Here is a 141,081-nt window from a genome sequence, read left to right as displayed (position 1 = left end):
GGAGCCGGGGATCCCTGAGTGAGAAGAGGCCTGAGGACAAGGTGATGGGAAGGGACTTAGCAGGGGGGCCAGCGTCTGTGCCTTGGATTCCATACTGCCCTTCACCAGCAACAGAAGCCCCTGAGGGGAGCCCGTCCTCTCTCCCTCAGGATAAGGAGCACGTGGGTACAGCACCCATGGTCCCCGCCCCATGTGGCCCAGATGCCACGTCCTCCCTCCAAGCTCTTTCCCTATGGGGACAGCAGACCTGCCCACGTCCAGCCTTCTCTGTATCTCCCTCCCCAGCCTTGATGTCCCCCAGCCCTCTATAGACTCAAATCTCTATTTCATCCCCCCAATTCCTCAACTGAGATGGTTCCAGAAGGCAAACTCTTCCACAGCATTAAAAAATAATTTACAGAAATAATGTTCCTTTAATAAAAGCCACCTAGAATGATACAATTTTTATAGCGCATGCCAGAATAAGAAAGGTCCGAGCTCTCGGAGAAAAATGAATCTCTCCCACCCCAGTATACTCCAAACGATACAACCTCCTCGGGTGAACATAATATATTGACTTGGAAAGTTTAACTTGTAAGGTAATTGGGCCAAGACGGCCACTTATTCTACTCCAGAGCCCACCAAAGACAAGCTCTTTCAGCCCAGCTCATAAATATGAGGACAGGAAGAACAAACTCGCTACTGCTACTTCTTTGTCTTTTTTTTTTTTTAATATAATTAAACAGTTAGTGGCTAAATTGCATTGTAATTGATCACAAAATTGCTTTTTTAATGAGATTTAGACACTAGGAAATAGCTTTTTTTTTCTTCAATACGCCCAAAGTGAACTTGGTCATTTTGACAACAAATTGTCTCCCTGGTTGTCTCCTCGGCTGGTGTGACCCTGAGATTTAGCGGAGAGGAAGGTACGGGGCGAAGCCAGCAGACCCTCCTGCCTCCAGCAAGGATGGTACTGTTATAATACCCTCCTCCCAGGACCCTCAGAGCAACTTCATGCCCTTCCCCGCGCCACCCAATATTCCTGGAGTGTCAGAGCTGGGGTCCCGAGATTGTCCTGTCTGCCCTCCTCATTTTCCAGTGCCCTTTTTTTTTTTTTTTTTTTTTTTTTTTTTGCATGCTGCCAGTGGAAGGAGCAGGATGTGCAAGGGCCCTGGAGGAAGGCGGGGGAGGGGGGTCACGGCAATCCCACAGAACTGAGGGAATTCAGGGATCAGAAGGATGGAGGCAGAGGAAGGCAGAGCCGGTGGCCGTCGGGAAGCAGCTTTGTCTGCATCGGGAAGGGCCTTAAGATGGTAATAACACGAACAGGTCTGCACCTAGAAGAGACCTCACTCTGGCTTTTGTCAAGAGAAGAGATCTGAGGGAGGCCATGGGATGTCGTGAAGACAGGCAGGAGGGTTTACCAAGCGTCCAGACAGGAAGTGATAGCAGCTGCGACCAGGTGGAGGTGATGGAGGCGGCAGAGAGAAATGGACAGACCTGAGAGATATTTTGGAGGTAAAATGGACAGGACACAACGTGATTAGATAAGGGCGGGTGACGAACAGGAGGGAGTGAAGCATGGATCTGCCTTGGGCCATTGGAGGCACCACCGGCTGGGCAGTGGTCCCCCCTGCTCCAGACTCCGTGTCCCACACCTAGGGCCCACCCCCAGCACTAGCACCCTAACCATGCCAAGCTCCTTAGCAGCAGAAGTCATTTATTCCTCATAACAACTCCAGAAGTTAGGTCTGTTATTACTCCCATTTAAGAGACGGGGATACAGGCTCAGAGAGATGAAGGAACTTGCCAAGGTCACCCAGCCAGTAAGTGGCAGGCGCAGGGTTCAAACCCGGGCCGTCTCAATCCGCAGCCCACGTTGTCACCCACCTCACACACTGTCCTGGGTTCAGTTCCAGGTCCCAGGAGGCCTCCCCCTTCTGCCCGTCTTGTCCCTGGGTTGCTGTATGACCCCTGTCTCTCCTGTGCACGTGGGCATCCTTTCAATGACCCTCCCCACAACAGTTGAGGCAAGTTAGTTTTGTCTCTGTCCCTTGCCACTCTGTGGCTGCGTCAGTGACCTTGGGAAATCAATTCTGCACAGATTCAAATACAAATTCATCAAGAAGTCTGGAAGCAGTCGCCCACCCAGCACACTTCTGATATGGCCTGGGGATCAATTAGAATAATGCTAGTTCCTGCTGGATAAACATCAGAAATTTAAGATCTTGACACAATGAAAGATCACCTCTCACTTACCTAAGAGTCCAGGGTGAGTGGGTGTTCCTGGCTGGCAAACAAATTTCCTCCCCTTAAGGATTCAGAGACACTGGTTCTCTCCATCTTGTGTCCACACCATCCTCCAGGGCAAGGCTCTGCAAACTTTTTCTGTAAAGGGCCAGAGGGTAAACATTTTAGGCTTTGTGGGCCAGACCACATCTGTCACAACTACTGAACTCTGCCATTGTAGGGAGAAAGTGGGCATTGATGACATTAAACGAATGGGCATGGCTGTGTTCTAATAAAACTTTATTTACAAAAACAAGTAGCAAATTTCAATAAAACTTTCTTTACAAGAACACGCAGCAGGCCAGATTTGGCCCATGGGCTATAGCTTGACTCCTACTTCCAACTGGCAAAGGGGATAAGGGGCTGATAAAGGAATACCTACTTCCTGAGCTCCTTCAGCCAGAAGTGTCACCCATCACTTTCAGGTACATTCATGTGTCCCTACCTAGATGGAAATGTAGTCCCTGGATGGGCAATCACTTCCCAGCAACAATGCTACACTGCGGGAGGGTGCATGGGTCTTCGGCAACTGGCTAGGCAGCCATCTCTGGGAATTTAGTTACATTCAACTAATACCAAGCCTCTAATACGTGGCAGGCTCTGTGCTCCATGTGGGGACACAGGGGGGTCCACAAGACATGGCTCCAGTCCTAGAAGGATCAGAGTCTAGTTTAAACTGAAAATGCAGCTGTTTTTAAGATAAGACTTCACATCTCTTTCTGAGGCTTTCTAAAAGGCACCCCAGGGCTTCTCTGGTGGGGCAGTGGTTAAGAATCCACCTGGCAATGCAGGGGACACGGGTTCGAGCCCTGATCCGGGAAGATCCCACATGCTGCGGAGCAACTAAGCCCGTGCACCACAACTACTGAGCCTGCGCTCTAGAGCCTGCGAGCCACAACTACTGAGCCCATGTGCCACAACTACTGAAGCCCGCTCACCTAGAGCCCGTGCTCCACAACAGGAGAAGCCACCGCAATGAGAAGCCCACACACCGCAACAAAGAGTAGCCCCCGCTCGCTGCAACTAGAGAAAGCCCAGGCACAGTGATGAAGGCTCTACACAGCCAAAAACAAATATAAATAAAATAAATAAATTTAAAAAAAAAAAAGCCGGAAGAAATGCCAGGTCATTAAAAAAAAAAAAGGTACCCCAAATACCAGGCTGAAAACCGTGGTCCTACCAGGGAGCTGATGGGAAAGGCAGAGAATTGATGGAAGCTTCACAAAGCAGGGACCATTGTATGTATTTACCATTGACTCCTGGAGCTCAGCACAGGGCCTGGCACATAGTACTTGTTGAATGAATGAATGAATGAACACCTAGATCATCTGTAGAGTTAGACCCTGGAGGTTTGGAGGTGGGTGGGCAACTTGAACATGCTTGATTGGTTTATCATCTACACCAGAGAATCTTAGATTAATGCAATGTCAAAATATCAAAGGGGAATAATTTTCATCCAAACAAAAAGAGTAAAAACTCAGATTCACCACGTAGACATTTGGCCTAGAAAAGAAATTCTAGTCCTAGTGAAACCAGGAGACCTAACTCTAAGAATTTGTAACAATAACAGCCATAGGGGATGTATGTATATGTATAGCTGATTCACTTTGTTATAAAGCAGAAACTAACACACCGTTGTAAAGCAATTATACTCCAATAAAGATGTTAAAAAAAAAGAAAATTAATTGTAAAAAAATAAAAAAAATAACAGCCACAATTCAATACAATTCTTTACACCTGATAAAATGCATCCATATCCATGAACTCATGGGAAGCCTCATAAATAACGTGAGGTCAACAAGGCAAGCTCCATTCTCCCCATTTTACAGAAAATGATACAGAGGGCCCAAGAGGTGAAGTGGATCCCCCAAGGTCACACAGCTAGGAGATTCCCAGAACCAGGCCTGGAGGTCAAGGCTGATTTTGAAATCAGTGAGGATCTATCCCTTCCCCTAGCCTGTGGCTCTGGGTTGAGAACATAATATCAACAAAGTACCAATTTCTAGAATTAAACTCATTTTTTAAAAAATGTTATTCCAACTTGCATCTTACCTAAGAAAAGTGATCTAAAGTATGTATGTATTTCAAATACAAAGTAGTTTTAATTTTGTAAAGTTTATGAAATAGAGTACCCTGGGGGCATGCCTCCCAAATGAGATTGGATTTACACAGAACCAAGAGACAGGAGCTGGGAGACCCTCTCTTATTACGTGACCTCTGGCAAGTCACTTCCTCACTCGGAGTTTATTCTCAGTTGTCACCACGGGGTGGGATCAGACATTCTCCGGAGTCTTTCCCTACTCAAAGAAAAATGCTATAATCAATTAACTCCAGGCATTAGGCCAACATTTTCACAATCCCCCAATAACCCATTCTGTAAGCATAAGGGGGAGACAAAGGCATTGGGGGTTCACTTGAAGGAGGCTGGGGTGATGTCCCTCCAGGCAGCCTCTGGATTTGAGCATCCAGACAAAGAGATTTGGGGGACTGGGGAAGGCGGGTTGGGTGCAGCTGAGTCCCCGCAGGCACCCATGAGCCGGGACATGTCATAAACCTCTCAGATGCAGATACAAGCAACCTGCTCTTCCCCACCCATCACTCTGCAAGGACTCTGACCTAGTACGACATCTCTCTCTTCATCTTCAGAAAGTGGTAAGTAAGGTGATTATGAGCCATTGACATAATAATAATGAGCTTGGAATGGAGTGCCACAGGCAGCGGTGAGGGAAGCCAGGTGGCAAATCTTCACCCAGACTCCTCTGGGCGGCGGGTGACGGTCCTCTGCACACATCCTCTGCAGATCCACCTGGCTGAGAGGGGCAGAAAGGAAGCAGGCCGGGAGCTGGGCTGCTGGGAATTTCCAAACCAGAGCCTGTGCACCGGGAAGGAAGCGTTTGACAGAACTTCTCAGGGGTTTGTTCTGAATAGTAATGAGTGGCATGCCGAAGTCAGGATTTGTATTTCTTATTTTTCAAAAGCCATATTGATGGGAGCGAGCTCACAATACAAACAGCGGTGATTGCAATCACTTGCCGTTCCCATGGCAACAGACCAGATTAAAAGGGCAAACAACGGAGCTGGAATTCTTCAGATTACTCTTCCGATTTTAACTGCCAGGCAGCACGCTAACCCATGGAGTCCCGGGCTCACTGTTTAACAGAATGAAAACCTCTCCTCAGTAACTGACTGGGGACCCTCCAGACCAACCACCCTGGCCCTCACTACTCCCATCCAGGGCATAAAGCCCAACGAAAGTCATCTGGTAGCTTCTTGATTACCTCCAGTGATGGGGAGCTCATTCCACCACTGGCTGGATATGGTGCCCTTTATTGGGCACCCTCTTAGCAGCCAAAGGCCTGGGCTCAGGCCATTGAAACAAGTATGAAAACAACAGTCGACAATAGCATCAATTTTAATCAAAGCCAACATTACACACTGTGCTCATCACTCCTTATTTGTGACCCCCTCTAATCCTCACAATGGTCTGCAACGAGCATTATTATCATTCCTACTTTGCGGATAAGGAGACTATGGCTTGGGGAGATGAAGGCCAAGGTCACACAACTAGAAGGAGCAAAGCCAAGACTGAAGCTCAGACCCATCTGACCCCAGAGACCATGCATTTTCCCCCACTGTGCCCTGGAAGGAAGGAATCAGCTGGATGTGGAGACAGTTGCCTGGCAGGGGTAGGCAGGGCTGAGAAAGTGAGGACTCAGGGACAGCTGGGGTAGAAGGCACCAGCCCCACTTGCACTGCCAAGCTGCTGTCTCTGAGCCCCAGGCGCCTCCTGAGAGAGGAACGCGGTCCTGGGGCTGCGGGCTCAGCCGTCTCTCTGGCTGTGGTGTCGTGACTGTTGCATTCTTTGGGGTTTGGTCTGTGGTTTCCAGGGCTCCAGCTTTGCCTATCTCCAGCTTCCTTCTCCCCCGGCCCTGTGTTCCCTCCTCACACAGCTGCCCAGCATTTGATCGGCCTGGTTCAAAGCAATCTCTGCAGGCCCAGGGAGAAGCAGATTTTTGGAAAAACAAAAACAACACTGAAATAAAAACAAGAATGAATTCACAAAGAAAATAACAATTAAATAAGCCACCCCAGGGCATCTGGTGTTGAGCCACAGATAAACAAGGTCTGTTCCCAAACTCAGGCATTCCATCATTGATTTACCTCTCAACTGTTTACTGTGTACCTACTATGTGCCGGGCACTGCTCGAGGTGCTGGAGATTCAAAAGGGTCGAGACCTGGGTCATCCAGAGAGAGATCAGGGTGGGGAGAGCTGGCAGGCATGGCCACAAACCGGGGAGAGCTGGCAGGCATGGCCACAAACCACAGAGAGCAAGGTGAAAAAGAGACAAATGCGGGCTTCCCTGGTGGCGCAGTGGTTAAGAATCCACCTGCCAACGCAGGGGACACAGGTTCGAGCCCTGGTCCGGGAAGATCCCACATGCTGTGGAGCAGCTAAGCCCGCGCGCCACAACTACTGAGCCTGCGCTCTAGAGCCCACGAGGCACAACTACTGAAGCCCACATGCCGCAACTACTGAAGCCTGCGCGCCTAGAGCCTGTGCTCCACAATAAGAGAAGCCATCGCAATGAGAAGCCCGCGCACCGCAACAAAGAGTAGCCCCCGCTCGCCACAACTAGAGAAAGCCAGTGTGCAGCAACAAAGACCCAACACAGCCAAAAATAAATAAAATAAATAAATAAATAAATAAAAAGAGACAAACGCTACAAGAGTGGCATGGGCCATTGCCACTGATGCTGAGAGAGAAGACAGGCTGCTCTCCTGGAAGACCCTGGAAGGCCTCTTGGAGGAGAGGGTCTTTTCAGTCATTCATTCACTCCATCATTGAAGCAATGTTTCCAGGGTCCCCACAGACCCTCTGCTAGGGTCTGGGGATAAGAGGATGGGCACTAGACCCATCCCTGAAGATGGAACCAGAGTCTAGCAAAAAAGAAGACAGCAAATGATTAAACTCATCAAAAAGTGCCCCGAAGGATAAAGAGAGGGCTCTAGGAATGAGTAAGACATTACACTGTTCAGGTGAAGCTTCCTAAAGGGAGTGACATTTGGGCTGAGATCAGAATGAGGAGGCGCTGGAAGGATGGGGTGCAGGAGGCTGATCGGTGGGGTCTCAGCTAGAAACACACGGTCCCCTCACTGGAACAGCGGAGCAGCCTGTGATGAGAGCACCATTTACACACGTGTGCGCAGGGTTAAGGGAAATCAAGAGGTAGAGAGTGGTACCCAGGGCTGGTAACAGTGAGGGGCCCTGACTATCTCTGGACCTGAAGGGGAGGAAACAGTCACCAGCATCTGGAGAGAGTAACTGCAGAGAGGGCTTCATGATAGGACCTGCCACCTTCAGCCACGACACAACCAACCCCCTGACCTCACTCTTCTCCTACCATTTGATCTCCTGCCAAGGCCTCCCACTGGCCAAACCCAACCAGAAGCCAGAAAGCAAGGGATCCTCTTGATTTGGCCCCTGTGGTCAACCTCCGAGGGCATGGAGAGAACCAGACAAGAGCCAGGGTGGATCCAAAGGGACAATGGGAACATCTTATCTTTTAAAAGAATCACTCCAAACGCTGTGTTGAAATAGATGGTCAGAGAACAATGGTGGAAGTAGAGAGACCAATGATGGGGCATACTGTAAAAATCTGAGTGGGAGGGGCTAATGATGGCTCGGACTAGGACGATGGCAGACAGAGGTGGTGAGAAACAGATTCTGGGTGTATTTTGCAGGTACAGGTAACAGAATTTGCTGAGATTGGATGTGGAGTATGAGAGAAAGAGCATCAGAAGGGGTCCAAAGTTCTTAGCCTGAGCTATTGGAAGGAGAGTGGCTGCTCACCTGGATAGGGAAGAATACAGGTGAATGTGGGGGGAAGGGAGGGGAGGAGGAAAGATAAGGGGGTGTGTTTCAGACACATTAAGGTTGAGAGTTTATTGGACATCCAAGTGGAGATGTTGAGAAAGTGACTGGATATAGAGGTCTGGAGTTCAAGGTGGAGGTCCGGGCTAGGGACAGGAATGTGACAGTCATCACTATATTCCGGACGGTCAAAGCCATGGAGACCAGATGAGATACAACGAAAGCAAAAAGCCAAACAAGGACGTGAAAGGAAGCATCATCGTGTCATACCTCTGGCTTGGCAGTGAAAACATTTATACAGTCATAATAATACAAATACAAAACACTGACTTAGCCAAAATTGTGATTTAACTGTGTTGGGAAGATGGAAGAAGTAAAGAAAGAGCTGGCAAGTGGGATCTACAAGTGCTTAAGCCTAGGATTCCTAATAGGACAAAGATAACGTTTGAAATCTAGAAATTCAGACTTGGTCATAAAAGATATCCCTGGTTCAGAGTAGTCTGGAAATTGCCCTAAAAGAAGTGCCATTCTCCCTCCCCACAGCAGCCCTGTTCAGAGGCTTGTTTGGCCAGAGCCTGGGGAAGGAAGGGCAGGAGAGCTCCAACTTAATAAACGGCACATTTCTGGAAATGTGACTGTGTATGCCCAGTAATCACTCAACAAAGGCAGCTTTCAGCATCCACGTCAAGATGCTGTGTTTGTTCAATAACCTGGTATCACTATTGGACACAGCTTAAGTAATTAAACTGGAATGAAGGTTTGAATAGGTGTTCTAAAGGATACTTTTATTTTTAACATGCTCTTTCTTCCATTACATGCTGATTGCCAGGAAGTTCATTCCTGAAAGCAGCACAGTTCCCCCCCCCCCCCCCGACCCCACCCCACCGCTGGTAATTTGGTGCTTTTTCAAGGCTACAATGCTTCAGCCAGCAAACAATTCTGGGGGTTGTGGGGGGGGGAACTTCAGAACTGATACAAAATGTTATTATGAATTGGACTCTCATTAAGATGAAAGGATGATGTGTGGTTTCAGGTTTTATTATTTTAAACCATTTGTTGGATGATTCTTTTTTCCCTTGGAAGACACAAAGCTGTGACTCAGTAAGCTCACAGAAATAATGAATAAGCGACAGATAACTCAATTCCTTCAGATCTGTCTTCCAGCTTCATGTGTCTCTTTAGATAGTTTGTGTTTTATTTAGTAATTTCACTTTTTCTTTACTCAAAACCAGGGTGGGTGTTTCTTTCCTGAGAAGATTTTCATGCAGCAGCTGAAGGTTGCAGGAAAAAAAAAAAAAAACAAAACCCACTGGTGAAAGATGCTCCATTAAAGTAAGATTGAAGCCAAAATTGAAACTTGAGAGCTAATCTTTGCGTATCTTTCAAATGGAAGTATTTTTAAATTGGCAATTTAAAAAAGAATAGGGCTTCCCTGGTGGCACAATGGTTGAGAATCCCCCTGCCAGTGCAGGGGACACGGCTTCGAGCCCTGGTCCAGGAAGATCCCACATGCCACGGAGTAACGAAGCCCATGTGCCACAACTACTGAGCCTGCGCTCTAGAGCCCGCGACCCACAACTACCGAGCCCTCGCACCATAACTACTGAAGCCCACGCGCCTAGAGCTCATTCTCCGCAACAAGAGAAGCCACAGCAATGAGAAGCCCGCGCACTGCAACAAAGAGTAGACCCCGCTCACTGCAACTAGAGAGAGCCTGCGCACAGCAACGAAGACCCAACACAGCCAAAAAATAATAAATAAATAAATAAAATAAAAAAGAATAAAATTGGTTGGAATACTACAGTGCAAGTTGGGCAGTATCATTATAATTCTAATTAGATGCATTCCCCTGTTTGAGATTTACTTACAGAACGATCTCAGTTTTAGCGGGAAGAAATCCTTACTGACAAATCTGATGACTATGGAATTTTACTTGCCTTGTGGTGGGCTACAAGGGCAAGCCCCATAAAATGTGGACTTGGAGATGAAGGCATAGTCATCCTTCCTTGCTTGTGACTTGAACTCTTGTGCCCAGGACGCAATGGAATTTACTGAGAGATATTAAGTATCTGTGCTTCTGTTTCTTTATTTCAAAGATCACCAGGAATTAATTTTTCACAATATTGAGGAACCATCTGGATTTGCAGCTAGAGGCAGTGTTAGCAGCTCCCCCATAACTTCATCTCCATCCTAGGAGAATGGGTCCTCCGTTTGGAATTTTACTGGCTTTGCTGATCCCATTCTTGGCAGTATGGGTAGGAATATACGGATTCCCCAGAAAGTGTCAGGACTGAACAGTTTGAAAGTCAGGAATCTCATACATAATGGGTAAAATATTTTACAGGAGGCAACTGAGAAGTGGAAGGCCAAGGATAAAGAAAGAGAAAGGAAGGATGAGAGGAGAAGACAAAGTGAACAGAAGCATCCTGGTTACATGGGCCACGAAGCAAGTGGCTTCAGTGACACTTGGGCATCATCATTCGGCAGCTAGGAAGGCGATCGTGCAAGGGATTTAGGTGCCAAGCTCAGAAGTGGTGTCCATCACCTCCACCCCCATTCCGCTGGCCAGAGCTCAGGCACATGGACCCATCTAACTGCAGGCGGAACTGGGAAGCAGGCCAGTCGTGTGCCCAGGGATAGAAGGAAAAGGCTTTGGTGACCACCCATCTGGTCACAAGACTCCTTCTATCATAGTTCTAGGCTCTCCAGCTGCCTCTAACTCTCCCCAGGAATAACCAAGTTACTCATCCTGCACGATGGGGGCTCCTCACGAAGGGAAGAAAGCATGTAAGTGGCACACTCTGATGATCCCTGGCTCTAAATCCCCAGCTAACCTGCCGATCCCACGCCAGCAGCCTTCCTGGGAAGCTGGCTTCTGCACACGACCAGAAATTGGTTCCCACTGAGGGCAGCTGTTCTTAAATTAACCAAAACAAGGCACAGAGGGGAAGGAGCATTTGGAGAGACAGCTGATGGCTTCACTGAATCAGAGGAAGCCGCTCTGCTGCTGCCACCCCACTGCCAAGCTTCCCCTCCCGGTGGGCCAGAGAATGTTTTTCATGTTCCTTCCTCAGATCTGAACTCAGGGCCATTTACAAGCCCCGGACGGAGATGAGGCCGTCTGATGCCAGCCCCAGGAGCTGACAGGGCAGCCGTGAGGGGCCAGCCAGAGATGCAAAGTCCCAGGAATAGAAAAGGCATTTCTAAGAGACACATGCAAAGTAGTCAGCAGGATGAATACAAAGTTTTGAGATTGGTGTCACTTTTCTTCCCAAGAATTCCCCAAAGGGGTCCTGAAAAGTAGCTGTGAAAGAACTGAAGATTCAGTGTTGGCCGTTTGCAATACTTATTACAAAAAAGGGCTGTCCGTGAAAGGCTGCACCATTCACATTGGCACAAGACATGCAGCAGTCTCCCCGAGGCTGGGTATCCCTCATTACCCCACTGGCAGGCGCTGTCAGCGCTACAGGATGGCTGTGAAAATTCACTCTCACCTAGAGCCAGGCAGTGGGGGTCCTGCCAAAATACAGAGGGCATCTGAACAAAGGGCCTTCTGAAGGCAAACGTAAGGCTGGGACTGCTAGGGTGCGGCCGCAGTGCGTGTAGGGGTGACCCTGAGGTGACAGCATGCAGAGTGATCGTAATAATAAAAGCAGCCGACATGGTCACTCACTGTCATGGTCAGCGAGTACATTTCTAAGTACTTCAGAATGCGCATTAACAAATTCAGTCCTCCCAACTACCCCATAAGGTAGCCACAATCATAACCTCCATTGTACAAGTGAGGAAACTACGGCTCAGAGAGGTTAAGTAACTTGCACAACATCACACAGCTGGTAAGTGGTCACACTGGGTTAGGAATCCAAGCCTGTCCAATTCCAGAGCCCTTGCTCTTAACCTTCATTCTATGCTGACCTCTGATGTGGCCCTGGAGATAGCGGGACGGGTGTCACTGAGATGATTTCTGAAGGACCCCAGGGAATCATTACGGCAAGTAGACAGTAGTCATGGTCAGCTTTAATTGGACAACCAAACTGATAGCAGCAATGTCCCAATGTTCCAATGCAAGGGGACAGCCAAGAGGACCACCGAGGAACAGTCACCTGTATCTTATGAAAATCACTACAATGTCAGCAGTCAGAGAGTGAATGCCTAATGGATGGAAAAATTCCAGTCCAGGCTATAAGAGTCAGTGACAGCAGGAGGGAGAGCTCTGCTCTGGGGTCAGAGTTAGTTCTGGTTCAAATCCCAGCTCTGCCGTGACCTACCCATGCAACCTTGGACAAGTTACATAACCTCTCCAGCCCCCAAACTCCTCAAAGATAAAATGGGCCTTTGGGGAGGAAGGGGGAGAGTGAAAAATCCACGTCAAAGATTGTTGGAAAGACTATATTAACTGGGTAGGTGTATCAGCCAAGCTTTAGCAGGAATCCGAATAGCAGGGATCCAATAGCACTGTCGCTTTGGGTAATTTGAGGCAAGTTTTGAAAGGGGACTTTATAGAAGTGAGGGCAGGATACAGTGAAACCTGTATTAGGACCTGTCCAGGTCCTAATAAATCCCAAAGCCTGGGAATGAGTTACCCTACATGGAAAAAGGGGACTTTGCAAACGTGATCTTGAGGTGGGGAGATGATCCAGAGTGATTGGGGTGGGCCCAGTGTAATCACAAAGGTCCTTATAAGAGAGAGAAGAGAATCGGAGAAGATGTGATGACAGAAGCAGGGGTGGAGGGCTGTGGAGCCACGAGCCAAGGAAGGCAGGCAGGCGGAGAAGCTGGAAGAGGGAAGGAAGGAATTCTGCCCCCAGAGCTTCCGGAAAGAACACAACCCTGCTGACACCTTGACTTTAGTTCCCTGAGACTCATTTCGGACTTCTGACCTCTAGAACTGTACGATTTGTGTTGTTTTAAGCCACCAAATGTGTGGCGATTTCCTACAGCAGCCATGGGCGACTAATACAGTGAGGGATGGGGGGGGGAGGGCTGCCCTGAAGAAGGTGTGACCTTTAATCAGCCCGGCCAAGAAATCTCCCCCCCAAGAAAGCAAGCAGAGGAAACAAAACCCTGACCTCTCTCTCCTCTGGAGAAGAAGTTGCCAAGAACCCAACTGAAGCCATAGGGAGCCACGTCCATACAGATAGCTTCCGGGGCGGAGCGCGGGGAGCAGAGGTGGGGACAGATCGGAAGAGACAGAGAGGCTCTCCAGCACCACAGCGAGGCCTGGAGGAAATCGACGTCGGCTCGCACACCGTACACGAGGCGGGGGCCGCGCGTGAGTCCTGAGAAAGAGCAAGACGCCCGCAGTGCGGCGGGAAAATGAGACTCACCCTTAACCCTCAGATCAGAACCCCAGCAAGACAGACTCGGATCTGGGGCATGGAGGGTGGAAATCCTTCCAGAGCTTCCTGGCGGTGGGGGTGGGGGGTGGGGGGGGGGAATGCCTTGAATGATCTAATAGGAGCCAGTCTGCAGAGGCGATCAACTCAGAGGCCACCACCCCTCCTCCTGTCTTAACCACCAATCCCAGCCCTGGCTACGCACCCCACACACACCACACCCTTCAAGGATGAGATTGTGCTGGATGGAGAAGAAAGCCCAGGGTCCCAGGCATCGGCTGCCCCTCCTAGCCTGGCTCTGGCCAACTGCTACTGCCCATAGTACCAGCTGGGGACATGCTCAGGCCCTGCCCTCAGAAACTAACATTCACAGGCCAACTTAGCTGAAACATGCAGCCTGGCACTAGCCAAGAAGGCAACTGTGCAGATTAAGAAAAGCTACCCTTGGGGCTTCCCTGGTGGCGCAGTGGTTGAGAGTCTGCCTGCCAATGCAGGGGACACGGGTTCGAGCCCTGGTCTGGGAGGATCCCACATGCTGCAGAGCAACTAGGCCCGTGAGCCACAGCTACTGAGCCTGCGCGTCTGGAGCCTGTGCTCCGCAACAAGAGAGGCCGCGATAGTGAGAGGCCCGCGCACCGCAATGAAGAGTGGCCCCCACTTGCCGCAACTAGAGAAAGCCCTCGCACAGAAACGAAGACCCAACACAGCCACAAATAAATAAATAAACAAAAAAAAAACAAAAAAAGAAAAGCTACCCTTTCCTTAAGACATTTTCCTGCCATCTACTGGGGATCTACAATAACTGCACATATCCAAGATGACAGTGAGGAAAACGGGGGCCCCCTGGAATTGTGCAATGCACAACCTGCACAACTGTGAGTGGCAGCCCCCCAGCCTGTCATAGAGCCCTCATCACAACTGGATGATAGTGATTGTGGCCTTTTTTGGTTTGTTGTCTGTCTCCCCAGCCCCCACGGAAACTACCGTTGGTGCCCCCGGCCAAAACCTCCCGGAACACGCCGCTAGATGAACGCACTGGGCAGTGCACTGTTGCAGTGAGAGAACACAGGGGAGAATACTGTTGAGTCATGTTTCTATGAAGCTCAAGAATGAGTAAAATGAATTTACGGTGTCCAGGGTCAAAACAGGAGGTGGTGTATATTCACTGTCAATACAGTAGCCACTATCCCCTGTGATGACTGAGCACCTGGAGTTCAGCTGGTCTGAACTGGGACGTGCTGGAAGCATCAACTATACTTCAAAGACTTAGTGTGAGAATCAGAGTGCAAAGTGTCTCATGAATGATAATATGATAACATTCTTGACAGATGGGGTTAAAATTAACGCCACCTATTTCCTTTTTTATTTTTTTTAACATGGCTACTAGAAAATCGTAAGCTACCTTCGTGACCTGTATTATCTTCCTATTGGACAGAGCTACTCTCACCCCCTCCTGCCTGCGCTCAGAGGGGAAGGGAAGCCTGTGTCTCAGACTCAAGGTCATTCTGCAGCAGACCTCAGTGAACTGGGCATTTGTCTGCCGCCTGATCCCATCCAACTCTTCCTTTCGGAGGGTCTAGTTAAGGCGTTTTGACAGCTTCTGCAGAAGGTCTGACTTATTATTAGGATACACGGGTGTTGCACACGGGGAATCAGATCTTAAAAATTCTCTCTTCTTCCTCCTTTTTTCTCCCTCTTCCTCTCCCTCTGATGTTCCTACTCTTCCTTTCTCCCCCTCTCTCTCCTCTCTACACATCTGTCTCATTCCTCTCTCCCTCACCAACTTGCTTCCCTACTTCTCAGGCCACAAGGGGGGCAACAGGCTGCCAACTGGTCCCCAGTTATGCTGCTAACCTGTAACCACCTGGAGAGAGATCCCTCTGCCTCTGTCTCTGGGCGTCTCTCTCCTAACTCATCAAGGAACTGGCAGCCTGGCTGTGGTCGCAGCCCGCCCTGGGCAACCAGCTCTGCAGAACGTAGGTCTCCGTCCTTCCTTCGTAATGCAGGCTGGGGAGGTGAGACCCACGGGCAGCCCCAGCTGGGGGCCTGGGATCGCTGAGCCTGTCAGCCAGGAGGCAGGCAAACCAGGGGCCTCGTAAGACATTCAGGAGAAGAACAGAGTGTGGGTGGAGGTTTAAAAAGAGGGGGGAATCCCATCATGCCACCAAAGAGTAGAGAAAAAAAAAACTGGTGAGGCAGAAAGAAAATGTTGCGATGCAAATAGAGCCACAAATTGTAAGTGGTGGAGAAAATGCTGGCAACGCATTTCATCCCAGCCCTGGATCCGTCATAGACTCACTGCTGTGACTTTGGACGTGTCCCTTCTCATCTCTGGCCCTTAGCTTCTCCATCTGCAAAATAAGCTGTTAGATACTTTCTGAGGGTCCTTACACATGTAGGAATCAAGATGTGTTTTTCATAAAGAAATGGACTATGTTGGCTCATGACCAGCAGGTATTTCTGAACCCGTGGTATGGGGCAGGCATTATTCTAGCTACTGGGGATGTGGCAGAGAACAAAGCAGGAGAAATTTCTCTGCCCTCCAGAGACCGTCACACTCAGTAAAAGCTGCCAGCCTCAAGACCGCTGAGGAGAGACAAATGCTCCATTACATCTTCAAATGATATTTTTATTGGAGGCAGGAGGAAAGGTGCGATTCTTCGTTCGTCGGATTCTCACACTAATGAGAATACCTGAACTAATGGAGCAATTGTAATTAGGCCAGGAGCTCTGCACACGCGAAATGGGCATACGTAAGAATGGGGCCATACCTAACCTTTCCTTGAAAGCCCTGAGAGCGGAGGGATGGGGGAAAAGGCTGTGCAGGGGGCAGCCTTCCCCCAAACAGCAGGTACTTGGAGGCCGCCAAGGTGGTCCCTCATTCGCAGGCCGATCAATCAAGGTGAAGTTCAAGACAGAGTCTCTGGTACAAGACATGGGAAACCCAGGGAGGAAGAGGGAAAGGCAGGCAGCCAGATGGTGGCTATCCGAGGACTCAAACCTGGGCTGCCAGGCTGTCATCACGCAGACGGTGGTCATGGGGAAGCCAGGGCTCCAGCACTTTCCATGAAGCATCTATTATTCAGGGGAAATCAGGAGCCAGGGAAGGCCCAGGTGGCCCCTCGCTCCCCAGCTCTCTCCACGCTCACCTGCTGCCTGGGCCCCACAGGAGCAACAGCTTTGCAGGAAATTAAAAGAAATGCCAGCTCCGCTCTTCAGTTTGGGTTATCCGCACCGCTGCCACTTACTGAGTCCAGCTGTGTGACCTGGGCAAGCGGCATCCTCCCCAGAGCTGAGGCTCGTCTGCCAAATGGCACCTACACTGCCCACCGTGAAGCAAGGGAAAAGGCACTCAAAAAGGGGCGCTGATTCATCCCCGGGCTCACGCCAAGCCTCCAGCGGAGCCCGCGCTGTTGAAGGTTGAACTCTTGGCTAAATGCATCTGACTGAGGTCGCCTGGCCATTTCTGTATGAGGAGGTGGCTTGGCCTGTGACGAGCAGCAACTGGGCACACGCTATAGCCCTTTGCCATGCCGCCAACTTCGGGACACGCACCAAACCCTCAGATGCCCCATCTAGCTGAGCCCCTCTCATGGCGAGGGTTCTGCCACTGAAGGGGTCCTCACCTCCTGAGAGGGGGCCGTGCCCAGTGGGGCAGGAAAATGCTGACTCTAGCCCCCATTCATCTGGGTCAGAGTTCAAATTCCGCCCCTGCCCCTGACTAGCTGGGTGACACTGCACATGCTTCTCTACCTCTCAGCTTTCCTTCCCTCCTTCCAGTCTGGAGGAGACTTGATGCCTGACCAGCAGCATCCTGGCAGAGAACAGGGGGCACAGTTGAAGGTGCCACTGCAGAGAGCTGAATGAAGGTGCAGGTGGGGTTGGGGGAACCAGCAAAGAACGAGGGGCACCTTGGGGGACGGGTGGGGGTGAAGGACCAGGGGAGGGGCTGCTGCTCTGGGGAGCAGGGAGAGCTGTGGCCTAGAAGGGCTCCCTGACCCCAATTGTGACCACAGGACAAAGAGCACAGACACAGCAAAACCACAGCCCAGCGAGAAGGGAGTGGGAGAAACAGAGACCCAGCCTTACTCTCCTCCCACACTGATCTCCTGCTGGTACCTCCTGTTGGCCAAACCCAACTGGAGGCTGGAGGGCCTGGGAGCTGGGACACATCAGCATGTTGAGCCTCTCAGGGGACAGAGCAGGCCAGAGAACAGATCTGGGGACAAAAAGAAACCAGCTGGCTGTGGTAGGCTCTACAACGGCACCACAAAGGTGCCCACAATCTAATCTCCAGAACTTGTGAACAGGTTACCTTCGTGGTAGCAGGGACTTTGCACGTGTGCTTAAGTTAAGGGTCTGGAGATGGGGAGACCATCTTGCATTATTCAGGTGGGCCCAATGTATCCACAAGGGTGCTTATAAGAGGGAGGCAAGGGGGTCACCACAGAGGGGATGTGATGATGGAAGGCGAGGAACACAGATGGAGTGGAAGATGCTGCTCCGCTGGCTTTGGAGACAGAGGATGGGGCCACAAGCCAAGACATGCAAGGGCTTCTAGAAGCTGGAATAAGTAAGGAAATGGATTCTCTCCTGGAGCCTCCAAAAAGGAAACAAGCCTAGTGACCCATTTGGGGACTTCTGACCTCCAGAATTGTAATGGAATAAATTTGTGCTGTTTTAAACCATTAAGTTTGTGGTAATTAGCTACAGCAGCACTAGAAACCTAATACACCTGCATAGTACCCAAGGGGGGTCCCTCTGCCTGGTCCCCAGCCCCCTGCCACCCTCCCAAATCACTCTCTGGTGTTGTGTCACGTAAACCCCACTAGACAGAGGTCAGGAGGGTGGCTCAGACATGGGAACAAATGCCTTGGTTAAGCAGTAATGATTCTCAGAGGGGGCAGGCCAGAGGGGGAGTAATAGGGAAGAACAATTGGTACTAGATGTTTCTTTCACTTTATCCTTTGTGTTCTGTTGCTTTTGCTTCCAGCTAAGAATGTTGCCTATAGCCTGAAATATACAGGATAGCCCATTCTCAAGGCTCTGACCTTTAAGGGTATAACACTTTTCCATTCATATAGAGATAAAAAGTTGCAGAACAGAGGATAACACTCATCTTATTGGAGGTTTACAGGAACATCGCAACCTGACCTAAGGAGACAGCTGCAATAACAGAGGATTTTGGCACCGAGAAGTTTGCAGCGAGCAACAACACCCCTCTGTCACCTTGCTTTGCTGAAACCCTCTGGGGAGTTCGGGGTTTTTTGGGAGCACGAGCCACCCGACTCCTTCCATGGCTCTGCAATAAATCTTTCTCTGCTCCAAACTCGCAACGTTTCGGTTTGTTTGGCCTGTGTGTCGGGCACAAGAACTTGTCCAGTAATAGGGGCTGTGAGGCCCACACAAGCCCGGCTCACGTTTACCTCTCTAACTGCTCCCAAACTAAGCCTATAGACATGCTCTGGGTTGCTCTCTAATAGAAGTTTCATATTTTTCTCCTTTTGTTTTTTAAAAAAACATCATACCCCTGTATGGACTGTCTGGTGACAGAGGCAACACAATGTAGAACAAAAAGGCCCAGCCCAGAATCCTGGAAACCTGGATGCTAATCCCCGTCTACCCCAGCTTTGGAGTGGCATCTAGAAAGTTACTGGCCTTCTCTGAGCCTCAGTTTCCCCATCTGTACAAGGGGATGAGACTGAGGCCCTAGTCTGCTGGCATGCTGATTCCATGGTTCTAAACACCTCCCCCCTGTCGCCAGTCAGCCTGACCCTGTAGGAGTCGGGGTGGTCAGGGCCCCTGGAGAGCCGTCACCTCCAGAGCCCAAAGCTTTCCCGGCCAAGTCCAGCTCCTGGACCAGGAACTACAATCTGCTTGTTCTCTGCTGCCCCCTGCTGGCCGCTCAAAACAAAGGCTTCCTGCTAGATCCCTTGGAAATAGTCAAAAGGGACCCTCAGGAGATGCCCCTGCTACTTCCTGCGTGCACCGGCCTAGACCTGGCCAGCCAAGACCTCCTTGGAGACACAAGGAAGCCAGTGCAAGGACCAGAGGCCTGGCTAGGGAGGCTGCCTGCTGTGGGGCCCGGAGTCAGCTCTCCCCATCTCTGCATTCCACCTCCCCCGGCACTAGTGAGATGAAGTATGAGATGCCGTGAATTCTGAAAAGTGGTGATGTTGTCCCATTCGCTGCCTTTGGATGACAGTAACAAGAGGATGGTGTGTCCCTGTTCCTTCTCTCTCTCTCTCTCTCACACACACACACACACACACACACACACGCACACGCACAAATTCACACAAGAGAAGCACACAAAAAGCGTGCTTGACAAGGCAAAAATTAGCAGGAGGGAGTCCACTGAGAAGACCAAGAGGGCTGGACCAGGAAAGAAAAGAGAGACCGTGCAAAAACCATGATTAAGAAGCTGAGGGTATGTCAAAGGCACATTATGATTTGTGTCCCCCATTTAAAAAGAAAAGACAGGCAATTAGAAACGCTGGGTGCAGATGAGGCTGGGGGAAAGCTGGCCTAGAAAGTCATGAACCAAAATGTGGCTTGATTTTAATCCACTGGATGCCATGTGAGAAAGAATTCCCAGGGCTTTTGTAATAGAAATGTCTCAAATGGCTGCTGCAGTTTGGGTGGGGGGGGGGGGTCTCCAGTTGTTTGAGTTCAACACCTCCTCAACTACTAATGCCAGGGTGTCTCCCACCACACTTCACGGGGGTCCGGGCCCCTACCCCTCTTTGTTCTTGGGCTTGCAAATGTCCTGGGGCCTCAGGAGGGGAGCCTTCCACCCAGGATGCACTGGACAGGACCACACAGGGTCCTGGGATACATTCAGGCATCAATCCCGCTGGGGGGACCACAAATGAAGTGAGATCTTCACTGTCCCCAGGAAAAGGGGAAGTAGTGGGGACGCTGCACACAGAATATGGACAGGACAGTGGAGGCTGGGAAGCTTGCAGACCACAGTTCCTGTCCTCAAATAATGCCATTTGCCGGGCTCGTCATCTGCTTCTGAACTGCCCCTGAGACTCTGGCTGTCCAGACAGCACCCAGGCCTGTTTTCAGGGCAGCCAGGAGCAGGTGAAGGTCCCCTCTGCTCTCATCCCACAGCCTCCACCCTGCTCCTCCTTCTCTAGCTCAGAGCCTTCTTTCTGGCCTCAGGACATTCCTCCCTTCCGTCTTCTGCAGGTCATAATGTCCCCTTCCTTGGACTTCCTTTAAAATCTCTACCTGGTCCTCTGACAGTATACCTGGCAGCCCTTCAGACACCGAGCCTGATTCAACCAAAAATCAACCCTCTTTCCTCCACGGTCGGCGGACTTAAACCTCAAATCTCCTAGTGCCACAAAAGGGAAGAACAAGGAGGGTAAAAATCCCATGTTAAAATAGACGCTGCCACTCCAATAGCCAGGAATATCCTCATTCTGGTGGTCCAGGGGTCATGAATTTGGAACCACAGGAAATTGCAATCACACTACACGGCCATATTCAGGTAAATGATGTCTATTGATTTTTCAGATTTTAGGGTCAACCGGCGGACAAAGCATAGAAGACTTCATTTTGGTGACAGACAGAACACAGACGTTAACAGCGGGGATGATGGGAGAGTAAAGGTACATCAAACCGGTTAGGGAGGAAGAAGTGGGAGATGAGAGGGGAGGTCCCAATGCTGCCACCCTCATCCTACACAGAAGAGAGTCCCTGCGGCCCAGCAGAGAGCTCTAGGTGAAGAATAAATACCAAGTTACAAAAATAACCAAGCAAAGAACCAGCAATGTAACTATCTGAAATTAGGAGAAGGGGAGGGAAGGAAGGGATCAGAAAGCATCAAAGCATTTAATTCTCACTTTTCAATGACGTGAGGTAAAAAGCACACGTGGGGAAGCTGATTTAAATATATGGAGATAGAGAAAACTACCAAAAGAGTGAAAAACAGGGTCCATTAAAACTGCTAGCTCTAGGCTAAGGGATGGGAGAGGTAGGGCAGGAAACTTCATTTTTATCCATAAGCTCTTCTGTGCCCTTTGGGGTTTTTTGGGGGGTTTTCTGTTAACCCTGGCATGTATCAATAAAAAATGTTGCTTGCCACGTTAGTAAACAAAGGATGTTGTAGCCACTCACAATGTGCACCCTGAGAGGATTCAGGATGGAGAAAAGCAGGATATTGAGCCTACATATAATAGTTAAGGTGTATCTCAAAGGAATGTTTTCAAGGAGCCCAGACTCTTGCATCTTCCCATACCTAGAAAAGTGCGAAACTCATTAACTTGAGGTGTCTGATTTTCTTTCATTAACGGTAACCTTTTGAAGTTCCGACTATCTGGTCTTTGTTACAAGAACTGCACATCCTGGCTCCTTCCTTACCTCTTCGGAGCAGTCCCTCAGGGCTATCTGAGAGGCTGTCTTCTGGGGCGGGAGTCCTCATAAAAGTCCGCTGAATAAAACATAATTCTCAACCTCTAGGTTGTGCCTTACTTTTTCAGTCGACACATGCATTATTTTGACTTTTAAAATTAAAAGTTTAAAAAGTGACACCAAACTCCTGGCCAACTGAACCAGAAACGGCCAGGCCATCTGCTAGCTGCCCAGTGCCCTGCTGTCCGGCTGGGGCGGAGGGGTCAGTGCGCGGCGAAGGGGCGGCGGGCTGGCGAGGGTGGGGGAGGGGCCGATGGCGGCGGGGGCCGGAAGCGGGAGGCCTGGCGCCTGCGCACTAGCCCAGCATGTTCCGGCAGCGCAGGCGCTCTTCCTCGCGTTTCTCCTCCAGGCGGTTCTCCAGCAGCCTCAGCTCCCTGCGCACCACCTTCCGCATGGACGGCTCCAGCTCCAGCACTTTCTCCAGGTCCGCCTTGGCCTCTGCCTCATTCCACACCTCGGCGTGAGCCCGGGCCCGCACATAGTAGGCCTTCGCGATGCCTGCGGGGAAGATCCAGCTGGACCCGCCACCCAGCCCCAGAGGCAGCCCCGACCCCGTGCCCGGCGGGGCTTGGCCAGCTGACACAACCCTTAACCTTGACCCTGATCCTTAACCTCTCTGTACCTCCAGAGCCCGTCTCCTCCACTCTAAAATACGGACGGTAATAATCGCAGTACCTACTTCCCTCCCTTCCGCGGACCCTTCCAAGGCCCTGCAACTAATTTTACATTCACAACTTTCTATTCTTTTCTTACAGAAGCGCCCCAAATGGTGCAAGCTCCAGGCCCAATCCCTGCACCTGTCCCTTACGGTCACTATAAGGATTAAATGAAATGATAAATGCAGAGAATTTAGCGTGTGACGCAGAGTAAGTGATGTTGTAACGTTCTTCAAACATCGTCTTCACAAGTATCGCCATATCCGCGCATCACGGATCCTAGAATGTACTTAATATTGTTCTCTGTATTGATTGCCCCCATTTTTAAAACCCGTTTACCGCTGCACACAGGTTTGGTGAACTGCTTATATTTTGCCCTAATGCACCTTAAAATAAAATATCTCCCACAATAAGTACAGCTCATTCATTACCTGTGGTATCGTTATAGGCTTGGGAAAACCCTGCTGCGTGGAGGCGAGTTTTGATGCCCTGACAGGGTCAGAAGAGAAGGCCCCGGAGGTCTGTGCACGTGACTCCGGGCCCCTGGGCGGGATTGGGCGCCCCTCCCCGCCCCCCCCAGCCCCGGACCCGCTTCACGCCGCCCACCTGGGTGGTGCCGGAGGATGTCACTGGTGTGCTCCAGCACCTCGTAGTACTCGCCCTTCTTCAGCAGACATTGGCAGTAGTTCAGGATCAGGGTGTTGATCATCTTCTCCAGCTTCAGCCACTGCACCTCCCAGGGTTTCTCCTGCCCGGTGAAGAAAGGTCTGCGGCTGCCCTGCCCCCACCCCTCTCCCCCCGCGCGCAGGGCCAGTGCAGGGCTGCTCCTCCCACGTGCACCCCGCTTCCCAACCCCCTGGCGGCAGCCTCCCACCTTGGTCTGCAGGTTCCTCAGGCAGACGATGGCTTCCTGGTACTTGGTAGAAGCCTCCTCGTAGCGGCCCAGCTTGAAGAGCCGGTTTCCTTCTCCATGGAGGATGGGCACCGCCTGCATCTTCTCATCTTTACTCAGGTTCCAGGTCTCCCTCTGGTACTGGCTGGGGGCCTCCACCTGCCCCAAGAGCTGCAGGTCAGTAAGGCAGGGACCCCGAGTGCTCGAAGCCCAGCAGGGCAGGCCCTTTCCCTTGCAGGGGACCAGAGAAAGTGGACCCAGCACGTCTTGCTGAAGTCATTTCTTCATTTTCCACAGTGAAGATGGCGGGCCGAATCATGCTTGCTGGCCAAACACGTACAAACGGGGGAAGAAAGCAAGAAGCCCCCCACCCAGGGCCTTACCCTAGATCAGAGCCTTTGTGCAAATTAAGAAAAGGTACTCCCTTGTCAACACACTTTAACTTCTAATATTCAGAAAATTGCCATGATACTCATTTCATTAGAACAGGACACCTTATTGCCTGTTGGAATCTGTTGGAAAAATATTATTATAAAAGCACAAATATATAATGTCTCTAATGAGCACCTTAGAAGGAATGCCCTCTTGCAGTGCACAAGCCACACAACTGTTCAAGCAGGCCCCTTGGTGACACAGTTCTTATTTATTTGCACTCACCCATGTAACCCTCAGGCTGAGCCTCAGCCTTGGCCATTAGCTGAGTCCTGCCCTGGTTTGACCCTCTCCCACCACCCCACAGACAAGGGCCATCAATCATTCTGGGGTCTGGGGGAGAGACTGTGGATGGTTCCGTGCAGCCTCTCCCACTACTGGAGAATGAGATCGGAACCCACAAACCATAGGGACTGGGGCTGAGGATGTAATTCTAGACTTTTGGAAAAAAAGGGAAGTAGATAACCAATAGAAATAAAATGCCTCCAAGAAGAAAATAACATTTTTAAAAATTAGTCCCAAAAGGGCTTTTCCCTTGGAAAAGGCAAAGTACCGTTTTTTTGGGGGGGGAGGGGTCCAATTCCAGTTCCCCTGTGGTTTATGAACCCTTTATCGTTCTCTAAAGAGGAACTGGGTGATGTCCAGTGACCCGTGGGGCTGGGCTCCCCTTGATGCCCACTGACCCCTGTTGCTCTTCGATGCTGGGACGGTACCTGCCCCGCCTCCCATGCCCCAGGGTCACACCTGCAGCAGCTCTATTACGAAGATCAGTGGCTGCGGCTCCTTCTGCAGCTCATCCAGGTCCTCGTAGCCCAGTGTGTGGTAGGCGAACATGTTGGCCAACCCACACGTGTGCACGTGCCACTCAGTGGGGTCCTTGCCCTCCGCCATCTGCCGCAGGCTCCGGGACAGGATAGGGTAGACCCCTGTGTGCTGTGGGGAAAATTGGGCGGATGGCATCAGGCTGTCTGCTCAGAGCCAGCTGGACCACAGAGAGCCCCACTCTGGGGCCCCCCCAGAGCAGGACTCCTGCTCTCTCCCTACACCTGCCCCATGGCTGTTACTACTCATCACCCCAGCGTACCCCCACTAATCACTGTGGTTACCTGTGTGCCAGGGAGAGCGCGCTACACCTATTAGCTCCTTTAATCCTTAAGGTGACCCAACGAGGGAGGCGCTACTATTCTCCCCATTTTAGAGATGTGGGAACTAGAGCCCAGAGAGGTTAAGTGATTTGCTTAAGGTCACACAGCTAGGAAATGAGAGTCAGGATTCAAACCCAGCTCCGGGGACCATGCTTTAGCCACAATGCTATGCTACCTCTTGCTGGCCCTTGCGGTCGACTCTAACGGGTTTCTCTCCCAAGGAGACCCTCAGTCCATGAAGCCTGTGACCCACAGGGATGGGAGCATGGAGAGCTGTGGAAGGAGCAGGGCTCTGGGCCCACGAGGGCCGGGTTGGTGTCCTGATGGTGCTGCTGACTGGCAGTGAGTCCAGGTCACTGCAGCTCCCTGAGCTCCCATCCCCTGGGTTGCACCCATCTGATAGTGAGGCTGGTGTAGGGGTTAAATAAATGAGATGGTGCAGATATAGGGCCAGCTCACCACAGCTTCCCCCAGCACCAGGAGCTGGGATGGCCACCCTCAGGGTGGAAGAAGGCTAGGAAAATCAGCTGCTTGGCATCAGGCAAGGCCTGTAGCATTTTAGGCCATCTTAGGCCTCAGCTGCCCCATCTGTGAGCTGGGATGCCCCACAGACGAGCTCTGAGAACCGCTCTCCAGGGGCTGGGTTCTGAGATGGCCCATCTCAGGCTCCTGCGCCGCAACTCCAGTAAAGACACACCACTGGGAAAGTGAAGGGGCAGGAATGGTTCAGCTTGGCCTCCAAGTCACCAGCAAGGGGATGAAGGTCACCCCCTCCCTGCCTCCACCAGCCAGGATTAGCCCGGAGTACCTTCGGCTTCTTTGTGAGCTGGGTGACCAGATGGCAGTTAAGCCTGTTGAGATTAAAGCTGGATGAAGAGAGGGAGGGGCCCCCCCGGGAACAGCTTGCTGGGGGGAGGGCGCACTCCTGGCCCTCACGTAGCAGCCCCAGCTTGCAGCCCCCTGCCTCCCAGAAAGTCAGTGCTGAGCTGCTGACCCCAGGAATGGGAGGCTGCTTGGACATGACCTCAGACCAATGCCTTGTCCCATTAGCCACCTGCCACCCTAGCGCGACCAGGGATGCTGGTTGGCACGGTGGACTGTAGGATGCCACCGGGAGTGGGCAGAAGTCCCAAGAAGAAGGATACAGGCCAGAAGAAGGAGCAGAACTCCAGGGCCCCGCACCCACCTCTGTAGCACCTCCGCTGAGACTGGGCAGGGGAACCCCAGCACCACTGCCCCTCTCTGGGGCTTCAAGGCCACAGCCTGTTTCTGTCTGAGGGGCTCTATCTATCTGGAAATCGCAAACTGGCATCCTGGAGGCCACATTCAGCTCCCATATTCATTTTGTTTTATCCTTCACATGGTGGGGTTTTTGTGTTAATTAGTTGCCAACACTTAAGCACTGAGAGAATTCATGGACTAATGAAAATCTCTGGTTTGTCTCTAAAACTCAGACTATCCAGCCACACCCGACCTGCCCCTTTCACACAGCAGCCATCCCGTTGGAGCTGAGGAGCAGCTGCCCCCTGTGGATGGAGCAGATGACCTTCAGTCACCCAGGGGCCCTGGCCCTTGTGGTATTTGAGTTTGCAACCCCTGGCCTCACTAGACTGGGCACCAACAGAAAATTCCTCGTAGAGACCAGTGTGCTCCCTGGGTAGAGGGGGTGGTAGTGCATTTCAGGGCAGAAGCTCCCAGAGCCCCTGACGGCCCCTGCCTCTTCACACTCCCTGGCCTGGATGCTACCTCTCTTCCCACTTCTAGGCCTGGTGAACTCCTATTCATCCTTCAACACCCAGCTCAATGTCATCTTCTTGAAAAAATCCCAGTGTGCTCCCCTCCTGTGGCTCTATACCAATCTGTCCTCACTCATTTATATTGTGGTGCTACCTGCCCTGCATTGTAATTGCTTAGTTGTCTGCTCCTCCTCCAGAATTCAAGTTCCTTCAGGGATGGGGACTTTGCCTGTTTAGCCTCTAACACCTAGCACAGGCCAAACCTGGTGCACTGAATGTTTTCAGATAGATAGACCTACAGATAGATGACGGGTGGATGCTTAGTGATGGAAGAATGGATTATGAATAATTCTGGTTGAAGGGAAGGATGGATGAATTGATGCCTAAGTGTGTGGATAGAAGGATGGATAAAACATGGATGCATAGGTGGGTAAATGACTCTGGAAAGTGTGTGTATGTGTGTGTGTGTGTGTGTGTGTGTGTGCATGCGCAATCATAGCAGCTGTGAGCTGGGGGGAGATGAGGGGGACTATTGGAAAAACCAGTAATCATCGTGGCATAAAAATTACCAGCCTGTGAGATGGGCAGTGCACTCATGTGACCACTAATGTGATCAAAAGAACACAGAGTCCACAGGAAACCAAGAACCATGCCCACATTACGGGAATAACCTCAGCTTATGGTTTTGCAAACAACAAATCAATCAACCCATCAAAGAATTTGACAGCCTTTTATGCACTCAGCACTCCTACATTAGCAAATATGCATCCTATGGAGAAGGGGCCCTTGTTGGTGACCAAGCTTTGTCTAACATATGGCCTAAATTACGGGCACATCTGGGTCTGAAAAAGTACAGTAGCCCTATAAGCAAAGTCAATAGATACCATTTTAAACTAATTGAAACCACAAAGAAGCCGATTTTCTGAAGACTCGACTTGTTAAAAATAAAACATCTTTTAAAAAATTAAAACATCAGGATAAAAAGTAACATAAGGACTGGTACAAAGAAAAGATGCTCAACTAATATTTGCTAAGTGAATGAAGAAATGAATAACACGTTGGCTAGGATCCCCTAGGGGTAGAGGATGGCGTTGCAGCCTGGCTCTATTAGACATTGTAACCGGAAACAGTGCATAAGGAGGGGACCAGGGATCCATCCCTGATCCTATCCCTTAGCTTGTTTGACCCAGAGCAAGTTACTTTCCTCCTCTGAGTCCTTTTTTTAAAATATTTATTTATTTATTTGGTTGCACTGGGTCTTAGTTGCAGCACGTAAGAACTTTAGTTGTGGCATGTGGCATCTAGTTCCCTGACCAAGGATTGAACCCAGGCACCCCCCTGCATTGGGAGCGCAGAGCCTTAGCCACTGGACCACCAGGGAAGTCCTCCTTCTCTGAGTCTTATACTTCCTCATCAGTAAATCAAGGAAGTTAGTCTCTAGAATGCTTCTAGCTCAAAATAATAAGCTCCCACTTCTCAGTTGCCCTGTACCATGATTTGCCCTAGTGTACATCAGATCATGTAATCCCCACAACAGCCCCTTAACACGGGGATTTGTTAATTTATAGATGAGGAAATGGAACGCTAGTAGGGAAAAGGGACTTCCCCAGGGTCACACAGCTAATAAATGAGCAGAGTTCAAATTCCGGTCTCTCTTTCTCTCTCAAATTGCTTTTTCAAAAAGTCAGTGGCTCCTGGTGAAATAATGAATCTGGGCATCCACGCAGAATCCAATAATCCTTCCCAAAAGTGAGGGCTGTAAGGTGGGCCCTGCACCCACATCCCACCAGCCGGCCTTGACATCGATCGTCACTTTAGCAGCACCTATTCTTTTGGGGGAATCCATCTTCATCGCTACCGTAGCTGAGAAGGAGCAGGCAGGGTTCTCTCTCCAGAGTTTTGTTTTACCCTCTCTTTCCTGAAACACAGCAGCCCTGCAAAGCGGATGGGTGGGGCCTACTTACGATGGTGTCACACCAGAACTCGGCCACCTCACTGACCCGCATGGACGTCAGCAGGATCTCCCAGACCTCCAGCTTGAACATGTTCCCGATGATGATGTGCATGGGATGGCCCACCTGCTTGCTGTCATCTATCACCGTCCGCTCCTCATCACATTTCAGGGTTCGGAAATGAAAGGTCACCTGGTCACCAAGAGAGCAGACCCTGGTCTAGACATACCTCCCGAGGCCCAGCAGAAGCCACCCCTATCACCGACTCCCTGGGCTGTCCTCTCCCAGCCCCAATCAGACCTTAGGGCATCCCCCGCCAGCCTGTACTCCCCCACTCCCTCCTAAAGGACCCCATCCCACTCTCGACAGCTCTGCACGTCGGGAAGTCCTTCCTTAAACACGCCCTAGATCTGAGGCCGCAGACCCAGACACATCCATCATCCATCTAGGAGCCCACCAGAGATTCCCGGACAAACACCCTGGGCCCTGAAGGCCCTTCCTTCTCCCTCAGCATTTGGGACTTCAGAAAATTCCCAAAGCCCCACCCGCACTCCACGCTGAAGTTTAATTGAAGTTTAATTTGCAAAGTATCAAAAACACCCCGTGAATGGGCACCACTTCAGAGCTACCCAGATGCCTGGGGCAGAGGGAAGGGGAGGGGCGGTTGATAATTCCAGCAAGGACCTCCTGGCCATTTGTTGGCAAAGCTGACGAAGGCTGTTTGCAGTGCCCTGTGGCCAAGCTGGAATGCAGAAGGCTGCCATGGGGGCTTTTAACTGGTCTGGGGGGCGGGGGGGCGGGCCCCACTCACTCGGGCTCCGGTGATGAAGTTTGGGAGCTCCCCCGTGCCCCCATGCAGAATGGTTTTCTTGATCCCTTCCACGTTGAGGAGCAGAGCGGCGTCCATGGCTCCAGGTGCGGGGTGACGTCCAGCCCAGCTGAGATAATCTGCCTAGAGGAAGGCACTTAGGTGGCTGAGCGGGGGAAGGGCGGGGGCGGGGCGGAGCGGGGGTTGGGTGTGAATGCGAGGGATAAGGTGAGGCCACTCCGGGCAGGCTGGCCGCTGCCCCGTTCTCTGCTTCTAGCAGTGATGCAGGGACCCTGCCTGACATCCACTCTTACTGCCTCAGCTTCTGTTCTAGCCCTCCCTAAGGAGGAGGGAAGACAGCTGGAGCTTTCTTAAAGTAGACAGGGGGGGACTTCCCTGGTGGTCCAGTGGTTAAGACTCCGGGATCCCAATGCAGGGGGCCTGGGTTCAATCCCTGGTCAAGGAACTAGATCACGAACACAGCAAAGAACATCCCACATGCGGCAACAAAGATCCGCGTGCTGCAGCTAAGACCCCGCGCAGCCAAATAAATAAATATTAAAAAAAAAAAAAAAAAAAAGAAGAAGAAGAAGAAGACAGGGGATGAGGAGTAGCAGCAGGAGAGAGGCCTCCGGCCACTGAAGGAGGAAAGGAGGGGGCACCGGAAGCCCCCTTTGCCCTGCCTGGTCCTGGAGCGTTGGTCCTGGTCTCAGACTCTTAGTCCCTTTGGAGCCCAGGCCGGGGTGCAGTCCTGCTTCCCTCTTTTCTGTGTCCCGCTATCTCCTCCCCAAGATCTGCCCGCAGGTTTCTGGCTTGGGAGAGCGCTAGACGGAGTAAGAGAAGAGGAGCACGTTTGGAGAAAGCTGAGGAACCCCCACCAGCCATGCTCCTGTCTCCCCTACAGGTCTGGCTGAGGACAGTGAGCTCTCCCGTCCCCTTTGCGGGGTCTCATCCCTGTGCCCTGGCACCCAGGCAGAGCTTATTCTGGGCATTTGGGGTTTAAAAGTGAAAAATGATGTGAAGACGTGGTGTTTGGCGCCACCTTGTGGCCAGTTCAAGTTCTCATGCCTCGGCTCCCCCAGGCCTTGAGGGTGATAAGGATTCTGAGCAGCACAAAACGTGCTCTTCTTGACCAGAGGCTGTGTTACAGGGAGCAGGGACACAGGACCCTGCCACAGGGAGAGACGAGAACACGGCACTAGGAGCCCAGGAGAGCTGCGTTCAAAGGGCTGAGCCCACCTCTTATTTCCTGACCTTGTGGCTTTGGGTATCTCTCACCCTATCTCCACTTTCCCAACTGAAATGGGAAAATCGACCTCTCCTGCCTCCCTCTCTGTGAAATTGAGAAGTTTCCCTGAAAAGTGAGTGGGACCCCCAAACCCAGCATCCCTAAAAGTTTTGACTCCCATGAGGAACCACTGGCATACAGCAGGGCCAAGCCTGGGCCAACTGGTCTGGGCCACAAACCCAGACTGGAGCAGCCCAATCACCCCTCCAGGACCCCTCCCTGAGTGCTCAGAACCTCCCCACTGTGGGCCCAGCTCCATCTCTCTCTGGGGACAGGGGATAAGGTGGAGGGGGGTTGCAGAGGTCCTCCTTTTCTGTTCCATTCTTTCTGCAGCCACATAGCAACCCAGAGCAGTCTGCATGCGTAGGAGGTAAGATGGATACTTAGATGGTAAAACTACAAAGAAAAATCAGAGCGATTCCCATAAAAGTCAAGGGAGAGAGGACCAGAGCAGGGGCAGTGGTTGCTTCTGGGGTCCTGGCAATATTCTGTTTCTTCACCCAGGTGATGGTTACATGGGTGTTGGCTTTATAAGTATTCATGCTACTAGCCTTTACGTTTTAGGCATTTTTCTGTCCGTGATATCATTCACAATGGAAGAAAAAGTTCTAATTGGGTCTCACCTTGCTCAAAACTCTCCCTCTGTTTCAATTGCTTCCCTTTGCAGAGAGTCGAAAGGCACACATGGGGACTTCCCTGCGGTCTAGTGGTTAGGACCCCACGCTCCCATTGTAGGGGAGGGACGTGGGTTCAATCCCTGGTCAGGGATGTAAGATCCCACATGCCACATGGTGTGGCCAAAAAAAAAGAAAAAAAGAACGAAAGGCGCACATGGATTGCAGAAATACCTAGGGGTTGAACTGACAAATTTGGCTCATGGTTGGCAAGGGTGAGGGGTACAAGCAGAAGGGGGTGTTGAAGCCGAGGCCGGAAGTTTCAGTTTCACTGCTTCGAAAAATGAGGTGCTCAGGCCACAGCCTCCAGAGGGACCCCCAGCCACTGTTGGGCCCACAAACTAACCTCCTAATGGACTTCATAAAAATGCAATTCTAATAACTTCAATCCCCTCTGAAAATTCAACAAAGGCTTCCCACCACCATCAGGATAAATTCTAAGCTCTTTCCCTGGCTGATGGGGTCCTTCAAGCCCTGCCTCTTGCCATCCGGCTCCTGGCCTCTCCATCTCGCTCAGACTTCCTCTGCTCCTGGAACTTGATGGAGCTCTGGCCTCCCAACATCGGCCTTTGCGGATCCCTCTATTGGAAATCCTCTTCGGCTTTGTCCCCCTAACTCATCAGCTAAAACATCATATGCTAAGGGAAGCCTGCCCCGACCCCCCAGCTCCAGTGGGTTCCCCATTCCTTTTACACCCTCTCATCATCCCCTAGCACCTCACATTCATGACATTTTGCACAGTTTAATGTCTGCTTCTTGCATCACACTGGCAGTTCCATGAGGTCAAGGTAACTGGTGGAAGTTTTCTGTTGGACAGGGAGCCTTCAGGGCAGGGCAGGGCTGGAGCTCCTTCTCCTCCTCCAACCTCCTCCCCAACAGAGGCAAGGATGGAGCTGGACCCAGAAAGCCTCAGCCTGGAACCACGGACTGGTTTTTCCTCCTTACAAGGAGGACCAGGAGCCCCTGTACCCACCACCCCTCCGCTGGGAGCCTGCTCACCTCCGTACATTTTCCTTCCCACCACCTTGCTCCACCCTCCACAGGAGGCCAATAGAGAGGCTCCTCGTTCAGAAGAAATTGTTTCTTCCTCCTCTTGTTGCCATGGAGACCGCTCTCCTTCACCTGCCCTTCCAGTCACAGAGCTGAGGGAGGCAGGCTGAAAGCTTCAAGCAGGGAGGGCCTCAGCGTGCATTCAACCCCTCGTTCCTGATGCTTGATGAGGCCGTGGAATCTAAGGGTAAGAATTCAGGTTTCAGAGTCAGACCTTCAGGGTTTAAGTTCCAGCTCCGACCCTCTGTTCCATCTTGGGCGAGACACCTCACCCGTCTGAATCTCAGTTTTGTCATCTGTAATGGGAATAAAAATAGTACCTGCTTCATAGCGTTGCTGTGAAGATTAAGGAAGATTAAAGAAAGGAAATGCACTTAGCAGACACATGGTAAGGGCTTCATGCATATAAGCTATTGTATAGATGCCCGTGATGTACGACCCAGGCACTGCGACAGGCAGACAGGCACGGATGGACAATGGCAACACGACAACCAATTTGGGAGGATTTGTTTCTACATGTGTCATCTTCCCTGAGTCTTTCCCACATGTTCAACTTAGTTTCCAGAAAAATAATAACTCTTGCTTTCCCCCCTCATATTTCATTGGTAGAGGACACGAATTAAATTCCCTAATTACAATAATAAATCCAACAAGCATACAAAAAGTGTGGGAACAAACGCTTGGGAAACAACTCAGCTAGGGGAAGAAGTTGAGCAGGCAAAACCGAGCAGCGTTTTTCAAACCGCAGCTCACAACTCTTAGAGAGCCATTGTAACATAAACTTAGCGAGCTGTCACCAGGATTTTTTTTTTTTTTTAATGAAATAGAAAATATGTCAAAGCACCTCACACATAGTCAAGTATCGTTTCAGGAAACTTTTGTTTTAGTTACACATATGTGTGTGTGCTGGGGGTCTCACCTGGGTCCTGGGCCCCCAGACATGATGTTCCTTGTGCAAGAAGAACCCTCCCTCCCCTGCCTCCCACCTCCCCACATACACACTCAAACACACACAAACACACACATTCTTTGCTTGGTGAACTCATTTTCTAGGCCTCAGCTTTAAGTGACATACTTTTTGTGTCATAATTTTCTTTGATGAATCGATTACTGGTTATTTAATTTATTCATGTCCGTTTCTCCCCACACACTAGAGCTGAGCTCCTGGAGGTAAGGAATGCATCCGTTTTGTTGACCTTTGTGGACCGTTGTTAGCACAGTGCTGAATCTATCAAGACACAAGTAGGTATTTGGAAAGACACATGAGGGGACATGGGGAAGGAGAAGGGGGGCCGGGAGAGACTAGGGTTGGATACACCTGCCGGGGAGAGGTTCAGGCTGAGGAGATGCAGTGTGGTACGCTGGTGAGGCTCATGGACCCTGGTGCCAGACTGAGTTTGAATCCTTTCTGCATACTAACCGGGGGAAATTGGGGCCCCACCTGACCTCCCTATGCCTCCGTTTCCTCATCTAGTCCTTGGCTGCCATGAGGGGCTCATGAGTTCCTCCTGTAAAGTGCTTGGAACACCAGTACCTGGTGTATAGTAAGTGCCTCGTATTAATCGTTCTCCTCCCATGGGGAGGGTCCCTTCGCAAGGGTGTGGGTGAGATCACCCAGAGGTGAAGAATAGGGTTAAGGACTGAGCTTCAAGGGGCCCATCAGTCGAAACTCGGGGTGGGGGGTGGAGGGTTTTAGGTGAGGACGGCAGCAAGGAAACGGAAGGGGGAGCATGGCTAATACTGCTTTGAGGTGGAGGGGGGACGAGGCTTTCTAAACGGTGGATTTTTTAGTTTGGATGCTAAAGGGAGGGAGGGAGGCACTCAGCTGGATAGAGGCGACGGGGCGGGGAGCGTACTTGAAGGAGGAGGGGAGGTGCACCCAATCTGTCCCGTCTTCCAGGATGGACTTTCCTGGGGGTCAGCGCGGGTGGCAAGTTTGGGGGACAGAGGGTCAGTCTCAGGAAGGCACAGGGTCACGAGGGAAGTTTGAAACAAAACTTCCACAGGAACCCAAGGCTCTGAGCTCCCCCAGCCCAGGCTCTTTCTTACCAAACCACTGAGACCTCCAAGCAGGATGGGAGGGGCCCCTAGGAGCTCGGGACCCCGCCTCCGCCCCGCCCGGTCAGACCAGCCAGAACCCTTTGTAGTTAAGGAGGGAGCCCAGCGACCGGGGGCCGAGCGTCAGGAGGTGGCGCCGGGGCTGAGCCGGCGCGGGGGAAGGATTCCGCAAGCTGAGCGGGCGGGACCCCAGAATACAAAGAGGCCTCAACGCGCGGCTCCCGGCCCGCCAGACATCCAGAGGCATGAATGGGGAAGGCCGGGCCAATCCGAGGCAAGATTCACAGCCGCGGGCGCAGGGGCCAATGGGATCCCCGACGAGGCAGCGAGGCGGGGACGGAGCCAATCAGCTGTGAGGACAGGGCCAGGGGGCGGATCCACGCGATGTTTCAAATCGTCTGGATGGGTGAGGAGCAGCTGTGCTCGGCGTCCGGTTAGCGTTGGGCGCTGTTGGGTGAGTGCGGGCCGGGGCGTGGTAGGGCCTCTGTTCAGAAGGGACGGGAGGTGGGGAGGGGGGACCTCCCGTTAGGACGGACACGGTATGTGGGGCTTCTGGGTATAGCCGGATGGACATTGGGGTGTCTGGTCAGCCCGCCAGAGCGCGTGGGGTCAGGGCGAACCCGTGAAAGAGCCGCTGGTCCTGCCCTGGACCAAGGGCTGAGGCTCGGTGGCGGCCGGCCAGTCCTGACTGCCTCCCTCTCCGCCTGAGGCAGATAACGGAAAGGAGGCTGGGATGAAAAGACAGCTTGTTTCAGACACTTGCAGCCCGGGACACCTTGCTGACCGGCCTTGTTCAGCCTCTACCCTCTTCTGGGCCTCGCTGACCCCTCTTCCAGGAAGCATCCTCCTTCCTGCACCCACAGTTTCCAAGTGCCCCACCCCACGGGCCCCCATCCCATCTCTTCCCCCGGTACTCAGGGTGTCTTTGAAGCCTGGGAATGGGACGGTGGGGGGACGCCTTGCTGACTTCCCTTTGATCTCCTCTCCAGGGTCTGCTGGGCAGAACAGACTCTCGGCCAGGCAGATGGCTTCTCGGTGGCCGGCCGTGGGGACCTCCATGCGTCGGAGGTCCCTACAGAGCCAGGAGCAGCTGGAGGAGAGCGAGGCCCTACAGCCTGCAGTTGGCCACGCAGACAGCTCCAGCGGGGCCCTGGACTCCCTGTGCAGACAGTTCCAAAGGAGGCTGCCCCTGAGAGCAGTCAGCCTCAACCTCAGGGCGGGCCCCTCCTGGAAACGCCTGGAAACCCCAGAGCCAGGACAGCCCGGCCTCCAGGCTGCAGCTCGCTCAGCTAAGAGCGCCCTGGGTGCCGTGTCCCAGGTAATATCGAACGTGTCCAGGTATGGAGGGCTTTCTTGATGCTGGATAATAGCTGCCCCCAAGGAGCCCCCAAGAATATAGACTCTGTGAAGACAGGGCCTTTGATTTGTTCATTGCTGTGTCCCCAGCACTCCAAATAGTTCCTGGCACGTAGCGGGTGCTCAACAGATAGCTGAATGAGTGAATGAAAGCAGTGTTGTGAGGAAACAGAGCCTCATAAGACAAGATGATAGAGCTCTATTGTGATAGGAAATTACATCCAAGGGGCTAATGGTGGGGGAACACCAAAAAGAAGCTTAGTCAGTGAAGGCTTCCCGGAGGAGGTGATTCCGTGGAATTCGCCCAGGAAAGGGGGAAGTATGAGGAGTGTACAAGGCAGGTGAAATAGTCCAGACCCAGGGCTGAGGGAGGGCAAGATGCTGAAGAGAACTGGCAGGAACTTAGTCTATGTGTGGCCGGAGGACAGCGAGCAACGTGGGACGTGAGAGGGGGTTCGGTGTGCCGAACATGTTTAGATGCTCCCAAGAGCGATTGGGAGCCCTGGGAACCAGTGGGAAGAATTTGCACCATGGTGGAGATTGGGTCCGATTAGCATCTTAGAACTTGTTCTTTAGCTACTTGATGAAAAGGGGGTTAGAAGAAGATTCGCCTCTGAGGGGGGTCTGGGGGTCTGGCCTTGCAGAGGAGTGAGCAACTCCAAGAACTGCTCAGAAGGTAGCTTTGAGAGGATCTGGTATCAGATGAGAGGTGTGGGCAGGAAGAGGCCATGTGTGCTGGGGGTGACGGGTCCCTGGGCCTCCCAAGTGGCTGTGTCTCCAAACCTAGAGCTGGAGGTGTGGGGAGGCGTCACCTAGGAAGGACAGGAGCTGTGAGAGTGGACAGGCCTCCAAGGAGAGAACTGGGGGTGCGCAGGGCATCTCCTTGCTGTCTGAGTGGGAATCTGAAGGTTTGGGAGAGGGAAGCATTTCTGGACCCTTTGAGGAGAAGTCTCTGAGCCAAATGTCAGTCCCTGAGAAGGGTCTCTGTGCAACAGTGTGGACGGTAGATTAGAGTGAGGGAGACCAGAAGCCGGGAGAGAAATTACTTCACGGTATCCTGTGGGTAGGCCTGGTCTCCTCTGGGCCTCCCCTTTGAGTCTGGGTCAGTCTGTCCCGAAAGAGGGTTTGGACTTAGACCAAACGCAGACTCCATGAGCCAGCGTGGTTCTGCTGCTGACCACGCACTCACCCCCGGGGGCCCTGAGCTGGGTCCTTGCCGTGGACCCATTCCACGTGGACTCATCTGCAACCCTCACCCTGAGACTAAAAGCTGCCTGGATTTGTAGGACCAGCTGGTGGGCCGAAGTGTTGGGGGTATGGCCTGGGGACTCGGGGGTAGCTCACTCTTGGCTTGTCCGTGCTGACCTTTCCGTGTACCTGTCGCAGAGAATCCAGGAGTCCTGCCAAAGTGGCACCAAGTGGCTGGTGGAAACCCAGGTGAAAGCCAGGAGGAGGAAGAGAGGGGCACAGAAGGGCAGCGGCCCCCCCGCTCGCAGCCTGAGCCAGAGGAGCGCCCGGCTATCAGTGGCTGCCCCTGCCCGCCCAGCCCTGGACCCCCGCGAGAGGGAGCAGCACCGCCTCTCCACCCCGATGGGCCCGCATGCCCACCCTCGGCGGCGGTCCAGGAGGGAGGCTGCCTTCCGGAGCCCCTACTCCTCAGCAGAGCCCCTCTGCTCCCCCAGGTACGTGCGGTAGTGTCTGCCCCGCAAACACTAACTGGGCCCTGGGGGCTGCTGAGCCCCTCCTGGGGCTACCTGGAGCCAGGGACACCCTGAGCGGAGTCACATCCGTGCTGTGGCCCAGCTCTGCGCCCTGCAAGTGGGGGATCTGGGGAGGTCCTTCAGGGCCTTAGTTTCCCCGTCTGCCAAAGGAAGAGACGAGCTTAACTCTGGGAGGATCACAGTCGCCCGAGCCTCCGGGGAGCCCAAAAGCAAGTTCTGAAGCCATCCGGAGGGCTGAGGCTCACCTGTCTACAAGATCACGTGCCCTTGACCTTGTGGGCCTTGATCCAGCTTTTCTCTGCCATCTGCTCCAAGCTGCTCTGATGTCACTTCCTGGAATGGGGGTCTGCGGTGACACGTTCCCAGCCCGTGTGGGTCATCTGGGCCCATACACCAGGCCAGGTGCTGGATGGGAAGGGCTCCTGTCACAGGTTTCCAACTAGTGACTGATACGTGTGGCTTTTCCTTCCGTTCAGCGAGTCTGACAGTGACCTAGAGCCCGTGGGGGCAGGAATCCAGCATCTCCAGAAGCTGTCCCAAGATCTGGATGAGGCCATCATTGCCGAGGCGAGGTGAGCTGGCATACCACGCTTCAGAGGGACGTGGCCGGGAGGGTCCGCCTTGAGCCAGCCACTTTTTTTTAGGCAGGCTCTGGCTCTGCCCTGCTGTGTGACCCTGGTCGGCCCTCTCCCTCTCTGAGCCTCTGTCTCCTCTGCAACATGCCTTGGTCTCCTCCTTGATGAAAGACCTAGACTGGGGTGGTGGTTAAGGACATACCCTGCATGTATGTGGCCCCCTGGGCCTTGGTCCCCCACATTTGTCCATCACGTGTGGCCAGGTCCCTGGTTCCTGAAAGACCCGCCCTTCCTCTGCCACTCCCCATGGCTCCTCTCAGCCCTGCCCGCCCATGGAACTGGGGAAAGCATCCTGGCTGCTGTGAAATGCCTGGTCTGTCTGCTTAGGACACCATCCCGGGGGCAGGGCCTGGGCCTGGAGCTGCCCTAACTGGGGGCCGTTTGTACGTGGCTGTGACGGCCTCTGAGGCGGGGCCTGCCGGCTCTGACTACATGCTGAGTGGGCCACGTCCCGCCACGTTGCCAGGTCTGCTCTTGTCTAGCTCAGGCGGGGAGGGTCCCTCAAAGTCTGCGGCACCCAGTGGCATCTGTCCCTCCTGCTTTCCCACCTCTAGTGGCGACATGACTGTTTCCCTCATTCATGACTGAGGACAGCATCCTGCAGGTAATGCCCTCCTCCTAAGCAGCTTTCTCTGTGTCTTCCCCCGCCCCCTCCTCCTCCTCCTCCTCCTCCTCCTCCTGCACGAGCCCGTAGACATACTTGGAGGCATGTTAAAGAACTGAGTCTTTTCTGGAAAAAGCCACAGAGCCAATGGGCCCCACAGAGCAGAAAGGTGCAAGTCTTCTGAGCTGCTCGGAGCCGGAGCTGCTGACCTCGCTGGGCCCATCACTGATGGAGCAGAGCATACCTGGGCCCCAGGCAGCCGCAGCCGCCTTCCAGCACCTCATTTCGGGGGGCAGTCTATGGTGTCCCCGCCTCCCCTGGCTTCAGCACTGTGAGGGGCATGAAGGGAGCTCTGTCTTGCAGGAAGCAAGCCATAGCTGACCACCATGCCCGCACACCCAGGACCCGCGCCTCCCGGGAGTTCCTGGAGGACCCGGGAGCTGGCAGTGCCCCTGGGCCGCTGCCAACAAGGACCAGACTAACAAGGGCCTGCTTGTTAGCTTGGAGGCTGCTCGGGGGTCTCTGCTCTCCTGCTCCAGCCACGTCCCCACCCGCCAGCGACCACTTGCCGCAGTCTGCGACTGACTCGGGGAGACCTCGGAGAGGCGGGGGGAACTGTTCATTCTACTCCCCTTTGGGGCTTAGAAACTCATCCCACACGTGAGCTTTACAGTTGCTTCACTTGTAACGTGAAGTGCAAGCACAAGGTAATATCTGAGAGCTCTGAGCTGCGTACCCAGGAGTAGGGTCTGCAAAGAGTCATCTCCTGTGTCACCAGCGCAGTGGCTCTTGGGAACCCAGATTCTAGCCCTGCTGCCCACAGCAGAGCCCCGGAAGAAGGGATGGGAGAGAGTTCCAGGCCCCAAGACCCTGAGTCCACAGGTACCTATTTACATTCTCAGCACAGGGCACCGTGGGCGTTCAGGGAGAGGTAGCCCCGTTCAATAGCAATTTCTGCCCTTTGTAAATTATTTAAGAAATCTGCTTTGTCATTTTATTCGAAACAAACCAGTGTATGACTTTCCTAGATAACACTGCTTTTTCATAATAAAGACACTCTTTCTGTATCTGACATCTCTTCGTTGTCACCCTACCCCCTGCACCGCTCTGAGCAACAGGTCTGTGGTCTAGGGCCCGGCTTTGTCCCCCTCATCCACCCCGACTCCAAGCCAGCCTGCCCCCAGCTCAGGCAGGACATGAGCAACGGGAAAGGTCTCTCGGCTTAGTTCAGAGCAAAGCACATTTTAAAGGCAAATAAGGTTTTTATTTAAGTGACAACATTTGAGAGTTAAAAACCAACTCACATCAAAATCAAGACCAGTTGTAAAAATCTTTTAACTCCGTAAGCTGTTTTTTTCTTGTTAGAAATCTGATATTTTACATTTTCTTTTCTAACGGATTTTGTACAAGGCAGCCATGAGAAATAGAATAAACCTTTTTCACCACAGAACCGTCCACCACAAATAATACTGAGAGTTACATACTTAGGAACAGTCAGACGGACAAGATCAGACCGGCTGCCACCGCCGAGTAAACAAACAGAAAAGGACAGCGGGGTCCGAGGGTGGGAGTCCCTGCGAGCGAGCCACCCTACCGTCCCACCCCTCCTTGGTGTCACCTGCCTCTCCTTGTGCCAGTGAGGGTGGCGGTCAAATTCCTGATTTTTTTTCCCATCCACCCTGTTGATTTCTCAGCAAGGAGACAAGGACCCAGGCCAGGCCTCGCTGCTTGGACTTAACCCTACTTAGGACGGGGGGTGGGAGGGGAGGTTTCTTTTGGCTGAGCCAAAGAGAATAGGTTTCCAGAGCACTGGGCACCCAAACCCCCGGGGATTCGGCAGGAAAGTTGGTTATTTAAGGCGGGGTCAAGCTGAGGCTCCGCAGGCAGGGTTCCCCTCCCGGGCAGGGCTGCACCTGGGCTGGGTGGGCGAGTGTCCCCCACAAAACCGGCGCCACCTCGGGACCCATTTCCACCTGCCTCGGGGTCCGCCTTTCATTTAACAATTGGCGCCACGTTTTGTTGGCAGGGCACTTCCGGGGCGTGGGTCTGGGCTCCAAAGCCGTCAAAGTACAGTTTAAAACCAATGAGATCCAGCCTCCCCTCTTTCAGGGAGCCCACCCCACCCCAGTAATGTCTGGAATCCTGGGGTTCAAATATGTTGGTTTTCTGTGGCCCAGCACCCAGACTGGAGGGCCCTTTTTCCAAATGCATGAGTCTTACATTAAAAAAAAAAAAAAAAAAAAGGTATCTGTTGCGGAGCCTAAGAGAGGAGTTGAGATCTTTAGAAAAATGCCGTGAGGCCGGAAGAGCAGGCCCTGGCTACAGATGCACCCTGAACCCCCAACAGGGCGAAGGCAGGGGAGGCTGCGGGCAGGCCCTCCGTCGGGACAGCCGCCCCCCACCCCAAACTAGGAAGAACAAACATGCCACGCAGGGAACAAGGAGCTTTGGTCAGGTGGGAAGATCTGTCTTCCAGCTCCTGGGGAGCAGGCACACCGGGAGCTGGACGGATTCTCTAGAAAACAGCCAGACTGGGGGTCACAGAACTGCTCCAGGAGAGGCAGTGGCACCGCCTCCAGAGAACGACACAAGGTGGTTCTTTGTTTTCCTCCAACTTAACTGGAAGGACAAAATCAAACAAACCACTAGCAGAGAAAGTGCACGTTGGTTACAGAGTTGCCGTGAAGGCAGTACTGAAACAAGTCGAGTCTGATCTCTATACAGAGCTCCAAGTACACACGTTCACACACACCGACCGACGCTCCCAGAACGCTGTGTTCACCACATCTCACTGTACACCTTCAGCATCTGAGGTGCAAGTCGTCAGAGCCCCAAACCGGAGCTCCAGGAGGGAAGGGGTGCGGGCCCTCCTGCTGGGGCCCGCGTCCCGGCTCCGATCCCCACACGCACAAACCCTGCTCCCGCGGACTCCAAATTCCTCAGGGTCACTGCCCTCTCCTGCTCCCAGCCTGGGGTTCTCAGAAAAAAGGGCAGAGGGGCTCTAGCTGGGGGAGAAGTATCTCACGCTAATTATTTCATCACTTGAGAGCAACACATCAGTGGCTTCTGCAAAAAGGAGATGGAATTTCAGAGAAGCGGACCAACTCCGCCCGAGTTTAATTCAGCGTCTGTTTTGGAAAGGAGGGGAAGGATTGGAGTTGAGGTGGCTATGCCATATGAGCTGGTGCTCGACGGAGAGCCAAGAAGGATGAAGTGTTAAAGGAGGGATGGGCCCGCTGCGAACCACCAGGAGGCAGGACCAGAGAGGAAGCTGGGGGTGGTCACCCCTCCCCAGCAGACTTGCCAGCAGCTCTGGGCGCAGATGCGGCGCTGGAAGTGGAGCGGGAGCTGGCAGGCTGGAGAAGACACAGTTCCAGTGGAGAGCAGGGGTGGGGGCTGGGAGCCCGGAGCCGTCCAGCCCCAGCGGCGCATCGAGTTTACCGGGTGATTCACAACAGCGGTGCCAGCTGCCCCCACCAGCAGCCGCCACTGGGGAGGACACTGGCCACATGGGACCTGCAAGAGGTAGACAGCAGAAGCGGCACTGAGCTGACACGGGTGCCCGCTGGGTATACAGACGTCTGGGCCTGGGCAGCCCGGCCCGTGACACAGAACCTCGGCTGCAAGAGCTGGATCAGCCTCAGTGACAGCCCGAAGGGCTCAGAGGCAGCCCGGGTAGGCCAACACAGCAGGTGTGGGTCTGGGCCAGGGAGCGGGGGAAGTGCAGGAGACCAACGCCTGGGCCAGGGGCTCAGCAGGAGGAAGGCCTGGGCAGAATTTGAGGGGCCCCAGGAGAGCCAAGCCCTGCCAACCTCAGGGGATGACCCAAGAGGAGGTTATGGGCACCAAACCAAGCTGAGTGGCAGGGGGAAGGGAAGAGAACACAACAGTTTGAGCCAAAATTACATGAACCCCCGGAGCTCTGGGACCTCAGCTGTTATGCCTTCCTGGAGCCAAAGGGAGAAATTGCTCTGAGCAGAGCTGGGGAGGGGGAGCCCGACCAGTGCCCTTTGGGGAATGTCTCTGTCCCTGGGACACCAGGTTTGGACATCAGTGCAAAGCAAACCTCTCTATGGAGTAGGGACCCCTTCCCAGCAACCCCACAGAGGGGCTTCCTTTGAAGTGGGGGTGCAACGGCGGCTCCCTCCCACCCCCCCTCTCTGCCCCAGCCCCTCTCTTAGTCTGCAAGGAAGGTATAGATCATTGGGCACTCTGAGGGGCTCTTAGGCCTGAAAAGCCTCAGAAGGCAGAAGTGCAGGACAGCCTAGGAGTCAAAATCTCCCACCAATCTCAGCTGGGGAGACACCTCCAATTACAGAAGGAAGGCAGGGCCCAGAGAGGGCAAGCAACAGGCTCAAGGGCTCACAGCCAGCTCAGCTAGGCCAGAACCCAGGGCCACAGCCTCACAGGGGAGGGCACCAGGCAGGACTCCGGGAAGAGGCATAACTGTCCTCAAGGGCCACGGGAGAAAGGTGAGGATACGGAGGACAAGAAAGAGGGGACAGCTGCAGGAGGACAGACCGTCAGCACCAGACCCCGCCCCCCAAGGGCCGTGGGCAAACGACTCAAACATGGGATGAGCCCAGGGGACATCCTCTCACTCCCAGAACGTGGCCACTTTGCCACGGGAGAGCCAGGCCCAAGATGGTGACCCGGGACGTCACACGGAGGGCGGGCACAAATGCCACGTGACCCTCCAGCAGGCAGCCAAGAAGCTGTACCTGCCAGCGGCTGTTGGTCCCTGGTCTGGGGGCTCCTCCCGTTAGGGCCTGCCTAGCATCGCTGCGGAAGCCTCAGGAACTCAGAAAGATGGTCGACTTTGTCAAACACTCCGGCTCCGGGCAGGCCTGCCCCCGGGATTACACAAACATCCACCCTCGCTGGGGCTTGCGTTGCAGGCGTGGGGGAGCCGCAGCGACTGCACTGAGACCCCTGGATCTCACCCCTTCGCAGCCCAGGGAGCCCCCCAAGGCCAGGCAGGGTCCTGCCCCCCTCGCTGGTCGGACACTGCTGGACAGACACGGGAGGGAAAAAGCAGGAAAAGGCCTGTGTCTGCCGGGGAGAAGGCAGCCCACCGGGGCCCCCCTGCTCCGCGCACAGCCTGGCCCTCAGGGCACCGACTCGAACTTGGGGGGCCCGCGCGCCCAGCTGAGCGCGGACAGGGGCCGCTCGTGGTCCTTGTCGGACTCGGGCTGGCTCTGGGCCCGCTCGGGCTTGGGGTTGGCAGGCGGGTCGGGCTGCTGCACCGACATGGTCCGGCGCAGGTGGTTGCGCTTCCGCAGGAACTCGGGCTGCGCGTGGAGGCCGAAGCTGCCCTTGCGCAGGATCATCCGCGAGCTGTTCTTCTTGGGGCGCGAGCGGTGGCCGGCCTCCAGCGCGGCCAAGTGCGCGGCGTAGCCCTCGCTCAGGAACTGCGGAGGGGACGGGCGTCAGGCCAGAGGGGCAGGCGGGCCGTGGTCCTGCCCTTCCCCACACCCCAACACCGCCCTCTCCCCGGAACACCCAGCTGCCCCGGGGACCTGGGGAGCTCACGACCGGTCAAGGCTCCCCGCCCGGCTCTGGGCAACTGAGCGCTTCTGTCTGTACCCGCGGGTCACGCCAGAGTTCCCTGGATTCCTGACGGGGTGAAGCTCCCATCCTTGTCACTTTCACTAAAATCCCCCAAAGGTAAGTCTCTCTCTCCCCTCCTCCAGCTTCTACCGCATGGAACCTCGTTATTTTCTGGCCTCCGCAGCTGCCCTTCTTGCCAATCCCTCTCCCTAGGTCCTCAGAACCTTTGCTACTCAAAGTGTGGGCCGCGGATCAACAGCATCAGCACGACCTGGACCCTTGACGGGTAGAATGTCAGGCCCCAGCCCAGGCCTAGGAATCCGAATCTGCATTGAAACGAGGCCCCCAGGTGATCTGTGTGCACCTTAGAGTTGACAAGCCCTGCTCTAACGGTCCCCACTCTGAGGTCCCACCATCTCTGCCCCTCCACCTGCTGGTCACTTTCAGGCACCTCCCACTCAATGTGGCCCAAAGAGATCATCGCCTTCCATTCAGTCGCCTGCTTTTCAATCCCAGTAATGGTACCACCTACCCGGTCACCCAGGTCAGAAACCGGGCGCCATCCTTGACTTTCCCTTTCTCTCGACCCATGCGTCTGATCCCTTCGTTACCAAATCTAATCCATCCTGCCTTAGAAGTGCCTCTCAGACCCTTGGCCTTCTCTGTCCTGCCACGGCCCTGCCACAGCTTCCCTCCTCTCTCCCCTTCCTCTAATCCGCCTTCCACCTGCAGCCTGACGGATCTCTCTGAATCACAAACTCACTGGAGAGCCGTAGAGTCCCAGCTTGGCAAGACACACAGGCCATCCAGGACCCGCTGCTCCAGCCCCCTCTCCCCTTCCCTCGCACATCACACTCAGCCAAGCTGAGTCACTTGCAGTTCCCATAATATACATGTGCTCTGCCGTCTCCTGACCTTTGCTTTTGCTGCTGCCTCTGTCACAAAGGCTCCTCCAACCTCAGGCCCTTCCTGGACAATTCCTTCAAACTCCCAAAAACCAGCCTTGTCCCTGAGTCCGGCTTAGCTGCTCCTCTCTGGGACCCCACAGTTCTCTGCGCTCCCTGTCATTCACTGGAGCTCCTGCCACACTGCACTGTCATTGTCTGCTCATTTTTCCATCTCCCCCACTAGACTGGATGACATGACATCCGATTCCACCGTGGATCTCCCCTGCACCCAGCGCAGGGCCTGGCCCAAAGCAGGCACCCAGTCGTGTGTGTTGAATGAAGGAAGGAAGGAAGGAAGGAAGGAAGGGAGGAAGAAAGGAAGGAAGGAAGGAAGGAAGGAACAAACAAATGACTGAACGAGCAAACCATGGAATAAACCTCCTCCTCCCCTCTCCCCTTTTGTTGGTTCCACCCCCTCACCCCCCAACCCCCAGCCCCACCTCTACCCACCTGGCACTGGGTTTGATACTTCTTGGTGGGCCGGCCCACAATGAAGATCTGGGAAGGTGGCAGGCCTAGCACGCTGTAGACGGAGATGTCCTTCGTGGAGCCATAGGCCGCGCTGATTTTGATGAAGCACTGAAACACAGGGCAGCTGATGGAGGGAGAGGGGCCCAGCGCATCCCCACAAAGGATTCCTAGATGCCCCCCCAGGGAGCACTGCTGGGGGACCCTTTATCTGCACACTGATAGACTCCAAGTCATGGATGGGTCCACCCTGCATCAGGAACCACCCCCTGCAGTGGCCTCCCCTCCTGCCCCACCCCCTGCACCGAAAGTCTGATACGGGCTCCACCTGTGAATCACAGCCCCGCCATTTGCTGACCCCACGTGAGGAACACGATCCGTAGGTTACGAACAGTGGGGCAAAGTGCTCCTCTGTGGACGGGAACTTGAGTGCCAAGTTGACACAATCCAGGGCCAGGACTGGAGGCTGGTTCTGTCCTGACAATTCTGCCCTCTGGTTCTCCTGCCTGTCCGTGCCTTTCTCTCCATTCCGTGACTACCACCTGGATTCTGGTCTTTCTGTCTCTTGCTTGGGCAGCAGCCTTCCAACTGGCCTTCCTGCCCCTCGTTTCTCCCGCCAATCTGTTCTCCATACAGCTGCCAAAACGATCTTTCTACCACGCAAATTAGACACTGCCACTCCCCTGCCTTAAGCTTTTCCATGGCTCACCATCACCCTCAGCAGAGAGTCCATGGTCTTGCCCAGTTTCTAAGGTTTTCACGGCCTGCCCAGCCCAGGCCCCTGATCACTTCTGGGACCTCAGCTCCCACCTGACCTGAATCTGATCCAGCACATACCCCCATCCTGAATACCTGCAGCTCTGAGAACATCCCAGGCTCTTTCCTACCTCAGTGCCTTTGCACATGCTGTTTCTTTGGCCACAGGACAAACTCATACTCATGCTTCAAGACTCAGCTCAAAAGTTACCACCTCCTAGAAGCCTTCCCTGGCCTCTCCAGACAAAGCTAGGTCCTTTCTCCTCTATTTTCCCAAAGGGTCTTTTCTAATCACCCACTAGTAAACTGTCAATTTCCATGTTTTTCTTCCTGTAGATCAGGGATTGGCAGACTCTTTTGGTGAAAGACCAGATACTAAATATTTTAGGCTTTGCACTCTGTTGCAACTACTCAACTATTCCACTGTAGCTCAAAAGCAGCCATAAACAACCCGTAAGCAAATGAGCATGGCTGTGTTCCAGTAATACTTTATTTATGGACATGGAAATTGGAGTTTCATATAATTTTCACATGTCATGAAACCTTATTCTTCTTTCGATTTTTTTCCCCCAACCATGTAAGAGAATTAAAACCATTCTTAGCTCACAAGTCATATAAAAACCATGGGCCGGATTCAGCCCCTGGGCCATGATTTGTCAACCCCGGCTCTAGATCAGCAGTTCTCAAAATTTTGTAAGCATCAGAATCCCCTGGCAGGCTTGTTAAAATACAGATTACTGGGCCCCCTTCCCAGAGTTTCAGATTCAGTAGGTCTCCAAGGGGGGCCAGAGACTCTGCATGTCTAATGAGGTCCCAGGGAACCCAGTGCCACAGGGCTCACAGTGAAAATCACGGCTCTAGGACATCCCGAGTTCTGTTTGCCTCTGTGCATCCCCAACACCCAGGACAGGGGAGGGAACACACTAGGCACTTAAGTGTCTGTTGAAGGGATAACCAGATGCAGAGACAAGAGTTTAGGCTTTCGGGTCAGAAGATAAAGGATGAAAGGGTAACTCTGAGATCTTGGGCACATCCCTAAGCCTCACCTTTCTCACTCGCCCGTGGGGATAATAAGACACACCTCTCTGGGCAGTAAAAGGACCAGTGAGGTGCACGTGAATGTGCTTTGCAAACTGGGCATCCGCTTGGACAATCGGAGGATATGGGGTCAAGGAGGAGGCCCCCCCACCCCGGGTTGAGGGAGGAGGGGAGGGGTGAGGAGGAGGGCGGTGGAGGAAGCCCTGCCCAGCCGGGACACTCACCTCCTGCATGAGGTTGCGCAGGAAGATGGCCTTCTGCCGCAGCGGGTCGTGCACCAGCCCGTCCGAGAAGAAGATCATGCCCTGTGGGAAGTTGTGCTGGGACAGCCACGACACCACCCGCTGCTTCTGCATGTCCGGCCGCCCCGTGATGTAGAGGATCATGTAGCCCAGGTCCTGCCAGTGCCTGGCGAGATGGCATTGCAGGGTCCAGCCCCGCCCCGTGCGGGCCACCCCCTGCCCAGCAGCCCGCCCCACTCCCCACTTCCCCCTGCCCCGAGAAGCCAGACAGGCTGTTCCCAGGAGCACTAGGGGAAAACAAGGGGGCACCCCCAGTTGAGCCCCGCGGGTCCTGGCCATCTCCCCCGGATGGCCCACAGGCACCAACCACATGCCCACAACACAAATGATCCCCCCACTCCTGCCCCCTCTGCTTGGGTCCCCTTCTCCGTGATGCGCCATCATCACTCAAGTTTCTGGAGCCAGAGAGAAGCCCCTTTGATTCCTCCCTTTCCTTCGGTCTCCCCTCCTTCCTCCTCCAATCAAGGAGCCTTTGATTCTACCTGACAGGATCTTCACTCCATCCTCTCACTTTAACTCCACTTCTTAGCCTTAGCTCAGGACCCATCGCTCTCCTGGGTCACTACAAAAGCCTCCTGGGAGGCCCCTTTCCCTCCAGTGCCCCCAATTCCAAATCCAACCTGGGCCGTGCAACTTCAAGCAGGTTACTTAACGCCCCCAGGATTTCAGTTTCCCCATCTGTAAAATGGGGATAATAACAACAATTACCACCTAGGGTTTTCTGAAGGATGAAATAAATTCATCCCAAACAAGCCTGGCAGTGACTTTATTGTTATCCTTGGTACTGTTTCCATGGTGATTTCTGTAAATTGCACATCTAACCCCACTACTCCTTTGCCTAAAGCCATTCCTGGCTCCCCGGTGCCCTGAGGTCGCAAGGCCCCCCTGCACTGGTGGTCCTCCACACTCTGCCCTTGAGCATGGCAGCTCCCCAGCCACACGGAGCTGCTTTGCTGCCCCAGACAAGCCCTGTGCTCTTCTGCTGCACACCCCTGCCCTAGAGAGGCTTCGTGGCTCCATCTCCTTATGTTCCCATCCCACCATCTTTCAAGGCCACCTCCTCCAGGAAGCCTTCCCTGCTTTCCAAGCAGGATCTGCCTCTCTCTTCTCTGTGCTCTCACAGTGGGCAAGTACTCTCTGTTGACATGGAATCCTGTCTGCAAGATGTCAGATGAGCCCAGGCCTGATTGCAGGTTTTTGTGGCGCTAGCCACTGACTGGCCACCACAGATTGGAGGTTTCCAAACCTGGAAGATGCTCTGAGAGATTTGGGGAGGTTTTGTAAGAATGCACAGGCTCAGGTGTCACCTCCAGAGTTCTGGTTAATTCTGAGGAGGTACCCAGTGATCTGTGATTATAAAAAGCAGCTTCTGATGCTTAGCAAGGTTTGGAGAGCATCGCAGCGACCCCAGGAGCCCATGTGAAGAGGTGAGAGCACCAGATGGACTGCCCCCCAGAGAGAAAGGACCACAGCCTCCCCTTCCCAGGTGTGGGAGGGGGACACTGACTTCGGAGGGGCTTGGAGAAGATATAATGGGAATAAAGGATGCAGACTTATAAGGAGGAGGTCGACCCCTGAAGTGAGCAGGTCCAGGGCCTGTTTCCACAAGGCCAGTGGGCATCTTGAGGTGCACAGTCTCATAGGAGTCCTTGAGCCAGACTAGTTTTCTTTCCCCAAAGTGACCACTGCTGCTGGGGTGATGCAGGGCAGTCCCCTGACCCAGTCCCCAAGAACTCCCAGGGCCCGGGATCGGTCCCACTCTTGGTGTTCTGATCACTTGGAGTCCTGGAGTACAGTTTCTCATGCCCATGACTTGTTTTCTCCACTGGACTGTGAATTTCCTCTAACTAGGATCTCCTTCTGCATCACTGCCCAGCCTAGAGCCTGGCCCAGAGCCAGCCTCAGAAAAGAGTGGAGGGAGGGAGGCAGGGAGGGAGGGAGAGACTAAAGTGGTACCTCTCTTGCTTTTCTATTGGCAAACTCCGTTTGCACCTCTCTCAGCGGTACAATAGCCCTAGGAAGCTGTGCTTCCTGCCACACCTCCTGCCCTGTCCCAATCTGGCCTCCAACATCCAATGGCCCTAAACTTGCCCCACCTCTTCCCCACACATGGTCGTCCCTGTCCTTGTCACCTTCTTGGCCTATCAAAACCAGTTTTGTGGGGCTTCCCTGGTGGCGCAGTGGTTGAGAGTCTGCCTGCTAATGCAGGGGACACGGGTTCAAGCCCTGGTCTGGGAAGATCCCACATGCCGCGGAGCAACTGGGCCTGTGAACCACAACTACTGAGCCTGCGCGTCTGGAGCCTGTGCTCCGCAACAAGAGAGGCCGTGATAGTGAAAGGCCCGCGCACCGCGATGAAGAGTGGCCCCCGCTTGCCGCAACTAGAGAAAGCCCTCGCACGAAACGAAGACCCAACACAGCTAAATAAATAAATAAATAGAGTAGCTATTAATTAAAAAAAAAAAAAAAAAAAAAAAAAAAACCAGTTTTGTATTTTCTTCTTTTTGTCTGTCTGCATGTGCTAATATTTGTACAATGGCATGGATGGCAATATATATATATATATATATATATATATATATATCCTTCAGGAGTTGCCTCAAATGTCACCTGCCCCAGGAAGTCTGCTCTGCTTTCTCCAATCAGCTGTAATAGCTGCAATCTCTTGATTAGCACTGTGTGTTAGCCTATCTCGAAAGATGGCCTCCCAGTGAGCCATGTGTCCCAGTATTCACACCTTTATGTGGTCCCTTCCCCTTGAATCTGGGCTGACCCTGCGACTCACTTAGAACCAATAGAACGTAGTGGAAAGGACACTGAATTCCGAGGCTGGGTCCTAAGAAGGCTTGTAGCTTCCAGCTGGGTCTCTAGGAACCAGAGGAGGCCGGTCACCATGGTGGAAGTCAGCCACCAGGTACAAAGTCTGGCTTGTCTGAGACCGCCTGGCTGGCCACATGGAGCAGCCACATGGAGACAGAGAAAGAGGGACCCCAGCCGAGGAACAAGACACATGAGTTCATCATCCATCTTGAACATCTTGAACCTCCAGCTCAGTGGAGCCCTTAGATGACCCCCAGCCTGGACCACCACCTGACTGCCATTGCTGGAGAGACCCCACATGAGAAACTCCCGGCAGAACCCAGTCAACGATGTGACAGAATAATAAAGTATGATCTTCAGTTGCTAAGTATGGAGCCGTTTGCTACACAGCAACCGGTAATCAGAACACACCAATTTTATCCTGACTGGGATCTGAATGCAAGAGACCAGGCCTGATTCACTGCACAGAATGCTCAGACAGTGTTAGAATAAACAGAGGGAGGAAGATAGGGAGGGAGGGAGGGAGGGCATCCGAGTTTCTCAAGGGCCCTCAGTAAATTACTCCCGGAGGTGAAGCCAGGACTCCTGGCTCCTGGCCCAGAGACCAGTGGAATTCCTAGCGGAAACTAGAAAAACACAGCCCATATCCCCCAGGGCTGCTGGCCCCTGCCCCGGGGGGACACATCCCCTGCAGGGAGGGAGCACTCACCGGACAACGTCCACTGCCCCCGGCCGGACCTTGGGGTCGCTCCCCATGATGGACACGCTGGCCGCAAAGGAGCCGTCGATGCTGAAGACCACGCACTCCATGCCCCGGGGCAGCACCGTGAGGTAGCTCATCGCGCAGGTCTGGTCGCCCCTGAAAGGTATGGCCAGCCGTGCGCTCAAGGTCAGGTGTCAGCCTGAGGCCAAGGTCAGCCCACAGCCGGGGTCAGAGCTCAGTCGGGGCCAGGTTGAAAGAGAACCTGGGCAGCATCTCCTGATGCTACAGCTGTGACCGCATCTCATTTTCCTCTCTCCCTGCAGACAAGGACAGGGTCCAAAAGACAGTACCTCGAGGACCCCATCTTCTGGACAGGCCTGGCTGGCAGGGCCATGGAATTGGGTGAAACCACCATGAGAATGTCCCCTGGGTCTTACCTGACGACCATCTTCACGGGGTAGACGCCGACCCCCAGGCGCCGGGGCCGCGGTACACTGTACGTGATTCGGCCGCTGCTGTTGGTGATCTCCGTGTCCAAGTGCACCCAGCGGCCGGAGGAAGGCTCTGCCATCACCAGGATGTCCACCTGCAGGCAGTGAGGGGACCAGGGGAATCGCTGAAGGCCGGGGGGCTGGGGCTGGGCTTGGGAGCTCTTCTCTGCCAAGACAGCAGGGCTTGGGGTCCTGTCCGATGCTAGTTCCTGGCTCCCACCACCTTTCCTCTTTCCACTGCAGCCGCACCAGCTTCTCCGAGGCACCCGGTCCATCCCTCACTCCCGCTCTCCCTCCCTGACCTGCGTGAGCATCTCCCACCTCGTGCAGCCAGGCCTTCCGCAGCCCTCACCCCACGTGCCACGTGGTACCCAGGAGGGGATGGCCCAGCCTCTGTACCTTCTCCCCGGTCAGGGCCACCATGTCGAGGGGCCCGTACATGAACCGCCCCACCAGGACCTGGGGGCCGTCTTCGGCGGCAATCACGTCGTTGGCCCGGTGGTTGGCGGTGACATTCTGGAAGGACAGAAACCAGCTCAACCTCTGCAAGGGGACTTGACCTGGCTTTTTCCTTCCATCAGCCACAGGATCAGCTGGAGGATTGCGCACCTGCCGGATATTGCCTTCCATCCTATTAACCTCATCAGAGTTTCCGAGATGTGTCCCCATGGAATCCACGAGGGAAACAGACCCTTAGACCCTCACGTTGTCTCCAAGGGGCCCTGGGCTCCTGCAGACCAGCATTCTCCGCTCTTGATCGTCCCCATGGCCCGGAGGTAACACCAGTCCTCAGAGCCTGGCATCCTTCTAGACCCCCAGGCTGGAAACTGAGGCTCACCTTCACTTCTTCCTTCCTCATCACGGCTCACATCCAGTAGCCGTTTACCATCCGTCTTTGCTTCGTGGGCGATTTAAATGTCAAGGGTAGAGAAAACAGTGTAGGAAATCTCGTGTGGCCGGAAACCAGTCACGGCCATTCTGGTTCTGTTCTTCCCTGGCTGGATTCCCCCACCCCGCTCCAGATCATCCTGGAGCAATGCTGGACGTCGCGTCACTTGTCTGTAACTATCCCAGCATCCCCTTCCTTCTTCACGTCTGGTTTCAATTCATTCCGTAGCTCAAAGGCCTACATTGGCCCCATCTGCCCACCACTCCCAGCCTGGCTTCAAGACCCAAACCACTCTATCTTCACAGAACCACCCACATCTGTGTCTTTTCCCACACCTGGGTACCTCTCACCTGGGCTCTGCTAGTAGCATCTTAAAGGAGCCCCCTTATTCAAAAACATTCCCTGTGGCAGATCAACCGTCTTTATAAAGCACAGATCTTTTAACCCCCCGGGCCCTCGGGATGAAGTCCAAATCCTGAGCCTGGCCTCAAAACTTTGCTGGGCAGTCTTTTCAGTCCCACCTCCTGCTGCTGCCCTTCGAAGCCCCACTGGTTCTTTCAGGTCAGGCTCTGTAGAGGCCTCTGGGCCTTTGCTCACGCTGGTCCCCCCACTCTCCATGGTACCCCTGGTCCCCTGCCTCCTTCTTCCAGCCCATCCACTAAGACCTGACTCAACTTCGTCCTCTCCAGGAGGCATTGGTGGACTCCCCAGAGATGGTCTCTACCTCCGCTCAATTCCCATGGTATTTTAATTCACTTCAACAAACGTTTGCAGGCACCTCATCTGCACTGGTCCCAGAGCTGGGCTCTGGGGATGCAGAGAGGAACCAGTCATGGACCCTGACCTGGAAACCCTCAGTCAAGTGGGAGATGCAGGCCTGCTTACAAGAATACTGATAAGGGAAGAGCTCATTCATGGAAATGAACACATGGAAAGATGCCATAAAAAGGAATTAAGTACTGACACAAACCACAACGTGGGTGAACCTTGAAAAAGGTGCTCAGTGAAAGAAGCCAGACACAAAGAACCACATATTGTATGATTCCATTATATGAAATGCCCAGAACAGGCAAATCTATAAAGACAGAAAGTAGATTAGTGGTTGCTTAAGGTTAGGGGTGGGCGTAGGGGGCTGGGGGAGGGGGATGGTAGCTAAAGGGTAAGGGGTTTCTTTTGGAGGTGATGAAAATGATCTAAAATTAACCATGATGATGGTTGCACACATCTGTGAATGTACTAAGATACACTGAATTGCACATTTTAAGTGGGTGAATTGTATAAAATGTGGTTATAGCTCAATAAATATGTTTACCAAAAAAAAGAGTTGATTCGTGGATCACTGATCACCTTCTACCATTTAGGACTGTTCTTGGGGTCCATGTCTGATGTTCCCACAGGACTGGAAGTGCCCACCACAGAGGTGGCTGTGCTTGTAAATCCCTGTGCCCCACTGCTTGGCAAAGGGTCTAGGACACAGTGGGTATTGACGATCGCTTGCTGAGTAAATGAATGTATGCTTACTGAACTCCTATTCATACGTCAATACCTTGCAGAGATGATGCTTCTTCAGGGAAACGCTGCACGGCCTGCCTTGACAATCCTTCTCTTCATCTTCTTCCTAATCTGTGCCTCCCTCTATATGATGGCAAATGCCACACCAGGCTGTGAGCCCCGTGGTTGTGTGTAGGACTCTTTCGGACCCCTGTGTACATCTACAGAGGCCTGGCGTATAGCAATTGCTCCATAATTGGCATCTCCTCACCATCCCCAGTGCCCTGGACCCCCACCCGTGGTGCTCCTGTGGAGCCAGGCCACGGGGAACCAGCTCCCCCATCTCACCTACTCCCCCCACCCCTCCACTGCAGCCCTGGGGGCCTCGTCTAAGCCTGAATCCCAGCATGTATGAGCACGGAGATCTGAGGAGCAAACCAAAGCCCTTCCCCGCCGTGTGGATGCCCCAGCCCCCGGGGGCAGCCCCACCTCCCGGAGACCACAGCCTCAACCCGTAGGCACCTCCAACAAGCACGTACCCGCAGCTTGACCTGGGTCCTCTTACGAAGCCACTTCTCGCGGGGGTTGGTGGGGCTCAGTGCTGCGGGGTCCAAACCAGCGCTCTCCTTGACGTTCACGCTCTCGTAGCGCATCACCTGATCAGCGGCCCAGCAGGACTCCGGGTCAGGCCATCTGGACCCCTCTCCCTCCTCCCCATGGTGTCAGGTCCTCCCCCAGGCCTCCCCACCTCCCAGCCTGGGACCCTCAGGAGGCCGGGAGCCCCCAGCACCTACCACTCTGCCCACCTGTCCTGAGAGCTGGGGCCAGACCACTGTCTCGCAAATGCTCTGGCCTGGGAGCAGCCTCTGCTCTCGACACCCAAACCTAGCAGCCACCTGCGTCTGTACCCATTCTCTGCCTCCCCCCATTACGGCGGGTGACCCTTACCGAAGGCCGGCTGGAGCCCTGGCCCCACCCAGCGCCACCCACCTCCGCAGGGACACAGTGGAGCCAGCTCCCCTCTCACCCCGACATCGCTGGCTAGCCCCTCACTACTGCGCCATTCTCCTTGGCATCTAAATATGCCGTCATAGTGCCTCTCCCTGGGACCCCTCTCAGCAACTATCACATGCTCCCGTTCTCCCTGACAGCAGAAGTCCACAGACCACTCGCCCTGCACTGTCTCCACTGCCCCCCTGCCTTCTCCCCTCCCTCACTCCAGGCAGGCTTCCGACCCTGTGTCTCCCCTGAAGCCATTCTTTGCCAAGGCCCCGTGACCTCCATCCTGCCCAACTCAGCGGCCCCCTCCCGTCTATCCGCTCTGGTCCTCCTCCGACCTCAAGGGATGTCCTCCTCCGTTCCCTTCGGTGGCTCTTCCTCTCTCCCCAGAGGAGCTCCAGGACCCCTCCCCGAACTTCTCCATCTACAGTAACTCCCTCGGTATCTGTGATATTGTGATTTATAATAAGAAGTATATATTTGGTCTTTGTCCAATTTCTGGCACAAAGCTCCTCAAATCCTTGGAATTTCCTAAGTGAGAGGGACAAAGGTGTCTTTTGTTATGTTAATGAGGTGACTTGAACCGCATCTAAGGATGGGGCTGGTTGCCAGGAGAACCAACCTTGTGAACAGAGGGTTGGAACTTTCAGTCCCACCCCAGCCCCACATCACCACCTCCAGAGAGGGGAGAGGGGCTGGAGGGTGGAGTTCAATCACCGATGGCCAGTGATTTAATCCATCATGTCAATGGAATGAAGCCTCCACACAACCCCAAAAGGATGGGGTTTGGAGATCTTCCAGGTTGGTAAACACATGGGAATTTGGGGACAGTGGTGCCCTCAGAGAGGGCACGGAAGCTCCAGCTCTTTCCCCATACCCTGGCCTTTGCATCTCTTCCCTCTGGCTGCTCCTTTCATAAAATCCTTTTATAATTAACCCGTAATCTAGTAAATAAACTGAGTTCTGTGAGCCACTCTAGCAAATTAACTGAATCCAAGGAGAGGATCTTTGGAACCTCCATTCTATAGCCCGTGGGTCAGAAAACCCAGGTGAGGGACTTCCCTGGTGGTCCAGTGGTAGAGAATCCGCCTTCCAATGCAGAGGACGTGGGTTCAATCCCTGGTCGGGGAACTAAGATCCCACATGCTGCGGGGCAACTAAAACCCACGCGCCACAACTACTGAGCTCACACGCCTCAACAAGAGAGCCCATGTGCCGCAAACTACAGAGCCCGTGCGCCACAACTAGAGAGAGAAAAACCTGCATGCCACAACTAGAGAGAAGCCCATGCGCTGCAACGGAGAGCCCACGCGCTGCAACGAAAGGACCCACATGCCTCAATGAAGATCTCATGTGCGCCAACTAAGACCCGACGCAGCCAAAAAAAATAAAGAAAAAAATTTTTCATGATGTTTAAAAAAAAAAAGAGAGAGAGAGAGAAACCCAGGTGATGACCTGAAGATTGACATCTGATGGGGGAGGGGCGGGCAGTTGTAGGGCTGAGCCCTCAACCTGTGGGATCTGACCCTATCTCTAGGTAGATAATGTCAAAACTGAGTGAAATTATAGGACAGCCAGCTGAGGTCAGAGACTTGCTTGGTGTGGGGAAAAAACACACACATGGGAATTGGTGTGAGAAGCAGGGTAATCCATCGCTGGCTTTAAATGCCATCCAAGCTCTGATGACTCCACATTTTTATCTCCAAGCCAGCTAAGCTCCAGACTCTCCACTCACCTTCCTTCCCAACATCTAACAGGCATCTCATCTTCCCACGTCCAGACCCATGACTCAGCATCCCCTCCCACCCAGCCCCCCTCTTCCCCAGCCCTAGGGCATGGTGTCACCATAGCTAATCGAGTGGAAACCAGGATTCGAGGGACTCCCCTCCTTCCCTCGCAGCCCGAATGTCAGCAGGTCCTGTCACCACACCTCAAACCCGGCAGCTCCTCGGCACCTCCGCCACCAGCTCCCTAGCCCAAGCCGCCACCTCAAAGTTGGGGTCCCACGCTTACCTCATAGCGGGGCCTCACGCTTGCTCTCCTGCCCTCCAAACAGCAGCCACAGGACTTCCTTCTAAAATATCAGTATCTCTCCCTTGCTCAAAACCCTGCAGTGGCTTCTCATTGGACCCAGTATAAAATCTCCCTCTGACCTTGGCCGTGGAGGGTGCATGTGATCCGACCCTCACCTCCCAGCCTCTACCCCCACCAGGCTCTCCCTCAGTCATTGGCCTCTCTCTCCACCTATTTTAGAGATGAGGACCTTGAGACCCACAGGGGAACAGGCATGATGACTCCAGTCTCCAAGTTGAAACATAGGTACATTCTCCTACGTGGTGTCTATTTAATTTTCTAGAAAGTACCACGCCATTGGCCAGAAGCCAGTGTTCCTTAGGAAAACCGTTGTCTGTCCAGGTCACCCCCCCAATCGCCGCGCTTCGGTGCCTTCCCAGCGTCCAACGTGGCCCGCGAGGTCAGCCTCTTCCCCTCAGAAGGATGCGCCCTCCCGAGAAGGGACGGCAGTACCTGTCTGAGGATGAAGGCCACCACGTCCGTGGACTCCCAGTAGCTGGCGTGGAAGAGGTGCGGCAGGGCCACGGCGGGGAAGGCGGTGAGGACGTCGGGGCAGTACAGGGCGTAGTCGATGCGCTTGCTGCCCCACCACTTGGCTGTGACTGCGGCTCCAAGAGGGAGGCAAGGTCAGAGCGGCCTGCCCGGGGCTTTGACCCAAGGGGCAGCGTGGGACCCCGGGGCCCGGATCCAGGGGTGGATGTGCCACTCGGGGCACAAGTTGGGGGCCAGAGCGCTCGGCTCAGAATGAGCTCTGGGAAATGTGCCGCTCCCCCTCCACCTTCGACCACCGCCAGCCCCATCGCATACCCACCCCTCCCCCAGGACGTGTACTGCAAACTGGTCGCCGGGATGGGGGCCTGACCCACGGAGACGGGCACAGACTCAACCCAGGGCCGTTGGTCACAGGGACTCCCAGGGGGAAAACTGAACGTTCGGATTAAGTCGAGGCCTGGCAAGGTCACGGCTCAGTCCACGGTCAGAGGTCAGGGCCCCTGTCCAGGGTCAGAGGTCACAGTTCTCTCTGAGGTCAGAGCTCGGTCTGGATTCCCTTTTCCCCTCCTCCCCCGCCCTCAGCAGCCCCGGCAGTGGGCCAGCGGCCACCCGGAGGAGGGTTCCCCCTCCCGCGGATCCAGGCAGGGCCCGGGAGACCCTCACTCACTGCGGGAGGTGCCCACGGGGGCCAGGCTGTCCGAGGACTCCGAGCTCTCACTGTGGGAGCTGCCCTGGCTTATCCTCCGCCCCGGGCGCTGGGACCTCGGGGCCTGAGGGGGTGAGGCAGGCGCCTCCAGGAGCGGCGGGCTGCCCCGGGAGCTGCCCTCCAGGAAGAGGGAGCTGTGGGCGTGCAGGGCGTCAGCTGGAGGGGGAATTTCACAGTCAAGGCCGAGTGGTGGGCCTCAGATGAAGCTGCCCGTGTGCGCCAGCCCCGTGCTGGGCGGGAGGCTGGGCGCCCAGGGAGGAGCCAGGCCGGCCTGCTGCCTCACCCGCCCAACGGGCGGCCCGCACCTCTTGCCCCAGGGCCTGACGGGACCCCCTCACCATAGCATGCAGTCAGATTTCACCTCCTCCAAGCCATGGGTTAGGCAGGCACGAGTCAGGGTCCCAGCCATCACGTCCAGGCCCGGTAGAGCTGCCGAGGGCGCGTCTGGGACACTGCCCCAGAAGCACCAGCTGAGGTCACAGGTGGCACATCACCGTGTGCTCTTGTATCAGACCCCTCCCTGGGCCACAGAGGATTGTGGCTGAGCTTGGAAATGAAGGGGGCCTCCAGCCTGGGAGCGAGGGCGCCCCCTGGGGGCAGGGGGATGCCCTGAGCAGAGAGTGACACATTTTAAGATGTGGGAAGGTTTTAGAGCCCCTTCTATCTACGGAAACGCCTGACAAAAGAGGACTTTGGAAATTAAGTTTCCTTTGAAATGGGGGCGAGGGGGGTAAATTGGATTTTAATCCTGAACGAGCCACGTGCACAGCAACCCCCGCCCCCAATCTAGCCCAAATCTCTGAACAGGCTTGGCTAAACTTCCTGAACTGTGGTACGGAGCCAAGGCTCTGATCTCCGAGCCCCTGACTGTCCAATAGAGGCCTCGCCTTGACCTCACCCCAGTCCATGCCTGGCTCACCCCACTTAAGCCCTGGAGGCCACTGGCCCTCCCCCAAACCCACCTGCCCTTTCTCCTGCTGTTCCCTCCACCCAGCAGTTCTCTCCAACCCCCATCCTCCAGCTCTTCTCCACCTGTCCAAATGCCTTGGTTGAAGGCCCCCTCTTCCATGAAGCCCTCCAGGGTGACCCACTCCCTGCCCTGCCCCTCCAGAGTCCAGGCTGGGCTCTAGGAATAGCACTCAGCATGGATCCCCGGACTTGCAATCAGGTCTGACAACTCAAGTATTATGCTGGTCCTGGCCATGGGAGCTGGTCACGGGGCAGAGCCCAAAGATGCCTCCTGCAGAACAGGTGCTCACACAGGTGGGCTGTTCGGAAGGCAGGTGAGTCAGCTGTCTTCCTGTCCCCCCCGCACAGAGCACAGAGACCTTGTTCAGGTGAGTCTAGTCACTCTGACAGCTGACTAGCCTGGAGGGGCTGGACCAGAGAGGGTGGCCCTGGGGCGCCTCCTAGCTGGGGCCCAGCCTCCGGCTCAGCACACTCTTACACTCCCGAGGGCCTACCAAGGAGGAGGGACTGTCCGTCACCCAGCGGGAACCTCTGGTAGCGGGGCACGCTGACGGGCGACACCAGGTGGAACTTGGGCTCCAGCAGTGGTTCAAGCCGGGAGGCAGAGGGGTCTGCGCAGTGGAAAAAGCTGTAGACCTGACTGCAGGCAGGACGTACCTGGAAACCTGGGTGGGGGTGGGGAGTGGGAGGATACATGAGGGAAGCCCCTTGAGCACCTGCTCCCTTGGCCCTAGGAGGCTCCCTTGACTGCAGCTTTGAGTAGCCTACTCCTCTGCTCAAGAACCTGCCATGGCTCCCTGCTACCAACAGGATCAAAGCCATTAGGTTCAGCTTGGCCTTCAATGCCTTGCCAACCTGCCCCACCTAGAAGCACCGCTGTAGGCGCCCAACACTACAGCCATGGTGGACGTCGGTGACCCCAGCCAGGCTTGCTGCTTTCCTTTCTCTGTGCTTCTGCTCAAGCTGCCCCTCCTCCTAGCAGGACGCCCTCCACTATTTCCACTGGTCAAACTCCTTTAAATTCTTCTAGCTGTCACTTAGTTGCTCCCTGATCTATGAAGCGGACCTAGGATCTTTCAGTCAGGATCAGCACCCCTTCCTTCAGCTCGCTCAATTCCCAGGTCCAGTAGTAAGTAGACTTCTTAGTTTGCCAGAGCTGACAGAACACTTCTCCCATTGACCAGCAGGTGTCTCCACTGAGGCTTCAGCTCATCAACGTGCCTCCCTGTCCCTCACAGGGGACTGGACGGTCCAGCATACAGGGAGCCCTAGGTTTCCTCAGCAACGTCAAGGGTGGCCGTGGGATTCTGCCTCCTTCCCCGACTTCTAGCAGACCCCCCCCCCCCCACTTCTTATCTGTTCCATAGTGCAGGCTGTTGGTAAGCTTTGGTGCTAAGGAAATTCGAGAATCCCTGATCCATTGTTCTCCGAGGTGCCTCCAGCCTCTTATATCCTCAGAGTCATTGCTAAGCCATCTGCTGGTGCAAATCACCTCCGTGTGTATTTTAGAGGAATGGGGAGAAGGCACTGAAGGCTGCAGGGACTGCGAGAGCAAAGGCACTGAGGTGAGCGGGGCATCTGTGGGGGCAGTAAGACCAACCTGGCTGCAGAGGGCCTGCCTGGGCGCTGGGGATGGAGGGGGTGGGTGCAATAGGGCTTCTCTTCCCTGACAGCATGACAACTGGACAATGCGGGCACAAATCACTCTGGGCCATGTGACAGGGACAGCGAAATCCACCAGGAGCTGCCTCACCTTTGCCCATCTAGGGAAACTGCCCCACTCTCCCTCCCCCCCCACCCCTCCTTCTTCTTCCTCGCCTCTCGCTTCATCTACCCCAACTCCGTGGCCCTCCCCGCCCCCACTCTCCCCAGTTCCAGGCCCTCACACAGTGGCCTAGTGACCCAAAGGCATCTTGGACCCCAGCCCGCGCCACACCCACCATCCAGTCCGGGCAGCACCGTCCTCCGCATGGCCAGGACCAGGCCCAGGGGCGAGCCAAAGAGGAAGAAGTCGGACACCTCAAAATCCAAGCGGCCCAGGCTGACCTCGGGGAGCTGGGGCCCCCCGGCCGCAGGGGGCTCAGCCTCATCCTTCAGCACGCTCGAGTGGATGCTGGCCGAGGGAGGAAGACAGGGGAGCGCAGGTTAGGGGAGGACCAAGCACGGGGGGTGAGCACTTAGCAGAGCAGCCTGAGGTCCGCGGTGCAGCGCCCAGCCCTCCATCTCTGGGGCGGGGCTCAGACCCGGAGTCCACTTGATGGATCACCAACACGAGTTGGCGACCATCTCAGCATCCAACACCAAGGCCTGGCCAACATTTGGGTAAGGCAGCAGTCAGCCAACTTTTCCTGTAAAGGGCCAGATGGTAAATATTTCAGACTTCGGGGGCCATGTGGCCTCCATCACATCTACGTAACTCAACTCTGCCACGTGGCACACCGGCAGCCACAGGCGCTACTTGAACAAACACGCGTGGCCATGATCCAGTCAAACTTTCTTCACTAAAATGGACTGAGCACCTGAAAACCTAAGCCCCCTGCGCATTGGCAGGTCTGCCCCGTCATACTGGTCTTGTGATGGCCACACTGTGAATTCCTGCCCTGTCCAGAAGAGAAGCCCGGCCTGGCCAGACAGCTGGGTGACATCAGTTCTGCCAGGATGAGGGCTTTCATGGTAACTCATGTTCCAGGCAACTCACAGACACAGATGCAAACAGCTTGGTCTTCCCTCCCCTCCAGCCCACAAAGGAAGCTGAGCTTAAAGAGAAAAACATGAGACACACAGAATTCCAGCCGTTCCCATCCCAGGTGCCCGTTGCCCCAAAGACTTCAAGTTGATGTTTAGCCACAGACCCAGAGTGAGCTGCTGAGAATGGGCAGAAAACTGGGGACCTCCCTGACCTTCCAGCTGCATTTAGGTACTGCTCGGGGTTTAAGAAAGTCCAGCAGGATCGCATGATCTATGAATCCATTAACAGAATGCAAATTCTACTAAAATACTCAAGTTGGAGGAGAAAGGGAATCTTAGAAATGACAGTCGAAATAATGTGTGCCAGTCCCCCATCCCCTGTGGGCGAGGGTCCGGGCAGTTGAATCTGCATCCCCACACGCCCCCCGCCTCTCGCAGTGTGAGCATCTTGCAGTGAGGATGACCACCTGGTGTTTAACAATTCGTGTCTCATGTACAGCATGGTCCCGAAACACACACCAGCTACGTAACTGCCAGAGAAACAGCCATCTGTCCCTACACCAGAAGGAAGAGCTGGCTTTGTTGGACCAGCTATCGAGAGCCTCCAGCTTCACGTCACTCTCCAAATTTGGGGCTTCCTTAAAGGATTTTTCAAGGATGAACCAGAAATGGTATGATTTTACCTTGCAACCTGACTTGAAATGTAGCTGCTTTTCTAAAGAATAATCTTTCAGAGGGGCTTTAAATATGATTTGAATATGCGGAGCCTTTGACCTAATAATTCTTCCTCCAAGAATCCATCTGAATGAAATAACCCCAATATATATATATATATAAATATTTATGCACAAAGATGTTTCTGGAGTGCTGTTTATAATTGCAAAGAACTGGAAAAAGCCGAAGTGTCCAGTTACTGGGACTAAGTAAGATGTCATCCATTCACTCAAAAAAATATTTTAAAGAATATTTACCAAGTATTTTTAATTATATGGGGAAAAGACCACAATATAAGAGGGGTTTTTAAAGTAAAACTATAGGCAAAGCATGTAAAAAATATACTGCAAGGAAATACTCCAAAGTCAGCAGTGGTGAGAGGATACATTTTCCAAATGTTGTGATGACCTCATGCTACTTACCATTTGGGTAGAAAAGAAGGAGGGAGGATGGGAGGAGAGAATTGAGGAGAGAGGGAAGAAGAAAAGAGGCGTTCCTTCCCATTTGGATCTATGTTCAATACCCATTTGAATCCTGAATAAATGTACAGGTAATTCATTTAGCCAGTGTCTGTTAACATGCCTCTTCTAGAAAGTTAAAGGGTGGGCAGTTCCATGGAGGGACCCGGCTGGCCTTTGAATGAGAGTGCATTGGTGCTGGGCACTGGGAGACCAACTCTCCAGTAACTGGCTGTGTGATCCCTGGAAAGTTCCTAACCTCCTTGGCCTCTGCTGCCCCATCTGAGAAATACCAAGAACACAATACTAAGAGATACAAAACACACCTACATCTGTTCTTTCACCAGATTCTTAAGACCATCAGTGAAGTCGGCTGAAGCGCAGCATCTACTCTCTTGGTGAGACCGACTGCCCCCATCTCTCTGCAAGCTGGGGAGTGGGGCGGGCACAGCGTGCAGGGTCCCGGGTCTTGGCGCAGGGTCCGTGGGGAATGGCCTTGGTCCCAGCATTTCAGTGCTGGTCCCTTCCCCCCACCCCGATGCAAGGGCCTGGGAGTCACAGGTCTCCCAGATGACTCTGGGCCGAGGTCCTGTCCGCCTGGACGCTTTGCTGGAAGGCAGCAGGCACAGGGAGCGGTTACCTTGATAGGAAGGCGTGATGCTGGGTGATGGCCTCGCAGTCATAGGTGGAGGAGTCGCTCTGTTTCCGTGGCAATGGCCTCTTGGGTTCTTCATCCTCCAGCGCGCTGGAGACATCAATGCTGCTCTTGCTGAGCCGCTTGCTGCTGGCCAGGCTGCACTCCTCCTCCACCACCGCCGGGGTGTCCTTTGGGGCCGAGCAGAGGACAGGAGGACACTTCAGTCACCGGAGACTCTGGGGCCCCGCCTCCTCCCCCAGCACAAATGAACCCCTTTCTCCTACGGTGTGAGAGGCAGTACTTCTTCCAAAAGGGGCATGGGAGCCACAGCACAGTAACGGTGGGATTTTAGGCACAGGGCTGTCCCCCAAGTCCAAAGGGCTCGGCAATCCAGCGGGACTCTGGACAGCCGTCTAGGGACCAAACCCGGCATGAGTCCTCTCTGGGCTTCAGTTTCTTCACCTGTATTAATAACCTCCCACTACTCTTGCAGGACTGTGATACGATACCTTGTAACGTGGATGTCACAGCACAAACATGAAAAGCTAACACTGCTCCCCCAGGAGAGGCCCTGTTCCCCTGGGGCCGGGGCTGGGGCTCCCAAGGACAGACCCTCCCCCATTCCCACTCTCTGGCCCGCACCTGGGTGCTGCTGACGCTCCCCTTCCGGCTGCTGCTGCCAGGGCTGTCACCTGAGGGCCCCGCGCTGTAGCAGATGGCATCGAAGGCCAGGAGGCCCCCCACACAGTCCCCGATGAGACACACCTGGAGAAGGCAGAGCTGGGACCGCAGGCCTGCCCACTGCCACCCCCCCACTCCACACCCAGCCAGAGCGTGGGTCGCCTGTCCGCGGGGGAACAAGGAGCCTGTCCCAGGGAGGCACTGAGAGTCCCAACAGGGGGATGGGAGGGTCAGCCTGAGGACGGGAAGCAGGCTACAGTCAGGGGTCAGACTTGGGCCACAGATCGGCTTGGGCTGAAAATCAGAACTCAGATGTTGGCCTCAGTTTTTCTATCTGTAAAATGAGGATAAACCCGAAGACCTCAAAAGCCTCTTTGGATCTCAGAAGCTAGGGCTCCAGGGCACCCTGGTCTAGATCCTTCTGGACGACCCCAGCCTCTCTCCAGGCAGGGACCAGGACGGGGAGGCGAGGGCAGGCTGTCCTACCTGCCCACTGAAGCCAATCCCATCGGGGGATTTGAGGAACTCCGTGTACACGTGGTTGGCTCGCTCGATGACGGTGGCAACTGCATCCTGGTACTGCGGGGAGGAGATGGCCAACAGGGGCAGGGCGGCCAGAGGGACGTGGTCCTGGCTGTTGCTGAGACAGCCCTCATCGTGGCTGTAGGGACTCAGGCTGCAGACAGGGGGCCAAGGTAAGCCCAGCCGGGCAAAAGAGAGCACATGCCGGCCAGGAACTGGGCGTTCGGCTCGGGGACTCTTCAGCAGGACCCGGGCAGGAGCCGGACGAGACAAAGCACAGGCAATGGGGTGGGGGTGGAGGGAGGGGCAAGCCTCTGCTGAATCCCCTGTATGTCCATCCCGTGCCAGCCATGATGTGGGCCCTGTGTCTCTTATGACAGCAGTGCTCTCTGCCCTTTTCTGTGTGGCCTCAAAGGACACCCCAGTTATGGAGGAAGCCTCTGGTGTGGATCAGGGTGGGGACATGTCATCATGGCAGACTTCCTGGAGGAGGTGAGGTTTGAACTAGGCCTCAAGAAAGGCTTTAGGGAAGCTAGAAGGGAGGTGATAGGGCGTGCCAGGCATGGGTATCACACATTGGCCACAGCTTGGAGGTGGGCACGCAGCTGCACGCATGATATCGTGTCCATCTTTCTGGGGAGAGGATCCAGAGCCATCAAGGGCTTTGCAGAAAGGTCTGTGACCCCAGAAAGGACTAAGAGAGCCTGTCCTACAGCACCACCCCTACCAGTGGATTGATCCTCAGCCGGTGCGTGGGCCCCTCACTTCCTGCCTCCCTCTCTCTGGGCAGCTCAGCCCCATCAGGGACCAGCTCCCAGCTGCCTGTGCCTGCCCGCACCCCACCCGTCCTACCTCTGTCCCCTGGGGCATCGGACCCAGCTGGCCGGGAGGGACAACAGAGGGAGGGACTGTACGTCCCCTCCCCAGAGCCTTCCCCTGTAGTCCAAGCTCAGGTTGACCCAGGGCCCAACAGGGACCTGACAGAAACTGGGGAAGGTGACAGGGCTCAGGGCACCCTGAGCAGGAGGCAGGGACCTCATGGTGTGCCAGGCGGGCCCAACAGCCATTCCTCATCTCCAAAAGAAACACAAATTAGAGGAAACAGCCCTCAATTGCAGCTGGAGAGATTTTAATTAGCTGAGAAAGACCTCCTTCCCAGCAGTGATTAGGGGTGATCGATGGCCCGGGTAAGGAGCTGCCTGGGGGAGAGCTAGGCTTCCTCCCGCTGTCCCCTCCAGTGGATGCCGGGCCATTCGTCTTCCTGGAGATCAGGCCTGGGCTGGGTGACCCAGCTCTGGAGGTCAGATGTCCTGGGGGAGAGGGGGGTAGGGGTGGGGAGTCCTGAGATTGATGATGAAGGAACACAATTAACTCCGACTATTGGCAGTGACGGACAGAGCCTTCTTTCAGCTCTGCTTCCCAAACCTGCTGCAGAGCAAAAGCCTGGAGGAAGTCAGGATGCAGATTCTAAGGCTCCTCCCCTCCGGACTCAGCCGACCCAGGGGGAGGCCCGACCGCCTAGCAGTTTAACAAAAATCACACCCGGGATCTGGGCCATTAACCAGGCTGGGGAACTACTCTCCTTCCTGACCGAATCTCCTTCCTTCCAGCTCTGGTTGGGATCTGCCCAGCCCGTGTCCTGGGAACACGGATAAATCTAGAAGGCAGAGGAGACTTTCCTTTCTCTCTCAGAGGGGAGAACTGAGACCCCCACATACCCTCCCCGTGTTCCCCCTGAAGCAGCCGGACGCTGAGCCCCTCTCCTCAGAGCCACACCTGATCCAGAGCACCCACTCCATCCCCCTGGGGAGCTGGCACCAGGCTGGGGATCCCTGTCCACCCTCCCCAAACCCCACATGGATGGGGGCTCCTCTGCAGAAGCTATGAAAGGGGGTGAGGGGCGAGACCGAGGTGCCACTGGCCTCCCTTTCACCCCAGCTGCAGAAAGTTCCCGGCTCCAGGCTCGAGAGCCAGCCGTTTGCCACACAGGCGCTCAGGGTCTTGTCTGCCCATATCACCGCTGAGCAGCCGGGGCTCCCAGCTGACTCCAGGCGCCACCTTCAGCTGGTTCAACAGGGCAGGCATCTGGGGAGCACCTGAGGGAGCCCCCGGGGCCTGGAGCAGTGGGCAGGATCTCCCAAAGCCCCCCAGGTTCTTAGGGCCCCCAGTTTCACTATCTGTCCCGCACCGGTTCCAGGGCAGGTTCGTGAAGAACTAAGCCCTGCAAGCACACTGCCTTATTCCCAGCCAGCAGGGTCCTCTTCTCCTGCCCCGGCCCACTGTCCACCAGCAAGGACAGTGCCTTCTCTCCTACCAGGATGGTGTCGTGAGTCTCAGCTAATCCCCGTGCCCTGCCACGTGCTTCACACGCACTAGCACACAGAATCCTCACAAAAACTCTAGGAGGTGGTTAATACCATGATCATCCCCATTTTACAGATAAGGAAACACACAGGGAGAGGTTAAACAACTTCCCCCAGGTTACACAGCCGGAACTCAAATCCAGGCTGACCGGAGAGCCCACACCCTTAACAGTTTACGCTACTCTCAAAGCACACCCAAAAGTCACCTCCTCCAGGAAGCCTCCCTGGCCCTCTCTCTGAGTGTCCGCAGTGCCCTGTGCCACCTCCATCATAGCACACATCTCTACTGGCTCTTAATTGTGTGGCTCAAGAGTGGGGCTGCCTGGGTTTGACTCCTGGGTCCACGGGCTGCGTAACCCTGGCGACATTGCTTAACCTCTCAATGCCTCAGCTTCCTTGTCTGGGCCAACGAGACCAGGGCCTGTTAAGCACAGGAAGTGGGTCTGAGCGCCACCCAGCCCCGGGCAGAGGAGGATTCGGTGCGCGAGTGTTAATCACTGTGGACTCTAGCTGACCACTTCCCACCGATGATGCTCGTGGTTGATCGGGACCTGACACCCCAGAGAGGCCTAGGCAGGCACCCACCTGCCCACCACGTACCCACGTGGCAGGGGCAGCCCCTCCGCTTCCGCCCCCCACCAACCCCAGCCAGTCCAAACAAGCAGAAAGGGACTCACTTGGAGACGAGTGAGAAAGCCTCAGAGCAGATGGCGGGACAGGGGACGAACTTGATGAGGATGTGGCCCAGGGCTGCGGGGAAGTGGGCGCGCGTGACCTTCTCCAGCACGGAGCTGAAGGTGTGGATGTCGGCCACCTTGCAGGACGGGTCCCCCGAGCCCGTGTCCAGGATGTTCCCCCCGTGCAGCACCAGCAGGAGGACGTGCGTCTTGCAGGAGCGCTGCGGGCAGCCTTCCTAAGAGGGACATCAGTCAGGATAGAGAGAGACAGGCAGTGGGGAGGTGGGGGCAGCGGGCACACAGAGAATCACACACACACAGGGGGACTCTGACGGCGCCTCCTGTGCATTCAGAGTGAGGGGCACAGGCTGCCAGGAGGGCAAGCCCCTCCGTGTTGGGGTGGGAAGAGTCCCAAGAGACTCTTTTTGTTCATACGGGACCCAGAAGCCCAGAGAAGGACAGGGACCAGCACGACGTCACACAGCAAGTCAGATGAAGAGCTGAGTGAAAACTGGGTGGCCTGTCTACCAGCTCGGGGCTCTTCCTGACATCCTGCCCACAGAGGTGGCCCAGACACCCTCAGAAACCCACCTCATTGTCTTCGTGGATCTCGATGCTTCCCTGGGCTGGGAACCTCTGTCTTCTCAAGGAAACCCGGTACAGTTCTCCTGTGGGAGGGACAGAGGACTCAGCATCTCCAGGCCTCCCTCACGGTGATTGGATGTTCCCTGGGCCCAGCTGGCATGAGGCCTGGGCTCCCAGGTGAGCTGGAATGACAGCGTCCCCAGCTCGGGAAGGTCACGCTGCCCAGCCCCTGCCGCCGACAGATACACAACCTGAAACCTTTCTCCTCCTGAAGAAAGGGAGGCCGGGGACTTCCCTGGTGGTGCAGTTGTCAAGAATCCGCCTGCCAATGCAGGGGACACGGGTTTGAGCCCTGGTCCGGGAAGATCCCACATGTCACAGAGCAACTAAGCCCGTGCGCCACAACTACTGAGCCTGCGTGCTGCAACTACTGAAGCCCGTGCACCTAGAGCCCGTGCTCCACAGCAAGAGAAGCCACCGCAATGAGAAGCCTGCACACCCCAACAAAGAGTAGCCCCTGCTCGCCGCAACTAGAGAAAGCCCGCGCGCAGCAACGAAGACCCAACACAGTCAAAAATAAATAAATTTATTTAAAAAAAAAAAAAAAGGAAGAAAAAGAAAGGGAAGCCGGTAGTGTGAGGCCATCATGGATGCTTTCTGTCCCTGAGGCCAGGAGGGGTGTCCCAGAAAGGAACTATTCTGCTCTTCCTCACCAGTAATGAGAGAGCAACAGGACAAATGCCATCTGGTGACTACCAGTTACGGAGGGAAATTGGGCCAAGCATCCCTCTGAAAACAACCAGAGGAGCTGGGTGAAGTATTTTTTAAAAGATCTGTTTGAAGCTCTCCGAGTGACAGCAAGGCCTTAAATTATGGGACCCCGGTCCAGGGAAGGTGGATCCTCCGAGAATCAAGGCCAGCATCCAGGAGCACACTCACCGTCACACACGAGAGTTGGGGTGAAGCCAGCCACTGCCAGGAATGCTTTTCTTGCTTCTCTCGGCTGCCATGTCCTCCTCCAGGAAGCGCTCCTCGGCATCCAGCCCTGGCTGAGCTCTCATTCCTCTAACATGTAAACTACAGCCGTGGACCAAATCTGGCCCGCCGTCTGTTTTTGTAAATAAAGTTTTATTGGGACACAACTGACTTTTTCATTTATGTATTGTCTATGGCTGCTTTTGTGCCACAGCAGCAGAGTTAAGTAATTGCCACAGAGTTCTTACAGCTGGCAAAGCCGAAACTATGGACTATCTGTCTCCTTACAGAACAGTTTATCTGATCTAACACCCGCATTTCTGAATGTCACTGCACTGGACTCTCCGGTGGAGGGGCGCCTCCAAGACATCCAACGGCCCCCTCAAGGCCCACCCGGTGATTCCGGCCACACTGAGCAATCCTCACCACCTCTCCCTTCTCCCCATGAGAAGGACACTATTTTCTCTGTGTTGCTGAACCACAAAGCTAGACTGTGAACCACTTGTTTGCCTTCAAGCGGTTCACCTCTAAAGCAGCCAGTTCTAGACAGGATGGCCCTTTCTCCTTCCCACTCCACCCCACCCCCTTCCACGAGCCTACAGCACCCACTAGGAGTCACATCTGGGGAGGGGCCTTCCCAGGGGCTTTACAGGCAACCCTGCGGTAGGCGTGGGTGAGAGCCCTGGCCAACATGTTTCTAAGTCAACATCTTCTCAGCCACTACTGGCCCCAGGGGAGGGTGCGTGCAAAGAATTCCAAGTGAGAAGCTTTTCTCAGTCAGCAAGTGCCTTTCTGAAATATTCTGTCCTCACAGACACAACCCTGGTCTAAGGGTAACTGCTTTATGAGCTCGGAGCTGCTGCCCACACAGACAGGAAATCGTTTCCCAAATGATGGAGAGGTTTGGCTTGGAGGAGGACAAGAAAAAACTTGTTTTGAGGCCGGACTCTGCCCTGCACTTACTAAGACTCCTTCAGTGGCTCAGACTCTTCTGCCTTAATTCGAACATCCTGTAGACCTTGCCCTGGGCTTGGCTAGAAGAGGTCTGGGCCCTGCTTTCAGGACAGGATTATGCTAAAAGACACCAGTAAATGGCTCAGTTTTATTGAGCACTTATTACATCCCAGGCACAATGAGCTTTACAGGTACCATCTCATCTAGTCCTGTGGTCCTTTTATTATTAGCCCCATTTTACAGATGAGAAAACTGAGGCTCGAACAACCAAGGTCACTTGCCCCAAACCGCACAACTAATAAGACTGAGGGAGCTGCCCCACACTCAGCAGAAGACGATGCTTGACAAAGTGACTCCCCTCCCATCCCCCTGATCTCCACAGCTTCCCAGTGAGGTAGACATGACAATCCCCATTCTGCAGGAGAAAAAACAGGAGCACAAATTGATGTGACACCCTGAAGACTAAAGCCCCTGAGACTTCTTCCCACCTCACGTGAAAGTTCGCTAGTAGGAAACCCCGAGAGTGTCCAGGAGGGAAGCTGAGTGTCGCTTCCCCAGGATGAAGCAACCATACTTCGTGGTGTGTGCAGCCTCATGTGTGCAGCTCTGGGGCAGCTGGACCAGGAGGAACCAGGAGCTGCGCAGAGCTGAGGTCATGGGCGGGGAGCCTGGGAGACCCCTCACTTCTGGGGCTGGGAGAAACCTAGTTGGGACCATGGACTTTGGAGCCAGAATGCCTGAGTACAAATCTACGCTCTTACCAGCTGTGTGCCCTATGTCTCAGTTTCCTCATCTGGAATATGGGCATAATAATAGCAGCTACCTCACAGAGTGGTGATGAGGATAAATGAGCCCATATATACAAAGTGCTTAGGACAGGGCCTGGAACATGGTAAGTGCTATATAAGTGTTAGTAGTTTATTATTATTATTATTATTACTATTATCCAGGGTGCATTGGGGGGCACGGAGCCAGGGCCACAGCTGACACAATGGGGCCAGAAGCTGATGGGGACATCACCGCCTCCACACTCCTGCCCTGCCCCCAAGTCCCTCCCTAAGCCCTGGCAGCCTCCCCAGCCTCACTGGGCTGGATGTCTGCTTGCAGTGTGATTACAGAATTAAATGCTGTGATTGCCACAAATTACCATAGTGAGGCTATAAATAAGTCGCAGGGAAGACATGAGGGTCCTGCCATCTCCTGGGCACCATGTCCTCCAGTAGGTGGGGACTGCATCCTGCACCCTCAGTGATTACACAGACTGAGAGCACCCGCATCCTTGATCTTCCCGTGGCCAGCTCCCTTGGGGCCCACGTGATGCCCTGGGCATCAAATCCGCGCTGCGTCCTGGCCACAAATGATGCTGAGGCAGCTCCAGGCTCAGTGGAGATGGGAGACCAGCAGGGCTGTCCTCAGCATGGCTCACTCCTTCCCTAGACAAGGGGAAGAGTCCGGCCTCCCATGCTGTTTGAAGACGGAGACTTGCTTCCTTTTAATGCACAAAAGCCAGAAATGTTTTGCTCTGGAAGATGGAGGAGGGGAGACCTCACCTGCCAGATCTGGATTCTGGCCCCTTGAGAGCTGACTAACAGGACCAGAGTTTCCCCATCTCAGTCTTAGAAGAGGTCTCTGTAGACCAACAGAAAGGCAGCCTAGAACCCATCTGCCAGTACCTTGCCCACAAGGGTTCTGCTCTTCTAAGAACCAGACATTCCCACCACAATGATTGAGGCCACTGGCTCTGACTCACCCACAAGACACAACTCTTTCACTCTTCCATGCCTTTGCTCATGCTGAGCCCTCTGCCTGGGAAGCCCTTCCTCCCTCTGCAGACTAGCAAACTCCTACCTAACCTACGAACCTGCTCAATTGTCACCACCTCTGGAAAGCTTTCTCAGATCTACTCAGGCAGAGATGGTTATCTCACAGGGTGCCTGGCTGGGCCTGGCTTGCTGCCATGAGATTACTTGTCTAATTTCCTCATCAGACTGTGGACCCCTTGAGAGAAAGGCTTACCAGTCAGTGGTCAGGACCTAGCATGACATTTCTGTGAAAGCCTATTGCAAGTGAAGATCCCAGGGTACACGTGACCCATGAGACATCTCTATGCCGTCAAACCCCCAGGAGAAATTGGGACCAGGGGAGCATCGTCCACCACGAGGCACATTTCTTGAAAGTCCCCAGGGAAAGTGGCATCAGGGAACCTCTGGGAATTCTAGAGCATCCTGGCCGGGGCCTTATCACTCTGCCCCTAGAGGCTTCCCCAGAGCCTCTGGTGACAAGAGTTGCTGGCAGGGGTTCCTGGGTGGTGAGGAGCCACATTCCAGGGGCCCCAGGACCTCATATCAGGCTGCCTGTTTCTTCCCACTTCCTGTTCATTTCTGTTTGCATGGCGCTATTCAGGCTGGGTCCCTGCCGTGCCCAGATCTGGGGCGGGGTGAGACCACAACTGTTTTTGTGACAATGTTTTGTGACAAGCTCTGAGGCAGGCCAGCTACTGCAACGCCTGCTCCCAGCACCCCTGCCAGCCCTGGCACGAGGACACCCAGCTCACCGTGCCTCCTCCTGCCAGCTGAAGAATAGAGGTTATTTTTGCTTAATCACATCCTTGGAAAGGCGCAAATCATGATCATCCCTTCTAATTACCAATGTGCTACACTCCTCTCAAGACAAAAGCCAAGGTCGTCACCCACGCACTCGGCACCCTAAGCAAAGCATCACCCAGTTTGGCCAAAGACTCCATCTCCCTTGCCACCCGCCACTGGGACCCACAAGGAGTGGATGCTGGGGGTGCCCCCAGGCTAAAGCTGACCCCTCAATTTTACCCTCCATTCTACCAGCCCTGGCAGTCGCCCCACCTCTCTTAGTCACTCCTGGGGTCAACTGAGCAGAGCTGGGCCCAGCTTGAGGCCACATGGCACGTCCTGAGACGTATCTGCAGAAGTATCTAATCCTTTAGAGCACATGGAAGCACGTGCATAGGCAAACACACACACACGTGTGTGTCTGCCTAAGCCCAATGGCTTGGCTATCTTGCTCTGATGTGAGATGCACGGCATATACCTAGAAATGTCTGGGAAGATCTAGAGCTTCATTCAGCTGCAAGCAGGAGGCTCAGATCACGGCCCCAATCCCCCAGGTAGACGCCCATGGAGAAGGACACACACACGGGAGACAGGCATGGACAGAGTCCTGGGATGGGAAATGAGTACCCTAGTCAGAGGGTGACCTCGGGCACTCTCCCCACGACTGCAAAATGAGGGGGTCAGACCTCATTCCCTCTTAGGAAGTCAGGCAGTCGGAGATTCCATGAGTCCAAGCCTCCATGCCCAGCAGAATTAGACTCTTAGACCTAATGGGACCTGCAGGCATGATGGGTGAGTTGCTTTTTTTTTTTTTTTTTTTACACACACACACTGTATTTTATTTTTACAAGAGATAAATAGACTGACACCAAGCATTGTACATGGATGACCACAACAAAAGCAACAATGATTGCAATTACCAAAGGGTGAGTTGCTTTGAGGGATGCCAGAGGGAGGAAGAGGAACCAAGAAATGGCAGGTGGCAAATGTCACCTGGATTTTCAAAGTGGTTGATTCTATCTAGGGAGCTTCATGTCAATTTCCAGGCAAGCCCTGTTGCAAATTAACAAACAAGTGTTTGGGGACCCTTAGAAAAGGAAGCAATGGGCCCCCAGAGCCCTGATAGGCTCACTCGGACATCTCTGGCCAACCCCACCTCATTGCTTGTTGGGTAGGGTCACTGGGCTGGGAGCCCAAGGTAGCGTCAAGGGCTTAGGGCATCTGGGGAGGAGGGGACACTGGCAGAAAGACAAACCAGGTTGGAACCCGCAGCTCTCATAGCGGCTCAAGGAGTGCAGGTTCACGAATGGGGCCACGATGCGGATGGGGCAGTGTGAAGCAAGGGAAAGAATGGGCCCGCGCTGGATGGTTTTAAAACACTTTTAAAACGGTGAAATCTTTTGCCCAGTGAAATTTTCCTTAGAAACCCAATTTGCAGAACAGGTGAAAGTGGACGGCTCTGACTGAAAAAGGTTGGGGGGCCCAGAGCCCCACTTCCTTACTCCCCCCAACCCTTGACCTAGGCAGCCACTGAGGGCTCCAGAGAACAATTAAAAAGCCACCAACTTTGTTCACCAGCCAGACTCCAGGCCACCCTCCTCCACGGTGCCCCAGCCCCTGGCTTTATGCAAAAACAGCAATCTAGGTGGAGGGGTGGGAGGATGGGTTGGAGGCCTGATATTGGAAGAAAGCACGCCAAAATGTTTATAAGTGGTTTTCTCTGGATGGTGGAACAATGGGTGATTTTTTTTAACTTTCTGCTTTTCTCTATTTTCCAATTTTTCTCTAGCAAACTCATATTTCTTTTAGTTTACAACTATTTATGAATACATCGATTGAATGCACTACAGGCTTGTGTCATGTTTACGATAAGAACATTTTCAACAAGCTACTACCCCTGACTCTGCGAAATGCAAACACCACAGACAAAACAAAGTGAAATGCCCTGCCCTCTGGGAGCTGACAGCAAATGAGGGAATGCAAAAGGAAATGACATGCTTATGGAAGGAAAGAACGAATGTGAAACACGAAGAGTGAATCACCATCCTGCATTTAGGTTAAAAATCCAACTTGACATGACTTGCCAATTCCTCCTCCATTGGTTATTGCCCAAACTTGTGTCGGGGCTGGAAGTACCAAGATGAATCAGATATATAGCAGGTGCCTTCAAGGATCTCTCAAGCCCCTAGGGTCACATGATCAAGGCCTATGTCATGTGACCCAGCCCAGTCACATGACCAAAGGCTGCAAACAGCCTGAGCCAGGGTAATGGGACCCGCAAAGGTAGTCAGCCTCTGAGGTGCACACACTAGAGACTATGGAATGAGGAGGGGACGTCCCCGTCCTGCTCCCTGCAGCTCAGGTCACTTTGAGGGCACATCTGGAGCCCAATAACTGGGCAGGAAAGCTGTGGAAGGGGGCCCAGCCTGGGGAAGAGCAGGCTCTATGGGACATTTGCTGCCTGCAAATCCCAGCCGAGCTGTGTTTGGGTCACAGGAGCAGAAGACAGAGTCGGGATGAATGGGGGCGCGGATAGTTTCTGAAGAGTTCTGAATTTCAGCACAGCTAAGGAAATGTTTACAGTAGTACAAGAGTGACCCGTGCTGGCCCAGCGGCAGGGCGTTCTCTCCCCTTTGGGAGATTGTACAAGCAAGGAGTGTAAGTGGTCATTTGGCAGGGTTGCTGGCAGGGGATGTTCATCCAGGGCTGGGGGATCTAGAGGCCGAGGTCCCTCCTATGACTCCTTAAGCCTTTCAGGGTCAGAAGCCAATCAAGTCAGCCTAGATTCATCTGGCTAATGAGGCCAAACCCCAGGGGCCAATTAGCCCCCCACAGAGTTGCTTGTCCCCACTAAGGCCTGTCCCTTGCTAGGGTCTGGGCCCCAGATCCTGCCTCTTGAAAACACACTTTTGGCCACCCCAAGGGAGCTTGGGGATAGCTCCAAGGAGCCACTCCCCTTGGGGGAACCCAGTGTCTCCATCTTGAATCAGGCCCAGGGAAGGTTTCAGATATACAACCATAAGAACCTCTCCTGCCACTACACAGTGATGCTAGAAGGGCTGGGCGTCCCCTATCTGGTGACTCTCTGTAATAAGTGCAGTCTTCCTCAGATGGGTCTTGAATTTCTAGTCCTCGCCCAGCGTCTCAGGCAAACTTCACATTCATCCTGCGAGGGCAGGGTGCTCTGCCCATTTTACAGATGAGAAAACTGAGGCTCAGAGAGGTTAAGTGAAGGGGTGGGGATTTGAACCCAGGTCACCCGGCAAGGGCTCTTTCATCCTCCTGAAGCATCACCCCACAAAGGTGGGGGTTAAGAAAGGGGTGTTCTTGTCAGTCTTTTAAATGCCTCCATACTGGCTCTGCCAGCAGAGCCATCCCTGGCAGGGAGGGAAAGGGGAAAAGAGGCAGTTATCAGGAGCAGAAGCCTGCCTGAACCTTTGGGTCCTACCCCCTAAGGAACCTCTGTCAAGCCTGCCCTGGCCCGGCTTGGAAGTCAGCACACAAAGGAACCCCAAAGCACACTCCCCGATGGTAATCCCCTCAAAACGAACATGGGCTCCAGAAAAGGAGTGGGGCAGGGCCCTTAAACATATGAAAAGGGGCTCAACCTTAGAACCCTAAACTGCAGGAACACTCATTGAAGTCACTCTAAAACGCCTTTTTTTTTTCACCTTAGCAGTTATTAACACCCAGCCGCCCAAGGTGTGGGAAAGCAGCCTCTCCTCATTCATTGTGGGTGAAAGCGAAAACCAGTACAGCCTCTATGGAGGGCAGTTTGGCAAGGTCATTCCACATACAGAATGCCCTTGACCCAGCAATTCCAAGTCCATGTGCAAAATGACATGGGTACAACACTAACCACTGCCACACTTTCTAAGATATAGACAAGAGACAGAAAGCAACCTATGTGCCCATAAATAGGGGCCTGGTTCAATAAACTAGGCCACCGTGAAATATGACACACCCGTTGCAAAGAATGATGCCCTTCTGAATGTATTAGATAGTAAAATACTCCGGATATATTATTATCTGAGAAAAGCAAGGTACAGAGTGGAAGGCACCGAAGGCTCCCATCTGCGTGGGGTAGATATAAAGTTATATATATATATGAATATTTAGGGAGATGCTCATATATGCAGAGAATATCTCTGGAATGTTCTAGAAGAACCTAGTCACAATCGTGGCTTCTGGGGAGAGGGAGGCACCCTCATCACCTTCGTTCCTTTAGAATTTTATACCATGTACATGTGCTACCTACTCAAGAGACAGATTAAAAATAAGAATTTTTTCAAAGGGCATGTAGCACGGTGATTAAAAGCCCTTTTGCCCCCAGGAGAAAGGGATTTGAGGAGACAGAGGTTCCCTGAGACTAAAAAGAGATCCCCACCCCCTGCCCCAGGCTGAGGGGAGGAGACAGAACTAGGTGCGGTGCCCTCACAACTTGAGGGACTCTCGCAAGTCCAGGAGGAGAGAGAATGATTTTCACGGTCTGGTCACCCTGTGCCCCAAGGAGCCTGGCCCCTCGGCAGACCAGGACGGAAGCGAGTACCAGGCTGGGGCCCGGAGCCCCGCAGCATCCATGAGTGTGGACGGAGAGCTTCCTGCACACATTCTCATGTGCACACACTGTTTCCCCACCAGGGTGGAGGGGAAGACCCCTGGGGGCTTTGGAACAAGGGCAGGAAAATGAGGAAAAGGGAAACCCCTGGAATCACAGAGGGGGCTCTGTCACCAGTCCCGCTGGATGGGTATGCAGAGTCGAAATTGCAAAGGGGCTCATAGAAAAATAAAGGAAAAGGTGGTTCGTTCATGTATAAGTCAGTGGACTGTGCAGTATGGTCTCCATTCGCCCCTCCAGATCCACCTCCACCATCCCCAATGAGGCTCCCTCCCTGCCCGCTCACCACAGGCTGTCCCTCTCCTGTCCCTCCCGAAGGTCAAGCTCCTGCGCAGGTGGGGCAGGGACAGAGGGGGAGGCTCTCCACGCAGTGACCTTCAGGGCTGGGAGTGGCCCAGGGCATCGTCCTGTGCCTGGCGGGTTTCCTTTACCTGAGATTGAAGAAACCCCTACTGGACTCTCCTCCAGTCATGCTGCTCGAGAGCCTTCCTTTTCCTGCTGGAACCCCCGACCGAATCATGACTAGATTCTAACTGCCCTACAAAAATCTTATCATGTCAGCCTACACTGTCCTTTCCTGCGTCTTCCCCATCCTGACCAAGGCCCGTGTGGTCTGCCCACAGGCCCGACTCTCCACTCACCTCTCCCACCACTTGCCCCACCCTCTCTGAGCTCAACCACGTCGGCCTTTTTGACAGTTGTCAAGGATCCCATGTCCCTCTCGCCACAGGGCCTTTGCACATCCTGTTCCCTATGCCTGGACTCTTCCTCTCACCCTCTGTGCCCAGACAGTCCCTGCAGAAACCTCAGGGTTCCTTACTCCTGGGGGCCTTCCCTTCTTACTCTCTTCCTCCCAAAAGCACCATGGCTTTCTGTATCCTAGGACTAATCCTTATACTTTTAGTTTTGTGGTTATTTCATTTGTCTTCCCCTCCACCAACCCCCAGATTGTAAGATCCTTAAAGGCTGGAACTGGATTTGTTTTTGTTCCATTTTATCCCCAGAGACTATTAAGGTGCTGGCATATGAAAGAGACTCATTAAATATTTTTCAAACAAGCGAATGAACTAATAATTTGTTCCTATTTTGTGCCCCTACACGTGTCAGAAGCTGCACACGTCCCTGGCAATGCAGACGCGGCACAGACTCACACAGATGCACACGGAGCCTTGTGTAGATGACTGCCTTGATGCTTGGACACACACGCTAACGCACACACACCAATGCACAGGCACACGTTTCCCTGTGCGCGCGCACACACACGAACGGACCGTGCCAAACATAGGCATACGCGCACGCACGCAAGAAAAGTGCTCCCAAGGCGGACGTCTGCCACCCTGAGCTCATTAAAGCCGCTAAATATAGCCCGTCTGCAGCTGTGCTCAGCAAGCTGCCCACACAGGCCAGGAAAAGACATCAGTTACCAGGCAGAGGAGTGGGGAGGCCAGCCGTGGGCAGGGGGCTTCACGCACCACGCCTGCGTGGGGCTGCTGGGGAGGCCATGGGGCTGAGGCTATGCAGGAGGGGTAGCCCCTCGGTGGCTGGCCCGGATATTCAGAGCTGCTCCTCTGGTCCCTAGTCCCAGACAGTGGGCCGTGAGGTCAAGCCACGCCCCCATGAGCATCCCCATCCTCCCCCTCTGCCTCTGTGGGACAACCACACAGGTTTTCCTCACAGTTATTGGGGTCAAGGAGCCAAGCTCAGTCCAGGACCAGGGACTGGAGCCAGCATACAGCCTGGGACAAATCGGGGCTCGGTCGGTGCCTAGGGTAGAGGCTCAGTCTGGGATGAAGATCAAGGGTCCTTCTGGGGCCAGGATTGGGACTCAGTCTGGACCACTGTCGAGGACGAGAGAAAGTTCAGAGACCCACTGTTCACGCCGCTCTAACAAACAGGCATGGCCACGGGCAGACCCTCCCCACACTGGGGGCACCACCTGCTGCCCCCACCCCTGCATCTGAAGCCGGGCACTGGCCCTGAGAAAGCCATCTGACGGCCACAAGTGTAAGTCACACGTGCAGGTCAAGTTGTACTCCACACAGACTGGGTCCGGCTCAGAGGGCGCAGTAGCAAGTCCTCCTGTCCTGGAATCTGCACCCTCCTCCCACCCCCGCGACCCACACAGGTGGACATGAGGCAGAGAAAGTCTCTCCAACTCGCACTTTACTGTGCACATCCTGGACCCCAAGTTTTTTGGGGGGTTTGTGGAGCTGGCTCTTGAAGGGGGTACCTGTGGGACACAGGGGACAATGGGGCACCTCCCCAGGTACCTGGGGTGACCAGAAAGGAGAAACTTCAGGAAAATGGGAGCTCAGACCAGACATGGGACTGAGCTCCGGAGATGGAGGAGCGTGGAGATCTGTGTTTGAGCACCTTCCTTGGAAGGTTATTTACCCCTAGTCTTTATCTTCTCAATGTGACACAGTTGTAATGATTGTGACCTTTCCCAGCATCTAGGTGGCCATGAAGATCAGTGTGCAGCGCCCTGCACACTGCAAAGCTGCTGGGAGGGGAAGGGAGGGGGGATGGAGAGAGTGAGGCAGCCACGGCTCTCCTGGGAGAGTCTGCTCCCCCTGGAGATGGACCCGGGGGACAGAGGAAGGAGAGTTACTACACCCACTGAGCCAACAGCTGTGCCCTCAGCCTCCTCTGTGATGACGCTAGGTCCTGGCAGGAAGGGGTGGACCCAGCTCCCTGATCCAGGAAGCGATGAATGGAGTAGAGGGCAGAGGCCAGCAGGGCTGGGTCCCAAGGCAATCGCTCTGGAGCCCCAAGTCCTTCCTACCATCTGCTGTGGAGGGGGCTGCTAGTGTCCCCTCCACGGGGCTGGATGCACTGCTCGAGTTTTCCAACTAGCTTAAGAGAAAACTGTGCTTGGAGTCTGCATGCTCCTTCTAGAAGTCAGTCTGGAAAGGAAGGGGAGGGCTGGTGGGGAAGGTGGGCAGGTAGGTCGGGCGGAGGCCGGTCTCATCCTTTATTGGAGAGGAATCACTAGAGGGCATCAGGAGGCCATGAGGACAAGTCTGCCTCCTGCGAAGGTTTCTCTCACACTCTGGAGGAAGAACCAAAGTGGGAGAGACCGGAGGCAGGGAGGCCAGCATGGGAGGACGGATCCATCCAGAAGAGAGAAGATGGTGGCCTCAGCTGGAGAAAGGATGGGGGATGGAGTGGGTGGAGGCATTGAGAGCTCTGCTGGGGGTAGAATGGATGCTCTCAGGGGTCTGATCTGACTCTGGAAGGTGGCAGAGAAGAGGAAGTTTAGACGGACGCCCAGGTGTCTGGCTTGAGTTTGCGGAAAATGGCGCCATTCACTTTGTACAGAAGAACAGGAGTGAGGTTCACTGAGCAGGTAATCAGCTCCTCGAGTCCTTACACCCAGCACCATGTCAGGTGCCAGAAGTGCTCTGTAAACGTCGGCTCTGCTGTGGAGTAGCGTGAACACGGAAGAACAGCTAGACGTGCGGGCAAAGGAAACCAGGAGACAGAGGCAGCGACGGAAAATCAGAGAGCGCTAGAATGTCAGAGCTAGAAGGGGCTCTACGTACAGACGGGCCAGGAGACCGGCCACAGGCAGGAGCTGAGGCTGCACAGCAAGTTAGCTGGAGGGGTGGGGGGCCCAGGTCTCCTGCACGCTGGTCCGAGCCCCTCTCCCCTCTGCCTCCACCCGGCCCCTCCGCACTGGTTCCCTAGGCTTCCTCAAGTCTGCTTCCAGACAGCAAGCACAACCCAGAGGCAGCAGGCTGCCAGCGCACCTGTGCAGCTGCAGGATGAAGGCTGGGCTGCCTGGCTGAGGAGGGAGGATTCCAGGACACGCCCGGAGGCCCCCACCCGTGGTCACTGCAGACGAGGCCTTGCAATCCCGTGCCTGCACATGAGCTGGGAGGCCCTTGAAGGCCCCTTTCCTGCACTCCCAACCCTTGTGGCCAGATCAGGAGGGCTCCCTGGGGACTCAGACTGTGACAGTGACAACAGAGGCAGCCACAGGACCAGCAGAGCATGGAAAAGACTGGGCTCCGTAAGACGCTGAGATTCACCCCCACGCCTCCACCAGGTGTTCCAGGGCTCATCCAAAAGCCAATAATAAGCGAGAACCATGCAATGCTTCCTATCTGTGAGGTGCAGACCTTGGCACCCATGTACATTACCTCTATGCCCTCAGCGACTGTCGAAGTAGACATTACGATCATCTTTCCCCAACTGAGTAAACCGAGGCCCAGAGATGTTAGGTAACTTGCCCAAAGAAGCACAGAGAGTAAATGGAGGAACTGGGCCTCAAGCCCAGGCCTGACACCTTGAAAGCTCAGATGCTATAGCACCAGTCCCAGGATTATCTGACTCCTGGTCCAGGGCAATTTTTACCACTTCCCACCTTGTTTTTAGTGAAGTTTTGAAAACCAAGTGGAAATATCAAATACGATAATACGCACAGAGGTGTAACATAAATGGTGGAGCACATCATAAATGTCAGGCATTGCCATTATTCTATTTTTATTCAGGGCCACAGACTTTTATTTTGCCAGTTTTGGATGACAAACACAAATCACCATCAACTACCACCATCATTTCATAAAAGAAAAAGTATTTGAATGCCATAATGTGTAGACAGGACCAAAGTGCGGAATAAAAAGCTGTTCTCTCAACCGAATGCATTCAATGTTATGGGAAAACACATTACAGGACTGTCGTTTGTCTCGTTGTCAAAAACGCTGGGTTTGTGCTTGGCAATCACTGACCTCAATGACCATTTCAGCTCTGAAATTCTTCCATGCATCTACTGTTATTCTTTACTAAACAAGAACATCCTTAAGGAGCAGAAGTGGATGACAGCTGCCGGCAGTCTCATTCTGACTAAAATCTATAACCATGGTGTAAAAAACAGAAAACAAACAAACAAAAAGGCTTTGTTTCTCCTTAAACACGCATTTTTCCCCAACCAGGTCCAGAAGACACCAAACGTCTGATCAATTCATTTGTGTCTGTGGAGAACAGAGCTGCGGTCTGGCGTTTCGGAGACAGCCCTGCGGCAGGTGGCCGTGTTTTTCACTTTGAGGCCGCTGTGGTTTCTTCTTCCTAGGGGCCCAGAAGGAGTGATCTGGGCTTGGTTCCTCTCTCACATTCCTGAGGAATGTGATCCTGTGTTCAGCGTGCTTTTATTTTATTATGTTTGACATCTCTGGGGGCAGCCTAGCTGGCCAGGGAGAGACTGACCCTCCCAGGCCATGCTAATTCCCAGAGATAATAAACAACTCACCCTAGAACGCACCTTTCACATGCAAACCAACCAATCCTGGGTCCTCAGCTCCAACCACCTCCTTTAACTAACTCCCACACGCCAGGCAAATATCCCCCCTGCCCTAAATCACCCTGGGGCCAGGTGCCCGAGAACTAGAGACCGCCCCTGTGGCCCGGAGCCTGCGACATTATTCAATCCAGCCAGGCCTCAGCTGTTTCCCCTGCCCTGACGTGCCTTTCCCACAGAAAACACAATCCAGGCTCTGGGCCAGGCTTTCCCCATGCCCCTTCTGCCTGCCCCACCCCCGACCAAACCTGGTGCTTCCCCCATGGCCCCTGCCCTGGGGAAGTGTAAATAACAAATTCTGCGGTCAATGGCTTTGATCTCTCCATGGCTTTGATCTCTCCCGGTCTTCACTCAGTCACCTCTATAAATTAAAATCCCGTGGGTACATTTTAACACCCAGCCCCCCTCCTGCTGAACTTGGTTCCTCACATCCTGTAAGGACACAGGAGAGGGAACTGCCCCCTTCTCTGCACTGCCCCTCCCCTTGCCCAGTGCACTTATGGCCTGAGTCTTGTGGGGGGCACGAACGCCCCTCTCAGAGACACTCATGGCTCCCAGCCCCTGAGGGGCTTCGTCTATGAACTGCCACCGGATGTGTGAAGCATAGAAATCTTCTCCAAGGCCTGTGCACCTACTCAGGCCGTGGGAAGCTGGCGCTACAGGTACCCCTCCTGTTAGCTAAGGGATGGAAGAGCTTGGAGAAAGAACTCAAGAAAGGCTTCAGCCTGGGGAGGGGGTGGGCAGAGTGGGCTGCAACCACAGACCAAAAGAGCAGGAGAGAGAAGGAAGGAAAGTTCTGAGCCCACCCTCCGCCAGATACACACATAGACCCCAGTCCCCAGCCCTGGCCTCATGTGAAACTCAATACTGCCAAGAGCAAAGACGTCCGGCTCAGACAGTGCCCATCAAGTGCACCCCAAACCTCCAGGGAAGATGCCCTGAGGTCACTGTGCCAGAAATTGACATCTTTACCAAGTCTCTCCTGGGCCTAATCCTGTGCTCGGCCTCTTGGGAAAACACAGGCAGAAGGAAATCTGAGACGCCTGTATCATACGAAGGACACAAGGACTTGGGAGGCCCCGCTCTGCAGACAAGGCCTCTGAGTGATGGGACAGAGGATCATGACCCCTGGCACAGCCTCGGTTACCATGTCACCAACTGTGGTTCCTGGAAGTTGTGTCACCCGAGAGAGATGGTCTCAACGGCTCAGGAGGGCTTGCTCCCCTTTCCGGTGCCCCCCCGCCCCCCTGCCCACAGGCAGACCACGCACGAGGCTTTCCGTGGTTCCACCTGCTCTGCTCAGCTCAGCCTCCTGGCCCCTCAGCCTCAGGCCCCTCTCTCTGGCCCTGACCCCCGAGCTGCCCAGCATGTAGGAAGTTGGGAACCCGTGGAGCTCAGCTCCTGGGGCAGAGAGTGGCCCCGGCCCTCCGATCCCGCACGGTAGTGAAGACCCTACCACCTGAGTGGATGAGGGGGCCCCCGGCCCAAGGAGCTTGGACCCATCCAAGGTGGAGAAAAGACCCTGGGGGCCAGGTTTAAACTCACGTTGCTCTCCTGGAGGATGCTGGATGTGCACGGCACGTTCCCGTCTCCTGCAGAAGAAGAGAAGAGAGGTGAGCGGACTCCGCATCGCTGTCGGCCAGACGCTGGGAGGCCACCGTGGCCCCATTGGCCCCTCCTGTCCAGCTGCCCCCGCCGGAGCCAAGAGCCGGAGGTGAGCACCGGGAACCCCCAGCCCCTCCTGCCTGCCCTGCCGCTGCCACACCCAGCTCTCCGCACACACGACAAAGCCCGAGCCCTGATGCACTGCCTGGGGAGGCGTGTCCTGGCCACCCTGCCACCTCCGCCCACCTGCATAAAGCAGCTGCTTGTCTGGGGTGGCCCTTTTCTACACTTACTCTCATCTCTGAGGGTCACCGCCGCCCTGCAGACAACTGGAAATCCCTGCCTCTAGGCCAGCCTCTAGTCTCCTAAGTCCTTGACCCACATCCCCCACCGCCTCCTGTACCTCAGCTCAGCAGCTAGCGCATGCGCACCACGACCACAGAGAGCGGCCTGGAACTGCCTGTTCCCAAGTCCCCACCTCAATAAAGGCACCACCTTCTCCCCAAGCCTGGGAATCACCCGTGACCCCTTTCCCTGCCTCGTCCCCACTTTCAGTCAGTCACAGAGTGCTGGGGCCGTCTGCCTCATTCTCTCCTCCTTACTCTCTCCTTCTCCACCGGATTTGGACTCCCCAGTGGAAGGGGTTTCTGTGCTGTTCACTGGTGTGTTTCCAGGCCTAAAACAGTGCGTCTCAGTCAATATCTGTTGAATGAATAAATGAAACACACGCACAAACACATACACACACACACAAATACATACACACAAACACACACAAACACACACACACACACACGCACACACACCACTCCCCAAATACAGAACTCCATCCCATCTCCCTGGACTATTGCAATAGCTCCTCCTTTTGATGAGAAGCTTTTTTCTATAATTATGAAAGTAACACAAGTTCCTTATGGAAAATTTGAAAAACACCAACCAGCAGAGAAAAGGGAAAAGATTCCTTATAATCCCACGACTGAGGGAAAACTACTGGTCCCCATTCCATGTCATTCCTTCCAGGCTTCTTTCCATAAACATTTTTTTGGGCCAATTGAGATCATATCATCTCTCTGTGGGCAGGGATTATGTCATTTATCTCTGTATCCCCAACAAATAGATCAATGGGTGGCTCGTGGAAGGTATCATAGATGATAAAGAAGCACAAAATACACTTTCTGTACTTCAAGTTGAAGCATGAATAAATAAATAAAGCTACGAAACCTCTGTAAACATCACTCCAACAGCTATAGAACATTCTATTGAGAGGATACATCATGGTTGACTTTTAAATTATCCTATTGGCAGAAAGTTTCAAAATTTCACCATTATAATTAGTGCTGCAAGGAACATCTTATGGCTGAAGCTCTTTCTGCCTGTTTTATGATTCCTTAAAATACAGCCACAGAAGGAAAATTCTGGGTCAAAGGGTAAGAACATTTTTAAGGCTCCGATTGTTTATTGCCTGATTGCTTTCCAGAGAGGCCTGATTATGTTCTGATTTACACACCCAGTCGCAGCAGAAGTCAGGGCTGCCCTTAACAGACACTCACCTCCCCAGCATTTACATTGGTCTGTCAAATTTCTCTGCCTCTAGTTTCACCAGATTAATCTTTCGAAAACTGGCCTGCCCAGGCCACTCTCTTGCTCCAAGCCCTCCAGTGACTCACCGTCATCAATTCTCAGCCTGGCAAGCAAGCCTCTCTGTAAAGTGGCCCCCTGCCCACGTCCCCAGCCTTTGCCCACCCCTTCCTGCCTCATCTCCACCAGCCAAAATGACCTGCTCTTCCATCTTTCTCTGTCGAACCCGCTATATCCTGCGGGCTGGGTGGAGAACCAACCCGAGGCCACCTCTTCCACGAAGACTTTGATCCTTCCTCAAAGGCCTCAATTCTCAGGACCTTTGTCCTCAAAGGTCAGCTCTGCGTCCCAAGGGACTCACAGGGTCAGGTTCAGCAAAGGCCAGTTCCCTTCCATTGCGAATGCTACCCTCGAGCCCACCCCACCTAACTGGAAGGCTCAGAAAGGGACCCTAAGCCAAACCCCAGGAGCTAGAAAATTTCTCTGTGGCCAGAGTAGGCTGGAATCTGAAAAGTGGACTCCCCGGCCCTCAGCTGACCTCAGATCACTGAGAGCCCAGTCAGTTAGCAGTTCTGTCTGAGCCCCCCAAAGATCTTCAGCCAGGGGAGCCCCTTGGCATCAGGAGTCCTAGCCCTGGCTCTGTGGCACCATGTTTTGGGCCTTGATTATACACATCTGTACAATGGAAGGTCTCACTCTACCCTGCTGAAGGGTCCTCCAGCTCTGCCAGGACAGGGGTCCAGGGCCAGGGGGACAGCACAAAAGTGGCCAGACTGGAATCTAGGGCATGGGCCAAGCAATGTAGAAGTCACGCCTGCAGCCTGAAAACTCTAGCTAGAGGCAGGATCCTGCTGCCCAGGTGGGACCCTCTCTCCTGACCCTGACCATGCCGGCAGAACCTACAGATACCAGGTCTGGCGTCCCCGGCTTCCTAAGCAAGTCTGAGGTCCCCCCCAAAATGTGTCCACAGCTTCCCCAAGGACCCCAGTTCTCCAAGGAAGGTTCCAGGGCACAGAGAGAAGCCAGCTCCAGGCCTCTGCCGGGGGCCTTGAACGCCCTTCCTCGTGCAAAGCTGCCGGCCCCTCCCCTGCAGACTCAAGGGCGGCTCCAGTGTAGGAAATGCCACCACCTCCCCGCCAACAATCCAGGGGCTGATGGGCGACTCCCTTCCAAGGGAATGAACCATCCCAGATGCCACGCACCGGAATCCATCACCCTGTTTCTGCAGCCTCTGCCTCCTAGGGCTGCCTTCATGGCTCATGTCACCTGAATCCTAATCTGTCTCCCTCCTCCATGGGATCAGGGCCTCTGGGCGCGCTCAAAGGCAGGAGTAGGGAATGCAAAGATCATAGAGTTGGAGTCAGGAGGCTGAGATTCCCTTCCAGGTTCCCATGGACTCGGACTCACTGTGTGACCTGAGGCAAGTCACCTTCCCTCTCTGGGCCTCATTCCCACAATCCAGTGTGGGTCCAGTGCTCCCTAAGGACCCTACAAGTACTGAAAGTCCTTGGTGGTACTGCATTTCGGTTAAACACCTGGACTCAAATCTTGGTAACCGTGTACCCTCGGACAAGTTACTTAACTTCTGCATGCCTCAGTCTTCTAATCTATAAAATGGGGACAGGAGTGCTACCTACCTCAGAGGGTTATTGTGAATATCAAATGATTAATGTGTGTAAAGCCCTTAGCACACAGCCCAGCACACAGTAGCCATTCAAGGTGTGAGGAGTGGTCTTATTGTTGCTTCATTTACTTATTTACTTTTAACAACAGGCTCAAGACCTCATCTCTTTTGTCACCATCACGACTCCAGGTGGAGCCAGGTAGAGAAACTCAATGGTTAGTGCTGGGTGCCAGCTCACAGTGCTCCCCGGGCCCAGGGGTCATGGCAGAGCCTGTGCTCCAGAGAGGCCCAGGTAGAGAACAGAGGCCTGGGCACCCTCGCAGAGTAGCCCCCCGACAGCATGACACGGTGCCCGCAGACCGCTTCCCCGGGTGCCAGAGCAGCACTGATGCGGACAGAGCAGGGGAGATCCCACATCAGATGTCAGATGCGTAGGTCAGGACCGAACACGAGCATCCTGTCTGAGCACCAGCTGAGTCCAGGGTGAAAGTCAGCTCCCGCCACCCAGCAGGGCAGATGCCTCACATCGAGATGAAGACGCTCACTTATAAAACCCTTCTATTATCTATCTGCCAAGCACTGTGCCGGGGGCCGTCGGGGACACGGAGACGAAAAAGTCAAGGTGAGATGAGAGAGGAGGAGGGAGAGACTCGCTCTGACCCAGCGACCCTGGGGAAGGTGCGGCAGAGCCACGACTTGAGAGCCTCGGGGCAAACATGGCTCTGACAGGGAGAGGACCGCGCAGGACGCTGCAAGCCGCCAGAGAGACCGCGTCGCAGCACGCGGAACCGAGGAAAGGCAGGTGTAGGGGAGCGGGGCCCGGGGCAGATAAGAAAACTGCAGCTCGGAGAGGCGGAGGGTTCACTAGCTCTTCCAAACCCGAGTCTCCTGCCGTTTCTACTGTGCCCCAAACCAACTACATGAGCAGGGCCCCAGTGCAAAACGAAAAGGCAGGGCCCTCGTTCAAAAAGCAAAATAAATAAAACCTGGGGATTCCCTGGCGGTCCAGTAGGTAGGACCCGCGCTTTCACTGCCAAGGGTACAGGTTTAATCCCGGGTCGGGAACTAAGATCCCACAAGCCTGAGGCCCAGCCAAAAAAAAAAAAGGAAAAAGAAAAAAATAAAACTGTTAAAGGTACTAAAATACAGTTTTTCCCTTTGTCCTTTCCTGCCCTGTCCTGGTGTTCTTTATTTGCTATCTAATGTTGTGCTCCCTCGTGCACAGGGATACCTGAGGGGTGAGTGTAGACCCTCACAGGTGCCCGGGGGCGGCCGCTTCTCAACGTGGCACCCAGGCACATGGGCCATCAGCTACCAGAGTCCCCCTCCCGCCAGCTGCTGGACCCTGGCACCGTGCCGGGACCGAGAGCAGGAAAGCTGGGCCATGCGTCCACCCTTCCCACTGCCTGCTGCCCCGACCCCCCGGGCGGGCAGGTGACCCCCAAGGGTACCGCAGCCTCCGCATCAAAACACTCTAGGTCCCCGGACGGGGTGGGTGAGAGGCCTGCCCTCTCCGAGTCACCCACTGAAGGCACCGCAGCACTGCCAGCCCAGGGCGGGAACGGCCGCTCTGTGCTGACACTGGGCTCCGTGCCTCTGACCCCAACCGTCCCGGCACCCAGGCCCCTGCTTGCGGGAGGACAGCAGCTGTCTCTGGGCAGGTGCAGGGAGGAGGAAGCTGGATGGCAGAGGGCAGGAGAGCGGGAGGCCAAGAGCCCATCCTGGGAGGCAGGGAGGCGGGGGGAGGCGGCCCGACCGTGAACCAAGCTCCCAGCGCCAGCACGTGAGCCACTGTCCCATCAAGCGGCACTTACAAAACACAGATCTGAAGATAAAATCATTCAGAATTGAGATCGTTAAACCCCAAGCCCCAGGCCTGTCAGAGCACTGGTCACAGCCCTGACTACAAAACATACACCTCCGGTGCTTCTCTAGTACCTGCTCTGTGCCAGACCCTGGGGGAAGGGGAGGCGATGGGCCAGGTCTAGCCCATCACCTCCCTGCTCTCAGGCCAGGCCCTAGGAGCGACTCACCTAGGTGGTTTACAGGATGCCGCTACCAAGCAATACTTCATTACTAGAAAGGAAATAGGATTTGTAGCCCAGGCAGGATTTCAGTGGGCAATAATGCCTGCTGGGGAAGTGGAGCTGGGTCATTAAAGCTGGGGGTAGGGGGGAAGCAGGGGTGCAGAGGTGGAAAGAAGCCAGGAGGGAATGTCCCTGAGAAGCTGGTACACAGGATTCACACCGGTGTCACATGGGTAGAAGGAAGAATGTTGGGGAGGTCAGAGCCGGCCCCACCAGTGCGGGTTCAGCTGTGGAAACCAGAAAGGCTGTCCCTGGGCTGCAGAGCTTGTGGTTTGCGCGGTGCTTTCCCACCTGTTAGATCACTAAGATCTCACACCTGTGCGGAGAAGGGTGCCTTCACAGATGAGGAAGCTGAGGCTCAGAAGGATGAAGTCACTTACCCAATTTTATATCTGGTCCCCTTTCAACACCTCTCGTCTGCTGGGGGCTCTTCCCATGACCTCTGCCCCCTATTGGGGAGGGGCTTTCAGAGCAGGGGTTCCTGGGCTGGCTCAGGCAGTGTGGGGAGTGCTCCCTGAGTCGGGGGGTGGTCAGGGGCCGAGAAGTGGGAGCAGGGAGAATGGAGAAGGGGTTGTTGTAAGGACTGCTGGGGAAAAGCGTCCAGAGGCTGGAGCTGACCAGTGCTTCCTCAAGCTCGGATGCCGGAGCCCGGTGAGGCCACCGACCTGGGCAAGAAGGAGCTCAGTGTGTGACAAGGTAGGTGTGGAGCCCGAGCGGCAGGGAGCTGGTCTCCTCCGCCCAGCCAGCACTGGCTCCGGCTCCAGCTCCGCCGTCCCACACAGCCCACCAGCAGGCGGGCGCAGCGGAGTCGGCGGTGAAGCCGGCTTCCTGATTAGCAGGCTCCCAGGACGAGGGTGATTAACCAGATGTGCCGCTGCTTCAGCCACTGTCTAAATGAGACCCCACTTGGCCTAGCTTTCCGGGGCCCCTGGGCCCAGTAGGCTCGCCTCAGCCGGAGCTTCATCAAATGCAGAAGCTGCCAGCAACTCCGCAAACACGACGGGCTACACAGAGAGGGCTGGGGTACCGGGAGGGCAGGGCCTCTGCACCCACTAATCCCGCCCGTCCCAACCTCACACCCCCACGCACCTGAGCCCCATCATTTCCTCCAGAAGATGCTTCCATATCCCGCCCATGGTTTCCTGCGTGATTTTATATTTCCTCTTTCCAATCCCTTCCAACAACTGTGAGCTCCCCGAGCGCAAGAGAAGCAAAATGTGTGGCCAGGAGCAGAAACACTTTCACCAAACGCCTGAAACAGGAGGATGGGGCGGCTGCTGAGGGAGCGATTCAGGCAGACTGGGCCTCGGGGAAGAAGGAGTCGGGAATCCTCCTCCTGATATGCCAGAAAGGGTCTGAGCAGACCCCACGGAGCAGGAATGGGGGCAGCTGAAGCCCTGTGATCTGCCAGGCCTTGGGGGCCCAAACCAGGCTCTGGCCAGCCTGGTAACTCAGCTCACGAAGTGGGGCTGAGAAGGAAAGACCCACACACTCCCCCCTGCCCAGGGTGCTCCCCAGACGCTGAGCCTCTACTGAGTTGCAAGGTCAAGATTCACCCTCATCACCTCTCACCTGGCCCGTCACAACCCCCCTACACTCATTCCCTGGTCCCTCCTATTATCCTCTACACCGGCTTCCAGAAGATCTCTCTAAAATGTAGCTCATCCCTCCCGCTTAAACTATTCCGTGGGTCCCCAGGGGCAATCCTGATGTTCAGGGCTTCCTCTTCAGCTCCCCCACTCCACCTCTTCTCCGAGATCTCCCCACCCCTCTGGCAACCCCCCCAGCCCAATGCCTAGCATCCAACTTCAGTCACGATGAACTCTGAGTAGCTCCCCAAATTTCCCTGCCTTCTCATACCTCCCTCCGTACCTTTGCACCTGCTGTTCCCTCTGCTGCTGCACGCTCACGGGTCTGTCCAGAGCCCCGAAAGGCCTCCTTCATGCTCACATCTCAGCTCCAGCTCCGTGTCCTTCTCTGATCCCTCTGGACCTTGTTCCCACTCTTGTTAGAGCAGTTAGCTCACGGGCCTGGAACCGCCCCACCCCCAAGTCTGGGAGCTGGTCAATTCTGAGTCCATTTCTGAGTCAATCAGTGTGTCCCCGCATTGACCGGCACAGGGTCTGACACAGAGTAAGTACCAGTACGTGTGTCCTGAATGCATAAGTGAGGGAGGGAGGGCACGAATGCGTGATGAACACCCTCACTGCTTCGGGTTCAGAAAGGGAGGCAAAGCACCACCCACCCAGAAAGGCACAGCCTGTAAACAGACAGGCCAACACTGCAGGGGTGGCCCAAGTAAGCAGTGCTGAGCAAGAGGTAGGTGGTCTGGGAGAGGCTGGGCCATCGGGGAGGCTCCCTGGGGAAGTGCACAGGATTAGGAGAGCTGGAGAGGAAATCAGGGGAAAGGCAGGGGGAAAAGCAGGCAGAGCTCAAGTGGGCTTGAGAGTCAGCAAGCAGCCCCTGGGCATTTGGCTGGAACACAGTGTGAATGGAAGCGGGAGGGTACTGCCAGAAGTCATGAATATCAGAGTAGAGATAACATTGAGATCGCCAGATTTAGCAATGACCTGACAGCCCCTGTGTTAGCATGCCTCATGGTAGTCATTCCAGGGCTGTTTGACTCCTGCAGGGATGGGGAACGTACTAACCCTAGACAATTATAATTGTTAGAAGGAAGGCTAGAACCAGGATGGCCTCACATGCCAGGCTGGGGGGTTTATACTTCCTTCTTTTTTTTTTTTTTTTTAATTTTTATTCTTTTTTTTTTTTTTTTTGGCTGCGTTGGGTCTTCGTTGCTGCTTGCAGGCTTTCTCTAGTTGCGGTGAGCGGGGGCTACTCTTCGTTGCCGTGCGCAGACTTCTCATTGCAGTGGCTTCTCTTGTTCTGGAGCACAGGCTCTAGGCGCATGGGCTTCAGTAGTTGTGGCGTGCAGGCCCAGTAGTTGTGGCTTGTGGGCTCTAGAGCGCAGGCTCCGTAGTTGTGGCACACGGGCTTAGTTGCTCCGTGGCATGTGGGATCTTCCCGAACCAGGACTCGAACCCGTGTCCCCTGCATTGGCAGGCAGATTCTTAACCACTATGCCACCAGGGAAGTCCCTATACTTCCTTCTGCAGCCAACAAACACCTAGTTGCCAACTCCATAGAAGAATGATATTACTGGATTTATATTTTAGAAGCATCACAGTAGGATTGGATAAAGTTGGCCAACTGGCAACAAGATCCAGCCTTTTTCTCCTGTCCCATACCCCTAGAAAATGGCATTAACTATTTTATATGAAGTAGTCTTTACTAGCCTTGTAAAACAGGAAGGAATGTCCTGGCAGATCAGAAATTCTGAGGTACCCTCAAAAGGCAGAAGGCAGAGAGATCTGATGGAGGGGGATAGGACTGGCTACGTAGTTTGTGGGGCCCCTTGTTCAAAATGACTAAGAATTTCAAGATGGTAACAGCAGAGCATAAACTCGAGTGTGAGACCCTGCTATGCAAGGAGACTTGTGTGACTGTGAAGGTCAAACGCCCATAAAACCAGGCCAGGAGAGAGGAAACCATAACCTCAACCCTGCAAAGGAAGGTCTGGAGCCAAAGGTAGGGGCAGCTCAGGGGGAATGGCAGGGTCATGGGTGGAGAACACAGGAACAGAGGAAGGTTTTGCAACTGTCCGGGCTCCCATGGTAGAGAAGCCCGGTGACTTGGCTCCCCGTTCACCCTGCCCACCAACCCCTGCTTGCATCAAGCAGAGGCATCAGCCCCCAGGTGTGAGAAGGGCTGAGTTTGAGGGACAGGACACCCTGCGGGGCTGAAAGTACCCAAGAGGGGCAAAGCAGAAGCTAATGGCTCGAGTCACCCTGCAGCATTTCCTACCCTCCCCAATAATAAGATGACAGCAGCTTGCAGTAAATAGACATTTCACATCACTCAGAGAGAGGCTAACTGCAAACACAAAGTGCAGTATGTATCTGAATATTACTAAATGTAAGAGGAAAACCAACAATGTGAAAGAAAGATACCAAAACCAATGCCTGAAGGAGAGTACAGGAAAATGGATCTGTGGGTTCCTTCAACCAACTTAGTATCGTAATCATGAATGGCTCTCACATTTAGCAAGCACCAGAATCTCCCAAAGGGCTAGTTAAAACACAGATTCTGAGCCATACTGATTTCTGATTCAGTAAGTCCACAATTCATATTTCTAATTATTTATTTATTTATTTTTGGCTGCGTTGGGTCTCCGTTGCTGCGTGCGGGCTTTCTCTAGTTGCAGCGAGCGGGGGCTACTCTTCATTGCAGTGTGCAGGCTTCTCACTGCGGTGGCTTCTCTTGTTGTGGAGCACAGGCTCTAGGCGCGGGCTTCGGTAGTTGTGACACACGGGCTCAGTAGTTGTGGCTCGCGGACTCTAGAGCACAGGCTCAGTAGTTGTTGCACATGGGCTTAGTTGCTCCGTGGTATGTGGGATCTTCCTGGACCAGGGCTCGAACCCCTGTCCCCTGCATTGGCAGGCGGATTCTTAACCACTGCACCACCAGGGAAGTCCCACACAGTTCGTATTTCTGATGGTTTCCAAGTGATGCTAATTGTGTTGGTCCAGGGACCACTCTTTAAGAATCACATATCTAGAAATAAGGGTATAAACTAGAGTCAGAGGGTGAGTGGTAGGAAGAAACAGCTCTCTGGAAAGCTCGAGGCAGAGAAATTGATCAGGGACACCTAGGCAGTGACTTTGTCTTCATGAGAATGTGGCCTTGATGACACTAAGTTTGTTTCAAAAACAAGAAGGGTCCTGATTGTAAAGAGTCTCTTAAGTGACAGCTCATAGACTATTAGCACAAATTATTCTGGAAGAGATATGTAAATCCTGAGCATAAAAGATTAGTGACACAGCAAGATCCAAGTGGAATTTATCCCAGGAATGAAAGATTGTTCAATATATGAAAATCCATCAGCGTAATATGCTATATTAACACAATAAAGGACAAAAACCACATGATCATCTCAATAGATGCAGAAAAAGCATTTGGCAAAATCTAACATCCTTTCATAAAAGCTCTCAAGAAACTGGAGGGAATCTCTTCAACCACAGAAGGGACTACAACAAAAAAAAAACCCACAGCTAACATCATATTTAATGGTGAAAGACTGAAAAGTTTTCCCCTAAGATCAGGAACAAGACAAGATGTTGGTTCTCATCATTTCTATTCAATATTATACTGGAGAGTCTAGCCAGGAAAATTAGACAATGAAAGGAATAAAAGGCATCCAGTTTTGGACAGATTGGACTACCTCTATTTGGAGATTGTATATATAGAAAATCCTAAGGAATCCCCCCAAAATAAAACCAATAAACGAGTTCAGCAAAGTTGAGGTATACAACATCAATTTACAAAAATAAATTGTATTTCTACACACTTGCAATAAACAATCTATAAATGAAATTAAGAAAACAATTTTGGTTACAATAGCATGGAAAAGAATAAAACGCTTAGGAATGAATTTAACAAAACAAGTGTAAGACTTGTACACTGAAAACTATAAAATGTCATTAAAAGAAATTAAAGAAGACCTAAATAAATGGAAAGACATTGCATGTTCGTGCATTAGAAAATTAATATTGTTAAGCTAGCAATACTTCCAAAATTGATCTGCAAGATTCAACAACAATCCCTATCAAAATCCCAGCTGGATTTTTTGCAGAAACTGATGAGCTGATTCTAAAATTCATGTGGAAACGCAAGGAACACAGAAGAGCCAAACTTGCAAGAAAAGAACTTGCAAAAAAAAAAATGTTGGTGGACTCCCACTTCCTGATTTCAAACTTACTACAAGTGTACAGTAATAAAGACTCTGTGGTACTGGCACAAAGACAGACATATATACAAGTGGAATAGAATTGAATGTCCAGAAATAAACCCATATGTTTATGATTAATTGATTTTTGACAGGCGTACCAAGATAATTCAATGGAGGAAAGAATAATTTTTTTCAATAAATGGTACTAGTACCACTGGTTACCCACACGCAAAAGAATGAACTTGAATCCCTACCTCACAAGCATATACAAAAATTAACCCGAAGTGGATCCAAGACCTAAATATAAAAGCTAAAACTATAAAACTCTTAAGAGAAAACAGGGGTAAACCTTCATGACCTTGCATTAGGCAATGGTTTTTTAGATATGGCACCAAAAGCACAAACAATAAAATAAAAAATAGATAAACTGGACTTTCTAAAATTTTTTAAAATTTGTGCTGCAAAGGACATTATCAAGGAAGTGAAAGGACAATCTGCAGGATGGGAGAAATATTCGTAAATTATACAACTGATAAGGGTCTAGCATCCAGAATATATACAGAACTCTTACAACTCAACAATAAAAAGACAACCCAATTTTTTTTTTGGCCGTACTGCATAGCATGTGAGATCTTAGTTCCCTGACCAGCGATCGAACCCATGGCCCCTGCAGTGGAAGCTTGGAATCCTAACTACTGAACCTCCAGGGAATTCCCAAGACAACCCAATTTTTAAATGGGCAAAAGATTTGAATAGACATTTCTTCAAAGAAGATGAACAATGACCGATAAGCACATGAAAAGAAGCTCAACATCATTAGTCATCAGGGAGATGCAAATCAAAACCACAATCATACACCACTTCACACCCTCTAGGATGGCTATAACCAAAAAGACAGACAATAACAGGTGCTGGCAAGAATGTAGAGAAATTTGAACCCATATAAAGTACTGGTAGGAATGTAAAGTGGTACAGCCACTTTGGAAAAGAGTTTGTCAGTTCTTCCAAAAGTTAAACAGTTACCATACGATACATCAATTCCACTCATAGATATATACACCCAAGAGAAAATATGTCCATACAAAAACTTGTACACAGATACTTTTGACAGCATTATTTATAGTAGTCAAAAAGCGGAAACAACCCAAATGTCCATTGACTGATGAATGGATAACCAATACGTGGTATATCCATACTATAGAATATTATTCAGACACAAAGTGGAATGAAGTACTGATTCATGCTACAACATGAATGAATCTCAAAAACATTATGCTAGACAAAGACAGCAGCCACAAAAGACCACATTGTTTGACTTCATGTATATGAAATTCCAGGGGCTTGGGGAGAGGAAAATGGGGATTGACTGCTCATGGGTATGGGGTGTCTTTGGGGGGAGTGACAAAAATGTTTTAGAGCTAGATAATAGCGATAATTGCACAACTTCAATAATATATTAAAAACCATAAAATTGTACACTTTAAAAGGGTGAATTTTATGATATGTGAATTATGTCTCATTTTAAAAAAGAATTTGGCAAGACCTGCTTTACTTGGACAATGTTAGTGACAGCTGTGTGTTTCCTTAGACAATTAGAACCAAGCTCGATCCTGCTGTGCTATAATCTCACTTATGGATCTTTGGTTAATTAACCCGATCTGAAGTGTGTGTGGGCTATTCCCATCCACATCTGACAGACCAGAAAACTCTGAAACTTAAAAGAACAAGGAGATAGAGACTCTAAAAAGCATGGAATGAGTCCATGACATCTATGAATCCGTATCAGATTGTTATGAAAAAGAACCAACCAGAGCACATGAAAATGAAAAGATGATTGTTAAAAAAAAAAAAAAAGAAGAGTTGATCAGAAGAACGGAAACAGCCAAAGAAGAGAAAAATTGGTGAGCTGCTGATTAGTTGGAAGAAAGGACTACTTCCAGAACCCAGCAGGAACCAAGAAATAAGAATAGGCAGGGCAAGTTGAGACATGGTTCCAGCAACTATCTAAGTTTTGGAAGGAGAAAACATAGTGAAAGAAATACTTGAAGAAATAATCAAAAGAAAATGTCACAGTAATAAAAAAAGAGGACACTAGGTTCAGACACAGCAAACAACAACACCTCATCTGCAAACTTGGCTGTGACTTCAGAATGCAAAGAATAAAGCTTTTAAAAACTGAAAGCTTCAACAAGAGGGAAAAACAGATTATCCACAAATTTGCCTCAGACTTCTCACCAACAACACTAAATGCGAGAAGGCCATGAGGAATGTCTTCAAAGATAGTTTGGAATACTATTCTGAATGCAGGCAAACTTGCATCCAGGTGTAAAGGCAAAATGAACACACGCTGAGAAATGCAAGGACTTGGAAAATGACTATCCCTAACTGACACTCCCTACCTGAAAGAATTACTTGAGGAGATATTCTAATTAAGAGAGGAAGTAAATCCAAGAGGAAGTCATGGAATTTAAGAAGCAGCGGTGAAAACTATACACTAAAAAGGGTGAATGCTGGCACTTCCCTGGCAGTCCAGTGGTTAAGACTCTACGCTTCCACTGCAGGGGGCGTGGGTTCAATCCCTGGTCTGGGAACTGAGATCCCGCAGGCCAGGCCAAGGCATGGCCAAAAAAAAAAAAAAAAACCAGGGTGAATGTTACCTAATGTAAATCATACCTCAATACACTTAACTGAGGAGGGGGAGGAGGAAAGGGAAGGGGGAAGGGTGGGAGGAAAAGGGGGAGGGGATTACAGCGTTACAGTCAGGATCAAATAAGAAAGCCTGGGTCACTCTTACCACTCAGCATCTATCTGGAGATCCTGTGCAATGCAATTTAATAAGAAAAATAAGTAAGCTGGGTAAATATTGGCAAGGATATAACTGTTGAGATTTGTAAACAATGGGACACTCTACCTAAATAAACCCAAGAGATTAACTGACAAACTATTAGAAAATAAGAAAATTCAGCCAAGTGGCAGGAATTCAAGAGACAAAGATTTCAAATACATAGCAGACAGATAATTTATATCCAAAATACAGGTAAAGAACTCCTAAAAACCAATAAGAAAAAGACAGTTCAATAGAAGATGAACAAAAAGCATGATTAAGAAACTCAGAAAAAAAGAAAATAGAGTTGGGAAACACATTTATGGAAAGATGACCACTCCCACTAGCAATCAAGTAGGGACAAAGCAAAACAAGAAAATGTCTTCATCTGTCAAGTTGATGATATCAAGTCTGGTGACATTGTGAGGAAATGGCTCACCTAATCCACAGCTGGCGTGAATATAAATTTGCACAGTCTTTTTGGAAAACTGTTTAGCAGTATCTATTACAAGTTTCAATGCTTACACTCTTAACCCATGTATCATTGTTTTAATGATGAAAAATTCCAATGTTTATCACTACACAGTGGTTAGATAAATTATGGTACATCTATTGTGGAGAATACTATGGTACAGGTAAAAATAATGAGTCAAATCTATAAATACTCATAGGAAAAGCTCTCCTAGATCTACTATTAAATAGAAAAAATAAGTTAAATTGCAACAATGACATCTAATATCTATCTCTAGAGAGATACCCTCCACGTTGATAAACTTTGAAGTAAGGTCTGCAATTGAAGAAGTAGATAAGGAAGACTGGTTTATTTGTATTGATTATTTGTATTGTTTGTTTGTTTACAACAAGAATGTATTCAAGTGGGAATTCCCTGGCGGTCCAGTGGTTAGGACTCTGCGCTTTCACTGCCGAGGGCACGGGTTCAATCCCTGGTCAGGGAACTAAGATCCTGTAAGCCACAAGGCGCGGCCAAAAAAACAAGAGGAAGAGTGTATTCAAGAAATAATATGGTTATTTGTACACCAATGTTCATAGCACCATTATTCACAATAGCTAAAAGGTGAAAACATGTCCATCAACAGATGAATGGATAAACAACACATGGTAGATACATGCAATGGAATATTATTCAGCCTCGAAAAGGAAGAAAATCCTGTCACATGTTACAACATGAATGACCCTTGAAGACATGCTAAGTGAAACAAGCCAGATATAAAAAAACAAATTCTGCTTGATTCTACTTATATGAGGCACCTAGAGCGGTCAAATTCATAAACAGAATGTAGAATGGCAGTTCCCAGGGGCTGGGGGAAGGGGGAATGGGGAGTTATTGTTTAATGGGGACAGAGTTTCAGTTTGAGAGGATGAAAAAGTTCTGGAGCTTTTTCATCCTGGTGGTGATGATTGCACAACAGTGTGAATATATTAATGCCACTAAGCTGTACACTTGAAAATGGCTAAAATGGTAAGTTTTATATTACGTATTTTACCAAATTTTTTAAAACACTAAATAAAAATAACAAGACAAGCAATTGTAAAAATAATAACAAGGTGGACTGAGCTGATGCCAAAGGATCCCTTTCCATTAAAATACTGGGCAATAGGGACTTCCCTGGTGGCGCAGTGGGTAAGACTCCGCGCTCCCAATGCAGGGGGCCCGGGTTCGATCCCTGGTCAGGGAACTAGATCCCACATGCATGCCGCAACTAAGAGTTTGCATGACACAATTAAGGAGCCCGCCTGCCACAACTAAGACCTGGTGCATCCAAATAAATAAGTAAATATTAAAAAAAAAAAAATACTGGGCAATAAATATCCAAAAGAAAAAAGTAAATATGTAACCAAGCTCAAAATAAAGAATGGATAATATACAAGTGCCAGAAACAAAGAGGGAACTACAATCCAGACACAAAAGCACCAGCTAATGTAGAGAAGACCCCTGGAAGATTCAGGCGGATAAAGGCTCCAGGGCTAGAGGCTGAGAACAGTATTGCTGTCAACTCCACAGGCTTGGCCTCAGCCTGTGGAAGGTGGGGAGCTAGAGCAGAGCCCCCTGTGTAGTAGGGATCCGTGAAGGGCTGCTCCGCCCATAAAGAAACATTTAAAAAAAAAAAATCCTCTGGGGAAGCAGCCAAAAAACCATTCACAGACAGTGGGGAAGAAAAAAGTCGCACTTGAGTAATTAAAACCCTAAGCCCTTGCCACCTATGGGTGTAGGGTCTAAATTTACACCACTCAAGTAGAATGGAACCGCAAAGCTGTAAATGTAGCATATAAAATGTCCACGATTAGTGAAACACTCAGGCCCAGCAGAAACACAAGACCAATCACTAGATGGACGTTTTCAAGACCTGGGGGACACAAGATTCCCATAGAAAAGAAAAGGGTGGGGTGTTGACCAAGATGAGTTCACAATAAAAAATGAAGAAGCAAAACCCATGAGGTACAGGTAGCATGTGCGCAGGTACACACACACGCACACACACATACCAGAATCAGCGCCCTCAAGAACTGGAGATACCAGAGCAGCCTGAACGTACCCATGCAACACAGGCTCCAAATGACTGAGATTAAAGATGGGCCATAGAACATAATTAAGGTTCAGAAGGGAGAAGCTCAGCTCCATCTGGAACTTGCAGAGCATTAAGTGGTTTTGCGATGTCCAGGCAGAGGCAAGTAGGAGCCTCCTGAGAATATGAGTCTGGAGCCCAGGGGGTAGGTCTCGGCTAGAGATGAACTTGGGGGTCATCACCAGGGGTAGCTGTGATCGGCCAGGGCCTGAACCATGGGGGGGCTGTCTCTGCAGTGAGCCCTGCGTTTAAGGGCAGGAATGTAGAAGGAGGCAGCGGTAGAGCTCGATCTATAACACCAATTTTGATTGCAGCCTTTTCCAGAAAGTGTTTTCAGAACTTCCTCTCCCCGAAGGAGTCCCCAGAGGCTCTCTCCTCAGGCCCCTGACTCAGCCTGTCTTATTGCACTGTAGCCGTGGCCATGATCCTCTTCCTCTCTGCTGTGAGCTCCTACAGGGGTAACAAGGCCAGCCTGCCTGTCTTTATTTCCCCACCATCCTGGGTTGAGCCCATGTCTCGGCTCCAGAAGTGGCTGCTGGAATGAATGAAATCGGCGTGTGTGTTCTGCCGTGTTGTGGGAATTCACATCATGAATCCACAGGGGAATGGGGCTCAGAAGGAGCCAGAAACACGGCTGGTTTCCTCTTCCTCACCCCTCCTTCTCTCTCTCTCCGTCTTGCTCCCTATTTCATACTGGGAGGAAACAGCATCAATTCTTGGACTCAGGCAAGCCACTGCCCCTAATCCAACCTCTCATGACCTCCATGATGCATTTGTTAGAACTGTATTTGTGCAAGATCTTTCACTCTTCTTTCCCCCTTCCCACGTTATAATGACCAGGCACTGAAGGCACTTTGCAAGTATCAGCTCATTAAATGCGTGCAATTTGTGTGCTAGCCCCATTCTGCAGATGAAGAAACTGAGGCTCTGAGAGGTGATGTGACTTTCCTGGCCACAAAGCCATGGGGTGGCAGGGCCAAGGTTCAAACCCAGACCTCTTAGATCCCAAAGCTACGGTTTCAGCCTTGCCCATCGACCTCCACCTGCTCCCCCCTCCCCTGCCCTCCCAGCTCACACTGCTTCTCACTCACCACCTCCTTAGCTCTCACTGTGTCTGAGTCGCACATTCCTTGGCAGACAGGCGCGGGTTGGGATGGGAGGGGATGGCCGGATGGGTGGTGAGTACAAGTCTCGGTTTGTCTTTTCATCACTCCAAGCATTGTCCCGGGGAAGCACTTGGAGTCCATGACCCCTTCTGGGCCCCCTCCGGGTTCCTGGGGTGAAGGAAAGAGTAGACAAAGGGTCCATCTGCAAATGAGTAGCAGGGAAGACTGGGAAATTTCCTCTGGACTGGTCTTGGGTACCAGACTCAGAGCCCACTCGTTCTGTGAATGTGACAGTGGCCCAGGAGGGCCTTGCCTTTAAGACTCTGGGTTGCTCGGACTTGACTTTGCCGGGGCTCAGAACGGTGCTGAGCCTCGGTGCAATTTGGGAAGCAAAGCCCTGGTCTGGGAATCAGGAGGCTGGAGATCTAAGTGTGACGCTGCCCCCAACTTGGAGGACCTTGGGCAAGATGCAGCTCCTCTGAGCCCTGGGTGCTTCACTTGTAAAATGGAACAGTCACCCCAGGCCTGTCCATTTCTCAGGATGGGCAAGCTGGTACGGGGCGGGCTGTGAGCCAAGGAGGCCGGGATGGGGGAGGGTAAGAAAAGGAACAGATGCTGGGGTAAGACAGCTACCACCAAGATGGTCAACACCAAAATGGTCATTCTCTTGGGCTAGGCCAGGACTGTCTCACTGAGCGTCTCCTGATAGGTAGCCTGGCCCAGACCATGACCGGAAAGATGGGGCCAAGAGAGGAAGGAAAAGAGGAGATGGGGAGGAGGGGAAGTAGGAGGAGTGATATATTGGGTGGGGAGGAGGGATAGAAAAAGCTAACAGAAGCAGAGGCACCCTGGATCCTGGATAGGGTTCTAGCCCCGGCTCTGCTCCTCACTCCTGTGTGACCTTAGTCAACTACAGCCCCTCTCTGAGCCTCAGGTTCCCCATGTGCCATCTCAGATTTTATGAACTCCTTGGTTCCATCCTCCACTTGCCTTGTGAAGCCTGGGTCCATAGGTTCGTTGTCAAGAACGCTTCCTTGAGACCCCCTCTCTTGCCTCCTTCTAAAATTCCTGCCTCTCCCCTCTGGGCCCAACAACCCTCAGCTTAAGGGTTGACCCCCTTATGTTTTGACTTACACTCTGTGATACATCACAAGGCAGAAGCCTTAGTTAAATCACCTTTGGTCCCTCCTACCAAGCACTTATACATAGTAGGTGCTCAACGAACATTCTGTTCGTAATATGAAATGGTCAGATGGACAGAAGGATGGATGCTTAAAAGAATATGCCTGCTTTGTCTGCGGATTAAGCTCCTGGTCAAAACTCCCCTCCTTAAAAAGCCTCTGGACGAATCCCCAGCCATAACCTTCTTCAACAATTCAACCAAAGGAAGTTACAACCCCAGCTGCTGCCCCTCTCCCCTGCCCATTCCCAAAGGCTTTCCAGTTGCTACCCTACCTTAACTAGCAGATTCCAAGGAGCTTGGACCCTGCCACCTGCCCTTAATTACCCATGCTCCTGGGTGGTCATCCAATGAACACAGGAAGCTCTGGTGAAGTATCCTAGAGTTTTTCTGCCACAGAAAACCCTGCAGAAGTCCCCATGAGGATTCCTGCAGGTCATAGAATTCAGGGGTTGTAGGCAAAGTTCCCAGACAGACAGATGACTCTTCACAGAAAACCCAGGTTCTAGCCCCAAATTGCCGTCGCTTCAAACTGCGCACTGCCCGCAACACACATATGTATACACCCGGCCAGGAGAGAAGCAGAATCTTACCTTGATGCTCCTCCAGTTTCCCCATGGTCTCGATCTGCTCCACCAGGTCATTTGAATTCCACTGGCTCATCCCAATGAGGATGGCATTCTTCCCTTCAGCCACCTCCTCTGTGGAAAGAAGCAAAGATGGGCATGAGCCGGCAGGGCTGCGTAGACGTAGCCCTAACAGGAGCCTATATCTCAGGGAGTATTTATTTCTTCCTTTGAGTTGAGGAAGATGTCAACTATTGAAGGTGTCTATAGTTACAGACAGGTATAAGACATCCAGGAATTTTTCATTGCAAGAAGGCATTGTTGTTATACCCTACTGGGCCTCCACATGTTACAGCAAAAAAAAAGTAACAAGGGAACAGTCATGAGAGAGGCTGAAAACTCATAGGAGGCTCCATTCCTAGCAGTAAGAGTGGTATTTCTTGAAAGGCAGTGTGTTTGGGAAGAAAAGGTAAAGCCTTACCACTAGGTAGCAGTTGTTCTTTGGGTGAGTTACTTGGCTTCTCTGAGCCTCAGTTTTCCTATCAGTAAAATGGGACTGGCAATGTCTAATCATAGAGTTGTTGTAAGGATTAAAGGAGATAATGACTATAAAGGTCTTGGTGCACAGGGGGGTGCTTACAGATGGGAGACATTAAGGTTACTTCTTCACATGAGGAGTGAGTTGCTATCCTTACTTGAGCAGATCAGGATTTGAGTGGTGTAGGAGCAGCTCTGGAGTAACTGAGAGAGCAGAAGACTTCTGCCTCTAAGCAAGCCTTAAGCTATATGGAACCCTTAGCCCACATCTCAACCTTATGAACCTCTTAATGCTTCCATTCTCCCTTTAGTCCTCCCCTCAACCCTGTCTCCATCCTTGCCCTTTCCCAGTCTGAGCTTAGAGGAACTGGTGAGGTCATATTCCCTAACACACTGAACACAAGCCCCTGGGTCCCACACATCAATTGCACGTATCTGGTGCAGTCCCTCATCCCACAAAGGGACATTTCCTCAAGAACAAACCCACAGGAATGCCCCCCCTCTCTCTTTAAAGAGACAGGCCTTCCTGTGAAGAGCTTTGTGCCTTTTCTCATAGAACAGACATTAAAGGGTAGTGAGGAGAATCCCTAAGCTCATCATAACCGAGAATAAAGAGATAAGACCCATTTCACTGCCAAAGAACTTCACAGAGCCGATGGAACCAATATGGTGAATCTAAAGCTTGGGGATCTGTCCAGAGTTCTGAATCACTCAAGCTCAGTAATCCAGACCCCATTTCTGGCTGGGACACCTCCTCCTGCCTTATTTGATTATTTTATGTGATCTATTTAACACCACTTACCAAATCCTTACTATGCACTGAGGTTGTTATAAGTGTTTTACAAATACAAATTCATTTAATTCTCATAACAATACTAAAAAAGTACAATTATTATTATCTCCATTTTATAGACAAGGAGACTGAAGCATGGAATAGTTCAGTAACTGGCCGAAGGTCACTGGCTAGAGCCAGGATTTAAACCCAGATATACTATTTCAAGAGTCCTAAAATCCCGCCCTCCTGATGGCCTGCCTGCCCTGGACATCCTGTATTGGCTGCCCAAGCACCACACACAACCAGACAATTTCCTGAACCCGGTGTGTTCCATCTGGGCATGGTTGACGCCTCTAGGCAGCATCGTGCTCTGGGCAGAGCCCTGCCTGGGTTCCAGTCCTGAGCTGCTACACGTGAGCCTGTACCTTTACAGATGTCCCTCAACTGTTCCTATTCTCTTATTGCTTAAATGGGAATGACAGCTCTGGTTCCACAACTCTTTCTAGCAAACTTTCATGAGGACAAGTGACATAGTAAATTTGAAAAGGCTACGCAAGCCAAAATGCTGTAAACAAATATCAGGTAGTAGTATTCTTGGGGAAGCAGGATCACCAGGGGTTAAGAGCTCCATTCTGGGGTCAGATTGACTCTTTGCAGTCCTGGATGCACCATTTGCTAGCTGTCTGGCCTCGGACAGTAACTTATGCTGTATGAGCCTCCACTTCCTCATCTATAAAACGATACCATAGTAATGCCCACGTCACAGAATCGCTGTGAGGATTAAATCAGACAATGAGATAATGAAGGTAAAGCATGTGTAAGCATGACTAGCACACAGTAGGAGCACAGATGTGGATAACAGCACAGGAAGATGATGGTACCACCACTACCACCACCACCAGAGCATGTGGAGTTATGCCCCGGTTCCAGTTATGCTGCTGCCTACCCCTATGTCATTTTGTCCCAGCTTCAGGGTGGGGTCGTCAGGGTCAGCCTGTAGCCCACCTTGAGTGCCTATGTCTCCTGGCTCAGTTACCCAAGCGTGCAGTTTTCTGCTTGTTCGTTTAACATTCGTTCTACAACGGAGGGATTCCTGAGCAGCTGCTGTATGCAGTGTGAGACACGACCTCCATCCTGTAGGAATTCAGCTTTGTGAAAAAACACAATGGGAAATTGACACAGTCAGATGAGTGAGCTGGGGCTCCTGGTCCAGGGCTGGGTATACAGCAGGTGCTTACACGTCCTAGATCCTGGATTTTCTATAATGCGTAATCCCTATCCCACGGTGTATGTGAGGCTTTCAGAACCCCGAGAGGCTTCAGCATCTTCTCCCTCTTCCTTGTATCTGTATGACCCACCTCCATCTCTCCCTCTCTGTCTTCTGTCTATCTCTCTAGGAAATGTATCTCCTCTCAGACTCTCCCCGTGTTCCTCTCTGCTTGATGCCCATCCCTGACCCACTCAGACCAGGTCCCTTTCCATTGATCTCTGTCCCTCTGGGTCCTGGGGTTTCTCTGTCCTCTCTGCCGTGTCTGTCCCTCCCTCTGGGCCTCGATCACGATTACTCTTGCTCTGGCTCTGTCTTTATCCCAGAAACCTGTCTCTCTCCTCTCTCTGGGTGGCTGTGTCTCTTTCTTGATCTCCTCTCCTTCTCTGAGCTTCTCTTTCTTTCTCTGGGGGCCTGGCCCTCAGGAGCTTTCCATCTCTGCAGGCCTTCTTGGTGTCTCTGATCTCTCTCTCTCCTGGGTCACTGTCTCTCTTTCAACTCTCTTGGTGTGGCTCTCTTGGCGTCTCTCTTGGTGTGTCTGTGTGTGTGTGCATGTGTCCCTCTCTCCCATCCTCTCTGAGTCTCTCTTGCTCTCTCTCCCTCTCTGCTTTCTCGTATTTTCCCTGGCTTCCCTTGCAACTCTCTGCGGCTCCCCCCACCCCGCCCCAGGCTTCAGCCTGCCTGTCTCTGCAGCTTGCTCCCCGGCCCCCCACCTCACAGACGAGATTTCTCTCCCTCTCTGGGCCACTCCTCTGCCCCTGCGCTCAGTACTCAGCCTTAGATCTTCACTCTGGCAACAATGGGCTTGTCCCTGAGCGGCAGCAAGAAACACACACACACACACACACACACACACACACACACACACACACACCACACACACGGAAGCAGACGAGAAAGCTCCTTTTGGAGTCACTCAGGAGAACCAGGGAGACGCGTGCCTCAGCTCTGAGCCTCTGCTCTGTTTCCCCTCATTGTAGTACGAGACTCCCATGGAGGCCAAAGGCCGCAAAGGGCTTATCTGAATAAATGTCCTGGTTATTGACTTTGCTTTTCGACTTCTGGTGACTGTTCCCTATGTGCCGATGCTCAACCCCGGTGACCCCTGGTGTGGACAGAGTTTTTGCATCTACTTCGACCCCCCCTGAGCCCCAGTCCCTGCCCATTCTAGGTGCCAGGCTCAGCCTCACCCACCAGTACCACGCCCCTGGCCTTGACCTCAGACTGACTCCGACCCTGAACAAAACCTGGATACAGTGAAAGCCTTTCTTCCTACCCTGGGGGCTCTGTGTCTGCTGGACCCACAGGACTTCAAAGCAGGGAACCTCCTTGTCCCGTGCTAGGCAGGCTTCACCTGCAGCTCATGGAGGCGAGAGCTCGGTCACCTTCCGCCATCAGCCGGTCCAGGTCCCTCCATCACTCCTTGCCTGAGGCCTACAGGCCAGTCTCTCCACGGACCAGATATGTGCTACTCTGGGGCCTCTGGGACACAAGATTGCTAACCTCCGCGACTGGGGACCGATCGCCCCATGCCCCACCTACGGCCGTACCACCACCCTCTCTTCATCGCAAGGGGGTCCCCACTCAGCCCATTCCCAGAAGCCTTTGGGGCAGCTCCTTGGCATTTGCTTCTCCACGTCCCCTACCCTAATGAGAGGGAGGGTCAGGGGTCAGCAACACACCTGTGCTTTGCTTCTCCGAGGGCTCCTTTGCCCAGCTTCCCAAAGCGACATCCTCCACTCCAGCCACGAGACAAACCCTGTACCCCTGCTGCGCTCCAGAGGGGGGACCCGGGGTCCAGAGGCTCAAGACGCGCCTGAGGTCAGACAGTGGCCAGTCACTGCCCCAACCCTGAGGAAAAGCTGGCTGCTCTGACCCCAGATGACCTGCGCCACTGCCCTCTACTCTCAGAGGTTCTGAGTTCTGCGTCTCCGGTGTCCTGGAGCAGGAGCAGGGGTCCACAGGGCCGCTCCAGAGCCTGGGCAGGAAAGCACACCCAGAGGCTACCGGGCCGGGTCTGCCCCCCCGCACATCGCTGAGCAGGCGCCCCCTTGCTCACTCTGGCCACGCCTGCCTTCCTATTCACTCCTTCGGGAACAGCTTCGCACTGGCTGTTCCCGCTGTCCGGAACACTACTCCCCCAGATCCTCACCTGCCTCGTTTCTTGCTATGCAGCTCTCAGGTCAAGGCCACATCCGCTGGGGGCCTCCAAATTGCCCGTTCACTCTATCACAGTCCCTTATGTTACACTGCGGGGGGAGTGCCTCTATTTTTTTTTAACGGCATTACTAAAGCTATCACTGACATTCAATACACTACACGTATTTAAAATGTACAATTTGGGAATTCCCTGGCGGTCCAGTGGTTGGACTCGGCGCTCTCACTGCCGAGGGCCCGGGTTCAATCCCTGGTCACGGAACTGAGATCCCGCAAGCTGCACAGTGCGGCCAAAAAAAAAAAAAAAAGTACAATTTGATAAGTTTTGACCTATGTGCACACCCAGGAAACCATCACCCTAATCAAGATAGTGGACATATATCCATCACACCCAGAAGTTTTCTCCTGTCCCTTTTGATCCCTCCTCCCCACCCCCAGGCAACCACTGATCTGCTCCTGTTGCCATAGACTCGTTTGCATTTTCTAGAGTTTTCTATAAATGCAATCATAATATGCACTCTTCCTCAGTCTGACTCTTTTTCACTCAGCACAATTATTCTGAGATTCATCCGTATTGTTGTGTGTATCAGTTCATTCCTTCTTATTGCCAAGTGGTATTTCATGAATACTGAATACGTGAATGTACCGCAATTTGTTTATTCATTTACCCATTGATGTACATTTGGGTTGTTTTCACTTTGGGACGATCATAAATAAAGCTGCTATAAACATTCAGGTACATGTCTTTAGGTGGACATATGTTTGCTTACCTCTTGTGTAAATACCTAGGAGTGGAAAGGTAGTTAACTATGATTAACTTTTTAAGAAGCTGCAATCTGTTTTCCAAAATAGCTGTCCCATCGTACGTTCCCACCAAGCAGACTTTAAAAGTCCCAATTCTTCCACATCCTGGTCAGTTGTCTTAATTAGTCATTCTAATAAGTATGAGGCAGTATCTCATTGTGGCTTCACTTTACCTTTTCCTAATAACTAACAATGTTGAGCATATTTTCATTTTTCACCTTTCATTTTTCATTTATCTACCTTCTTTGGTGAGGTGTCTATTCCTCTGCATTATTTTATTTATGGAAACTATCAATAGAACTCACTTGCTTGTACGTTGTCTTCCCACCTGTCACCACTAAACTGTAAGCTCCATGGGGGCCAGGACAGTGTCCCTTGCCCTGCATCCCCTACACCTGGAATAGGGGGATGGACAGATGCTCAATAAATACTTGAGAGAGTAAATAAATGACTCTGAATTCTAGTCCCTGCTCTGCCTGACCCTTTGTGTGACCCTCAACAAGTTTCCCAGTTCTTTGGCCTCAGTTTTCCAGCCTGTAAAATGAGGTCAGGGTGTTGAACTCAAAGACCTTGAGGGCCCCCTAGCTCTGACATGGGTTTGAGGCATGTCCCCTCTTGGCCACCATGGGTTTCCCTCACTCTGCACTCCAACCTTGCTAAACTGTGGCTCCCCAGATACCCTTTGACTGTATTGACAGGACAGGGAGTGGTGCTTCTTCTGGGTCTGGGAGCCTGGACCCCATCACCCATCCTGCAGCATCCAATCACGGGTACCAGCCGCCCTGAGGCCCCATGCCTGCTGCCACAGCCCAGGGAGCTGGCATCCTGCCCAGGGGATTGTTATGGTCCCGGATAGCTCCATACTCCTACCTGACTTCCCCCCAGTCCCTCCCATGCCTTACATGCACAACCAGAGCCCCCAGAGCCTAAGGGTCTTCCTCTGCTACTAGACCATGAGCCATGAAGGTCTCTTGTCCCACCAGCTAAACCCTAGTGCTGGACAAGTGGGATGGAGCTGAAGGAAGAAAGGGAGGGAGGAGGGCCCCATTTTCAGTAATAAGTCGAAGAAAAAGGCCTGACCTGGACACTAAGCTCCTGGGCTCCAGCCCCTCTGCCCCCACCTCGCTGTGTGATCTTGAGAGGTCCCTTCCATGCTCTGGCCTCTGTTCCTGACAATGTGGCTCCACCACGGCTGGAGGTGGAACTGCAGAGGCAGCAGGATGCAGGTGGGGACAGAGACCACACCCAGGCCAGGGTCAGGGCTCAGCCTGGGCTGGAGAACAGAGGCAGGGAGGTGACCCTTCAGAGCACGCCCAGAAAGCCGGACACTCATGGCCTGGCCCCAGATGCTGAGAAAGCTCTTGGGAGCAGAGAAGGAGGATGCCTTTACCTCTTACTGCCCTGAGCGGAGGAAATACGCAAAAGCCTTGCCCAGGGAGACCACAGGGAACAGACAGGAGGTGAGGAGTTGGCAATGCAGAACCAAAGAGGTTCCAGCAGCCTGTGGGCGGGTCTTGGGGCTGAGCGCTACAGATGCTCTGGGAGAGGTGACATAGGAAAGGTTCAGAGACATGAGGTTCAGAGGTCTGGTAGGAAGTGCTGAAAGGTGGAAGACAGGGAAAGAGATGGGAGAGTGTGTGATCCTGGGATAGTGGAGAGAAGGAGAGACGGAGGTGAGGAGAGCGGGGAGGAGATGAAACAAAGGAATAGAAGAGAAGGTGGGGCCACCCATAAGAGAGGAGTGAGAGGTGAGGCCAGTTTAGGAACTGCAGACAGAGCAGTGAGATCATGGGGGCAGAGGACAGAACGCTGAGGGTCCGCAGGGAGGGAAGCAGGTTGGATCCACAGCTGCTCAAAAGGAAAGCAGGTGCATAAGGCCCATGGGGATGGAGATGGAGCTGACCAGCGCCACCCGCAGACGCCTCCCGCAGGGAGCCATCATCGTCATCTGCGAATGCAGAGCCCTGATGAACTACAAAAATATTTTAAATGAAAGTGTTCTAAGCATCAAAATATTGAAGCCGTTGTTGTCACACTTTGGGTTAGTTGCTATGGAGAAAGTCAGCCCCGGCTGCCACTCCAATCAGACGCCAGTGGGAGACAGGAAAGAAGCCCCAAATGGGCTGGTTTGGGGTTGGCATCAGGGAGGGGGTACTCCATCCAGAGTCAAGAATGGGGGAGGCTCAGGCTGGGGCAGCGTCCCACTGCCCAACCCCACCGTGCCTCCCCGAAAATCACCTGAACTGGATACAGTTCCATTTCTGGAGGCACCGAGCTGATAGGGAAACTGAGGCCCAGAGAAAGTGAAAGACTTGCCCAAGATCACAGAACGAGTCAATGACACGGCTGAGACCATGTCCCAAGTGTCCTGCTCTGGGTCCTGGGGTCTTGCCAGCGCATGCTCTGTTTCTCTTTCAAGACCCCATTCAGCCAGTACTTCAAAGCTGGCCCCATCCCAGAAGTAAGTCAATCCCCCAAATATGGTGACTTCCCAGAGTGGAGCTGAGCCAGCCAAGTGAGACTTGGGGACCCTCCTAGCCTGGAGACCCTCCTAGGCTTGTGCGTCTCACCCACCCTGGCACGGCCCAGGCCAGCATGACTGTGAGGGTCCTCTCTCCTGAAGTCCAGGCAGACTCTGCCTTCCACTGGTCCCCTGCCCTGCACGTCCTCATCTCTGAGACCGTGCTCTCTGCCTGAAATGCCCACCCCATCTGGTGCCCTCTTCTCCAATCCTTGTAATGTTTCTTGTTTTCCCATCCTCACTTAGATAGCACCCCCTGCTATGTCCGGCAGGCAGGCCATGCACCCAGCACTGAAATGCAGAGCTGATGTCCTCCCCTCCCTCGTCTCTCCCCTGAACATCTGCAATAATCTAACTCGTCCGCATCTCCACTCCAGCTCCCCCTCCCGTCTGTGGGCTGACCTTGAGAGTCACCTACTGGGTCACATGCAGCCTCATCTCCTTTCCCCCTCCCGCACGGGCCTCCAGTTCCCGGAAGGCCCCCTCTTTCCTGCTTCAGCACCATCATACCTGCTGCGTCTTCTGCCTAAGGCTCTTTCCTCCCACTCTTCTTCTAGCCAGCTCCTATCCTCAGTGCTGCAGAGAGGATATTAAGGACCTCCCCAGCCTAAATCAGGTACCCCCATCATCACTCTTTCTATTAACACTTGGTGCTTTTTACTCAGAGGTATTAGTTCCCATTTGTGACTGTATTTTTCTTTATGTAATTGTTTGACGTTTGCCTCTCCCACTAGACTATCAGCTGGATGAGGGCAGTGGCCACGCCTATCTGTTTACTGCAGTATGGTAAGCGCCTGAAATATTGTAGGAACTCAGCAAATATCTCAAAGAGTGAATGACTGGACGCTGAGCCCCAGCCCTGAGGGGACTCACAGATTGGGTAATAATGAAGCACGGAATTGCAGTGTCTGAGTGGGGAGAGATACTAACTCCCAACAGGGATCCCCTTCTTGGAGCTTCTAAAAAGGTCACCCAGACAATGATGGGACAATGAGATTCACTCACCTCTAGCATCAAAGAATTCATCATCAGAGCTTTCCACTGAGTCGCTGAGGACATTTCGAAGGTGCCAGGGGGCACCACCGCCCGGGGGAGGGCCACCTGCCAAAGGAAACACACCTGTTAGCCAAGCTTGAGGCCGTGTCCTGGCATGAAGGAGGTAAACCCAGACTGCCCCTGGACCAAGGTTTAGTCGGCATCCTGCACGTCCCTGCCCTCCTGACTTCAAGTGCACAGCACCTCACAGAGCCCTCCCACCGCTATGCTCTCATTTAAGACCCAAATTCCTTTCTGAGACGGCTCAGTGGGGCACGAACGAGGGTGCCCATTTTGCACACACCAAAACCGAGACCAGAGGTAGTTAAGAGATGTTGCCAAGGTGACACGGTGTATCAGGAAGTATCAGGTAAGTTTTGCTGTGTTAATAAATGATCTTAAAACAATAATGCGGGCTTCCCTGGTGGCGCAGTGGTTGAGAATCTGCCTGCTAATGTAGGGGACATGGGTTCGAGCCCTGGTCTGGGAAAATCCCACATGCCGCAGAGCAACTAGGCCCGTGAGCCACAATTACTGAGCCTGCGCGTCTGGAGCTTGTGCTCCACAACAAGAGAGGCCGCGATAGTGAGAGGCCCGCGCACCGCGATGAAGAGTGGCCCCCGCTCGCCGCAATTAGAGAAAGACCTCGCACAGAAACAAAGACCCGACACAGCCATAAATAATAAAATAAATTAATTAATTAAAAAAATAATAACGGTTCATTCCTCACTCACACACAGGTAGGAAGGGGGCTCTGGCCATGGCGGTCACTCAAAGACCCCACCTTATGATGCCAGCATCTCGAATCGAGACTTCAAGTTCTGCAGAAGCTGGGGAGGAGAGCACAGAAAGGCACGCCCAGTCGTAAACGAGTCTTCCCACACGTGACAGACTTCTGCTCCTGTCATTGGCCAAAGCAAGTCACGTGACCAAGCCCAGCTTTAAGAGGGTGGAGGGAGGAGAAGCAGACACCCGGAAGGGCACTAGTGATGTTCGTTGCACACGTGTGCAGGCCAGGGAAGGACTGCAGCCTCCCCTGGGGAAAAAGCCCCACACTAAGAGAAGGGGGACCTGAACTTGAGTTCCACCCCGTCTCTGCCACTTGCAACCTCTGCGGCCATTTCTCTCCATACCACAGCCTCAGTTTCCCCTTCTACAAAATATCGGCAACAATCAATCCCGAGCTCGAAGGATCAGAAATAACGCATGCTCAGCGCCTCTATTTCGGGGGCGCTCAGTGATGGTGACTGCTATTATTATTAATATCTGCAGAGGCCAGGACATGGGCTGAGAGGTTCTCCAGAGCAGGCAGGAGCAAGTGCACATAGAGAACGTGGCCCCTTGCCCTGAACTCAGCCTCAACGCACCTCCTGCCCCGTGACCAGGGGGAGGAAGGCCAGAGGCAGAGCTGGGTCAGAAGCCTCTTCCCCTGCCCCCCATTCTCAGAGCCCCCTTTACTTGGCACTTTGGGGCTCTCATGGAACCAGCTGGCGCCCGGCACATCCAGGAACCCCTCCACCTGCTCCCTGGACACGTGCACTACTGGAGATGGCAGATGAATTCCAATCTAATTGTAAACATTAAAACCATATAAGTGTTAGAAGAAAATTGACCTGGTAATTTTCCTGAGGAAATAATCAGAGAAGTATACAAAGATGGCAATATATAGTTGATCATCTTGGTGTTCTGGTAATACCAGTAAACTGGAAGAAATCCCAGTGTCCATCCACAGAGGACCAGACATACATTCATACACAGTCATCAAGGGAATTCTTTGCAACTGGTAGGAAATCAAGTAGCTCCTTATGTTTTGACATGGAAAGATGCCCACGGAGTATGGGTAGAAGAAAAAAAATGCACATTGGTCCCAGAACCGTAGGTATCTTTTGACCCCATTTTTGAAAAATATACTTATACCTGCACGCTGAGGATATGTACAGCATGTAAGTTAAGAACTCAGGGTCTGAGGTTGGAAGAGGCCTAGATTCAGGCTCAGGCCCTTGCCTCTTAGAAGCTGTGTGATGTCAAGTGTGTCCCTTCACCTCTCTGTGCCTCATTTTCCTCAGCTGTAAAGTGAGGAAAGCTCATACCTGCCCCATGAGCTTATTGTAAAGATGAAATAAAATACATCGAGGTGCTTAGCACAGGGCCTAGCATATAGCAAGTGCTCACAACAGTAATTATTATATAAATATACTCACACATGCATTAAAATGTCTGGAAGGACAGGCACCAAAACATCAATAGAGATTATCTCTACAGAGTAGAATTTGATAAGAAGCAGGGGAAACTCAATTTTTACCCTGCACATATAATTTCATATGACTATTAATTTTATAAATTCATCTTATCGGTTCTAAGACGTACATTTTTTTCACACTTCAACATCTTTAAAATTGGGGTGTGTCTTACATGATGGCATGTCCTCATTTAGTTGGCATTGTTTATTCTTTCCTGGGGTATAGAAAATAATGATGCATCTTACAATTGACTGCATCTTAATCAATGGAAAACAGTAAAATCGCCATGCACACAAGGTACGTCTTCCTCCGTATGGCCCTGGCCATCCAGTACATGTGGGTTCTTGCATCAGCAATGCCCCCTACCTCAGTTTCCCCGTCTGTGCAATGAGGGAACCTGACAGAGACTTTCCCCTGAAACTTTGCAACTCGGACTGATGTTTGAGGAGCCAGTCTGGCACATAGTAGATGTGGATGAACCAGTGAGAGGTGGGCATTCCCCCCGCCATGCCTAGATTGCCCATCACGATGCAGTCCTCAGAAAATCTGCTGCAGCCTCAGCTCACCCAGTCACCCTGCAGGATGCTGGCACTGTTCCCTGCCCTGAGCTCAGACCTCAGAACGTAAACTGTTCCTGAAGGGAGAGGCCAGCACAGGTCAGCCCAGGGACTCAGCCCTCCTGCCTGTCCCTCCTGCCCCACCCACCACAAACTCCCAAACACACACCCAGCTTGAGCTCCATGGCTTGGAGCCAGGCCAAAAGCACTTTCTGAAACACAGAAAAGGCAGAGGCCACAGGAAACACTGACCTCCGAGTCACTTCTAGGTGTAAAGCTGGGTCTGCCCTACACTCCCTGTGGGGGACCCTCTAAGCTTTTGATTCTCACCAGCAGTGTGGATGGCATGACAGACTGATCAGCAATTTCCTGCCCGTGACCCCTGGATTTATTGCAAGGGAGTCTGAAAATCCAGATTCACCACAACTGAGTATTTCTAACGTGGATATGGGACCGTTTCCCAAATGTATGTGGGGGGAAGTTCTAGCTAGTGCAACAAGACAAGAAAAAGAAATAAAAGGTATACATGTTGGAAGAGAAAAAACAAAACTGCTTTTATTCTCAGATGGCATGATTGTCTATCTAGAAAACAAAAACTGCAAAATCTTCAAAAAAAGAACCTACTGGAACTAATAATTGAGTATAGCGAGATCGCAGGATACAAGGTCAAAATACAAAAGTCAGTTGCAATCCTGTATGTCAGCAATGAACTGGAATTTGAAATCTGAAAAACAATACCATTTACAATAGTATCAAAATAAAATAAAGAAGTGCTTAGGTATAAATCAAATGTATGTGAAGATTTCTGTGATTCAAAAAATACAATCACTTAAAATTCTTCTTGATTTTACACTAATTTTATATGTTTTCTCATATAAACCTATCCCTTTTATAGATGCTAAAGGTATAAAAACTATCAGACGTCCTATATCAATGTGCAAATATCCCCTGCTGTCCAAATCTATCCCATTACTAAGAAAGCAAGAATCAGGAGAGTCAGGACAGTCATATCAGCCTCATCTACTTGGTTCCTGAGTTTTGGATGGTGAGCAGCAAAGGTTAAGTAGCGATGGGTTTGTCTGAAGATGTATCTGAGTCGATTTGGGTCCTGAGTTTGAATAGTGAGGGTTCAGCAAGAAGGTCCTGGTTATGGTGGGGTCTCATACCTGTACAGTATATACTCCACCTGAGAATGAAGAAGGGCAAGGATATTCCTGCCAACCTCTCCCTCCTAAACAGAGTGTGTGCTGGAGCCTGAGGAAAAGAGGAGAGCTCTGGAAGTTGTCCCTCCCTCACTCCCACCACCACATCCATCCTTGCAGGCCACCATCATCTTAGGTCACCGCAACACCCATAACATGTGTGACGGGCTGGCCTTGGGAGAATCCCAGCGGGGAGAACCCGCCGGCAGGGAAGGCTGCAGGGAGGCCAGTTCAGCTCCATTTGAGGAGATGTTCTCCCAGCTAGAGGTGGGCAGAGAGGGAAGGGGCTTCTGGGTGTCAAAGGGAGCTGTCCGTCCTGCAAGGCACTGTGTGAGATGCTAGGGACACTGAGGTGAATAAGAGGGACAGGGCGGGGCCCTGCCATGGGGCCCTCCCAGCGCTTACACTCTGCGGGGTGTGGGTGATGGTGGCAGTGGGCAGGGAAAGCAGACCTGGAACAAGGAAGCAGCAAAGATCATTTCAGCAGCAGAAAGTGCTGGGAAGAAAGTAAAACGGTCCCTTCCTACCTCCACCACGTCCTCCTTCCTTGAGTGTCTCCTACGGTGTAATTACAGGCTGGAGAATAGACAGGCATGAACGCGTGGATCTGTACATCCGCCGAGGGATGACGAAAAGGGCGATCGGCCCCGTCATCAAAAGAACTCTGTCACCTGTTCGAGTTATAAACGCTGAACCAGCGCTGTTTCTCCTTCCACGTGAACCCTTCACCTGATTGTTGACTCTCCTTTGTGGCTGAAATCTACAGTTGATTTTCTCTTCAAAGGCATCTTTTATCTGGTTTACTTTTATCTTCTTTGTTTTCAAAATGCATACCTGCACTGGTTTTTAAATACACACTATAAGTCTGTTTAAACCTGCTACAGTCCCTCCCTCCTTGCAAACAACCTCTGGAAAGGTAGGTATGTGGAGGGATCTCAGTTATCTACCCTGGTGTAAAAAAGAACCTATAAGAACGGATCATGTTAAGAAGCAGCCGTCACCTGGCTCCTGGGTGGAAGATGTTCCCTTCGTCTCTTCCTTCAGGGTGCAGGCTTTTTAGTGAACGGCAAAGATCATACTTCAAAAAAGGAAAACAGTGATAGACAGAGTATCTTGGGAGGGGGTGTGAGGGGGAAGACTTTTCTGAAAAGGTGTCAGATCAGTGGAGACTTGAATGATGAGAAAGAGCCAGACATGCTAAGCGCGAGTGTGTACATCTGTATGTGTATGCATGCTCCTGGCACACGCGTGTGGGATGGACAGACAGAGGAGGAGGATGAGAGCCTGTGATAAGAGCTGGAACAAGTGACGGAGGGGGAGACAGGTGTAAGGGGAGGTGAGAGAGGAAATGGAGCCAGACCAGGTAAGATTAGGGTTAAGTTTAGGATTAGGATAAGGTAAGGGGTTGCCTGCTTGCTGTGGATGGGAGCTCAGAACAGGTGGATTTTAAGGTTCCAACCTCCTCCCAGAGTCTATCACCTGCACACTTCAGGAAGAGGGAAACACAGATGCCCAAGAGGGTCAGGAAGTCTCCCAAGAGATAGGGGACACAGGTCAGGTGGCTAAAGGCCACACGTGATCTTGAGAGTCAGAGAAGGTGGGTGCCATGATCCCAGAACAGTGAGGGCAAAGGCCCAGAAGCACAATCTCCTTGAGGTGGGTCCCTGCCCTTCACCTCTCTGCATTTTCTGTGTCCAGTACAGGGTCCCAGGTGGAAGAGGGCCAAGGGGTGTTTGGCAAACAAGCTAATGAACAAAAATGATCTGCTAGCTGCTTCACAGGTATTATCTAAAGTAATCCTAACCAAGCCTCGTGGAGTGGGTGTCATGAATCCCCATCTTACAGCTCAGGAAATAAAGTTCAGAGGTGTGAAGTCATTCAACTGAGGTCATAAAGCTAATAAGTGATGGAAGCAAGATTTGAACCCAGGTCCATATGACTCCAGGGTCTGTGCTCAGGACCACCATGCTGAGTGCTCTGTAGCAGAGCTCAGGGCGCGGGGCCCAGGTCTCTTCTCTTCCCTTCCCAGGCTGCAGAGTCCCTTCCGCAACCCCAAGGCTCAGCCTACTTCTTCCAGCAGACTCTTCTGTCCCACCTTCTCTACCACACTTATTCAAAACTCTAAATCAGGGGACTTCCCTGGGGGTCAAGTGGTTAAGACTCCGCGCTTCCAATGCAGGGGGTGTGGGTTTGATCCCTGGTTGGGGAACTAAGATCCCACATGCCTCGAAGCATGGCCAAATTTTAAAAAAAACCTCTAAATCAGGATAAAGAGAAAGGGGAATATCCCAATCCTTCCCGGCAATCCAGAGAGAAACAAACGACCCTTCACACCCCACGATGTGCTGGTCCCCCAGCAAAGCTCGGGGTAGGGTGGGGGGCCTGCAGTGGGAGGGGCTGCAAGGAGCCATCCCCGCCCTCTCTCCTGGCGCATCTACCCGCCGCCATCAGGTCCAGTGCAGTCTCCTCGACCTTGTCTCAGGCCTGGGTCTCCCCAGCGTGGGTGCATCCAGAGGTCACCCACTTCCCTACCTTGGCCCTGGCTCCCAGGGACGCAGGAATAGGCAGACAGACAGATGGACAGGAGCCAGCAGTGGGTACTCTGCCCGGTACCAGGGACCCCAGGGCAGCCCGGCCTGAGGGTCAGCCCCACCAGAAGGGAGTCACCGCCCTGCTCTCAGGAGCCCAGTCTGAGGGGGAAGACATTTCACGGTGAGGAAAGCCCTGGCACAGTAAAGTGAGGGAGGCGGGTATTGGCCGACTCTTCCTGGGCCAGACCTTGGGCCAGGTGGTGCCCAGGAGGAAGGAGTTGGGGACAGAGCTGAATGGGCTCAATCCCGGCTCCTGGGTGCCAGCCTCGGGGCCCAGCCCTGCACAGCCCCTGCCCAGGGCACAGGACAAAGGAGGGGTGGGCAGCCTGGCCTCTGGGCTAAATGCCACCCCTACCTCGTCTCAGAGGTGTGGACAGGACCTCCCAGAGGCAGACACCCTGCAGGCTGAAGGGCCCAGAGGCCTTCCTGGGGGAGGAGGCCCAAGCTGAGCCTTAAAGGAAGGGTGGGCAGGGTTGGCCAGGCTGGGGCAGGGTGGGAGGGAGTAGAGACATGGGTCAAAGCAATCGGGCCATTTCCAAGAGACGCTGGATCCAGAACCTTCTCCTCAAGAGTAAGAAGTCTGGCTCATCAGAGCAAGGGAGGGGACATAGGCGTCTGCTGTGACAGCCACGGCCCTGTGGGTGTTCAAGTAACACCTACCAATTTCCAGACCTCCAGGGAGTCACAAGCACCTCTGAGCTGGCCAAGGTGGGCTGCCTGGCACTGAGCCTGCTGCCCGTGACTGTGGCCGCAGCTTCGGTGCCCGGTCCTGCCTGAGGCCACATCTGAAACCACGGCCCGACAGGCCTGCTGGATTCCAGCAATCTGTGCCTCGGAAGAGGACAGGGCCGAGGGGGAGAAAAGAGCTCGGCTGTGGGCTCATTCAGGCAGGCCCCTCATCTCCAGTCTGTCTCTGTCTCCTCTGTCTCTCTGTCTCTCACATACACACACACACACACACACACACACACACACACACATACTTAGAATCACACTTCACAGTTCTGGCCTGGGGTCCCAGGGGTCCATCCACTTGCTGGATGCAGAGTGAGAGATGCAGAGTCTGAGTTAAGGCTCCTACTGGCAGGTGGGGGGGACTCTGAAGGCCCCCCTCCTCTCTGCCCCTCCTCCCGTAGCCCTGCCTTCCTCCTCTCACTGTCAACTCTGCCACTTCTCAACTGGTGATCTTAATAAATGTCACTACACCACTCTGTGTTCAGTCTCCTCCTCTGTAAAATGGGGGTAATAATAGTCCTTCCCTAGGGTTGCTATGAAGATTACGTGAATGAATATTCGAAAAAGGTTTGGCATGGTGCCTGGCACTCAGTGCTATAAAAGGGTTTGTTAAATAACATAAATAAATCATGATATCCACGGGCCTTTCTTGGTCCTTTCACAGGTGGGAGCTCCCAAGAGTGGGCCCCTCTCCTTCTCCTCCAGCCCCTGGAATGGGAGCCCAGAGGGCAGAGTAGGAACTGCCCTCCTCACCCTGAGGCTGGAGGCTCCCAAGCCCCAACACTCTTGGGGCTGCTCCTGGTGCACGGCTGGCCCTTCTCTCCTCTCCACCGGCGCAGCTCCCTGGGGCTGTGTCTTATCTGCTCCCCAAACCTTGAGCTACCCAAGGCCAGGACCTGCTCTGTCTGCAAGCCCCTCCACCCAAAAGTCTGGGTTCCAGTAACACGTCGCCACTGGGAAGGGCCCCCCCCCACCCCCCAGCCCATACCATGTTCTTTCCCTCCAAGACTTTGCTCCTGAACGTCCTGGTACCCGAAATACCCTCCATGCCCGCCCTACCCCAGCTGAAAGCCTTCCTTGACCCCAGTGCTGGTCTGGGTGCCTGCCTCTTCCGTACTTCCATAACGTCCTTTACCTGTGCCCATCAGAGCACCAATCTGCAGACCAGGTCCAGGCCTGCCCGTCCCACTGGGCTGTGGGTTCCCCCAGGCAGAAACCCGGTAGGAATCCTCCCCAGGCCCATAGCCTCTCCCAGCCCAGGGCTGGGCACAGAGAAAGCTCTTGTTACACTCAGCATGGCCCAGCACCGGGTAGATCTCAGGAGGGCCCCCTCTCAGGGAAGTATCCCATAGGGAATGTCCTCAGGCCCCCTCTCTGGGTCAGGATGAGTCTGACCAGACCAATCAGGGCCAACCAGCCCATGCTCAGCCTTCAAGGGGCTATGGGGCCACCCAGGGAGAAACAAGAGGCCAGGAGAAGCTGATTCCAGAAAAAGGCATTATTGAAGGAAACCAGTGCTGGTTGGGGGTGGTTGCTATAGAAACATGTCCTAACTATCTCCCAAACTGCTGTATGCGCCACTGATGAGCTCGTGTGCTGGGCTGTTTCAGGGCACATGCCAGGAGTCCCAGAAGGGCCTGTGTGCTGGGGCTCCCAGCACCTGGAGCCCAGATCCTGGAGGACCCTGAAGGAATCCAGCTTCCAGGGGACCCACGTAGCTCCATCAGTCCAGGGGTGGACTCAAGAATTGAGGCTGAGGCTCCAGGATGCAGAATTTTCCTGAGACTATCCATGGCCCAACCTTGACCTCAACCACAGCCTAACCTCGAGCTGACCACAGATCAAGTCACAACCCCGATCCCAGAACAACTGGGACCTGAACTCAAACCAGGCCATGAAGCTGAGCACAGGCCAAGCCACACACTAAGCCTTGACCCAGTCATGGACCCAGCCACACGTTTCGGCAATGACTCAAAAAAAAAGGAATGCCTCTAGCCACCGACTGAGGCCTCACCCCGGCCATAAACAGCACCAGGCACAATCAAGGCACTGTATCCTATAACTTCAAGGTTATTTTCACAGCTAACACTAAATTCTGTACAGCATTTTACACCACTGCCAGGGATTGCACGGCCTTCACTTCCTCTATCATCCCCACGACAGCCCAGTGAGGTCAGTTCAGAAGGGCTCCGATCCCTCTTTGCGATGACAAAAGGGAAGCTCAGACGGGACCTGCCTCCCGTCATGCTCCCTGAGCCTGGGGGTGGCCTGGGGGTGGGATGACAACCCCAGTCTCCCAGCAGGACACAGTTGGGCCAACCAGTCGCTTTGGGAAAAGATGTGCTTTTGAAGACCTGCTGGTATCCTCATAAATATGCCACTTAAATACCCATTAATTACCCTGATTTAGGAGAGGATTAGTGATTAATAGCTTTGGCTATCTATTGTACTTTCATTTGCTCTGCCAGTTCGGCCCCCAACAGTTCAGAGTTGTTTGGACAATTCTCTCAAGCCCCAGATGGTCCTGCTCTGTCCCACCAGACTCTTGCTCCGTAAGGGAAGAGGCTTTCTCCTGCTCTAAAGGGAGCTCCCAGAGCACCTGCCAATTCACCACTGATGGCTCTGCCACCTGCAGGCTTCTCAGGAGGGCAGGGGAGCCCAAAGACGGGACAGAGGGGCCCTTCCGATCACCCCAGGGCCCACTGTTGGGGAACAGGGAACAGAGACCAGGAGGGACCCAGGCATCCAATCAGGGCATGGGGAGAACAGATTGGGGAGGGTCACAGAGTCAGCAGAGGATGCGGGGGGCTCCTTTAGAGCCTCCACCTCAATGAGCTGGCCGGTCTTTTTGGTAAGGTCACCAAAGGCTACCGTCAGCCTGAAGCAAGCGGCAGTAGGGGGAGCTGCTCCCACCAGCCAGGGCCAAGGTGACTCCGACGGGTCATTTGTGCTACCTGCCACTCTGGAGTTACTACAGAGCAAGGATGGGGTCCAAGGTTGCCTCTGCCCCCAGGCTCTGCATTTGGTGCCAAATCACAGCACCGGGAATTGCCAGCCGGGACCCCCGGAGGCAGGGCTGCGTAATGCTCTCACCACTGCTCCAGATTACACTGTACAAGAAGGAAACAAAAAGGCAGCAAAGGGATAAACACCACCCCACCCACCCCCCACTGGGCAGTAATGGGAAGGCTGAAAATAGCTCCTTTTACCACAAGGGATGATTTCAGAATTGCTCAGCTGAGACCAGCCTCACGGGAGGTGGGAAGTTGGAGGACCGGCGGCGGTGGGGGGGCGGGTATGGCAGGCCAAAGGGAGTTCTGATCAGGAGGGCAGCAAGCTGGACCACGGCCACAGCCGCCCCAAACCCCCCAAAGACAGACTCGTGGAACAGCTGCAGGCCCTCGAGCCCGCAGCCCGGATTCTGCACACCTAGATCCATCCCCGAGGAGGTCAGGAGCGCAGGACATGATGTGCTCTGCAAATACTGAGCCGAGCAAACACAGCATCGGCGGCAGACAGCTCAGAAGAGGCCTCTCGGATCCGCCAGAACTCAAGCCCCCTCCCAGACGGAACCCAATGCGTTCTATTTTTGCTTTCAAACCCTTGTTTGGCATCCCCGGCGGCTAACAGACGGCTGCTTCCCCTCCCCCCCGAACAGCGGGTCATCTGGGAGGGGGAACACCTTGCTGGCCTTCCCTGCCCCAGGTCCTGCGAATTAACAGGCTGACCCTCAAAACGGAAGGTGAGGCTCCAGACAAGCACACACACATCCCTCCACCAGGACACCTGCAGAGAACAGCTGGACGCCCGAGCACTCCGGTTTCCAGAGGCAGATGCATTAGCACCTGCCCCGCTGCCAGCCCTGACCGCCCCAGAACCACAAACGCCCTCCCCCGCAGGTCCTGTAGTCACCCCACACTCAGGTCACAGCCCAAGTCCCTACGTGCCACCCCCAGCCTCAGCCGGGCCCCAGCTGGAGCCGTGACCCCATCCGCGAGTGAACCTCACGAATGCCACCCTGGGGAGAGTCTGGAGGAGGCGGGGGTGGGGGCCCCACTGCAGGGGACCAGCGCCCCACCCACAGCCGCTGACAGGCAGGGGGCACCTCACACGCGCGCCCCCGGTGGCCACACGCTGTGCAGGCCTCCGCAGGCAGGCAGACGTGGGGCCCTGGAGGTGGCATTTACCTCCGGAGTGACTCACTAAGGCGCCCATTCGTTTGCGGAAGGGGCTGCAGTGTAGCATTTCCCTTCTCTTTAGAAAACAAGAATTTTAGAAGAGGGAGTATAAAGAGATTTGAGGGGAGTGCGTGGGGAGCTCAGATCCCATTTGATTTCCAGACTCATCTGTTATGCATTCTCTCCTCCCCCCCTCCCACTCCCAGCCCTTCCCCTGGGGGCCCGGGCTGCCCCTTCCACGTGGCTCCTGGCTGCAGATCTGGTGATAGGCTGGGGCCCCGGGACCCCCAAGAGGCAGGTGCTCTCCATGTCCTGGTCCTCAGCTCCCCATTTGTCCTCCATTCCCACCACCCTTGTGAGGGAGGAGAAGGGAGGAGGTGAGGGCCCAAAAGGCACAGTAAAGCCAGTGGGGAGCAAGGCCAAGAAGGAAAAGAGAGCAATGTTTGAGCTGGCGCAAACTCAGAGCTGTCCTGTCCCCCGAACTCATTCCTTCCCATTCCCCTTTTACAAATGAGGAAACTGAGGCCAGAGGGGCAGTTCAAGGGCAACCAGTGACAGAGCCAGGTCTGTTCTTTGTTACACAGTCCAACTCCTAGGAATGCTGAATCCCAGAGAAGACGAGACCTAAGTTCTAATCCCAGCTCTGCCTCTGACTTTATGTGTGACCCTAGAACCAGACACTTAACATTTCCAGGCCTCAGTTTTCTCATCCATAAAATGGGAATAACATCAGCCCTACTTCGTGATAATCCCTGACCCTCTCCCTCCCTCTCCCAAGCCTGGAATCCAGAGAGTTTCTGGGAGGCACCCAGATCCTACTGAGTAGCTCCCAGTCCTCAAAGCCTCACTGGTCTTGGAGTTCACAACCTCTGTCGTTGAAGACACCAGAGCTCAGAGAAAAACCCTTTGCCTTCTGGCCTCGGTCTCCCACTTGCATAATTAACAGGTAGGACCAGAAGACCTCCAAGCCTCTTCTAGCCATGAATTACCACTGTATACTAAGATGTATATGAGAAAACATCCCACTTCTGGCCAGTCCAACACAGACATGGCCCCAGCAAGGGGGGCCGAGCCATGTCCTCATACTCTGTGTTCCACCACTCGAACACCAGCTAGGACTGGGGCTTCATGCACTGGGGGTAGACTCTGTTTTAACTGTACTGTCTTTGACTCACCACACCACACCACAGCCAGGGCTAAGAGGCAGCAAAGGGTCTCAATCTGGGGCCTGCTAGGGCCTGCTAGGTCGGCTACTGTTACAGGTAACTCAGCAGAGGAACCAGAGACTGGCCCAAGCTCCAGCACTTCCCCGACTGCACAGAAGGCCCCAAAGGCTTCCTGGGGGCAGAGTTTTCGAAAGGCCTTGAGTTGGGACACAGGCATCTGATTTGGCCCTAGCCTTCTCCCTGGAACCTGAAAAGGTGCATTTGCAATCTCCACGCAGAAACGTGATGCTCTTCCCCAGATACACAGCGAAGCCATCCCAGCACCCTCGGCCTGGGAGTTCTGAGTCGTGCCTCAAATCTCCTGGCACCTCCCCAAAGTCCTGAGAATCCCAGAGTTGGTCCCTTTCCGAAGCTTCCAAATGTTCTGTCCTCTGAGAGCTCCGGCCACTCCCCACACCACCACCTGGGAGCCGTGAAGCAGGGGGCCCAGAAGAAGGTCTGGCTTTGGGATGGTGAGGGGGCAGCTGACTCAGCAGAACAAGGGTCCTAGCCAAAACTCTGGAAACACAGGTTCTGGGCCCAGATCTGCCACCACCTTTTTCTGTGGCCTTGGGCAAATACCTACACCCCACACCCCAGGCCTCAGTGTCCCCTCATGGTGAGGGCTTTGAACATGAGTTTCTGGAAGCGTCCTCTCAGCTCTGCCACTATAGGATCAGTATTTACTCACTCGAATTACTGGGTTTGATACAGTCCAGCCCTCTGGCTCCGCCCCTCAGAGCAGAGGCCAGCACCTGGGAGCAAATAAACTGGTTCCTCCCTCCAGCCTGGAAGGCCCAGCCCTGTGGCCCCAGCCCGGCCTCTCCAGATGGTCCTGCCCAGCCTGAGAGGTTCCAAGACCCTCTTGGCTGTTGTCTCTGTTCCTGCCCGGCGGGGCCTTCCACTTGCCCTGCCCCCGGGCGGGCAGGACACCCCTGCCAACATGCTGGGGTGTGGAGGGACGGGTAGAGGGGCCCAGGGAGGAAGGGAGGGGCCGTGCGGCTGGCAAGAACCAGCACAAACTCTTCCCAACTAAGGACAGCGCTGCCAGGCTGGCCTCGCTTTTGCCCCCCCAGGAGCAGCCAGAGGGATCTGTCAAAACACCCAAGCCTTACACAACCCTCCCATCCTCCACGCTCTCCGGAGCTCCTCTCGGCCTTCTGCACCCCCTTAGGGACGCTTCACCCCAGCCAGACAGATTTTGCCACCCTTGGGCACCTCCTCCCCACCCACCACCATTCCCACCCGCCATACCTACACCTTTCCCGTCCCACCCTCCTAGCCTCACCTGCCCGTGGAAGCCTGCCCTTGCCACCTGCCTGTCCAAATTCTGCCAGCCTTTAAGGCCCAACTTCTAGAGAAATTCGGCCTTCACTGTTTTCAAGCCACCACTGGCCTCCTCTCTGTCTGCACCGCACTTGAGGCCTGCCGCCACAGGTAGCTCTGTGCATTTCCCGGCCCCTCCCCACTGCCAGCCCTCACCTCCCTACTGCAGACTTTCATCCCCAAGGTAGGCCTCTCTCCTCCTTTGTCCACTAGACAGAGCGCTCCCTCAGGGCAGACCAATGGCTCTCCTCCTCTTGCCTTTTCTCTCAAGACTGGACACGGGGCAACCATAACGATCCTGTTCTGTGTGCTGAAATCTCCCCAGAGATTTGGTAGTTGCCCCGTTGGGGATCCACCCTCTGCCCTTTATCCAATCCTTTCTAGGACTTGATTACATTTTCTCTTGTACCTGGGTTCCCCTGGCAGCATGGAAGTCCTTTTCACTGCCTTCCTTCAGCTCCTGTGTGACACAGTTGACATGGCCATGGCTGGCTGCTCAGGCTGTGCCCTGCACAGGTCTGGGACGCATTCACTAGACTACAATGTGATGACCTTGGAGTCATGCCCTATGGTGGCCCTGAGGCCCAAGCCCCTATCTCTAGTCAGTGGCTCCCTGGACCCGTTTTAGACGGAACACCTCACAGGTCAGAGAGCACACTCCCTCATTCACAGACCAGATTCTCACAGCCTTCAGCCTCCTTTGGTTCTAATAGCACCCTCTCCCTGCCAGAGTGAAGGCCTGATCATTTCTCACTGACCATCAGCCTGTCCATCCGCGGTAGATGGTCCTGAATAGCCACCCCTGTCTGAGTTACAGCCCTTCCTTGGGCCTCAGTTTCTCTAGCTGTAAAGAGAGGGACCGGGGCTCCTACCTCCGAGGACTCCCTCTGTTCTAAAGCTCACCAGTCCACCCTAACACAGATTTGACATCCGTGCACATCACCACAAGTTGTCTTCAAGTCAGCGAGCTTAGAAGCCTTAGGAAGAGAAGGGACCTTTACAAAATGCAAAGGAGCCTGGAAGAGCTAAGAAGAGGAGGAGCGATCCCCTCTTGCTCGGGTCAATCCCAAAGGCTCCTTGGGGTGGGGCAGCTGAGTGTGGAGGGAAGAGCCTGGGTGGTTTGATCCACAGAGGAGGGCAGTCCGGCTGCCCTGAGGGAAAGGGCCAAGCACGAAACTGCAGCAGGAAAGACAAAATGTTTAGGACACCAGGCACTGATGCTCGAAGCAGAGCAGTTTTTCACCCGTCACTGGAACGAATTCCACGGACTCTCAGTCTAGAGACCAAAGGACCCACAGACCAAGGTGGAGAGGCTGGAACCAACATCTTTGTTCTGTGAGGGGGGCAACCTACGAGGGTAGCAATGGAGAAAATCTAGTACTCGGAGTCCTTACAGCCTGGGTCTACATCTAGGCTCTGCCCAGGACCCTCTGGGCCACCTGGAGGGAGCTATTTCTCCGAGTACTTGTTTCCAGATGTTTTAAAAAGGGAAGAGTAACACTTCCTGCCTCCCGGCATGGCTGTGCACATTGCCTGGTACCTCGGACAAGCAGCAATTGTTAACTGCTGTTGTGATGACAGTGCTTGGGCAGGTGATCTGTGCAAGGGGTGTGCATGCACTTGCACACACACAGGCAGCAGAGGCGCAGGGGCAGTGGGCGGGACACACACCCTGCCATGTGCCCTATGGGAGGAGCGGGGGTGGGTAAGGACCCAGGGAGACAGCCTTTCCCAGCCGCCTGGGGCGGAAAGGGGAGGGAAGTGAGAAAGGGGGTGCTTAGATGTGTTCCGTACTTGCTGTGTCTCACACAACCAGCCCCACCCCAAGGGGACTCCTCAGGGACAGAACGGGAGTGTATTCTCAGGCATCCAAATCACACACCCAGCATATGTACAGGGGCATCGGACCCGGCCCTTGGTCAGGGCAGCATTTGTGGGATAGCAGTGGATTTACACACAGCCCAGCGGTATCCAGCCCAAGTGTGTGCAGGGGCGAACTCACACTCATGCCATCACTGTCATCGCTGGTGGGTAGAGGGTGGGGTTCATGCCAGACCAATGCCGAGTCCAAGGGGATGGCATGGCACCTGCCAACGTCACAGGCTGGGTGTGAGTTCACGGTGGATTTACACATGCCAGCCTCCCAAGCCAGCCCTGCTGTGTCCAGGCTTGCTGCCATCGTCGTTCCGCCGCCCTCCCAAGGCACCATGGGCCCAGAGAGTGCAAACAGGAGCAGAGTCTCCACCACCTCCTGGTCCCAGTGCCCAGCTCGGGGCCTGGCACAAAGCAGATGTTGGTGAATGAACGTCTGGCTGAATGAATGAACGAATGACTAACGCCCACTCCCTCACATCACGGGCAACACGGCCTGTGTCTGGGGGAGGGCAGAGCCCTGGGGACCCCAGAAGAGGCCCCGCTTCAGACCTCCGCACCTGAGGCTCTGCCTCCCAGGGTCCGGGAGGGGGGAGGGGGGAACGGCTCACTAGCCGGTGCGGAGCGGGGCACCCCTCCTTCCCCAGAAGAAATCTGGGTCTCCTGACTGAGCTGGGGGCGGGGGGGGGGGGGTTGTCGCGTCCTGGATAGAGCGAGCGGCCGGACAAGGGGGCGCGTCCTGGTTGGCGCGGGGGGGCGTGGGATGGCGAGGCGGCCGCGGGACCTCGCCTTCGGTCCCCGCGCCCGGCTCTGCCCAGGGCCTCGGGAGGGCGGCGATCGCTCCCCACCGCCGGGCTGGGCAGAGGCGCCGCAGACCTGGCCCTTTCCGGCGGGGCGGCGGCGAGGGGACGCGGTGTCCCACGAGGTGACCGGGGGCGCAGGAAGGGCGCGGGGCGCGCGGAGCCCCCTCTCCACGCTCCCGGGGGCCCGCCGCGCCGCCGCCCCCTCAGTCCGCCCGGAACCTCCGCCCACCTGCGCCGGGGGCTCACCTGGGCCGGCGGCCCCCCCTCGAGACGCGCGGGTCCCTCCCCCCGCCGGCGGCCCAGCCCTCCCGGCGCCCGCCCTCACCTGCACGGCCCGCCTTGGCCATGGCCCGGGCGGCGGGCTCCGGCGGCGCTGCCCGCTCTCCTCGCGGCTCCCAGCCCGGCCCGGCCGCCCAGCCGCCTCCGGCCGCGAGCGGACTCCGAGCGCCGCGCCCCGCGCCCCCGCCCCGCTCGCCGCGGCCGCCGCCACCGCAGCCGCCCCGCCCGCCCGCCTCGCCGCCTCCCTCCCGCTCCCTTAAAGGCGCCGAGCGGCGGCCGCGCCGGCCCCCCGCGCCGCCGGGGAGGGACTGACGGAGGAAGGCGCCCAACGCCGCCCCGCGGGCCGCCACCCCTGCCCGGGGCCGCGGCCGCCGCTCCGAAACGCTCCGCTCCGAGCCCCGGACGGGCGCAGAGACGCGGAGGCGCTGCGGTCCGGGCGGAGATGCGCACGCGGGACCGCGAGTCGGGGGCGAGAGCCACTGAGACTGGGCGCTAGAGACAGCCCTGGGCCGAAACACCGACGGGGAGGGGGAGAGAAATTCGGAGGAGATTCGAGACCCTGGCACCTGGAGAGTGACAGAGAGCAGAGAGGAGAGAGAGAAAGGAAGGGCGGGCACCGGGAGGCTCCCGCGAAGCCAGAGAGAGGTGTCTCCAGGGGTCAGAGGCAGGAGATGGACCCCTCTATCAGCGCCAACTCCAGGCTGTCATTTCTAGAATCCACAACCTGGACCTGAACTAGCCTCAGAGGGGAAGGGATTTCTGTGCCCTTAGTTCTAAAGGAACTTGTAAAATACACGTAAAGCCCACCTGGGATTCCAGGCTGGAGCAGTCTGGGGAGGCCAGGAGCCTAGCTGTGAGCAGTAGCCCCCTGTGCTTCCCACACCTGGGACGCAGACATCCTGGTGAACAGGCCCAGCGGAGGCTGGGGAGACCGGGGTTGTGGCTTCTGCCTGGTGGAGGCCGGGGATCCACAGCCCAGCCCCAGCAGGGGGCGGGAGAAGGCCAGCCGTTTTGGTGACGCCTGGGTGGTAGCCAGATGGGCGGCCCCAGGGGAGAGCCGTCCTCTCCCTAGCTCAAGGCTGGGCCAGGTCGGTGGGCCCAGCAGATGTCTGCCCAGCCTTTGGCAGCTCCCAACATCCCCAAAGCCGGCTGCCTGGCTCTGCTGCTGGAAAGGGCTAGGGGCTATCTGCTCTCAGATGACCTTTCAATTCCCACCAAACCATCCCTTGAGAAGATGCCCTCTGCTTCCTTCTGAGGAACTGGGAAGGGCTAAAGCCCAGTTACCGTCTGTAGCCAGGCACCCCACACACCCTGTCCCACACCCGCCTTCCAGGGAAAAGGATAATTCCACCCTTAGGGTAGCCAGTGTCCCAACTCCAGAGTCCCATTAGCCCCTCTATGGAAACGGGGCACATATGGTGCTGAAAGGGTCCTCAGTGGGCATTTAGCCCAGCACCCCACCCCCCAGGGCTTTGTCTCCATCCACCAGATCCCCATCAAGTGGCCCTTCAGCTCCTGGTTTATTACATCCAAGGACAGGGAGCTCAGTACCTCAAGCAAGAGTTCTTCCACCTTTGGACACTGCTGACCGTGAGAAGGTTTCCCCTCATTTGAGCTGAAATCTGCACCTCAGATGACCCACCTGTGGGTCCTTCTGGGGCCTCACTCAACAAAACCAAGGGCCCTCTGTCTAAACTCCCTAGTGTGGCTTCATCAAGAGGGACCAACCATCCTGGTTTGCCAGAGACTCCTGGTTTTAGCACTGAAAGTCCCACATCCCAGGGAACCCCTCAGTCCCCAGAGTTCTGGATCCCAGAACCAGACAGCAGGGCTGACCGATAGACAAAATTTCAGAAGCTCCAAGGTTGAAGCCACAGTTCTTGGCCGGTGTGTGTCATCCGTCACCAGCTGGGAGTGTGTGAGTGAATCCCTGCAGCCTTTCCCCATTACTCGGGCATGGTGGAGGCAGGGACAGCAATGAGTGGACCCGCAGTATGCTCGGGGCTTTACATATATCATGTCTTTTAACCCTCAGGCACTCGGTACATAATACCCTCGGATGTCTTGTATTATCCCCAGTTTACACAAAAGGAAAGGGAGGCTGAGAAAGTTCGGTGCTTGTGGTTATGCAGGATAAATTTAGAGCCTATGTTCTATCCCTTGGGCCTGGTTCTCACCCTTCCCTGCAGGCAGGGCACAGTCAGAGACCTGACTGCCTGGATAATGTCCAGGTTCGGCCACCTGGTCTGTGGGCAGCAGTTGACCACAGTCTGGCAGGGGCCCTACTTCCAGGCAGCACTGCACGCGCGTGCGTGTGTGTATTTCATAGGCAAACACATCCTGCTCAGGGAAGATGCTCCCGGAGGTGGGCACTGAGACCCCTCCCACTCTCTGTCCAGTCACCACCAAACCCTTGGGAGGGGTGGGTGGGGCAGGTAAGGGAGATGCCGAGTTGATGGGAGTTACAGAAATCATCTAGCCAGGACCCTCCTCACGCCCCCATTTCTCAGATGAGAAGACAGTGGGCCAGAGATGGAGGAGGCTTGCCACGTGACAACCCACTTCCGGGAATCCATCCGTGGCTTCTCCACTTTGGACCTCCACCGCAGCCCCCAGTCCCTGTCTGAAGATCAGTGCTGCCGCGTGGATCTGGAGTCCAACGGGGACTATGGGGCCCTGGCCCCCCAGGGCAGCTCCTGAATGTGTGGGCTGTGACCTGCTACCAAGGAAGTTCTGGCCCTGCCTGCAGATAGAGCAAACACATCAGGACTCAAGGCCATTAGATTAACTGCTGGGAGTTAACTTCCTGCGTCAGAAGAATTGTCCTTAATTGAAGAAAGGAATAACTAGCAATTTAGAGACGCTGACCTCAGCTGCCTGCAGGAGAGAGAAGCCAGAGTCAGCCGGTGCTTCCTGGGCCTCCCAGCTCTGTGACTGAGGACGGGTCAGGGTTCCAGACAGGATCTTTCCTCTGGGACCCACTGCCCAGACCCTTTCCTCTGCCCACAGTCTGTTCAGCTTACGCCTCTGGAGTAGCCCGTTGCCCCCGGGCCCAGCCAAGCACTCCAGCCTGGAGAACTGGGAAAACAGTGCAGAGGCCAATGCTACCTGTTCCCCAGGAGAGTGTGAACACAGATGTGGATGGAGCGAAGCGGTCCAGGTGGTGCGGAGAGGACATGGCTGGGGTGACTCCTCCACATGACAGACCAAGGCCTGGGTATCCATCCTGGGCAAGGTGGTGTCCAGGCACTGGGAGAGGTAAGTGACCGTATCAGGAGCCAACGTGCCCCGTGGAAAGGCAGCCACGCCAGGTTACACTCATTTCCTTTTTGGACACGTTGCAACCGGTGGAGTCGGTATTGCAGTGCCTGAGGGGCCTGGCGTGGCCGCTGTCCAACCCTCGATGGTGACTTGCACCGAAGTTCAGGAGCAGGACAGTGGGTGGTTAAGTGACCTACCCCTGTCCTCCTGCTGATGGGACGCCAGCAGGAGGAGGCCTGGGGCAGGGACTAGGGCCAGCTCGAGCACGGCGGCAAAGGTGGCAGTGAGTCCCTCGGCCTCTGCCGGGTCACGTGGGTCTCTCTCACCCGAGCTGCTGGAATGCCTCCCCTCCCTGCAGTGTCTCCTGCCCTGGCTCTAGCCTTCTGGGCCCCTCCTCGCTGGTTCCCACACTTTAAAGAAACTTAGGGGTTGTCCACTGCCATGAGGATCGCCCCCAATCACAAAGAAGCCCTAGGAATAGATGCTTTTCTTTGGAGCCTTCCAGAAACAGCTGGGAGTGGCTGGTTTGTTCTCACCAATCGCCTTCTCGCACCAGGCTGCCCCCCACTTCTGCCCACCATACGGGCCGCTGGGTAGAATGTGCCTTCGCATCTAGAGCTCTTCTTCTTCCTTGCTGGGAGCTGTGGCTTATCTAGTCCGTGCTTCCACCTTCAACCCCCAAGAAGGGTTAGGACCCTGCCTGTCCCCCTCCCTGCTGGCGAGGACCCGTTCACAGCAGTTACGCTAATAACCACAGCCTCACGTTCAAGCAGATTCCTGTGAAGGAGGCACTGGGTCACCAAGGGTCTCATTTGTGATCTCATGCAGAGGCAGGAAGATTCCCTTAAGATCAACACAAATGACCCCTTAGGTGAGCCCTAGACCCCTGTGTAAGAACCCCTGGCCAGGAAAGGACCCTCACCCCCGCCGACCCTCCTAGTAGGACCAGCTGAATGCTTTTACCTTTACATAGACCATGGTCCCCCCCTATGCCCACAAGGGTGGGCCTCAAAATCTAGATGACATTCACATTCCTGCATCCTCCGTATTTTCGAAAGATGCTTGGAGACATCTTGCAGAACCTGTTGAACAAGACCTCGCTGACTTTACTTGAGTGCTGAGATGACCCGAGGCTCAAGTTTAGATTTTATTTCATCAATTGCTGTTTAGCTGGCTTCGCTGTTCTTCCGAGTGGGGTGTGCTGGTAGATGGGATTTTGGAGAGAGGGTCTGGAAGAGGCTGAATGGAGAATTTTTTAAGAAAAGAGGGGGTTGGGTGGAGGCAGCGACATGTGGCCACTGCTCTACGGGAACGAAGGCTGATTTAAGAGGCTGCCCCAGTGGGTTAGCAATTTATCTCCTCCTTCATCGCTTGCAGTTGGAGCTGTGTTTGCGTTTGTCTGATGTCAAGACTGTTGAGATTGGCCTCAAGCACGACGAGTTGTCTTCAAGTTATATTTAGACCAAATACAAATGAGGAACTGGCTGGAAATCTAAACGCACTGCAAGAGTGGTCCTTGGAGTCTACACTCCTGCAAACATGCATCAGTAGCCAGCGGCCCAAAACAAGCATGTACCAAAGCTCCGACCTCAGACTCGTTGCTCCCCTGCCCTGGCCCCCCCACACGACATTGTTTGTTATGACAGATTCCAGAACGCAGAGAAGCAAACACAGGTATAGATGATAAGCACTAAGGAAACAATAGATCAGCTGTGGGTCCTGATTACTAATGTAACTGTATTGATGAGGCAGGAAATCACAAGCAGATTATGTAAATAGATTATGTAACAAGACTTTATTGGCACCTAGTAGACTATCTACACCTATTAGGGCTCTTGTACACCTTTCTTCAGATACGGCTTTGCTCAGGCTCCACAACTTGGCATGGTCCTTGCTCTGGACCCCTACAAGGTCCCAGCTCTGGCCATGCTGGCTGAGTACCAGGATGGCAGTGCTGGAAGGTCCTGAGGGAATCATCTAGACCCAAACCATCTTATCTATTTTGTTTGAACCCGAGATGCACCTAATAGGATATAATAGGATTTGGCATTACCAGCTCATGGCATCTCCTAGCAGTCTCAGCAGAGGTCCTTTTGGTTTTTTTTTTTTTTTGGTCTCTTTTTGTCCTCACCCCCAGTCCATTCCTCTCTTCCAAATGCTGTGTGCTTTCCCATCTAACTTCAGAAGCTCTTTCTCCTGTCTGTGTAGCCTAAACATTATATACCTGCATGGAAGCATTTAAAACATTACATAATGGCACCATGGCTAGCCCGTTCTGCTGCTTACTTTCCCCCCTTTAATATTGTTTTCAGATCTATTCATACCGATATTTGTAGATTTGGCGGGTTCCTTTTGATGATAATGTTTCCTAGTGTGATAAGACCTCATCTTGTATTTCCTCATCCCCTCTTGATGGGCATTTAGTTTTCACAGCTCTTCGCTGCTACAGATGCTGCTGCAACAAACATCCCCTGCATTTCCTGGGTTTCTGTGTCAGAGATTCTCTGGGGCACATACACAGCACTGGAACCGTAGGGCCGTTGGGAACACGCAGATTTCCCTAATCACCGCATCAGTAAGCTGCTCGAGAGAGAGAGAGAGAGAGAGATAGAGTGTTCTGCCAATACCCTCATTTGATGGATATTAAGACCGAGGCCCAGAGCAGGGAAGGGCCTTGTCCTAGTTTAGAACCCGATTGTTCTGACTTCCAGCCCAGTCTCCATCGGCTCAGAACACTCCACACTCCCTGTCTCCCACGGAGAGAACAGGGCAGCTGCAGCCTCGTTGAGCAGGAAGCTCGGCCTGTGATACAAATTTCATCTCTCTCCTCCAGGTCCGAGCACAGTGGTACCCACCACATGCCTCCCCAGGAGGGGATGGAGAAGAAGGTGGGCAGTCTGAGCTGAAGTCAGCAGAGAAAGGCCTCCTATTCAACAGGAATAAAGCCTGGCAGCCCCCATGGCCCGAGTGTGATATAAGCTCCCGCTGCAGACCTGCCCCACCCTGCCCTCTCCACTGAGGCATCATCTATCTGTACTTGCTGATACAGATCTCAAAGTGTATTAGTCTTAACTCCCCAGAGAGGACCCCACACTGCTGGGGCTCAGGCAGCTGCTGAAGAGAAGCCAAGACAGAGTCACTGGGGGGAGGGAACCCCTGAGAAAGGGTCATTCTGTCCATCCTTCTGCCTCCAGACTTTGCTACAACCTTCAGCTCTCTCTGTTAGGCTAGCTGGGAAGCTCTTCTTCACATCTGCTCTATTTCTCTCCAGCTGTAACAACAACACAATAACAACAATCACAGGAATAGATTTGCTGAGTGACTACTATGTACCTGGAAGTGTTTTAAGACTTTTCATGTGTTACCTCATTTAATCCTTATAGCAACATAATGAGGGAGGCATTATTCTAACCGTCCCCATTTCACAGATAAGAACTGAGGCTCAGAGAGGCTAGGTATCTTTCTTTAAGTCACACAGCTAGTAAGTGGTTGGACCAAGTATACCAACCCAAGCCCTAGATGTCTGTGATTCTCACCTTAACCTCTAGAGAGAAGAAGACAAGAAATAAATAAGACAAAGCAAGACACAGGAAACTGAGAGGCTGAGGCTCTGCCACTAACTCCTGGTACAGCCTCAGACAGCTCACCGCCCTGCCCTGTCTATACTAGATTCACAGGTTTCCCAGAACCTTTCCGCTGGGCTCTGACCCCGTGGGTTTTCCAAAGCCCACATTCAAGATGCTCTGGCAGGTGGAGAAGCTGAGTCAGCAGGAGTCTCCAGGGCACAGATGCTGCGGCCTTAGCCCGGGCAGAGGCCTCCTGGGGTTTTCGCCCGTATCCCCTGGCCAGATCTCATCCCCTGGCCGGATCTCTGGGTGGGTGCTGCTGGGGCTATCTATTCTTATTGGAATTTGAATGCTTCAGGTCAGAGTGACTAAAAGGCTGAATTTTACAAGGGTTTTGAAAGTGAATTGACTCCACTTATTAAAGATATACTAGATTACTCGCTGAGCGAAAGGACGCTCCGGGGACTCCAGGCCTTTCTCGAAGACAGAAACATCCCTTTCCGAGCCCAGCCGCTCCCAGTAAACCACGGGCGGAGACATTGCACTGGGCAGGTGCCAATTAAATTACCGGCTGAAGGATAGCAGTCCATCAAGGAAACATCCTGGCCTGGAAAGGCTGCAGGTGAATAAAGAGGCAGTTGTAGAAATGCCCTCTGGTTATTTTATGCAAATCCATTCTAAAGGCAGGAAGGCAAAGACTACAAGGAAAGTATTCACAGGAAGATTTGACTTTTGGTCATGAAACGTACAAGGGAGAGAGAGGGATGAAGGGTGTTTTGTGCTCCAGAATGTGACGCACAGGACCGATGCCAGGTAGGGGTCAAGACACTGCTTGTTTTCAGACTCAGAGTCCTAGGGGAGTGAGTCCTAGGTGGGCGGGGGGCTGGGAGGTTGCTCGTCTATGCCTCTGAGGATGCTGGACAGTTTGAAGGGTATCTGGACTCAGGGCTGGAGTTGGAAGGACTTCCAGACCCCACTCACCGCATCCAACTCCAGCTCAGCTGACCCAGCACCTCACTGTACAGATGGGGAAGCTGGGCCCCAGGTACTGGGGGTGGGAAGGGGGGAGTCAAAAACAGGGCATTGGTGGCAGAGGGTCTCCAGGTTCATCTTTCAGGGCTCTCTCCTCACGCTCTTGTGTGGAGGTGGAGGCAGTGTCGCTGGCTTGTGGAAAGGAGTCTTTTCTACTCTCTTTGACCCCCCTCCACCCCATCCTGCCAGGAGAAGCGGGGGTGTTGCTGGTGCCCAGGTAGCATTTGCTTGCAGAAGTAACACAAGGTCCAGACGGTGTGCATGCAACACGGATGCTTCCTATTGTAGCAGGCACAGACTTGGGCTCTCTTAAGCCAAAGGGAATTTATTGGCGGGCTGCCGGGGCTGAGGCTGCGGGGACAGGCTTGGAGAGCAGACAGGAACAAAGGCAGCTCAGAGGGCAGAGAACTGTAAAGCCCAACAGCCATCTCGTAGCAGAACAATTTGGCCTGAGGGTCACTCCCTGCACCTTGGACAGCCCCACCACTGAGTGGGTTCTAGAGGAGCCTCATCTTTGCACCACTCCTTCAAGCCAGGCCTGATTGGCCAAGGCTGGGACGTGGGAGCACGCCCCAGGTTCCAGCAGTGGGAGAGGGAGCTCTGAGAATCCCGCCATGGCAGGTGGGCTCCTGCATTCCCAGGACTCTATTCCAAGGGCACTGGGAGTGTCGTACATGAAAGGCTGCGTCGTGAGTTCCAAATCACTTGGGTATTGGGGGCTGTGTCATCTCATGGATGTCATAGCCCCTGCAATCCCCCAAAAACTCAATCCTGAAGACTTGCCAAAGTTAAGGGTTCCAAAAGTCTTCAGGAGAGTGCTGTTGTCTGCTGTTTAGTCATCTGGCACTGGCATCCTCCGTGCACGAGGGTCCTGGTGTGTCCCCGGCAGGAAAGTTCTGGGAAGGGGCTGGATTAACCGCACAACCACATGGAGAGGCTGTCAGTTCTTCCATAGTGCTTTTTAGTCCAGGCTGCCGCAGGCTGTATGGTTTTAAATGTTCCAACGTTAACAATATTTCATACTTGGGAATTAAGCACAACTATGATTTTCAGAGTTCAAATTATATTTCAAGCTATAGAGAGTAAGATTTAACAACTTGGCCTGAGATTCAGTAGATTTCTGCTCCCCTCCCCACCATGAGTTATTAGAAATTCCTGAGGTGGGGAAATGAGATTTTTTTCTGTGCATCAAAAGGGAGCATGGCCTAAAAGAGTTAGAGGAAACAGTGGTGGAGCTGCTGAGCCCCACTTTCACTATTGATTTCCTATCAGACCCGTCCCTGCTCTGCAGAAAAGGGGGTAATAAACCCTCCTCTGTCTACCTCAGAGTAAGAGGTTAGAAAATGCTTTGTGATGGGGGCACAGCTTGTACCTAGACGGCTTCTAGGTACAAGAATTACAGGGGAAGAGGCCGGACCCCAGAATCATTCAGTTCAGGGTTCCTTAACCAGGCATCCAGGCCAGCCTGGATCTGGGGATTGCCAGGCCCGTGACATGACACTGCAGGTGTGTGTATGTGTGTGTAGATACATGCACATATGTGTATGTGTGTATGTGTGCAGGTGTGTGCGCATGTATATGTATGTGTATGTACATGTGTTCGTGTCTGTGTGTGTGTTTTCTGAGGAAAGGGCCCATAGCTTTTTCCAGATTTTTAAAGGGATTTTTACTAAAACAGCAAGAACTCCTATTTCGTCAATCCCTTTGTGCGGATGGGAGACAGGCCCCCTGAGTTAGTGTGGGGAGTCTGGGGCATGTTCATGTCTAACCTGTGAACGATTATGTGAGTTAATTAGAAGCGTTGGCAGAGCTAAGCCCGCATCCCTGTGATCTCCCACGGCAAGGTGGCCTTCCGCCACACCTGCCACAGGTCACAGGGCTGCAGCAGTGCCCGCCGCCTGGGTCTCAGGCCCCAGCGTGCCCTCCCCAGGCAAGGACGACAGGATCAACACTGACGGGAAGGCCGACACCCCGAGGTCCGGCCTAGATTGTCCTCGCAAAGACCCCACGGCTTAGTGGGCCCTGCATCTGTTCCAAACATGCCTGGAATTTCTTTTTGACACTAAAGTAAATGTTGGCTGGAGAGCCACCTACGTGGCTGACGGAGGAGGCTGCTGGCTTCTCATTGGAGGGCCGGGAGGAAACTCTGCAGGTCTTTGAGGCTTGCCAAGACTCCTCCGTCACACTGAGCAGATATAAAATCCATTACCAAGAGCTAATAAAGGCGAGGAGACCAGGCTGAGGACAAGCCGAGGGCGCAGCAGGCCCGGGCGGGTGGGGCTCAGCGGGCTCCCCTCTGCTACTCAGCCTTCAATATTTGCCCCTCTTGCAGCACCTCCTTCGGATCCCCATTGTTCTCAGTTCAATAGTTTGGGCAACGATTCTGTTTCTCATTCACTATAAAAGCCCGTCCCTACAGACCTCTTGGCACATTTATTGTGAGGCTGGAATTTATGACGGATTGGATTTCAGAGAAGGGATTGATTAAATACAGATGGAGCACTTGGCAGGGGCCTGGGGCTCCCAGTAGACTCCCCCCATCTGGAAACAGAATAAAGATTAGGAAGCTTGAGCAAGGGGCAATCTGGGGCAAATCCTGCTTTCAAGGGCAGCGAGGGTGGACGCTCTCCCAGGGAAACTGCTTGTTTCTGTTCAAGGGCATCTTCTCGAAGCCGGACAAAAATTCTTTGTCGGCAGGAGTCATGAGCTGCCAAGGCCACTCCTCACTGCCTCAGATGCACTCAGTCTCGGGCACACAGGCTCCCAGTGCAGGCGTCTCAGCTCTGGCTAAACCCCTCTAGCACCTTAGCCTAATCGCATTATATTCATATATGCCC

At 53.4% G+C, this 141,081-nt stretch overlaps 3 protein-coding genes across 5 annotated transcripts; 1 reads left to right on the top strand and 2 right to left on the bottom strand.

The window, feature by feature from the left end:
* Nucleotides 1-22,196: 22,196 nt before the first annotated feature.
* On the bottom strand, nucleotides 22,197-29,621 carry AIPL1 (aryl hydrocarbon receptor interacting protein like 1). The gene is made up of 6 exons (XM_036837608.1): nucleotides 29,526-29,621; nucleotides 28,727-28,906; nucleotides 24,626-24,814; nucleotides 23,432-23,608; nucleotides 23,164-23,305; nucleotides 22,197-22,399 (listed from the first exon to the last, which is right to left on the bottom strand). The coding sequence occupies exons 1-6, from the start codon at nucleotides 29,619-29,621 to the stop codon at nucleotides 22,197-22,199; spliced, it is 987 nt and encodes a 328-aa protein (XP_036693503.1).
* A 5,290-nt stretch (nucleotides 29,622-34,911) lies between these two features.
* Nucleotides 34,912-39,958, top strand: PIMREG (PICALM interacting mitotic regulator). Of its 3 annotated transcripts, none has more exons than XM_036835515.1 (6): nucleotides 34,912-35,046; nucleotides 35,582-35,910; nucleotides 37,335-37,630; nucleotides 38,146-38,241; nucleotides 38,859-38,908; nucleotides 39,311-39,958. In XM_036835515.1, the coding sequence occupies exons 2-5, from the start codon at nucleotides 35,617-35,619 to the stop codon at nucleotides 38,890-38,892; spliced, it is 720 nt and encodes a 239-aa protein (XP_036691410.1). In that variant the 5' UTR covers nucleotides 34,912-35,046; nucleotides 35,582-35,616; the 3' UTR covers nucleotides 38,893-38,908; nucleotides 39,311-39,958. The 3 variants fall into 3 exon arrangements, with proteins under 3 accessions (XP_036691410.1, XP_036691408.1, XP_036691409.1); XM_036835513.1 differs by having other exon boundaries at nucleotides 39,272-39,958; XM_036835514.1 differs by having other exon boundaries at nucleotides 39,045-39,958.
* A 1,191-nt stretch (nucleotides 39,959-41,149) lies between these two features.
* Nucleotides 41,150-130,519, bottom strand: PITPNM3 (PITPNM family member 3). The gene is made up of 20 exons (XM_036838148.1): nucleotides 130,432-130,519; nucleotides 113,368-113,463; nucleotides 104,329-104,436; nucleotides 84,900-84,950; nucleotides 68,934-69,010; nucleotides 68,343-68,578; nucleotides 65,267-65,456; nucleotides 64,742-64,864; nucleotides 64,103-64,287; nucleotides 61,543-61,715; nucleotides 60,097-60,267; nucleotides 58,595-58,789; nucleotides 57,889-58,037; nucleotides 54,903-55,019; nucleotides 52,383-52,499; nucleotides 51,930-52,078; nucleotides 51,499-51,648; nucleotides 47,892-48,075; nucleotides 45,856-45,984; nucleotides 41,150-44,319 (listed from the first exon to the last, which is right to left on the bottom strand). Exons 1-20 carry the CDS (start codon nucleotides 130,451-130,453, stop codon nucleotides 44,017-44,019), a joined length of 2,925 nt encoding a protein of 974 aa, XP_036694043.1. The 5' UTR covers nucleotides 130,454-130,519; the 3' UTR covers nucleotides 41,150-44,016.
* Nucleotides 130,520-141,081: the final 10,562 nt, after the last annotated feature.

This window comes from Balaenoptera musculus, chromosome 20 (assembly GCF_009873245.2).
Source record: "Balaenoptera musculus isolate JJ_BM4_2016_0621 chromosome 20, mBalMus1.pri.v3, whole genome shotgun sequence".
NCBI lineage: Eukaryota > Metazoa > Chordata > Mammalia > Artiodactyla > Balaenopteridae > Balaenoptera > Balaenoptera musculus.
This window is presented reverse-complemented; position numbering and strand designations above follow the sequence as displayed.

Bases quoted from the DNA above. Each gene is read 5' to 3' on its own strand.
- AIPL1 (XM_036837608.1), bottom strand. From the start codon at position 29,621: ATGGACGCCGCTCTGCTCCTCAACGTGGAAGGGATCAAGAAAACCATT. The intron at 24,815-28,726 runs GTAAGTAGGCCC...TTTTCCCCACAG, and splicing joins AGTTCTGGTGTGACACCATC to CACACAGGGGTCTACCCTAT. The intron at 22,400-23,163 runs GTGGGCGGCGTG...TCTTCCCCGCAG, and splicing joins CATCCTCCGGCACCACCCAG to GCATCGCGAAGGCCTACTAT.
- PIMREG (XM_036835515.1), top strand. From the start codon at position 35,617: ATGGCTTCTCGGTGGCCGGCCGTGGGGACCTCCATGCGTCGGAGGTCC. The intron at 37,631-38,145 runs GTACGTGCGGTA...CCTTCCGTTCAG, and splicing joins GAGCCCCTCTGCTCCCCCAG to CGAGTCTGACAGTGACCTAG. The intron at 38,242-38,858 runs GTGAGCTGGCAT...TCCCACCTCTAG, and splicing joins GCCATCATTGCCGAGGCGAG to TGGCGACATGACTGTTTCCC.
- PITPNM3 (XM_036838148.1), bottom strand. From the start codon at position 130,453: ATGGCCAAGGCGGGCCGTGCAG. The intron at 64,288-64,741 runs GTGCGGGCCAGA...TCGGCCCCAAAG, and splicing joins GGAGCGTCAGCAGCACCCAG to GACACCCCGGCGGTGGTGGA. The intron at 55,020-57,888 runs GTACTGCCGTCC...GCCGCTGATCAG, and splicing joins TGGCCTTCATCCTCAGACAG to GTGATGCGCTACGAGAGCGT.